The sequence below is a fragment of the Crinia signifera genome, chromosome 6 (assembly GCF_055691185.1).
Source record: "Crinia signifera chromosome 6, ASM5569118v1, whole genome shotgun sequence".
NCBI lineage: Eukaryota > Metazoa > Chordata > Amphibia > Anura > Myobatrachidae > Crinia > Crinia signifera.
The window spans coordinates 88,228,058-88,372,236 of record NC_139222.1 but is presented as its reverse complement, the minus strand read 5'-3'; the positions used below and the strand labels follow the sequence as shown (position 1 = coordinate 88,372,236).

The window sequence follows — 144,179 nt, the reverse complement described above, 5'->3', positions numbered from 1 at the left end:
TTACTGTAGCCTTACACTGGTAGCTTGAAGCCAGTTGGTTGTATGGTTTTAAATTATGTATAGATGGGTAATATACCGTGCCACCCAATTAATGCTGTCATTGCTGTGTATGCAGCACAGTTCAGTTGCATTTTGTTACTATATAAATTAAGAGGGGGTAGACAAGTGAACCGGTTTCCTAATGCTTACAATTGGAAGAAACTGTAGGTATCGATTCTTTGGCTAATCTCCAACTGGCATATCATCCTTATGAAATCTGAGTTTCCAGTCATATGTGTATATACTACATAAGTTATAACTGTCACACATCCTGTTTCCATGGATGTTTGGTATGCATAGGGAAATGGTTTTCTTTACAATTCTTCAGAAAAGCAGAAGTTGGATCTCTGAAGATGATTTCCATAGACCGGATTCCAACATCCCTGCAGATCAGGTCCAACCGGTACAGCTCGCACCATCTCTGCCATCTGAATTGGCTACTGTCCAATCCCAACCACCGAAGCAGCCTGCCAAAGTTGTCCATCGGCGGCAGATAGGTATTTGAATTCATATTTTGTATGTTTGTTTTGATTGGTATAAAAGTACTTTTTGCTGATCATTCTATTTCCCCCAGGACTGTCTAATCCGTTCCGAGGCCTGCTGATGCTAGGGACTCTGGAACGTAAGCACACTTTAGGATTGTACAAGCCTTACTACTGTGAGCTGACCCCATATGAGTTCCGCTTGCAGTTGGAAGGGGACGAGCAGAACGGTGCTGAAAGTTGCTCTTTGCTGCGCTGCGAGTCCGTGGGTCCTGCTCACAGCGATGGCCGCTTTGAACTTCAGTTTCCTGGCAAAAGGTTATATCTGAGGGCACCATCTGGAGATGAGGCTCAGGATTGGGTAGACCGAATACAGGAAGCTGTACAGAAGTTTCGAATGCAGAATGATGAATCATGGGAAGTTCTACATTTTCCAGATTCTCCAAAATTGCATGGGGAAAAGAACAATTTGGCACAATGTAAAGAGCCCACCAGCCCCAATGGAAGCACATATGTCTGTCAGGTTTTTGATTGGGTGTCTGATATGCAATTGGAGCCAGATGCTTTAAAGGAGTCTATTCTGTATATGAAGAGTCACAAAAAGTGGACAAGATTCATTTTCTCTTTATCAGAACGAGCACTGAAATGTTTTCTACTCAAAAACTCTGAAAAAGCCCTCTACAACACTTACAGTGCCGAACTGGTGAAAGACATTCTGCCAGATTCCAGTCTTGGCAGTCCTTCTTGTTTCCGGCTCGTGACCACTAAAGGCTCCTTGCAATTACAAGCAGAGAACACAGATGAAGCAAAGGCTTGGAGAGAACTTGTGCGTGCCGCATACTTGGAATCGGAGGATTCTGCGCTATTTCCGATGGTTGGAGACTTCCAGATAAAATCACATGTCAAGGAACATCTGCTCTTTAAATACCTTCTTTATATTCCAACAGAACATGGACTGGACATGCAGAATGTAAAGTGTGCAGGTCAGTGGTAGTTTTGTGTGCTTAGACATTGCTGCTCTGTGGCTGTATATGTTATATTCAATATATATAAATATATATTTATATTTAATAAATACTTTTGGAAATCATGACATATTTAGACATTTATTATGATAAAAACCCATATAATGTATAAAATACATAAACACATTTGCTCCTTGAGTTTGGAGTAATTATCTTTGTATCTACAGTTGTTTGTAATCACAGATGAAGTAGAATCCAACAGGTGTCATCTCTCAGGGACTTCATCAGGGGTTAAAACCTACAGATGTAGGATACATTATTAAAATAAATACCACATAGTATCCTAATGACAGGAAAAAAGAAACGAAGATCAGGTGAAGGAAACCAAGGGAAAAAAAAAAGTGTGCATAGTTCAACAGTGAACAATAAATGCCACTCATATAAGTTGATGGTGGTACATACCTTTAATACAGGCCTTGATTACTTATGCCTCAGTGAATAGTAATAGGTTGAGATTATACACAGGTTATAGTGTTCATTCTAGCACCCGCCATCTTTGAAAACCCAGCCTGGGATGTCGCTGTCTGCTGTGGGGTTTCTAGCACAAGTCTGGTTTGCATATCAGTGCTGATATACAGACCACACTCTGCTAGAAGTACTGCAGCAGATGGCGACACCCCAGGCAGGGAAGAGGAACTGCTGGGTTTTCAAAGATGGCGGGTGCTAGAATGAACCTAGTGTTACACCCCATCTGGAAAGGAATCATTTTAAAATGTATATTTCTAATAAACTTAGTAAAAATAACCTCAGAAAAAAGAACAATCACTGCATATATATAATGTAATGTGGGTCCATAGACACAATGGGTACCTGCAGCGGTTTAATATGTAGTCGGATATTTAGGTACTTGTGTATTTTGGCGGCGCCCGATTTGTGCATCGTACGATAATCATATCGCATCGCATGCCATGTACCCGATGGCATGCGATACGATTTTGACCCCCTATACGATGAAAAATCGTATAAGCACCCTAAAGGGTGCTTTTGAGCACCCTAATGGGTGCTTACAGTGTTAAATGCACCCCCACGCCACCCCTCCACTATAAACGTGAACCCGAAGCGTGGCGAGCCCGCGAGGGGCGGCGGTACGCGTCCTACGACCTTTTCATACCCCCACTATCCAGGTCGGCGTGGAGTTGAGAATAGATTAGTGTGGCGAGCGCAGCGAGGGGACGCGGATACCTTCACAGGTAAACGCGTCCCTTCGCGGGCTTCACAGGTATCCGCGGGGCTCGCCACGCTTCGGGCTCGCTGCGCTCGCCACACTAATCTATTCTCAACTCCACGCCGACGTGGATAGTGGGGGTATGAAAAGGTCGTAGGACGCGTACCGCCGCCCCTCGCAGGCTCGCTGCGCTCGCCATGCTTCGGGTTCACGTTTATAGTGGGGGGGTGGCGTGGGGGTGCATTTAACATTGTAAGCACCCATTAGGGTGCTTAACATTGTATAAGCACCCATTAGGGTGCTTATACAATGTTTAATCGCATCGCATCGTATGGCATTGTATGCCATGTACAATGGCATACAATTTGAAAATTGTATGCCATCGTACACTAACCACCGAAATCGCATCGCATACCATCGCATGCGTTATGGTATGCGATGCGATGGGCGCCGCCAAAATACACAAGTACCGATATTTATCTGTAGCAGATTATTTATGATCCATCGAGTGCCTGATTACCCAGTTGTCAAGTTTTGTATATGTTTTTTATGCATCTTTTCATTTCAGGCTGCCACCAACAGCTTGGGTTCCAGTTTGGCAAAGCAAAGGTCTGTTCATACTCTGGGCTGTATTATTGTGGCCTCTGTCACCAGGAGGAAATCTCCATCATTCCGTCAAGAATAGTGCATAACTGGGATCTGACGGAACGAGTGGTGAGTACATGATGATCCCCGGTGATCTGTTAACGTCTTCAGCTTGAACGTATAAAGTATATGCCACCTTTGGCAGACATACTTAGGGAAGCCCCATACACATTAGACGATAAGCTCAATGAACGATATCGTTAACGATATTATCGGTACTCCCGGACGATCGATATACAGTAGCGCATACACACTGAATGGTACCAGTCTAGGACAACCCCACATCAGGTTAAATGTTATCACCTCTTCCACACGTATCTATGAGAACTCTGCTAGTGAGTACCTCAGTTGGAATTCGTTCCCAGTCTGGTCCACAACATGTTATCTGGAGGCTCTCTCTATGTTTATGTGGGCAGGAGGGTACCCACCTTCACATATTTTGAGACATTTCAAATATATCCTCACTGAAGAAATAGATTTCATTTTAATGCTGGGTACACACCAGAACGATTTGGCCTCAATTCCCCCCCAATTTCAATACAGTCTCGACCGATTGTATGTAAATTGGGCATGTTTTAGATCCGATGTGCTTTCCCGCTGGTCGTTTTGCAGATCCTACCTGCTGCAGGAAGGTCAGGATTTGAAAACGACCCCTTCAACTGGGTGCAGCTCGTATGCTCCAGCACATCGTGTGACCATCGTATGGTCGTCTCACGATCATGATCATTCTGGGGTGTAGCCTACATAAGTCACCCAAAACATACATGCATAACTCATGGGTCCATCTAACACTATCCTCCCCCCAACATATCCATGACACCCCAAACATACTGTCCACTTCATTTGGGCAATTTTTAACACAGTCATCCTATAAAAAGTCCAATCCCTAGGCTGCGACCCCTGCTATGGAGTACATTAAATATTGAGGCGCTGCTTCCTCGTTATGTCATTGCACCCATGAATGTTTATATGATTAGTGTCCTGATTACTCTTGTATTTGATTTCTTATGGAATTTATTGTTTGTACACTTCTCCCCCACCCTCTTGTTTATGAAATAAGCGGTCAACCTGCGTACCTTCGTATGAACTCTTTTACTTTTCTATTCTGTTCTCTCTGCAGGTGTCAAGACAAGCTTTAAACTTCCTGCAAATGGTGCAAACCGAGCCAATATTTAACGTGAAGCGGTTGAACGAGAGTCTCTATCGGCACACGCAGACCATGTATGAGATTAGCCATAAACGGGAAAAGCTGCGGCTGCTGGGTGAATATCTGATGACCTGTCGCAGCGGAGCGCTTCGGGAGATGATCACAATGTAAGTTTGGAATGATAAAGCGCTGGAGGTGATTGTGTTAAAGATCTTATGATAAGCTGCCATAGTACTTTGCAGCTGTAGACAGGATGAAAACATGGCATGCATAAACAGGCTCATACAACATACACAAAATAATAGCAGATGTGAAAATAAAGGTAGGGATTGGCCCTGCTCCTGGTAAGAGAATAGGTCCATTTTCATAGCGCATGGGTGAGAGTCCGGGTGTGGTAGGTTCATCAGTGAGTGGTAAGAAGTAGAGATGATTGGGTTTGGTTTTGCTTGGATTTTATCGCCAAATCGCAATTTAGTATTTTTCCGATTGGATATCGTCTGTCACATGTTTTGGATAGCCAATAAAATCCCAAATGCATCCAAATAAAACCGGTCACCTCTAGTAACAAGACAGAGGCAGGAATGAGGGCATTTGGGAGAATATTTGATGACATGTCTCCTTGAAGCTCTGTTATGTAATTGAGTAACACACTCCTGATACCGTGACGCCTGATCGGTGACTGTCTGCCCAGTAATATCACGCAGAGGCAGGAAATTATTCAGTATTTATAGCAAAAGAGAAGTGAGAGGACATTACAAGAGGTTGGCTTGTAACGTCCATCGCTTTCAGCACAAATTTACACCAATCCGATATCGTGTTCCTATATGGGATTTCACGTTTCACCATCTTGCAACGGGTGTGGTACAGTACACCGACAGTCGAGATCCTCACAGTCATTAGCCCGATGTCAGGAACCAGACTGCCCGGACTCAGACAGTGGGGGGATCACAACGAAGCACCTTACGGCCTCGCTGCACTCGCCACGCTGTTCTATTTTCACTCTATGGGGGTCGTGGACCCCCACGAGGGAGAATAGCCGGTGGCCGCCAGGATCACGGGTGTCGGGGTTTCAATGGTCGGAATCCCGACTGTCAGTCATCTGGCACCCCTTGCAACAGTATTTGCAAATTCCAATACATTTAAAGTCAGAACCTCTAAATTAAAAGCCCAAATAACTATTGTGACTCTATTGTTATTATTCAGCCCTTTATATTGTATATGGAGAAAAATCCTCTTATTATAACTACTGTAAATCTGTTCCCTCTGAATTGTTCTTTAGCTGCCTTCCTGTGCATGTTGGGCTGTGCCATTTATTTCATGTGAGCACACATGCTGTTCCACACTGATAACAATAGGGTTGTACATGTAATAACTGCTGTGAAAGATCATTTGTCACCTCTGTGAGTTGTCATCAAATACTTAAGCATATGGAATTATGGACTCTTTCTGTGAACTATAAAGATATAAGTAGTTCCACAGACATTTATAAGCAACAGGCTGTAGACTGAAATTCATGATGACTACTCACATCTTTGTTTTTTGGCAAGGGAGCAGTATTCGGTATTATCACAGCGCCCAAGTTTCTTACGTACGGGACCGTAGGAATATCGCATCGGCCATTTTAAGGGCCGTGCGATGCGATTTTCCTATGTAATTTATTCACTGCTCTTTTTTTTACCCCAGGCGGAGCCATCGCATCACAAAATCGCATGCGATTTTATAGGGTGCGATGCAATTTACTTTACTATACACTTATATGAGAGGCAATGAGATTTAGGCTCCCCCCACTATCCATGCCACCCCGAAGCATGGCGTGCGGCGTCGGAACGCGCCATCTCAACCTTTTCATACCCCCACTATCCACGTCGGCCTGAAGTTGACGCATTGGAGTATCGCATTGGTGTATCGCATTGCATCGCACCTCCCGCAAAATCGCATGCGATTGTATATGTAGATTGTAGGTTAGCTACCATTGAGGTAGGGAACCCATTTCCCTACCTCAATGGTAGCTAACCTACAATCTACATATGCCACTTTACCATCCACCCTGCATTTTCCTGATTATTGGGCCACCATCTAGGACAGGGGTCTTCAACCCGTGGCCCGCCGAGTTGTTTTTACTGGCCCGCCAGTTACTGCCGTTTAAAATTTTTTAAAAATGCTGTTAAAAAAAAACCTTCCGCGCTAGTCCCTTAGCAGTGGGACGCGGCGGAGGTGGATGTGCTGGCTGGGGCGGGCGGGACTGTGTGTAGACATGCCCATTGTGTATTTCCTGACACCGGCGCCGCACACCCGTCCTGCCCGTGCCCTTTCAGAGAAGACAGCTGGGAGTGACAACCGCCGCCAGCCTCTGACGCCGCGCACCCTGCCACCAGCTTCACCAGCACACCCGTCCCTGCCTGCTCCTTTCAAGTGAAGACAGCCGCCGTTGCCAGCAGCAGCCCTCTGCCAGGGACACTAAGATTAAGGCAGGTATCTTAGGGAAGTGTGAAGCCGGCTCGCTAACGCGGTGCTGACTAGGGGGGTGGGCTCTCTGCAATGTTTCCTTTGCTGACTATGGGGGGGGGGGGAGGTGAGCTGGCTGCCTTTTGCAATGTTGTGCTGGACATGGGGTGGAGGGCTGGCTGTTCTGAAATGTGGTGCTGACTATGGGGGAGGTGAGGCTGGCAGTGCAATGTGGCCCTGTGTATGGGGAGGGTGCTGACTATGGGGGAGGGGGGGCTGGCAGTGCAATCTGGTGCTGACTAAGGGAGGGCTGGCATGCTGTCCAATGTGCCGACTATGGAGGGCAATACTAGGGCATTTTGTGAGGGACACTACTGGTGGCATTTTATGAGGGACACTACTGGTGGCATTTTATGAGGGACACTACTGGTGGCATTTTATGAGGGACACTACTGGTGGCATTTTATGAGGGACACTACTGGTGGCATTTTATGAGGGACACTACTGGTGGCATTTTATGAGGGACACTACTGGTGGCATTTTATGAGGGACACTACTGGTTTCATTTTATGAGAGACACTATTGGTGGCATTTTATGAGGGACACTACTGGTGGCATTTTATGAGGGACACTACTGGTGGCATTTTGTGAGAGGCACTGCTGGGGACATCATATGCATAAGCAGGAGTATTGGGGGCCTTATAGTTCAAGGTGCAATGGGCATCATGGTGTGAGGCATAATGTGCAATGGGCATCATGGTGTGAGGCATAATGTGCAATCGGCATCATGGTGTGTGGCATAATGTGCACAATGGGCATCACGGTGTGTGGCCTAATGTGTAATGGGCATCATGGTGTGTGGCATAATGTGTAATGGGCATCATGGTGTAATGGGCCTTCATGTTTATATGTCACTGTGTGGCCTTTAGACAGCCATCTTAAGCGTGGAAGGACAACAACCATTCCTGCGGTAACCAATGTCTGGTCATGCAGGTTGCAAAAGTGAGGTGTCAGGTAATTGTTTTCCTGCTAGTTCACACTCTTATAATTAGACCACACCCCTTTTTTGGGGTATTTCTTCAATACCAAATTATTTATGGGGGGCTGCATTTTTATTCTGTTCGCACTGGGACCCTAATTGTTTAGAAATAGCCCTGAAGCTGACTATATATTGGGGGCAGGGTTTATGTGTATGGGCAGCTGTGCCAACTATCTATGCGAGGGCTGTGCTGTCTATCTATTAAGAGCTGTGCTAAATACCACAGTAGAGCTTAGTGGCCCTCGGGCTTCGTTGAATTTTTTAATGTGGCCCACACTGCCTTAAAAGTTGAAGACCCCTGATCTAGGACTTTGCACCATTTGAATATTGCACCATTTGAATCCCTACCGAGTTTACAATCTATGTAACAAGCTGAAGTGTTATACTATTCGTCCTGCCTGTTCCCTGTAAGTACAAGATATATTTGTTGTCCTATCCACAAGTAACTTAGGAGACTCTGCAAATGTATTTCAGGGAAGTGTGGCCCAGAGTGCATTAATCTCAATATTAATAGATTTATTTTGTTTTCATAGGCTCGACCAGCGAAATTATCTACTGGAGTGCGCTCACACATACAGTGTAAGAGACCTGAAACAGGTACGGTGTGACTGTTCCACTGGATGTATCGCATTGCTTAAATAAAATAGCTCCATTAACAGAAGTATACACTGAATTGTAAGAATGCGTTATATACTAACGCTCCTCACAACATGATTAGGAAGCAGCTGCTGTATTGTGGGATTCTGCCAGTGGTTCACCAGCAAGTTGTTAGACAGTCATTAGATCGACATGCAGGAAGGTCGACATGGGGGTTTTCACTTTTTTTTTTTACCCAAATATTGACACAGTCGACATGGACACAAGTTAAAGTGCACCGCATCGCCTCGCATGGCTCGCTGCGCTTGCCATGCTTTGGGCACGGTGCCTCGCTATTCTCTGCACCCAATTTTATTCTCCCACCACGCCCTAGTGGATGGTAGGGCAGGAAATACCGCTTGTCGGCTCAGAAAACTGTGAAAAACCCCATGTCGACCTTTTGACTGTCGACCTAAACTCATGTCGACCTAGACGCAGGACGACCAAGACGCAGGACGACCTAATGACTGTCTAACAACTTGCTGGTGACCCAATGACCGTATCACCTGCCAGGACACTAACAAAAACAAGAGGATTAGTTGAAATGGCAATAGGAGTAAACTGGTGTGGTCTGTGTATTACAGCACTCAAGCCCTTTATGCTTCTGTCTCAGTGTTTTGGTGTTTCCTGTTATTACAGATCTCCGATGGCGTGTTTGAGTCTCTCCTGCAATCTGTGCTAGAGTTTGCCAGCAGCCATGTCTTCCAGTGTGATCTCTGCAGCCAGAAAGGCTTTGTCTGTCTGATATGTAAATCTGATGAGATTATTTACCCCTTTCAGTTTGACACCACCACCAGGTGAGACATAATACAACATGCATCAGTGTCTGTCATATTCTGTGGATCAGGTGACTGAGTGCTGTGTATATGCACACAGTGGAATGATCAGTAGTCTACCCAGTAGCATAATCCGTTGTTAATGGGTCTGTTGGAGATCGCAATTATTTATGTGGATTTCCTAAATACTGGCAAAGTTAGTTTTAGTGATTGCTTGCAATTTTAGTTTATGCATGTGTGCATATGTACGTACATATGTATGTTTATATATTTATGACAGGCTATATGAAAACTACTTTCTAGTTAAATATATATTAAAAAGCACTAAATACTATACTAATATGCTATTGCTAGGGCAACGTACAGTATGTGATACCTAGCTTCCCAGTTGATACTGACATCCTAGTAAGAGTTGCTTAATGCTTTGCCATGCCTGCACATGAGTCAGCGTGATGGAATGCACAGGAGATCTCAGGAGCTTTCCTTTTGACTGCTGTAAGAATGCCACTGTAAAAAAAAAGTTCTTTATAAAGTTAAATAAAATAGAATGTGGTTTAAAGGACCAGCACAGGAGCCTGGCTTAAAGAAACAGGGGAGTATGCAATCTGTCGCTGCTATATCCGACGGGGGAAATAGCGGCGGCTCTCTATTCGATGCTGTCTTTGGCAACAGCATTGAAGCGGGATCACGGCAGAACGGGCCCGATTTTAGAAGCTGTCGGGCCCGTTCTGCCGATAACGGCTGTGGATTGTCGCGATCCCAGATGCCGATCGCCAAACCACGGCCGTTTTCGCGGCCACACCCTCTTTGCACTGATTAGCATGCGGGACATTGAATCCCGCCTGTCATTCTGCAGTTGATCAGACCGCAAACGGGCCAGGATCACGGCTGTTGGGAGGGATCGACAGCCGTGATCCTGGATTGCATACCCCATAAGGTTGCAGTTAACCCGAGCAGAGGGGAGGATGCAGTGTTCTCCATACCAGAGAGTAATCCGCTCTAGACGCTGTTAGGAAACTCACTGCATATATTAGCATTTGATTAGGTCAGTCGAGTCTGGAGCTACAGTACTCTGGTTGAGAGGTGCAGAGTCAAATGGATATAATTAGGAGCTTGGGGCTTTGCTACAGGTCACAGTACCCAGGGCACTGGATAAGTTTGGGTAGGACACTTAAGGGTTACTGGAGTTGAATATGAGATAACAGACTAGGACTGTGACCGTACCATAATCCAGGGACACCCAAGTAGATGGGCAGGCGGCAAACATAGTGATGGGTAACAGGCAGCAAAATAATAATCTGACAAATGTAGGTGGACAGGGAGCGTGCAATCACACAAGAGTCAAAGAACAAACTGGTTTGGTAGAAATGGATTAGGCATAAGCAGAACAGGTATCTTTCAGTGAACTAGATGTCTGTTCTTCTCTCTTCTAGATGTGGCGACTGTAAAGCAGTCTTCCATAGACCATGCAAAATAGCCAGCAGGCCATGCCCACGATGTCTCCAGAGGAAGAAGTGCCAGGATCAGCGTGTAAAGATTTGAACAACCGTTCACACACTCTCGCCCATAGTTTGCACAACCCCTTGTTTTGCAATTTGCACACAATCTCCCATATTGGCCATTGACTGAACTATTTCCTGTCATTGAAGAATCTCGGATAATTGTATGTAGTCTATTTATATTTTGTACATATATATCCCACTGACTCACAAAGATGCTTAACTGGATGTAGTGCGTTGTACACAAAGTGTGTACACTGGAATCGCAAAAAGTGTGTGGTTCTCCAGACGGTAAGCTATTAGCTGACTGACATGTCGTGTCTGGTTCTTCAGCAAGATCATATGAAGGGCTTATTTTGGTACTAGCTGCCTGAATCTATCATCTCCCTGTATTTTAACTTCATGTAAATCCTAGTCTTCCATTAATCAAACCAGTCATTGCCAAGAAATAAGTTTCCTCCCAATCACCATTCAAAGTCATTGGCGTGTCTGTTCACAGAGGAAACTTCTCCTTTACACTAGTTTTGGAAATGACACTGATTTTTATTATTATTTTTGCTGCAAAAAAAACATTTCTAAAATCAGGTATTTTTGTACCTAATCATTCAGTGTGTTTACTTGTTTCTACATAGAGCTGGTAATTGTCGTATATTACCTGATCTTGTGCCTTCTGTTCACTAACAATGTTCAGCCTTTGTCCTCCGGGTATCTCTCCACTTCATCAGCAGACACTAGCAGTGCCATCTGTCTCGCAGCAGGAGGCCTAATTTGCTAATGGGCTCGGAGGAGACAAAAAAAAGGAAATGTTGTTCCTGACTATCCTGTGTAAAGCACCAGAGGACGACTTTATGTGTAGGTAGCATGTAGGAACCCAAATTGCTCATACAGCCATGATTATTCATAGAACCCATTGTTTTACTTTTCTGTAAGCTTTGTTACATTATATTTAGCTAAACATGAGTAAGTAGCACAGTCTGTACAGCAAATCGCATCAGTATGCTTCTAATCCAGTGAGCACTATAGAAAAGTATGCACTTCTCACTCTCCATACCAGCAGGCCGCTGATTAGGTGGCTATGATGCTGGTGTTCTAACATGCGTGCCATATAATGAATGTATACATTGGAATATACACAGCGGTTACTGGTAAAGGTAGGTGTGGTACAGATGGAGCTTCTTCCTTGCAGGGGCAGGCGATTCTATCGCCAGCGGCCGGCTCTCGCCAGGAGCACGCGCACACGAGATGCTTGCGCGCGCCACGGAGCTTTCTCCACCGCCTACCACAGTGCCCCTCGCCGCCCCGCTGTACCCCCTATCCCTGCCCATCTCCCTGAAGTGGGAGACGGGCAGGGACCTGCAGCGGCGCCATCCGGAAATTGGGATGCGCGTGCGTGTGAGACGCATTCGCATTCCCAGTCAGATGGGAGTGCCTCTGCGCCGGGGATCGCCAGCGGAGACATGCTGGCGATCCCCAACCAAGGATCAGAGGCGCTCCATCTGTATGACTGGCCTGCAGTCAGAAGGTTGACACGGTCATTGGGCTGCATTTAGTTCGATGCATTTAAAAGGATGACATTGACCATTTTAGCCTAACCCTAAAAATTACTTTTGTTGACATGGTCAATGTCAACCTTTTGGATGTGCCAACTTTTAAGCCCTATCGACATAAATGCATGTACAATGTTGATCTAATTACTCATCATAGTGCTTATTTACCTTCTGATTGTAGGACAAAGTTAATGTAGGGCCCGTCACCCAGATACAATCATGGGAAAGGGTTATATCAGCCACTACTGGCACCATTTTGGCCCTGGGGCTGTAACAGGGTTTTTTTTTCTGTTCGGGGGTTTTTGTTTTTATTACATTTTTGCCTGGGATATGTAGTTCCTTCCTGGTGCCGCATTTATTTATAGATGATCATTTGTAATCGTTTCTCCTGACTGAGCTTTGCCGTAAACTGGGAAATATTTGACTGATGCTGTTCATTCATAAAATAACAATGTAAATCAATGTATGTGCCAAACGTTTACTAATGTTTTCTGTATTCTATTTTAATATACTGTTAATAATTATGTTTGTTTTAGCTCTTGTTCTATTTGTTCTTGCAATAAATGATTTTAAATCTTCGGCTGTGGAAAGATAACATTACAGTGGGGTACGTTGCTTTTGTTTAGGCCTAAGAGTAGGGGGCATGTAGGAGAGTTCTGCATTGTTATTAGCAAGGACCTGCTGGTTTATAAAATGTGGTGTAATTGAGGAGACGTTCATACAGCTGGCACAGAATAACACGTCAAATATCTGTGTTTGTGGGTTTATGTTTTTTGTATGTGATTGTTAATGTAATTTATTGTGGTTCTTGAGGTAGGGCATATAGCGAACTTGCGTGTATACAACTATTCTGTTAGACCAGTGGTCCTCAACCGCGGTCCTCTAGACTCACTAACAGTCCAGGCTAAGGCACAAGTGTTATCATTTGTACTTCAGTCAGCTTGATTATACCATTATACTATCTGTGCATAAACAGGGATAGCCATAAAACCTGGACTGTTTGTGCTCCTTGAGGACCACTGCAGTAGACATTGTGCAGTCATTACTTAATTTCCATGGCAGTCTGTCATATCCTCACAAACACATACACCTTATTGACACTTGTCCATTAAGGCCCATACACACACTACGATGTCTTCTTAATGATGATGAATGACCCCATTATACATCACCTCCTGAACGACTTTGTTCAGGGTTGTTTAGGAGGTGAATCTTTTAACATCGTCTAGTGTTTATGCTGTGAATGACGGACGACTACCAGCGATGCACGTACCCGTGGGTCGTTAAAGACCATAGCCATCGTCCATGCATGCAGGTCAGTTTGGCTATGGTCGTTAGCATTGTTTGTTTTTTTCAATAGAAAAAGGTCCTGCATCGTTTGTGGTCGTTTGTCATCCGTCGTGCACCAGCGATCACCTGCAATGCTGAGGTCGTTCATTTTCACTTCGAGGGTTAAAATGAACGATGGTAGTTAACTATGTCGTTGTGTGTGTGTGTGTGTGTATATGTATACATGTATAGCAGTTAAGATCACTGGTGGAGCCTCCTAGAGCAGTGATGGGTAACCTTGACACTCCAGCTGTTGAACTACACATCCCAACAGGCCCTGCAACAGTTTTAGCATGGCCAAATAGTAAAACTGTAGCAGGGCATACTGGGACGTGTAGTTCAACAACAACTGGAGTGTCAAGGTTAGCCATCACTGTCCTAGAGCATAATTTGGGATATTGTTTACTTTTGAATATTGTCTTCTGTAAGAACGCAATGTTTCCCACCATCTACTACAAGGGGAAACATGTTTTTGGGAGCTATTCACACCTTTTACATTAAAAGAAACAATTGCTATTAGTCACCTAGATTACATAAGAATAGGAAAATATGCATGAAATGAAGATACTTTGTGGGTGACCATTATTAAAAAACCTTGATCAGGAAATCACACCCCTAATGGAAAAGGAAAAGGGAATGTGCAAATGACTCATTTATTCTTATCATTTATTTCAATATATTATAGCAGTGGTGTAAGTAGATTTAATTTAGTGCTGTACTCTGCGCATGACTTCTGTGTCTACATGAAAGGGTGCGGTATAACACACCGACAGTCGGGATTCCGACAGTCATTAGCCCGACGTTGGAATCCCGACTGCACAGCGGGGGGAGCGTAATGAAGCTCGCCACCTATTTTATTCCCCCTCTATGGGGGTTGTGGACCCCCACTAGGAAGCAGTCGGGATTCCGAAGTCGGTGAGGCGTCCGGCACCCACATGAAATATAGTCGTGGCCACGTGCTGCATTGGCGTACCTAGGCCTTTAGGAGGGATTTGGTATGAAATCCCGACGGTCAAAATCCCGAATGGGTCATAATACCGACAAGGACAAAATCCTGACATTTAAAATCCCGACAAGGTCAAAATACCGACATTTACAATGTACAGGTGAAACAGTCAACATGACTTTGTGTCAACAGGTCGACATGGGTTTTTTCACTGTTTTTTACCCGAATATCGACACTGTCGACATGGACACAGTTGGAAGTGAACCGCATCCCTTCGCAACGTTCGCTATGCTTCGGACGCGGTGCCTCGCTGCGATCGGCACACTATTTTATTCTCCAACCTAGTGGATGGTAGGGCATGAAATACCGCCTGTCGGCACATGTCGGGTCAGAAAACTGAAAAAAAACATGTCGACCTTGTGTGGACTGTTTCTCTATGTCGGGATTTTGACTGCATCCCTTTAGGAGCTGTTGGGCTTTCCCCAGTCACTCAGAGCCGGGGATCCATCTCACCGGCAGGTAAGTCACTTTGCGAATGCATATAGGTTTTTACGGAGAAAGAATGGGGGCTTCTTAGTATAATTCACATTGCCACCAAATAGGTGTAGGGACGTTTTCATATAAATCTGGAGAAGACGTTATAATATTTTTTTAACCTTACATCGGCTGGATGTTTTTTAAATTATGTGTCTCAATGTGAATAAATCTTTATTGGATTGAACAGTGTCCCCTACTAAGGGGGGGGGGGGGAGAAGACTGTGACTGAGTCAACACCATTAAAGTAGACACAGACGAAAGGTTGACATGCCTAAGGGCTACAGGTTCAAAAGGTCGACACTGGGAAAGTCAACAGTCAAAAGTTTGACTGGAGCTTTTCAATTCTTAGCAGTTGGGATACATTTCCATGTGTTCTATATACTAAACCTGGGGTAGCCAACCCTAGTCCTCGAGAGCTACCAACAGTGCATGTTTTGCAGGTCTCCTCACAGAATCACAAGTGAGCTAATTAGCTTCATCTGTGTATCTTTTAAAATGTGTCAGTGACTAATGAGTGCAGCTGTGCAGCAGCTAGGTTGTCTGGAAAATGTGAACTGTTGGTAGCCCTCGAGGGCTAGGGTTGGCTACCAATGTACTAAGCCTTGGAAACAGATAAAGGCCCTTCTTCAGATCTGATTGCAGTACAAATTTGTTCTGAAAATGGGCAAAACCATGTGCACTGCAGGTGGGGCAGATGTAACGTGCAGAGAGAGTTACATTTGGGTGAGTTATTTTGTTTCTGTGCAGGGTAAATACTGACTGCTTTATTTTTACACTGCAAATTAGATTTCAGTTTCAACACACGCCACCCAAATTAAACTCTCTATACATATTACATCTGCCCCACCTGCAGTGCACATGGTTTTGCCAATTTTGAGAACAAATTTGTACTGCGATCAGATCTGAATAAGGGCAAAAGTGTCAGCCAAGCAGCTCCTAACTGCCTGGTCACAGGCTGTATTTAAAAAATGAGAGGTGCTGATTGGTTTATCTCTCTCCAAGACTTAGTACATAGACATAGTGCTTAGTGCATAGACCCCTATCCAATGCTTTGTAAATCATTGAAATAACCAACATGCCTTTAGAAAGCCTATATCGAGGCTGAGGTTCATGATATAAGCAAATAACAATACAGTGAAAAAGTAGCCCTATTTATGCTGCTTTCCCACTCCAGACCCGTTTTAAGTACTGGTATTTTTAAACGGTATTTAAAACGGTATTCGCATTCCCACTGCAGCAGATTACCATATTAAATACAGTTTAAGTACCATTCCCATTGCAGTGAACCGTTTATAATGTAAGGAGTGCCTACCCCCCCGAAGTGTAAAGAGTGCCTAACTCCCTGTGCCCCCATCTCCCCTCCCCTTGTACTTACCTGCACGGGGATCCAGGCCGGGGATGCAGGGCAGTGGGGAGGCAGCGGGGGTCCAGGCAGTCTGTGTGCCTGATGAGAACTAGTAGTTCCCACTTTGCGCATGTGTCATGAGCGCAGAGCATAATAATGAGCCGCTCATTACATATGCGCATATGTAATGAGTGGCTTATTATTATGCACTGCGCTCATGACACATGCGCAAAGTGGGAACTACTAGTTCTCATCAGGCACAGGGACTGCCTGGAGTTTAAATACCGTTTAAAAGGCATTCCCACTGCCTTAAAAACGGTATTTAACCTTGTAGAACTCTGCTTTATAAACGGGTTGAAATACCGGTTATCTTTAACCGGTATTTCAACTCTGGCGCTTTCCCACTGCAGCCTTAAACTGTAAATTTTTTGCGCTGAAAAATCAACAATTTACCATTTTAGACCTGCAGTGGGAAAGGGGCATTAGGTAGTTTTGGAGCTATGAAAACAAGTGTATAATTAGTAACATTGATATAGTATGGGTACTAATATAAGAACAAACTGAAATTTATCTTGGAGTAAATAAATACCATTACATGTTTATGTGACAGTGAGCTGCCCATGTGGACGTGGTTATGTCAGCTAGAAATGACGGGTTGTAAAAGCATAGCTCACCGCACATAAATCTAACATTAGTTACTGTGATGCAGATGTCATTGGATCAAAACATGAAAGTCCAGTTGGAAGACATTGTCTTTAATAGTAGGCATTATGTTAGCCAGACCCGCTGGCAGGTACTAGAAGAAATCAGGTTTCCATTTATTTTGTTCTTTCAAAGTAAGGCATTCTGGAATAAGAAATCGGGCACATGCGGACACCGCTGTATCCGTATCAGAATATTTTGCAGTTCACATGTCCGCGTCTTTATAGATATGCCGCTACAAGCCCTTCCCTGCCACATCCACAACATGTAAAAGGTCGCAGTGACAATGGATGATACAAAAAAAGGTCAACACAAGCTTTTATAATTATTATTTTAAATTTTTTTTTTCATTTTTACACCGTCGCACCCCAGTAAATGTACCACTTTCTCGCCATGTTACTGTCAGTCAAGGTCCTCGCGGATGGTCGTGTAGGAAAAACATCATTGTTATGTCGACCATTTGCACCTTTTGGAACTTTTGTACCTGTCAACCACAGTTACCCATACCAGCTAATTACTATGTCGACCTTTTTTATTTTCATTTCTATCGGCCTAATTTGTTCATTTATCTTCCGGATATCATCAATCAGAATGTCCAACAGCTTCTGCTAGGTGCATATTCACCGTCAGAGTATGGCCCCATTGTGAATGATTATGCATCTGAGTTTCTAACCACTTCAGTGACACGCCATTAATAGAACCATAAGACAGATCATGTCTGTACGTCCGCTTTGCCACCTCCCTGTCACTGCTCAGGAACAACCAATACATTTTCAGGACATTTCTGAAAAAGAGTCTTGGGGGGTATTCAATGTCAGGGGCACGGCTGTCGAGCAAGCTCGACAGCCGTGCCCCTGTCCCGTTCTCGCTTTGCTTGACTTTATCTCGGCGGTTGGGATTCAATGTCCCGAGTGGCGAGAAAGGGGCGTGACCACGAGTTGAGGGCGAAAATAGACGAGCTCTGGCCGGGAGCTCGCCTATTTCCGGCTTTTCTTGGCAGAACGAGCCCGACAGCTTTTGATGTCGGGCTCGTTCTGCCGAGAACCCCTGTTCAATGCTGTTGGGGAAGACCGCATTAAATAGGGCCCCGCAGCCATCTCCCCCGTCGGGAGATGGCTGCGGGAGCACGCCAAACATTGAATACCCCCCTTAATTGTAACTGTGACTCTGTGCACGAACTCTGGACCAATCCGCGGTGAGAAAAATATCACTCCCACTATGTCTTACATCGGTAGTGCTCCGGTCCATTGCGCCCAATATATCTCAGTGATGAATTCAACCTAAGGTGATTTTTTTAAATTGATTAAAATAAATGTGTGGCTATATAATTACAGTGTGAATCTGGCTATTTTTAAATGTTTAATACAGTATCTCTAAATGAGTAGTTGATAAACACAGATAATATTTGTGATGCTGGTCACACATCCGGCCAACTTCAGACCAACTTTTTTTAAACCCTTCAAACCTCAACTTGACAGTCCAACTAATGCTGGCCACACATCAGACCAACTTTCCTCCAACCATCCAACTAGTTGGTTGGATAGAATAAAAACCTGGTACTGGATAGGAGAAAATGTAATTTGGAATTAAGTCATTTGTTTCCCAAATCTGAAAATGGACAACAACTGTCACTGAGACAATGTTCTGTAGTTGGACCTATTTGATTTAAATTATTTCACTAAATGTTTTTTGTACATTCATCTGAGTGAATGTTAAACCAACCAACTAGTTGGATGGTTGGAGGAAAGTTGGTCTGATGTGTGGCCAGCATAAGACAGTTCCCCACGCATCTAACCAACTTTTCTTCCAATCAGTAAACTTTTTTTTTTTCATCCAACTTCTGATGTCACAGAAGTAGGTGGGCAGGGCCTGTTTTGAAAAAAAAAAATTTTTTATAACAAATGTCTGTTTATTTTAGTGAAATAAAAAATATGTCAGTCAAGGTTATAAAATGAAGATTAAAGCATATATATTAAATGCTGTCCAGCAGGAACACCAACTACACCCAAATACTAGATTAAATTCTCAAAAATGGTACCATTTATAAAGGGATAAGTACAAATTGGTCGACAGTCATTAGGTCAACACCCTTGGGTCGACATACAGCTAGGTTGACATGGATCTAGGTTGACACATGCGTTAGATCGATGTGGGTTAGGTTGACAGTCAAAAGGTCGACATGGGGTTTTTCACTGTTTTTTGAGCCGACATGCAGTATTTCATGCCCTACTATCCACTAGGGCGTGGTGGGAGAATAAAATAGTTTGCCGAGGGAAGCGAGGCACTGTGCCTGAAGCATTACGAGTGAAGCGGTGCACTTTAAATAGTGTCCATGTCGACTGTGTCGACATTTGGGTAAAAAAAAACAGTAAAAAAAAAAAAAACATGTCTCTTTGTTGGCGCACTAATGAAAGAAAAGTATTAAATTAAAATGTACCTTTTATTATTTTCCGATAAAAATATATTTTTTTCAATAGAGATATATAACGTGAAATATTTAAACTATTAAAATAAGTATTAAATTATATATATTAGGCTGTGTGTGTCTTTTATGTTGCTTTTTTGTATGATAGATTATATGATCGTAAAACCCTGTGTTGATTCAGAATTGCACTCAGCTCCATTTTGTGAACGAATCTTATAGTATGAATCACTGCAATATATAGTTTCATGACATGCCCACTTTCAAAGAAAGTTTACATCAATATACTGTATATCTATTTTCACATCTTTAAGTCATTAGATGTATATCTTACTACTGTATATCTATTTGCACATCTTTAAGTCATTAGAAGAGTGCCTACTGCATAGCTTGGCGGGAAAGGCAATAGAGGTGTCATCAAGTCCAGAAGAGTGTGCTGAGTATGAAAACATTAGTATCGTTTTAATAGCCTAGTATGCGGTCACCCTGGTACCATACTGTATAGTATGAAATACAGGAGCATGATGTGGGCAGGTAACTCCTCTCATGTGGAGTTTGTGAGGGTACTGAGAAGGAAGACACACAAATGCTTAGAGTTCCAACCATGGGAACAAATGTTGCAAGATTGTCCATAAGGCTATGGATGATTCCTGGGAGTTGGGTCTCCAGTTCATAGAGTAACAACCATTGCTGACTTATGGGAGGTGTGAAATAATCCTCACAGTGGGCCTTATTCTAGTTCACTCTTCTGACAAAATCCTTCTTAGATGGACAAAACCATGTACACTGCAGGTGGGGCAGATGTTACTTGTGCAGAGAGAATTAGATTTTTGTGGGGTTTTACTTCAAAGTGAGATCTATATTGCAGTGTAAAACTAAAGCAGCCAGTATTTACCCTGCACAGAAACAATATAACTCACCCAAATCTAATTCTTTCTGCACATTTTACATCTGCCCCCCCCCCCCCCTGCAGTGCACATGGTTTTGTCCGTCTAAGAAGATTTTGTCAGAAAAAGTGAACTAGAATAAGGCCCACTGAGACACAGGGGGCAATGGATGTGGTGTGTCAAGTAAAGGTAGTAGCTGCCATGGGAAACATGGACCTAAAAACATGAGGAGTCCCTTGCTGAGAAATATATGAAATGGATGATCCAGTGACTGACCCCATCCTAGCAGATGCGAAAGGTATTGAGTTCCCAAAGACCCACTTTACCGCCAGACTTGGGAACACCACATTAGTCGCTCATCTTGTTAATGCCACTGTCATCTATTGTTTTGGCTACACTATAGGATGAAGAATGCCCCAGCTACTGTACAATCCAGCATACATGACTTATCTGCTGCAAAGATGCCATGGGTTAGCCCTGGCATACTTGGAAGACATAACAAGACATTGATGGACCACCTGGTATTTGTGACCACTGTATTAAAATAGAATTGCACAGACTACATTGACCATCCAGCCCAACAAATGTCAGATGAGGGTGACAGATGTCGTATAAACATAAGCACTATAGTTGTCAATCCAAAGTGTTCTAATGTCTAATTTATTTGGGGTGGTTGGTGGTTGGTTAGTTATTTCCGGAGTTGGGTCATGCTATTTGAGCACATACCATTTGTGTTTTAATTAGGAAATTATGGTCTATAGACCATATAAGTGATTGAATACCCACGTTATATTAAACCAACTTTTATTTTTAAAACAAGTTTTAAATTAAAGCTGGGTACACATATGTACAATCGTCGGGCCGTTCTTCCGTTCTGGGGACGAACGGCCGTTCGATTGTATATATGTGTACGCAGTCCCGATTCCTTCTGTGAGATCGATAAACGGCCAAAAACGCTCTTGGCCGTCCACGGTTGGTCGGTCGAAGGTTCTTTGCTGCTTAAAAATCACCCGACAGGACGGCTACATATCGGAACAAAAGTGCCGTGTGTACGCACGTTCGATCGATATGCAGGCCGTTCCTGCGATCATACAAACAAAACCTGAACGCCCATCTGGGCGTAGACTAGCTGCGTCATCCCTCCAACAGCGCAGCATGTAAACAACAGGAAGTGTTCACCCATCCCTCGTTATTTAGCCCTGCCATGTAAAACAGCAAAAATGCACGCACGAGCCTTCCTTCTCTTCAAGCTCATAATTAAATTGTTTGTAAAAAGGGCCAAATGCACCGATAGACGAACGTACGTACGTATACCTGTACAGCTAGCAATGATCTGAATAGTCACGGCTCTATTCACTATACTACACGAACGATTCTTTGTTCTGTGATCACGCCTCGTTTTGGTATGCTCTTTTAATCCAGCCCATTATGATAATTTTGTGTACATTTTTCTCGTGTGAATAGCCAGATCGGGAGAGAGTGTACGGTGGTACAATCTTTTTCTTGCGATTGTTTGGACGGGAGTACGTCGGACGTCGCAAGTAAAATTGGACAGGTGTGTACGCGCAGATCGGTCGTGGCTTTTGGACGGTCGCAAGAAAAATGAGATTGTACATATGTGTACCCAGCTTAAGTCCTGTGTATCTTTTCTATCTACAGTATATTATGTAGTCCTGTTCTTTTCCACTGTACAATGTTGGTGAGCACTGTGACACTTTAATATCTGCCATAATACTAGTTAATTAGGATATTTTACAAATGGCATCACATTAATGTAATTCTCTGAACCATCCCTGGTTGCCATGGGACACCAAACCCTTCTTTGTGTATAGTACATTGGCCCTTATTCTGGTTGGTGCGGATATTCCCGCTTGCGTACGGGCCGCCGATGTTTATCTTCTGCGCATGTGCAGAGGTCACTCTGCGCATGTGCAGGCGATTTCGCCGCAAGGATTCTCTATACGCCGCACAGGGGGCGTAGAGGGGCTACTTATCCTCATTACCCTATGCATACGCCCCGCGTTTCATGGGCGTTCCCATGCAAACGCGGGGCGTATGCATGGTAATGAGGCCGTGACGCGTGGGTACAGGGCGGGCATCTGACATCGCCGGATGTCAGCTGCCCGCCCCCATACAAGATTTCACACGGACAAGTGTCCGTGTGGTCTTGTGTTGCGGGACCTGGTGGAGCGTGCGGCCCTGCATTCGATGTTCGGCGACCATCGAATGCAGGGGCTGCTCCCACCATGGAGGAGGCGTATCCCCGTCCAATTTCATGCGGATCGCCACATATCCGCGTACGGACGGCAGGTGGCGATCCGTATGGAAGGCGGGGATTCGCCTGCACGGTCGGAGCCGCATATGCGGCTCCGGCCGCACCAACCAGAATAAGGGCCATTGTCACACAACAGAGTGGTGCTTCTTGAGACATGAGCAAGATGTCATCCTGGTTATTTCAAGGAGAGAATTATTTGGCTGTGCTAACTATCAGACAAACACACCAAATGCTTAGTCCTGAGAGGACGGATTGTGAGGGACGCATATGAAGTTGATGGGTTGGAAAATATAGAATCAGGAGGGGTCAAATTTAGAATTGTGAGTGAACCAAGTAAAAATCAATAAACAAGTAAGAAAAGAAACATAAATTCCAACATTGCGTATGCAAAGATTGGTAGGAGGGAGTTTCTAAGTGCTGTGTAATTGATTTTTTTTACTCCTTATTTACTTGACCTTTCGCAAGGTCCTGATTAAGTCAAGAGGAATCTGCAGTTGATGGTGTTCTGTCATTTGCCACCTGTAGTTGGTATTCCAGCAGAAGTCCAGATTTAGCAATTTTCAGTGTTGGTGCTGCCCTGCAAACAAATGGCTCATCACTACAGTGGGGCCACCCAAGTCTATCTCTAGTGGAGCAGACAGATGTACTAAACATAGAGATATGTACACTACCTAGCAACATCTATGGCTCAATGGAGGGTAATTGAGCAACAGGGTGTTCTTCTGTAAGTAGACTATGTTTAATGAGGGTGAGAAGCTGAGGGTATATATAGACTTGGGGGCTAGGACGTTATCCATCTGTTTTCAGGTGTAGGGCTGGAGAAAGTTCTGATAATTTATGCATACTTGCCTACCTGACCCTCTCCATGCGGGAGAAAATGCTCTGTTCCTGGACTTCCCTGGTAATGTATGATTGCCATCACCTGTGGGGCGCTAGTTAAAGGTGTTTCACCACAGGTGATGGCAATTATACATTACCAGGGAAGTCCAGAAACAGAGCATTTTCTCCCGCATGGAGAGGGTCAGGTAGGCAAGTATGAATTTATGATGGCTATTGGAACACAGCTTTGGATAGGAGCAGGGTGGTTGCATAGACGCATACAACTTCGCCTACCGGTGAATAGCTGCATTTAGTTCCGTGCACATATGTATTTACTGTTAATGTTTGCAAGACATATCTCACTATTTTCTCTGTGCTATCTCCACAGTAGAGTATCTCTAATCCACTGCTCATCAAATTACATTTCAAGATCTCATAAAGTATCACAAATGAAATAATTAGTATTTTTAAAATATTTAAGACACGTGCTATAGCAGCTGGCTGGCATGACGAGAATGCACTGAGATCTGTATTTGAGAAATAATTCTATGCAATTGTGGGGTTTAGGTATACTTACTTGTTGTCCAGATGTGCTCTTGGCACATTCACGCTAGGGACTTTTTTAAGGTACATTCGCAGGGCTCCGATGTTTGTTGTTGCATGTGCATGCTCTGGGTGCATGCGGCCATGGCGAACAAACTAGATCTTCGGTGCACACACCCATCCTTGTGGGCAGGGGCGGATTGGGGACTAAAAGTGGCCCTGGAATATTTCTGGAAGTGGCCTCATGTGGGCGGAAACAAATCAATAAAGGGCGGAGCCAACATAACAGTAGGCGGGATTATTATATCACTATACTTAGATACATTGTTGACAGGCAAAATGAATGCCACACACTGCAATGCCTATTACACATCGGGGGAAATTTAGTAAATTTCCCCCATCATGTTAGGGCTTTACAAATTTTTTCAAAAGAGGGATAACAGGGAAAGTGCGCGCGGCAAAAATTCACACCGTAATACACATCACACACCCATTACATAGTATACCACATGTAACGATGGCCTGGCCTGAGATGGCCTGCCAAGCTTGCTGGAGCCGGGCCCCCGGCCCCCCCAAGTAAAGACTACACTACAGCACTATGGCTAGTGCCGTACAAAAAACGTTGTTAGTGTTACCTATGATTTTAATGCTAACCCACAAAGCAACTTACTGCAGACTTTTTTTTAACCGTAATCCATACATCGCTCTCATACATACTCTGCAACTCTTAAACATACATACACCATTCTAATACATACACCACCACTCTCATACATACACCAATCTCATACATACATATACCGCTGTCTTACATACAACACTGCCTCTTTCATACATAGTATGAGGGGTCATGTTATAGTGAGGGGAATGTGGGAGGGAGGTGTGTGTTATACAGTATAGGTGCTGAAAAACCTGATTCCATCTCTACATGGCACATTTTGTTCAAAGACATACCTCCCAACATGACCCTCTCCAGAAGGGACACAGTGCTCTGTTTCTGGACTTCCCTTTTAATGTCTGATTGCTATCACCTGTGTGGAAACACCTTTCTTACCCATTTACCTGCTTTCAATCATAAATTAAGAGGGAAGTCCAGAAACAGCGCAAAGTGTCCCTCCTGGAGTGGGTCATGTTGGGAGGTATGATCAGTCGTCAGCAAACAGCCCCTGAGCGTGCGGAATGTAATTCCTATCTGCTGCTGTATGGGCCTAGCATTGCTTCTATATATAATCTCTGTGCTAAATAACTGGAAAACGACACCAAAGAACTTTCCCCAAGGGCCTCTGCCTATCATCGGGAACCTGCCTATCATCGGGAACCTGCATATCATTAATCTGAAGAAACCTTATCTGACCTCAATGGAGGTAAGCTGGTGTACATGGTGTCAGTGAGGCCTAATCTATTCTACACTGTTTAATATGAGACAGCACTGTTGGAGAATGAGGCATTCGCATCGCCTGTACTGTACTGAGGTTTATAGACTGTAATATACAGTATGAAGTATCTTCTGCTCACATAGGACCTTATACTGAGGTGGACACATTGGTGATGTCGGACCCAAGTGACCGATGTTTACAGTCTGTGCAAGCGGCCTCATGGTTAAAATTCTGCGCAAAAAGATGCGATTTCGGCAGGCATTTCTGGGTGGTAACCAGCGGTTGGGGGCTAGACAGATGGGGTTGTTCTGCAGTGGCACTGGCACAAGTACCCATGTTTAGATAGAGTCTCTGCACCCAGTGGTGTTACAAGAGGGGTGTTGAACGCACCCTGGTGTCACCAAAGTTCTCAGTGACAGGAGCTAGGTGTTACACTGCAACATTAGAGGCAGAACGTGGCTCCTATAACACTTCACAGGTGAAGCCTGCACCTCCTGGACCTTGAAGTGATGTGAAATGGGGATTTGTTACATGAAGCCATGCCCCTCCCATGAGGTTATGCCGCTCCCATGAAGTTATGCCCCTCCTGTGAAGCCACACCCATTTTTTTGGACACACATTGTCAGCCTGATACAAGGCTTGTTCCTTGTTAGCCGAATTTGGCCCCATTCCGAAGGTGGGGTCTGCGCATGTGCATATATATATATATATATATATATAACAACAGGGTGACGGCGGCACTCAATACACTCAAATAATCACCAGGAGACTGGATGTGGTTTCCCCAACGTTTCAAGGCACTGGGCCTCTTTATCAAGGTGCAGAAAGGTCTGCACCACATCCAGTCTCCTGGTGATTATTTGAGTGTATTGAGTGCCGCCGTCACCCAGTTCTTACATTACCTGGGATCCTCAAAGGTCAAGATGGGGGGGGGGGGGGGGGGGCACAGAATTATTCATTCAGCACAGAGTGTATGCCACCCGGAGTGCCGCAACATCCAGTTTCTATAATATATATATATATTAATTAATTTTCAATCAATCAGCGGCACTCAGAGAGGACATTTAAATAAGGTGTCTGTATGTACTGGCCTGCTGCCCGGTCCAGCAGGCCAGTACAGACGGACCGGGCAGCAGGCCAGTACAGACGGACACCTTATTTAAATGTCCTCTCTGAGTGTCGCTGATTGATTGAAAATTACTATCTACAAAATCACAACTCCAGAAGGCACCGGGGCCCATTGCGGACGTCAGGAGAGTGCCAGGCCACACTACACAGTATATATAGATGGATAGAAGGAAACAGCTGGCACTCCAATGCTTGAGTGAAGTAACTGCACCCGGTCCTTCCTCAGCTTAAGCCTATATCCAGGCTAGCATATGCATATAGATCACTAGGCGGCACTCAGACGGCTCCTTGAAAGAATAGAGACCTATGCATGGTCTCTATTCTTTCAAGAAGCCGTCTGAGTGCCGCCTAGTGATCACACTCACACACACACACACACACACACACACATACATACATATATATATATATATATATAGTGGATGCGGCCTGGAACTCCCTCAGGCAGTGTCTATAGGTCCTGGTGCCTATATATATATATTTATTAATATTACACAGACATTTACAGGGTTATGGTTTTATTTCTTAATATAAATACATGGCTATTTTTCTCTGCCCCCTCTGATATTTTTACGGCCGCCCCCACATTGAAACATTATTGTGCCGTTTAGTGCGGCCCCCATTTTTATAATGTGTGTCCAGCGCTGCACAGCGGTGCGCCCCCGCCCCCCCCCCCCCCACACACACACACACACACACACACACACACATTGAAAAATGAATGTGCGGTGCATTGCGGCCCCCAGCCCCCGTTTTTATAATATGTGCCCAGCGGAGCGGAGTGGTGCACACCTCCCCCTCTTAAGTGTACTTACCTCGCTCGAGTCTGCTGGATGCCTGCTGCTCCATTCGCTGTCGCTCCTCCGCTCCGCCCGCATGTGTCTCTCTGCCAGTGCTCAGCAGAATCACTTCCTGTCTGCTGGAGTCAGAGCAGCAACAGGCAGCCCTGCAATTGGCTGCCTGTTGCTAGGCTGCCGAGTACACAGACCAGTCCTGTGCCGGAATGGATTCAGCTGCATCCATTCCATGTATGTCCCGTCTGACACACAACGCTGCCAGGTACGAGTACCCAGTACCCTGTACCAGGCAGCAAGGCCCGGCCACGCCACCCGTGAACCCCGCGCCGCCCGCGTACCCTCCTTCCCTCACACGGCGCACATGTGAAAAAAAAAAGTTCAATGCGCGACATCGGGCCCCTTTAGCCTCTTGGACACCGGCGGTAGTTCCGCCCCTGGTAGTGACAGTCGGAGGAGGCAGGGCCACATGGCGACAGGGACTTCACTGGGCTGAGCCTGCCACTAGTGATGCCGCCTACTGCTCAGTGGCTGAGCCTGAGGTGAGCTGCCTTTGGCTCAGCTGTATATTTGTGCTGTGTGCTGCCCCCTGCTGTCTGCAAATTTAAATTCGGCCCCACTAGCATCGGCCTCCCGGGAAAGTTCCTGGTAGATATAATGGCCAATCCGCCCCTGCTTGTGGGTGGGCTGGCGATAGGGTGGCCATTAGCATATGGGAACGCCTAGTGTTTCATTGGCATTCCCATGAGAATGCCCAGAGTTCTCATGCTAATGGGCCAATGACGTGTGGTGCGGGCAGCTGACATTGCCGGATGTCAGCTGCCCGCCCACTTCCCTCAAAATGTGCACGAAGATCTAAGGTCGCTCTGAGCAACCTTCAATCTGCGTGCACGTTCCCCATCATTTGATGGTTGCCCACCATCGAATGATGTGGGTGTTACCCCACAGGTTGCGAATGGATGTTTATGTAAAACATCCAGTCGCAGCTAGTGCGTACGAACGCACACTGCGATTGGGTGGCAGCCAAGCCACCATTCGCAAGGCGGGCTTTGGTTGACTTGCAAATATTTGAATTTGCATTCGAACAAATCAACCAGAATAACCCCCTAGGGTTGTACAAGCCCGATGCATCTTGATATGCATTCAACTGAGCATTTGCGCATGGACAAAGTTGCAAACAGATACAGAGGGAGGTTTATTAACATTGTAATGTTTTTTTCTGCCTGATGGGAACAAGGTCCAAGCAGTAGGGCATACACAGAGAGAGAGAGAGAGAGAGAGAGAGAGAGTTCCTTGTGCGTGGGGATGTGCCATGCATTAATAAAGTCCCCGGGGTGAGAGACAAGTATGATCCGGTGCCCCTTATAGTGTGTAGTTGAATGAACTGGTATATACTAGTCAGGTTTACACATGTACTTTCACATATTTAGTGTAATTGCTATGGAAATGTTTACAAAATAAATAACATTTTATTTTAACACTATGTGAAGTAGATGTATCGATCTGATACATTAATCATGGTCCCAAACATAAGACATGTTTAAGAATAATGGGTACTTGTTTCCTAGCAGGGCGCCCACTACGTAAATAGCTTAGTGTGCTATTCAGAGTAGGGAAATTGCATCACATCGCACGGTAAAAACGTACCATGCGATACGATATTCCATAGTAATTTATTCACTGCTCTCTGCCAGTGAATAAATTACATACTTCGTACCCGATATAAAATCGGATGCGATAGTTTACAATTTTGTGCTTTTTGTATGCGATGCGATACAATGAATATCATTAAAATGACATAAAATGTCATTTTGTGTTGTTATAAGTTTACAGGGTATTCGTACATTAAAATGACATATGTCATTTTGTACTGTGATTTTTAAGCTCCCCACTCCACACACACACTATCCCGCAACCCTTAAGCATACAGCCACCTCCCCACTATCCACTCCACCCCGAAGCGTGGCAAGCCCCGCGAGGAGCCGTGGAAAGCGTCCTCCGACCTTTTCATACCCCCACTATCCACGTCACCACGCTTCGGGCTCTGTGGCTTGCTGCGCTTGCCACACTATATAAAATCAACTCCATGCTGACGTGGATAGTGGGGGTGTGAAAAGGTCGGAGGACGCGTTCCGCTGCGCCAGCCACGCTTCAGGGTGGCGTGGATAGTGGTGGTGTTTTATGAACACATTCACCCCTGCAAAATCATGCAACTGACACAGTAAGGACGACATGTTTTGAATAAGAAGAATAATTTAGTTAAATAAGTAAGAATCAATGAAATAACATGTAATACAAATAAATCATTAACAACAGGAAAGAATAATTAATAAGATGTCCCCATAATCCAATAATTTAATTGTCCTTTGGTAAAAGTGTCAAGACTTGGAGGATACGGGTGAAAGGGTCATCCCCACCCAATTGCAGCGACTGTGTGCTGTACGCCCTCCAACAGTCCATGTATATTGTTGTCCCAGGCTCCACATTGTCGATGATGGCCGACATTAATGTGCTGGCATCAGAGCCGGATTAACAATGGGCCTGATGGAGCTATAGCTCCAGGCCCACTCTTCAAATAGGCCCATTTTGTAGCTGAGGGTCAGGGCTTTCCAACGAGACCAGCCCCGCTTCGCTAGCCCTTCGGGAACCGGAGATACCGCCAGGCAAACCTGGAACGTTTTCCCCATAGGATAACATGGGACCCGCTTATTCCGACCTCCACCCAGTTTCAACGGCTGCCAGTTCCTCCTACAGCATCACAGAAACTCGAGGTTGATCTCAGTCGAACCCAAATCGCTGGGCCTTCAATCTGATACCTGGCCCATATGGGTTCATTAGTTCTAGAGATATTGCAGGTAAAACTATTTTTTTTTTTCATTTCTGAAATGTAATTTCATGTTGTTTGAGGGCAGATTTCTCTAGAACCAAACGGCCCAGTTTCACGGGACCAAAATCATTCGAAGGCTACATGTAAATGGGTCAGTTGGTTCCGAAGATATAGCTGGTTGTTTAAAGGGGTGCAGGGGTGGTTTTCTCTCCCCCTAACACCAGAAAATGCAGGGACTAGGCTGGTTTAAAAGGGGCCAGTCCGAGAATGTCCCTGCATGATCCTGGGACCATATTCCCTGCATTTTCTGGTATGAAAGGGGTATTATTTCAAATAGCCGGGACATGCAGTGCTCTGAATACAGCCGGGCAGCCCCCTGTTCTCTGCCCGGCTGCGACTGTCCCCCAGTTATCGCAAGCATGTATTCCCCCTTGGGAATGAGCATGTAATCCCACATGGCAATGAGCATGGACCCCTGGCAATGAGCATGGAACCGCTGGCAATGAACATGGAACCCCTGGCAATGAACATGTAGGTAAGCAACACTTATGTAGTATAATTATGGTGTTTGGCATAATACGTAATGGAGATTATGGTGTGAGGCTTAACATGTAATGGGCATTATGGTGTAAATTTTTAATGTGCGCCATATTGTGCATTATTGCTCAATCTGTTTGGTATAGTGCAGGCATGTCCAAACTATGGCCCTCCAGCTGTGAAACTACAAGTCCCATCATGCATTGCCACAGTTTTGCAATAAGGGAATGCTAAAACTATGTCAAGGCTTGCTGGGACGTGTAGTTTCACAACAGCTGGAGAGCCACTGTTTGGACATGCCTGGTATAGTGTGTATTTTGGCTCAATCCATTTGGCAAAATGTGAATTTTGCCTTAATCTGTATGGCATAACGTAAATTTTGACTCAATCTGTGTGCCATAGTGTGAATTTTTGCTCAATCGGTGTGAATTTTGTTTCATTCCATGTGGCATAATATGTAAGAAGCAAGTACAGTATAAGGGGTTACTATTGTGTTGCATGATTTGTATAAGGGGTATATGGTGTGGTAAACTTAGGTTACCACATAAAAGGTGCTGACATATTGTCTACCAAGTTTCGGTTTTCAGTATTTTTTTTATGACTGGAGTGCCGCCTCACCCCGCAAGTATCTTAGGACATCGGCATCCTGCGGGTGCACCTTTGGAGGGCACCCGCCAATATATCTCCCTGCATTTTTCCTATGCCAGCCCCCTGCCTTTTCCAGGCATATATAATTAGTTTAAAAGTATTTACACAAATACAGACACACCCATGAGCAGACCACCCAACCAGAACACTGGTCACGCCACCCACATTATTAGGTGCTGGCCACAACCCCTATTATTGCGCATAATAGGCCCTTGATCATTTTCAGCTCCAGGCCCATTTAGACCTTAATCTGGCTCTGGCTGGCATCACGGGTGGCCACATTAGTCAGGAAACACTGCCCTGTTTGCCGGCAGATTCCCCCAAATACCCACTGCTGGGGTAACATGCGGCCTACAGTCGATTGCCTCCTGACGAATAAGGTCTCGTCCACCTCCACTATCCGGTCTGGACCACCGATACGGTGCTGCGGCAGTAGATCCATCAGGCAGGCCTCCTGCATCCACTTGTTGTAGAGTACTGTACTCTTCTTTGACATATCCAGCTGCTGCTGGCAGTACTCCACCGAGGTCATCTCCTGAGCCCAGGAGTAGATGAACCTCACCAATGTGAGGAAGGGTAAGTGGTACCCGGGGAAAAAGAGTGCCGCTCGAAGGCTTGCCTTCAGCCAACAAGCCTTCACATGGCACCGCCACATACCTTCCTTGAGGCTCAGCCGCATAGTATGCCCATTGGCACAATTTGCCACCACCGGCAAAAGATGATGACGCTCAAAGAATTCTATTGCCTCAACCTCCGTCACCGGCAAAGAAAACAGATTCAGCGCAGATGCCATTTCAGCCGAAATAAGCAAATCAACAGTCAAAATCACCAAAATACCAGGAATAAATCACTAGCTCTCACGTACGTAGAAAATCTGGGCGCCCTGCTAGGAAACAAGTACCGAATAATGTTGTTAAATCTTTCTCATGGGCAAAGATGATATTTGCGTGGCAGAACTTGGAGAGGCAATGGAGCTGCCTGCCTCAGGCACCAAGCCCTCTAGGAACACCTGCATGTACAGCAACACCTGTGTGGTTCACAGACGTTCCAAGTATGACTGCTCTCCTTCCAATGGCTGCTGCTTCAGAGTTACTCAGCTCTGTTCCAGGAGCCTTGCTAACACCTGAAATAATAGGGGACAGGACGGTTCCCACCTGGTACCACTTGCAGCAAGCCATGGCGCACCAGCCACTGCTGCTCTACTGTGAAATTATGGTTGATAGATGGACAGTCAATAGGTCTACCCCAACAGGTCGACATGCAATAGGTCAACAGGGTCAAAATATCGACAGTAAAAAAGTAGGCACATGACAAGGTCAACATGAGTTTTTCATGAGATTTTTATTTATTTATTTATTTACCGCCTTGTTCTTACTTCACCATCCATGTCAGCAAGGAGGGAGAATATAATAGTGTGGCGTAGTAAGGCACCGAGCCCGAAGCTTGGCGAGCAGAGAGCCCTGTGAGGGTAGGTGTTCCACTAATTCGGTGGTCCATATTGACAGTTGTGGACCGTCAACATTTTCCCATGTCGGCCTCCGGACCCTGTTGACCTATTACACAATGACCTTTTGGGGTAGACTCTGACTGTCTATCTAGACACTGTCTATGTATTAATCCACACCCTATATATTATATATATATATATATATATATATATATATAGTCCCAGGGTAGCCAGGCACTACCTCCTAAATCGATTACTGTCTGGGTGCTCGCACCAAACAAATGTATGTATATTCCCAGCGAGGGTGCTGCACTCCAAAAGAATACTTCAGTTAATCCATATAAAATGAAGATTTAATAAGCAACGTTTCGATGTCAGCGCGACATCGTCATCAGGCTTCAACAAAGTACAATACAAAAGAACATACCTTTATAACAAACACCCAGGTGAATTCCTAGACAGTGAACGCCGGATACCAGCCCCTCAGCGCAAGCAGATGACGTCAGCAGCGCGAGGAGGGTCATCCAGTAATTGTGCACCCATCACCAGGACAACAGCAGTAAACAAATGGACGCGACCATGTCTTGTCAGGATCGTATACAAGCACACTGAAATATAGAAAAATAGAGAAACACATATCAGTTTATGCTAAAGGTATACAGGGAAGCGCTATGCTAAGTCATTAGAACATATGCAGCAAAACAAAAGAAGAGAGAAAAAAGAGATAAATAGGCATATAAGCAGATAAGCAGAAAATACATCAATAACGGATATCTCATGTGTCACATATATCGCATGGTGCAGCAAGCTATATAAGGTCAGTAGCAACAGAATATAGTATGCATGACTAAATCATAATAGGGCAGAAATGCCAGTATGCTCATTAAGCCCGTGAGGTGCCACGGTACCTAATTTGATGATCCACCGAGCTTCGCATCGAAGGAGTGCAGCTTTAGCATAAACTGATATGTGTTTCTCTATTTTTCTATATTTCAGTGTGCTTGTATACGATCCTGACAAGACATGGTCGCGTCCATTTGTTTACTGCTGTTGTCCTGGTGATGGGTGCACAATTACTGGATGACCCTCCTCGCGCTGCTGACGTCATCTGCTTGCGCTGAGGGGCTGGTATCCGGCGTTCACTGTCTAGGAATTCACCTGGGTGTTTGTTATAAAGGTATGTTCTTTTGTATTGTACTTTGTTGAAGCCTGATGACGATGTCGCGCTGACATCGAAACGTTGCTTATTAAATCTTCATTTTATATGGATTAACTGAAGTATTCTTTTGGAGTGCAGCACCCTCGCTGGGAATATATATATATATATATATATATATACATACATACATACATACATATATATATATATATATATATATATATTATAAACATATACACTCACACAATCCTTTTTTGTCTCTGTATTTTTTTATGCTTGGGAGGGGGGGGGGGGGGGGCAAACTTGCCTCTGGGCTACCAGGATGAACTTGCCCCCCCAAGATTCAATTCTGTTGCATTTGTTTAAACCTTTCTCGAAATCTGCTGTGAGGAAGTGTATGAATCTCAGGTCTGAGTGGTTGGTTGCTCTAGATATTGCTGAACAGGAAATGTTAGGGAGACAGAAAGACAAGCTGAAACACATTCTCTCATCAGATCTATATTTGCACTGCTTCCTAAACTGCACCCAGCTCTCCTGTATCCCAGGCACATACCACACTGCCCATACACAGCATACACTGCCGCTTTACTACCCCAGATACTTCTTACACTGCCCCTATGCTGTACCCTCTTCTGCATTGTCCTTGGCACTTTATACCCTGCCTGTAATCTGCATACAGCCCTAGCACATTTTAAGCTGTCTCTAGACTGCACCCAGCTCCAAACTCGGTCCAACCCTTTTCAGTGCTCTGTGGCACTGCCCTAATTCCTAAATCATCACTCTGGACTGTGTTGTTTTTTTTCTTCCTATGGAATGGAGATAAGACGGAGCACTGCTGCTCGGGACACTGACACAATGCAGTAAGAACCTATAGGTAAGACAAAGTTTCATCTTTCTATCAGAGTATTTTTTATGATCATCATTATTATTCTACTAAAAAAATTTTGATAGTGATTTCTGTTAATGAACTAACTTTAATGGCACCTCAGTGTAAAATGAATGTCCCATTTTCAGGCTAAATGATTGAAAAGAGATCTGTAAACGTGCCCATTTATTTTTGTGATGCACAATTAGATAGAATTAAAACAACAAAAAGTTCTTCATGTCCTTTAGATTACGTTCATTTAAAACATGTTAATGCAGAATTCTCCCTTCCCTAAATATATTAATAAATCTATATACGTATACAATTACATTGTGTATTCCTACCAAAAGAATGACAATAGGGATAATCCAATGTATTTCTCATTAGCATATACTGTGCCATATATTAGATGTGATTGTACTGTGACAGTGTACTGCAGGAAATAGCCACCTGAGTGTGTTATCTCTCCTAGCCAGCTTCTCTCTGCATGTAATAAACTGTGACAGGAGGGTGTGGGGTGCATTACTAATGACACACAGGAACCCCCCCACTCTTCCTGTGCTTCATAAACACATGGAAAACAGGAAGAAGCAGGACGGACAGTACAACAGGAGAGATGAATTAGGAAAATAAGTGGTTAAAGAACTCAGAGTTGCAGGTTGAGATAAAATGGTCACTTTACAGATGTTTCTGTAACCACTTTATTTAATAGTTATTCTGTAGTACTCTAGCAAATCGTATTACTTGTGGAATGTTTCATATTGTACATTTGGAGAGAAACCTTTTAGATTGTTCTGATTTGGAGAGGTGCATTCTGGGAAGATGGGAATGGTTGTTGTTCTGTTATCAGCCTCTACAGGTCATTGTCTTGGAAAATGCCTTGTATACTGTACCTCAGACATAAAATTCACTCTAGTTTGCTGTGTTGGATGATTACGAAAATGATGCTTTCTTAGGCCTAGGTATTGGAGCATATGTCAAATTTCCTTTGGTGTGGTATATAGCGTTTTTCTTATATCTCAGCCTTATTATTGCGCATTAGTCTTATTTTGGGTGCCATAGCTAAAAAATTGCTAATACTATTTTGGAGGCTTTGTCTGTCAAGATGTGACATATGATTATAGCTGTACTTTGGGTGTCTCCTAACTTCACAATATATGACTCACCTGATTCCAAGTTGTCAGATTACAACATTTTCTTCTCCTTCCTACGCCCTGTTCCCCTACCTCCTGTTCTGGATAATTGCAGCCTAGCTGGAAATATTTCTTTACATAACATATAATAAGGACTATGTGATGGCCCTTGCAGTGAGTAGTACAATTAGGACACCTGTAAGTGACCTATGACATCACTGGTATCATTCTGTGGTTCATCTGATTCCAACTGCTGCAGAATAAATAGTAACCTGGAGACGTACAGGTAATGTGTAGGAATGGAGAGTTCAATCGGATTTTCCAGTGTTGGTTAAAGCTGTAGGATCATGTTACCTGACTCCTGTGTTCGTCTTATTGTTCCCCTCCTCCTGAATTTTAAATATGTCAGATATGTACACAGGTCTCTTCTCGCGCTGAGCTCAGAAATATAAAAGTGTATAACGCTGATTGTCTATGACAGAGATAGGCCCTTTCGCTAACCATCTCTCTTTTACTCCTGATGCTCTCAGGGAAGAAGTATACTGTCAGGATGGAAACTGCTGCATCTCTGGAGAAGGAGTATGTGCTGGTGGAACATGAATTTGAATACATTACTAAAGAAGGGAAAGTGATCTCCATAAAACCACACGAGAGGTATATCCTCCTGAAGAGAACGAATGAGCACTGGTGGCATGTCTGCCAAGATACTAAGACAAAACCTTTTTACATTCCAGCAAAATATGTAAAAGTCCTGTCATCCTCTAGTAGGAGCTCCAACGGAATTGAGATCTTTCAGGAGCACCCTGTGGATGTGATAGAACAAGCACCCTGTACTCGCTATAGCTACACGTTCCTACCACTTGACCCGCAACCCAGTGCAGGTATACCTTCATTGTTCTTAAGTGGTAATGACCCAACATTGTCCCATGTACAGAAGGTTGGCACTGCCAGCAAACAGAACGATGCCGCCGTTACATTGCTTTCAGGTGACATGAATCAGTTAAGTGTTCTGTGTTCCAGGCCATCTCAGTCAATGCTGGATTTATCAGTGGTAAATAGGAATGCAACAAGAGAAGCAGGGCACACCATTTCACAGGGTAACAGTGATGGTGGACGCCCAACGGGGCCACTGAGAACATTCCACAATTCCAAGAAAATCTTGGACCCTCAAAAACGCATTAGCTTTATGAGTCCTCCACACTTGAAAACCACCATAAGGCCCACCCAGTCTCTTAATGATCTACAGACCATCAAGTCTGAGCCACCTACACCCTACAAACAACAGCCAGGAGGTTCAAACATACCAGATATCCCACTCCATGTGGAAGAGCTACTTATCCAGCAGATTAATATGGCCGGGACAGGTGGCGCAACATCAACAGAAAAGGTAATTTTAAATTACCAATATAAATGTATAAAATGACTGTTAAACATTTGTGAAATGTGCCTTTGTGTATATAACCTTGGCCACCCTAACTAACAAGTTAAGCTGCAAAGATCGGTACCTGGTTTGAACCAGGTAGTTACCAGGGTTGGATTCCTAGGTAAAACAAACTGAGCAGACTCTCTCACACCAAACTTGGACCCAGGTCATTAATAAGGGGTTAACTTTTGGTGTGAAAAGGTTATTAATGGAGCCATGTGGCGTCACAAATTAGAATGCAGTGCAGAATAAAAAATAACTTTGGTTAAATTATATTATTACCATGCCACTGCCACAGTGTCATAACTAGACATTGGTGCCCTCTGCAAAAAGGGAATTGGTGCACCACCACCCTTACTTTGTTGGCATGTGCCAAAAATGTAGGGGCAAAGCTTTATAAGAAATAGGCAAGGTCACATAATAGTACCAACTCACATTACACCACAGCAGGCAGTAGCGCCACAAGTGTACACATCGCGCCAAGAAGGGCACTTCTACACATAGAGTCCCTTAGTCATTTTGTTCCAGGCAGAGCCCCTTAGACACACTGCACCAGGTAGAGCCCCTTATACATTATGCTGAGTAGAGCCCCCATTATACATACTACGACTGGCAGATCCCCAGGTACTTGTGTAGTTTCATGGCAGCAGTTACGTAGTTAGCGTAGATCCCTGTCAGAATGAGCGTAGTGTTCCAACCTTTTTTACCCCCACTATCCATGTCGGCGTGGAGTTGATTTTATAAAGTGTGGCGAGCGCAGCGAGCCCGAAGCATTGCGAGCGCGTGCGGATTACTTTACATGTATTCTGGGTCCGCTCACCACGCTTCGGGCTGGGTGGCTCGCTGCGTTCACCACACTTTATAAAATGAACTCCACGCCGATGTGGATAGTGGGGGTATGAAAAGGTCAGGAGGACGCGTAACCCGTCCACTCACCACGTTTCGGGCTGTTGTGGGTAGTGTAGGTTTCAAATGGATGCATTTGCCATTATGTAATATGGAACACTGGCAAATGCCTCCTTTATTGTGCATGAGACGCAAAGCCGCACCCCCTCTTTGTGAAGGAGATGCACGAGCTACCGAACCCCTAACCCTGTCGGCAGGGTTGCTGTACCCTGCCGCAATAATTACTCAGACGCAGAAGCGTATCAGACGCTTCTGCATCTCAGACGCTCCTGCGTCTCAGACAGATGACCCACATGATCACCTCTCCGCCGGATGTTACGCCAGGCAGGGCATCTTTTCTGCCAGGAAGAGCCCTATTACACGTTACTTCAAGCAGAGCCCCTCCGCTACACATTACGCCAGTCAGAGTCCCCATTACACATTAAGCCAGACAGAGTCATCCTTAGAAATTACGCCAGGCAGAGTCCCCGTTAGAAGTTATGAAAGGCAGAATTTCCATTATGCCAGGCAGAGCCTCCGTTACACGTTACGCCAGTTTTAGTCCCATTCCACATATTACTCCAGAGGGAGAGAGAGAGACTGACACAGACACACACACACAAAGAGAGGGGAGAGAAAGGTTGGGGAAATGAGTATTACCTGATTCTAGCAGCTCCAGAGGCTCTGATGGAGGCGGGCACTTGTCAGCATTAGGCCCTGCCCCCTAAATACATGCAAATTGTGGGACTCATGTGTCTGCTGCCACAGGAGAACGTGGGAGGGGGTATACTGGGTCACGGATGATGCCACTCCGTATGACCCTGCGCTGTGTTTACTACAAGCACACATGCAACTGCATATTTAACAAATTTTAATATAATTGTAACTTCACTAACACAATGTTGACATGATTATTTAGAAGGGATTATGGAGTATTTTTAATCAGCAGCGTTTTCTGACATAACTGTTTTCATTATGATTACAATACATTCTGTCATCCCTATTCATGTTTTCATTTTCTGAACTAAAACATCCTGAACTACATCTGAATATTATTATTATTATTATAACAGGAATTTGCAAGCTTAAAAAAAAATATTTAAATGTAATTAAGGTTACTGTATTGTTCTTTGGTGGGCAAGATGGCAACATCTGTAGTGTACACCAACATGTGGAAGGAAGAATTTATTATACAAGAGTAGTTCATTTACATGAGCTGGCAGGGGTGAAGAGAGATATTTTAGGGAGGGGTAAGTGCAGGGGTTAAAGTGAGGGGGGAACAGGGTGGAATGGAGTTCCACCACCTCTAATGGTGAGGTGAAACATTTTAACCTCCACATTGGCCCCGCACAGTAATTTTCACAGAAAAGCATGCTAGTTGTAGGGGGATGCCAAAATCCCTGGCACTGTCTATGTGTAATAGGGGAGGGGATGAGGGATAATTAGGTGACATAGAGAAATGAGTTCCGCCACCTCTGCATGACCATTTTAAGTCCTGGGTAAGTGTAATTTTTTACTAATAGGACTCAAGTCACTTTTGTGCCGACACCCTGTCGGCACAAAAAAACAGTGAAAAGCCCCATATCGACCTTTTGACTGTTGACCTAGTCCATGTCGACCTAATGCATGTGTCAACCTAATGATCCTGTTGATCTAACCCCATGTCAACCTAACGACCGTATACCAACTTGGCATTCACGTCTTGGTTTCTCTGCATCCATTGTGATGGAGTATGGTCCGTGAATAAGGAGAACCCTTTACCCAGCAAATATAAGATGTGCCCAAATGAAAAGGAGACTTTTGCTGTAGCGGTGTTGTATCTAATTGCAGTGGGTAAATGCCGACAGATGACGTGGCATTTTTCCCAGTTGCACATGTGTAGTGAACAGCTTCGCCTCAGTTTTCTGGAAAGATGTTTTGCGCGGTCAGATGCATGATGGAACCCATCATCTAGAGATCAGCGCAAAGAGCGGTTATCCAATTTATTTGCGCAGAAGGCGAGCATGCTTCAGAAATTTATCGCAGATGAAGGCGGTGTACGGAGAGCAGTGTCACGCATGGTGCACCATATTCCGGTGGTGTCAGCGCTATGAAATGGGACATGAAAGCATCAAGGACTTGCCATGGCCCGGGCAGGCGCACATGGTCACCAACCCTGCCACGATATAGGCTGTGTAGAATTGTTTTTCATCAGAATAGTCAGATCACCACACATGGAATTGCTGCTGCACTGTCAATAAGCAAAAGAACTGTGCATCATACAGGATAATCCACTTCAAGCTTGGTTATGGCAAAGTTTGTGCACAGTGGGTCCCCAAGCATCTGTCAGAGAATCAGAAGTTGGCAAGAATGGGTGTTTGCTTGACCCATCTGTGTCAGTATGCAGAGCAGGGAATGCATTTCATTGCTGGGGTTGTCACATGTGATGAGACTTGGTGTCATCACTTTGACCCTGCTTCGAAATGTATGAGCATGGAGTGGTGGCATCCCAGCTGCCCTCATCCAAAAAAAAAAAGCAAACTCTAGCCAGAATGCAATGCTCAGTTTCTTTTTCAATGATGAAGGATCTCTATTCATTGACTGGCTGGAACAGTTAATGGTGAACAGTACTGCAAGACATTGCTGAGGCTGAAACAGGTAATCAAAAACAAGCACAGAGGCAAGCTCTGAAAAGAAGTAGTGGTGCTCCAGGACAATGATAGTCCACATGTGGCCAGTTAGACCCTCGACCTGCTGGCAACATTTCGATGGGAGGTCCTGAAACAGCCTCCATACAGCCCTGATATCTCCCCATGTGACTCATCTCTTCAGCCCCTTAAAAAAAAAAAAAAAATCACTGATAGGTCAACGGTTCCCCTGTGATGAAGTAGTGCAGGGCACCATGGAAAACTGGTTCCATCAGCAGCCCAGGAGTTTCTAAACTGAAGCCATCCACTCCCTTCCTGTGCGCTGGGATCACTGCATTCATGTCAATGGCAATTTTTTGTATATTCTTTACATACAATTATAGTCTCCATTTCATTTGGGCACACTTTATAGTACCTATATGGTCCAATTTATAGCCAGGCACTTCATCTTGACTGTAGTGTACTTTTGTTCCCCCCAGGAACAACTTTCTGCTCAAGTACCCCCTCTCTTTCCTAGGACAGTACTGCACCTAAGCCAACAGAAGCATTTGTCCGTAGGAAAATCTGGGTTTAAATTGGGCGCTTGCAGTACCAGAGAGGTACAATGGGCAAGCCAAAGATATGCCCATGCTGTTTCAGCAAGATGGGTCCACTCCAGCCAATCAGGACAGAGTTACTTAAGCAAGTCAGTCAATGAAGATGCTATATTTCCAGTGGCTGATAAACCACCTATAGTAACCAATCAAACCAGGAAGGTTCTCAACGGTGATTTGGTGTTAATACTTGCCCAATTCTTAACTGCCTACACTTTTCCTATTCAGGGTTTTACCTTACACTGTCCAACTATGTAACCTATATCCTTGACTTCTCTAAAGGCCACTGCACTGCGTGAGTGGAGAAGATACTCAGGAGGGTATCCAGAGTAATTTGTTCGAGTAAAGCAGTCCATAAGAGCAGAGTTGTCTTAGAGTTTATTTTTCATTGTTCTCATTCTGTTTCCCTCTGGTATAATTCCAGCTTTGATGTAAAAATTCTGATAACACTTTGAACTGAGCACTGTAAATCTGAGCAGTCTCGGCTATGGCAGCCTAGTAGTAATTATATGTATGGCTGCAACCACGTGTCCACACTTACTCCACCGCACCCCCAAACAGGCTTCCTACCACAACAAAATGTCACCAATCAAGTAAAGCACAACGGAATATGCTGCTCTATATAACAAACTGTAAATAAATAAACAAATGGTGATAGGACAGTCTATCCAGCACAGATTAGCAGTAATGTCCGGCCTTAATGCAGACTATTTAAAAAATTTAAAACTACTTATATGAAATACTGCATAGTCAATTACCTATAAGTTACAAAGCTGGACTATAAAAATACAAGGCAGCAGTATCTTTTGGGTGCTGTAGTCAATTACCTGTGGATGATAAGAAGTGAAGTCCATTCCAAGTATGAGTATAGCTAATAATAACTTGTGTATAACTCCAGCTTCGATAGAAAAATTCCTATAGCACCTTGAGCTGAGCACTTCAAATCTGAGCAGCCTCGGCTTTGGCAATATTAGCTTAGCCATCCTTGGGTTCATCTCTTTTTCCACTGGGATTTTTACAGTCATGCCTAGGTAGAACACTATTCTATTTCTTTTTGATGACCACAAAACAGGGACTTTTACAGAGTATGTTGTTCTCAGCACTTGCTAAAAGAGACCTAGTTACCAGGCACTATCTGGCATCAGTCATACTGACAAATGGCCTGGAGCAGCCTTAAATACCCCAGCTTAATCCTCTGCCTTCCAGAATGACAGCCAGCCACACCCCCCTCCTTGCCTTTAAAAGAAAGGCCTGCACAGGTGTTCAGGCTGTCAAACTGCATGGAGAGACACAGTGAAAACAACCAACAGGTAAACGTCCCCTGGGCTTGCTAGCTAAATACTCCTGGTTCCGCTGAAACTGTTGAAATAAGGATTTTTCTTTATATATGTCACCATTCTGAGATGTTTTACAAAGGCAACTTTTACACTGTTTTTTGTTATGCTTTTCTGCTGTCAAAACGCTGTAGTGCAATGGCTTGACAGTGCGATTTTGTAGGATAGTTGTATTAACGGAGGAGAGAACTGGTTTAACGCTTTGCGTGTTTCCACATACATTTTTTCTTGCTGAATATTGCTCTAAACCTCTGATTTTTGGGTGAAAACCCTGCGTTAGGTATAGGGAGAAGTAGTGAAAATGTCTCTTCAGACTTCATAAATATACCACAAACTGACTAATTATGCAGCTGATGGTGGAATCTCCTGACTTCCCTCATCCTATTGGTTAAGGCAGGCATGCCCCCTATTGGTTAAGGCAGGCATGCCCCCTATTGGTTAAGGCAGGCATGCACAAACTATGGCCCTCCAGATGTTGTGAAACTACAAGTCCCATCATGCCTTGCTACAGTTTTGATATTAGGGAATGCTAAAACTATGGCAAGGCATGCTGGGATATGTAGTTTTACAACAGCTGGAGGGCCACAGTTTGGACATGCCTGGGTTAAGGGGTTTATTGAGTGAAACATTGTATTCCCTTAGGCCAGAATTCCATATAGTGTAGACAGAAGGGACAAACTGATACAACTATTACTGAGTGGAAATATTTGATAAATAAGACTGTCTACTGTATGCCATTGTCCTATTATTATTTACAATTCCAGAATGCTGATTGCGTTTTAATTACATTTCCTATAATTACTGACTCCTACTCTATATGGAATGTGGTTGCTATATTTATCATTCAGTCATATTCTTGTGAATACATTTTAGCATATATATATATATATATATATATATATATATATATATATATTCGACATAGCAAATGGGGTTTGCCAGTGGCACAAGACTATAACATATATTTAGAGACATGGACCCCCATATTGATCCTTGTATATTTATACACTTTTATATTTATCAGTTCAGGAGGTGTGCTACCATTGGACAAGAAAGATTTAAACAGTATGCAGAAACAAAGAAAGAATGTCCTATGTCGGTGCACCAAAAATAAATTATAAAATGTAACCTTTATTATTTTATTTTAAAAATACTGAAAAAAATATTAAGAAACATATACATAGACATACAAAGGTAGGGATCACACTTTAAAACTAAGATGGCAGGCAGATGTTGCACTTTGGTGTATCACGTTATTGGATTGCATCACAGGTTGGATGGTGTGTACCTGACTTCAGCAGTAAAAGTGCTGTGATCAGTCAATTGGTCAAACTTTGTCATAAATTTGACTAATAATTGGAGTGGGTCATATGACCTTTTGAATTGTTACTCCGAATGTCTGGGGCCCTGAAGAAGCTAATCTGCGAAGCACGTGCCGGCTAGCGGTGTGCGGGCAGATGTTTGCAACCTTTGTTATTTTTCATACTGATGTATTTTGATTGTGTGTATATGTCGCTATAGCTCTTGTTAGGGTTAGGACTCACCACTAGCCGTACCTTATACTATGTGGCACCATATGCCTAGATAGATAAAGGTGACCATTTCTATAGCCATAGTATCAGGTTTGTGGTTCCTATTAGTATATACGCAGTGGAACACCCTGGTAATATAGATTGGTCCACAATCTCTCTTGTGCATACGGTGTGTGATTTAATACTGATTACCTTAACCACCATGATAATCGGCACCATGTTTTAACATTCTGACATAGGTGACCGCATAATAGTATAGAGGTGTCTTTGACTCCTAAGAAAGGATCCTATCTGGAGCAATACACTATACAAAATGCCACTGATACTTACCCCGTAGTTGGGTTTATATTGAAGTACAGATCTAATGTGTGAGTCCCAGACATTTGGAGTAACAATTCAAGAGGTCATATGACCCACTCCAATTTGTAGTCAAATTTCTGACCAAGTCAATGAATTTACTGATCGCAGCACTTTTACTGCTGAAGTCAGGTACACACCGACCTGTGATACACCAAAGTGAAACATCTGCCTGCCACCTTAGTTTTAAAGTGTGATCCCTACCTTTGTATGTATATGTTTCTTAATATTTTTTGAAGCCTTTTTAAAATAAAATAATAAAGGTTACATTTTATAATTTCTTTTTGGTGCACCGACATAGGACATTATTTCTTTCTTTCTGAATAATATATATATATATATATATATATAATCCTCCAGGGTGAGAAGGGGGGTACACTGTGACCTGCTCCGTCCCAAGTGCCGCCCTCCAGTGGCCGGCGCCCTAGGCAAATGCCTAAAGCTGCCTAGTGGTGGCGCCGTCTCTGTATACATATATAATAAAAGTATGGCGAGCGCAGTGAGCCATGCCAGGGGATAGCTTGCCACACTATATAAAATCAACTCCATGCGTAGTGGATAGTGGGGTTATGAACAGGTACAAAATCGCATCAAATTGCATCCCATCGCATGCGATGCAATCGCATGTGATTTATTTGCCGCCATGAAACTAAGTACCGCTTATTTTTAGAAAATTCTGCGCCATGAGAAGTGTGTTTTTCTTTTATTTGAGGCATTGAACACATGAATATAACATAAGACTATCAACACTGAAGAAGATTATATATCTCAAGTGGGAGCGCCTCATCCGAACCCCCCCTTTACATTTATTCATCAACCATGTCTGTCTACCATAAGCATGTTCAACCTTTTGCCATTCTCCACCTTGGGTATTTCGACCATTTTAAGGTATCGACCTAGTGACTGTCGACTTACTATGTCGACCATTAGTGGTCGACTTAGACATTATCTACCATTTATATCATAATGATAATACAATGGATAAGCTGAAATGATTTATTTAAGGGTTGCACAACATGCATCCCTTCAGGAGCTGTGAAGCTACATATCCCAACATGCCCCGCCACAGCTTTACTATTATGGAATGCTAAAAGGCTCAGGAAAAACAAACCCTTCCTTGGTGAGTTTTATCGGTGGCCTAATTCTGACGGAGAAAGTTTATAACAACACCCGCGCGTGTGTAAACATCCATGCATATTTATTTATTTATTTATTTGCAGTTTCTTATATAGCGCAGCAGATTCCGTTGCGCTTTACAATAGTAAACAGTGATAAAACAAACTGGGTAACAACAGACAGGCATGGAGGTAGGAGGGCCCTGCTGCAAGCTTACAATGCATCTAGGTAATCACAGTCATCTCTGTGTGAATCCAGCAAAGACGCTCTGGCTACCCACTTATGTTTAAACACATGTAAATTGGCCACAGCCAAAGAAATCAGTGTTCTCCACTTATAACCAGGGCCGTTTCTAGAGGCGGACAAGCCGTGCAGCAGCCCGGGGCGCCGCACGGCTTGTCCGCCTCTGAAACAGCCAGGGCGCCCGGCAGTCTCCCCCCCAAAACCCTGTAACCGCCGCAGCCGCCGTAGCTACCATAGCCGCCGCAGCCGCCGCCGCTGTCTCCCCGGCCGGCCCGACTACACGCTGGAGAGGGGAGGGGAACGCATCGTGCGTCTCTCCGTCCCCTCGCTCAAGTCACTGGGCTGCCGCTGTCAGCCAATCAGATCTCGGGCGCGAGATATGAATGGCTGACGGCTCAGCTCAGGTACACACACTGAAGGGGAAGGAGAGAGGCAGGATGCGCTCCCCTCCCCTCGGAAGCAGCATAGAAAACGAAAAAGTGAGTTTGGCACTGTGGGGGCATATATTTGTGGCACTGTGGGGGCATATGTGTAGCACTGTGGGGGCATATATTTGTGGCACTGTGGGGGCATATGTGTAGCACTGTGGGGGCATATATTTGTGGCACTGTGGGGGCATATGTGTAGCACTGTGGGGGCATATATTTGTGGCACTGTGGGGGCATATATTTGTGGCACTGTGGGGGCATATATTTCTGTCACTGGGGGCATATGTGTGGCACTGTGGGGGCATATATTTGTGGCACTGTGGGGGCATATATTTCTGTCACTGGTTGCATATGTGTGGCACTGTGGGGGCATATATTTCTGTCACGGGGCATATGTGTGGCACTGTGGGGGCATATATTTCTGTCACTGGGGGCATATATTTGTGGCACTGTGGGGGCATATATTTGTGGCACTGTGGGGGCATATGTGTAGCACTGTGGGGGCATATATTTGTGTCACTGTGGGGGCATATGTGTGGCACTGTGGGGGCATATGTGTGGCGCTGTGGGGGCATATGTGTGGCGCTGTGGGGGCATATCTGGCACTGTGGGGGCATATCTGGCACTGTGGGGGCATATCTGGCACTGTGGGGGCATATTAGTAAACGGCATCAGTTGTGCGGCAGCGGCACATGGGGCATAATGTGTAATGGGCATTACGATGTGTGGAGTATTGTGTAATTGCCATCACAGCGTGGGGTCTAATGGGCATCTTGGTGTGCGGTGTAATGTGTAATTGTCATCACGGTGTGCGGCGTAATATGTAATCGTCATCACAGTGTACGGCGTAATGTGTAATTGGCATCACGGATAAATAGTGTATAATGATTTAAGTAGCCTGTCATTGTTTGGCCTTGATCTGTGAGGCGTACTAGGTCACTGTGTGTGGCCTTCAGCCGGCCAACCTAAGTGCGGGAGGACAATAACAATTCCTGCAGCAACCAATGTCTGGTCATGCAGGTTGCAAAAGTTTGATATAAGGTAATTGTTTTCCTGCTAGACCACGCCTCACATTAAGCCACACCCCTTTTAAAATTAAGCCACACCCCCTATTTCGGCGCGCGCCTACGGCGCGCGTAATTTCTATTATCCCATGTTATGTATTGGGGGGGGCGCATTTTTTTTTCTTCGCCCTAGGAGCTAAATTGTCTAGAAACGGCCCTGCTTATTACCCTTTGGTAAGTGGCACAAATCAGTCAAGGAGCCTTTTTCTGATGGGAAAATAGCCTCATTACTGCTTCATAAGTATTGCCATAAGTCTATAAAGAAGTGTTGGGACACCTGAAACATTACAAGGCCCGCTAACCTTTAAAGGGGCAACATTACCCCTAATTTCTGGAATAAATTGAACAATTAATTTAATTAAAGGAAAAGTTACTCCTCTGACAATATGATGCAGTATAGTGTAAAGCTGATTAAATAATTGACAAAGGCATAAACCGTAAAAGTTACTGAGTTCAGGGCCACAGGGATATACTCTGAGGGCCACAAGAAGTCAAAGGGGACACGTTACCCATCTTTATTCTGTTCTGACTGAAAATGTAACCGTGAACGCTGAAGCATATTGTGTAACTTCTCAGGAATACCTATAATAGTTCATCCTTATTGAATTAATGGGACTAATTAGCATTCATTTACAGTTGCATATTAAACGTGACCAGTTTTACAGGCTAATGAATGTACTGTATCATGTTACAGCAATTGGGAGAAATATCCGGGATGTTTATCAGCACGTGGATGTAATGATCCAGTTTTATAGATAACGTGTGATCTGTGTAGACACTGCCAGGTGTGAACACAATAGAGACAAATGCTGATACTCTTTCTCCATAAAAACATTTGTACAGATTATACGATAAAAAGAATTGATTTGAGAACATGTTTCTATGTAAGCCGAGAAGTTTATGTCTGACGTATTATGATTTTGGTTAGACCCTTGTCAGAGCTCAGTGCTGTCTTACAACCAGACGTGTGGGTTTCCTTCCTCTCAGAGACCATTGTCTTGTTTCTAGCAGCTGTCAGCTTCAGTCATTTCCCTTCTGAAGAGAAAATACGTTGAATTTAAGGAGAGTTCCTGCAATTCTTCGGCTAACACAGGATACGAGGAAGCAGATTCTTCACTTAGCACATAAAAGTTACCTATTTATATAATAGCACCAAATCCTTGGTCACTAACATCTGTTGCAGCCAAAAGTTGCCAACTACCGGGAAGGAGCCGCAGATCCCACCCCAGTTCTAACAAAGCCAAAACTACAACCTGCTATAATTCCCACCCCACCCGAAACCCCACAAGAACGTGCACTAGGGACAGCCTGCTGATTAACGCTCGGTGCGGCTGTCCCCTCCAATTCCCTAGTAATTAGCGGTTCAGGCAACGTATGAACAGCCTCCTAGACATACATAGGCTTTTAAGCCGCCCCAGTTGCTTCACCAGCCCAGGGCTAGCATTGTCCTATTCCCACTGCAGGGACAACGCTAGCCCTGCTGTTGACTCCGTGCTGTGTTAGAGACCTTGTGACAATAGCGAGATCTCACGCATACCTAGTGAGCCTGCCGGGGGATGAGAGGGAGGGCTTTTTTAAAAATTTGTATCTGGGGCTCCGATGAGGAGAGCCGTGGATGCAGGACATAATGGCTATCCTTAGCATCAATGGGGCTGATAATACATTTATGCGATCCGGGTGCCCGCTTCTCCATTCTATGAAAGGAGAAGCGGGACTTCATATTTCCTAAATATTTTAGACCTGTTAATACATCTACCCCACTGTTCATTTGTCCATGACATTCGCTTTACCAACCAACCTCTTAAGGTGCCCATACACTTATCTGATTAGGGCCGGATGTGTTGGTCCAATCTGTAGGTGTTGGTCTGATCCGTAGGTGTGTGCCAGCAGTGAAGCACCGCTGGCACACACCTATGTGCAGCATCAGGGTCCAGTCGATGGGGTCCGTGGGGCTGGCAGCAGGGTCTGTGCGGGGGTGGTGGTGGTCAACGGTGGCTGGGAGCTAGTAGCGGTATTTGCTGGGTGGCCGATCACATTTTATGTATGTCTTTTATTAAACCGGTATAAATACCTGGGTAGGTGCATTTTTCCCTCCACACCTTGAAAAAGGGCACTTTGGGTGCTAAAAACACGTCGGTGATGGATGGCCACTGATGGGTGAGAAGACCCATTCAATCGGTCACTATTCCCCTCTTTTCATCCGGATTTGAAAGAGAATGTCTCACTTGCAGTGCTTATAGAAACTTTTTTACCTATTTTATACAGGATTTATTATGGAAACATTTTTTACTGTCTTATGTATGCCGTTTACTGGATATCGTTTGTCTGGAATAAATACTTTTTGTGTCCAAATGGCTGGATCTGAGGGATAAAACTTTTCCACCTGGGCACACAGATAAGGGAAAGGAACCTTGTTGAGCACATAGGGCCTCAATTTGAGGTGAGTGGTTGTCTAATAGGAGCAGCACAGATGGTGTAATGGTTAGCATTACTGCCTCACAGCAGTGGGTTCGATCCCCACCATGGCTCTAACTGTGCAGAGTTTGTATATTCTCCCCGTGCTTGCGTGGGTTTACTCTGGTTTCCTCCCACAATCCAAAAATATACAGATAGGTTAATTGGCTGCCAACAAAAATTAACCCTAGAATGTCTGTGTGTGCGTGTACATGTGGTAGGGAATATAGATTGTAAGCTCCACTGGGGCAGGGACTGATGTGAGTGTTCAAATATTCTCTGTAAAGCGCTGCGGAATATATAATGTATATATGCGCTATATAAGAAACTGTTAATTAATAATAATAATAATAATAATAATAATAATAATAGGAAAGGTTCTGGTTATAAAGATTTTCCCACCTAGGAAGTGGCAAGTGGTGTAAAGGAGATTCAACCCTAGCAAAGAAACCTTTGTGCATAGAGGGCCTCAAAGTGAGGTGAGTGTCTGTCTGAAAGGGGAGGAATCTTTTCATATTGATTTATTCACAGCATCAAGTTGCACAAAGGAGATACCATCCTAAAAGAAACCTTTATGTGAACTTAGAATTTTCTCCAAAGTTTGGAAATATATACCATAAATAACCTAACATGTGATGCTAGACCGTTAATCGAATGTTTCTCTACAGTTCTTTATTTTGAGATTGAGATCAACATATAGGAAAATAAACTATCCAATCATTAGTGGAGGAAGAGACCAGCTCTTTACCCTTCTTAAAATAGCGCTTCTGGGCTGATTCATTGGGCAGTATTCAATGAGAATACTGACAACGTGCAGCAAATCCTGTTTAGGATTCGCTGCACATTCGCCACTGCTCACTGCGTTCTGGAGCCTCGCCGGGTCCAGTATTCAACGAGTCAGGGGCTCACTGCCCCTGATTGCTGAATTTTAACTCCTGCAGCGATGCCGCAGGGAGCCCGAGGATGGCGGCAGGCAGGGAGATGGAAGTCTCCCTGCCTGCCCCAGAACGTTTGTGGGGGAGAGGTGGGCTCCCCGGGTGCCAGGCAGCACAGGCTGCCCCCCGGGGGTGCCAGCAGGGGACCGGGTATATTCACTACACCCGATCATGCATATGTAATGATCGGGTGCAGTGAATATATGAATATCTAATGAGCGGCTCGGCTCCGGCCCCCTGCTGGCTGGTCTGTGTAAAAAAATATATATATATTTTTTAAATTAAATATATATTCATGTGCTTACAGCACATGAATAAAAATAGCATGCCCCTCCTCAGAATAAAATTCCTGATTTTTTTACACCAAATGTAAAAAACAAAACACTTTATTTTAAAAGTTTACATTCCACTTCACCATAAAAAGATAGCGATTGCTACTCGGTGAATCATGGCGATAAAAACCTTGAAATGTATTTATTTATAACCTTGAGTGATTTACCGTTTTAGTCAAAAATTCGCCTTACAGCACAAAATCGCAATAAAAACATGGCAAATCAGCCTCATTGAATACCGCCCATTGTTGTGGTGTTATAACTGGCTTGTCATAGTTTTCTACATTTCAGGGGGGAGAGCAAGTGGAAGTTGTGGCATGTTAGAGACACAGAAGGAATGTTTGGAAAAGTAGAAGAGAAATCATAGGCTGATTTAATGGTGCAGTTGCTCCTGTGTCAAATGCCACTGTAAGGTCGATGAGGTTGAAATGTACGTTCAACTTGGTAGTGTCAGGGTCATTGGTAACATTGGTAATAAGAGCAGTTTTGATGGAATGGAGAGATTAAAAGTTGGATTGGAGTTTTCGAAGGTTTACCACAAACCATGTATCTGTTTTAGGTAAGTAACAATCCATGCTTTCTCCCAGCTCACTGAATGGTATTAGTAACCAGTCTAGAACACTAGATGATAATAGAATTCAGCTATGTGTATGTATCTGTTTTAATTGTTAAGTCTGTTTCCAACAAAACTATAATCTACCCCAAGGAATCTGTAGCAGAAAATTAGCAATTATTCTAAATTAAATATCTGTAGTCTTATTATTCTTCTTATTATTATTATTATTATTATTATTATTATCGTTTATATGGTGCCACAAGGGTTTCACAGTGTCTAACAATACAGAAATGAGCAAAAAAAATAACAAATTACAGTACAAGATAATTTAGGACAAGTACATGTTAAGTAAAGAGAGTACATGAGGAGAGAGGGCCCTGCTCGTGAGAGCTTACATTCCCTGTATTTGTAAAGCCCAACTGAATCAGCTGCACTATATAAGAAACTGAAAATAAATATGTATTATAGTCCACTGTATTGAGCATTTATTAAAGTTGCCACAGGGTGGAGCTGTGTAGCAACAACTGTAGATTCTATGGGAAATGCAGTGTAATTTTCCTGTCACAGTATACCCAACTCGCCACACCTTCCAGAGACTACAAACCCTAATTTGAGTTATGCAGAGTCTATTCAAAATCTTCAGACACTTCTCTCTAGCTTCGGAACATATGAAAAGGCATATCTAAGACCCCTGTCCATGTATAGTATATGTATTTAATAAGTAAATAAAACACACACATATTTTAAAACGTTTAATTCATACTTGCCTACCTTAAGAGTCTCCTCTCCGGGAGAAGCCCAGAGAGGAGACTTTCTGCGATCGGGGATTGTCGTCATTAAGCCCTGCCCCCATTAAAACACTCCCCCATCCCGGTAAATGCCGCAATTCATGGCTCTTCAGGGAGGAGTTAGTACTAAATGATGCGATTTGCCTAATTTTAGTCCTGCACCCTCCTGTAAGAGCCTCAAATGCGGGTATTTGACCGGCAGATGGAGATGTTGTGGGGACTCTAAATGTTGGAGGCTTGCCCACCCTTCCGGGGGGGCCGGGCGGGGGACACAATTTTTTTGGAACCTCCCGGCCATTCTGGGAGGGTAGGTAAGTATGGTTTTATTGTATCCGAGTGTGACTGGTGCTATTCAAACAGAGCTCTGTGGCCCACCCACTGCTTCAGCATAGTTAATTATGGTTCTATCCCTGGAGCCTTGCTAATACCTGAAATAGGGAACAGGACAGCTCAAGTTTAGTACTGATCAGCCTGTGCCTCAGTACCAGACCAGTCCTTTTTAGAGAGACACAGTTATACCATTTTATTCCTCCCATAATAATGCCCATGCCCCTTACAAATTATGCCACAGTATCTGCTCATTGTCAGAGGTTAAAGTGTTTGTGCATGGGGGGGAAACGGGGTGAAACTGAGTGCCACCACCTGTAAATGATACTCTAGAGCAGGCATGTGCAACCTGCGGCCCTGTGTTAAACTACACATCCCAGCATGCCTTGCCATAGTTTTAGCATTCCCTAATATCAAAACTGTGGCAAGGCCTTCTGGGGGGTGTAGTTTCACAACAGCTGGAGGGCCGCAGGTTGGACATGCCCGTTCAAGAGGAAATGAGTACCACCACCTATCCGGGACCACTTTAAGACCTGCTCAGGGTTTTCATGCCTTTGCTGCGGCCTCTATCTGCATCATGATTCTAAAGACCACACACCCCTCCGCAGGTCAGTGGTCCCACCACTTCTGTGGGCCTGGTGTTCACTTCCCCTAACACTATAGTAAATGCCTCTCCCAAAACGGACATTGCTTCTTCTATCATCTTTCAAAATGGTCTCCTCTGAGGCGGCAGCAATTTTGGGAGAGACATTTTCAACAGAATTCCAAACCCATGGCCAGACTTTAGCATGGCCAAAGGCACCCATCGTGATTGCACAGATTGTCCATCTCTACAAATGCTCCTGCCCTTATGACACTGAGTATGAAGTGGAATATTGATTTTAAGTAAATATTGGAAAGTTTTCCTTAATGTGTGATTCTGATAGGAGGTGGAAATGAACTTAGCATAAGAGAGTGATAAAATGGAGAGAGATAAAACACCAACCAATCCACCTCTAACTGCCATGTTACAAGCATATAAGCTAAAACGAGATACTTATCAGATACTATAAAGAGATTTTTATTTTCTGTATTATCTACTGTCATATATATCAAGGTTCACTTTGTGTCAAAGCGCTGGTTATATATTTGCTCAGACATAAACCCAGAAAACATGACCTGTTGGTGACACTAGTGTACTGGAATTGAGATCATCTTCTATAGCTTGTTAATGGTAAAACTTTGGAACATAAAGGGGGACATTTACTAAGATGGGGGAGTTCTATTTCACACAATGTTGCTACAGGCAACCAATCAGAATCTACTTATTTTATTTAGCACCTTCTACAAGTTAACAGATAGTATCTGATTGGTTTCCCATAGCAACACCTCATTTGAAATAGAACTCTCATTTAAGTGTATTTCCCCCAAAGAATCGGGGAAAAGTTGTGCACAGATTTATTAAGCCTGTTGAAGTGATAAAGTGGAAGGTGATAATGCAGCAGCCAATCAGTTCCTAAATGTAATTTTTCAAAGCCAGTCTTTAACATGATAGTTAGGATCTGATTGGCTGGTGCCAAATTTCCAAACCACTCAGCAGCTTTATTGACACTGCTGCTAAAAGCATTGCTGCTGGTGCTGCCATAGTTGGTGTGGTATGGCTGCCTCTTGTGGCAATACAGGATTTTCAGCAGCCTCATCCCATATTGCATATTGTTATTATGGTAAGGTGACTAGGAAAACTGAAAATTTAAGATGATTTCCCAGATTTGGCACCAGGTAGTGAAAGTGGTTTTCAAAGCCCTAAAAGCTTCCTATTTTCTATCAGGTACCAAAGAGACAGGAGGGTGAGGACAATGCTGGTGGCCCGTTTTATGCCTCTATGGGGAACGCCTGCATAGTTGCAGCAAACAGCCAGTAAGAAGAGTCCACTTCTATTCCTATCTTGTCCACAATCATTCATTTCTCAATGGCCTGAGGGGAGTATTGTTTACCGGTGTGTTCTACCTGTGCTGTGCATGAAACCTAATAATAGCTCTTGCTGCCATGGAAACAAGGGTAGAGTATACTACAGAAATATGTTACAAGATAGTATTACACATAGCGATGAATGATAAGCTCACCCATATGGTTTTATTTTTTTGTATTTGCATGTAACACTCGTGTAGCTGGAGAAAGTTCAGTACATAATGTCAGACAATGTCTGAGGGACAGGGGCATATTGCCAGTGGGTGGAAGGAAGTGTCTGCACAGGTTACAAATGAGCATAATGTTCCCAGTAAATGTAGCCTCTAAGCATATGAAATAATATATATACATATAAAGGGCAAAATATGTATTATAGAGTGTGTGTGTGTGTGTGTGTGTATGTATGTGTATGTGTATATATGTGTGTGTGTGTGTGTGTGTGTGTGTGTGTGTGTGTGTGTGTGTGTGTGTGTGTGTGTGTGTGTGTGTGTGTGTGTGTGTGTGTATGTATATATATATATGTATATATATATATATATATATATATATATATATATATATATATATATATATATATATATATATATATATATATATATATATATATATATATATATACACACAGAGGTGTAACTAGAACTCTTTGGGCCCCATAGCAAAATTTTGCTATGGGCCCCCCTCCCCCCATCGTGCTGCTGAGAGACAAAAATTATGGTGGGGAAAAATGTGAGAGAGGGGTGGTCAGGAAAAGAGAAGGAATGTGATGGGAGAGGAGCAAGAGAGAAATGGAGAGGTATGGGCAGGAGTGGGAAAGAATGTCAGGGAGGGAAGGAGAGGGACTGGTAGAGACAGTGCCAGGTAGAGCGACAGAATGGGGGAGAGAAAGAAAGTGGGAAAAGGGAGGAAAGAGATAGCTGGGGAGGAGAAAGAGAATAGGTGCAGAGTGATGGAGGGGGAGTAAGAGGGTTGCGATAAAACAGGTGACTAGGGAAAGAGAACAGTGAAGAGAAAGAAAGAGGAGAGTGAGTTGGGCAGGGGGAGAGAGAGTGAGAGAGATGAGACAAGGGGAGGATGAGTGAGGGGGAAGACAGCGTGGGGTTGAGAGGGATAAAGAGGGGTAGGGAAAGTGAGAGAGAGGGGGGGGGGGTGAAACAGGGGAAAGGGGGGGGGTAGAAAACAGAAGAGAGAGGTGGCTGGGGAGGGAGAGAGTACAAGACAGAGGAAAACAGATGAGAGAGAGAGAGAGGGGAGATCTTAATCCATCCCATCCACCTGACGGGGCAATACAGTATGAACTGTGCCCTCCTGCCCACAGTATAAACTGGCTTGTTACCGTACCTACAGATCAGCGCCGGGACCTCAGCGCAGCAGACCTAGGCAGTGTACACATCAGGAGATGATCTTCTCAGAGTGGGTCCCCTCAGCGGCGCAGATGTCAGGAAGCCAACGTTTCAGTTCACTGCAAACTTTTTTCAAGTGTAATATTAATATATATAATTATTATTATTATATTTATATATCGCCACTAGTGTTTCGCAGCGCCGTACAAAGGAACAGTACAGGGAGACAAAACTTGGCATAACATTGAATAAATAACAAAAGTAGAGTACAAATAAAGAGCACCACAGATCAATACACATTACAGCTTAAATATAAGTAGTGAGGACTCAATCAACATACAACTAGAGGCTTGAGGCCAATGATGGAGATGAGTATGAAGATGGTCACTGAGTGTTGGAGTATAGGAGAGCTGTGAGTGAAATGTGAAGAGAAGTGGGCTTTGACAACAATGTTATATATATATATATATATATATATATATATATATATATATATATAACATTGGTGCACAAGAATGATATCCATACAAATCAGATAGATATTCATTTTATTGCTGTTCATATTGCTATAGTCATATTGTACCGGCTTATTAAGAACACCTGTAGGAAAGCAATCATTTCTTTTTGTTTCGTTTTTTTTTTCTATAAATTTATAGTTCTTATTCCCAACTATAGTTTGGATTTAGGTGGGACAGTTACGACTTTAGGGGCCTGTCCTGTCAGTCAGAATTGTCCTGCTTTCCCCAGCGAGAGGCTGCAGTAAGCACTCGCCACTGGTGCACATGGAAATGCAAAGGTGTTTTATAGGTGAAGTGATGGAGGCCAAGCAATGGCAGTTCCAGAGGTGGGGCAACATGGCAGTTCAAATTTCAGATAGGGAAGGTGTGGCTCTCCTATTTGAATTTTGGACTGTGATTGATGGAGCCACAGGTCTGGGACCACCACTTAGGCTAAGCCTTAGAATTTTTACTAATTTGGTAAACCCAATGTTAACATCTGCAAGGTTTCTGCATCCAAGGCTGCAATGTCACTCGCAGTGCACCAAATGTTGCAGCATAAGTGGCATGCTGCTGGCATTTAGGGGGTTGTGTCTAGGTGGCGACAGCATTGCAGAAAACAGTGGGCATATTGTCCATGTTCTCCGGACATCCTGAAGCCAGTGGCTTCACTGTCTTCTGCAGTATGAATTTCAGTCATCCTGAGTAACCCAAGAGTCACCGATGTTCGCGCAGATGGTCCCAAGCGGGGTCTCTGGACATAGCAGCAAATCACAAAAACATGATACTACTGACGCCTTCTGCTATTTTTGCATAATTTAGCTAAGCCACTCCCATACAAAGACGTCATGACTGTAGCTACAACATCCATCTCCAAATCAGGCACTTTGCCTTGTTTATCCTCTGGGCCTTGGGCCAATCATTTCCTTTATGTGCCCTTATACTGACTTTCTGTACCTGTATACAAAGAATGAGGCGGAGAGCTTCTTTATCGTGCACTGCAGGCCAATTTGTCTGTAATGTGTGAGTCATTATTTTACCTACTTAATTACACAATTAAATGCAAAAGGAGTTTCAAGACAAATAGACTGAAATATCATAAAGCAAATAGAAAAAGAAAGATAAAAGAGAAAACAAACCAGTGTAAACTAAAACTATTGCTGGGGTGACGAGCGGATCAAAACTGTGAACAGTGGAAAAAGTCTATCTGGATTAATGGCAGGGTGTAGGCTCAGCGGTCCTCAATCCTATGTGGGAAGCAGAAGATTGATTCAGTTGTTGGGCTTTAAAGCAAGTTATTTTTTTTTTGTTTGTTGCTTTTTTTTTTTACAATATGTGGTGTGAGTTACATTTTAAGCGCAAACATGGGAAGTAGGATTTTAAAGACTATATTTAGTAGGATAGAGAAGTGTATTAGATGACTCGGCATGAAAACCCAGACGATTATCTAATACAAAAAGCCATTATAGATATAATGTAAGGGGCTCATACAGAGATGCATTTGCAGCCCAAATATATGCAGTAAAAATAACACAAAGTGCAAATGTGTCCAGTTGGCTGCATCTCAAGATGTGTGTAGCTGTACTATACTAATACCCTTTTCACCCCTTTCACATCGCACCTAATTACCGGGTACAAACCGGTTTCTTGCTGGTTCGACCCGGTAATTAGTGCGATGTGAAAGGGGTTACCGGTTACCGATAACCAGTAGAAACACGGCAATACGAACAGGGTAAAAACAAGGGTTCTTACCGGTTTGTTGCTGTGCAGTGTGAACGGGTTAAATGGGTCGAGCGACCCATTTCCTGTTCACACTATGGAGGAGGCAGCACTTGGAGCAGTGCCAGCTCTAAGCACTGCCTCCTCCCCTGTCCCCGATGACGTGCCGATGCTCTGCTGCGCCCCCTCATGACATCAGTGAACCGGCAATCTTGCTGGTTCGCTGCTGCGATCTGAACAAGACCGCAGATGCAGGGTCGCATCGGTACTGAACCGTTTAAAAATCCTTGTGCGACCCTGCATTTGCGGTCTGAAAGCAGAATTACACTTTAGCCAGGATTACAGTCCCATTTACTAAGATGTGAGTTCTATTGAAGATGGGAAGTTGCTCATAGCAACCAATCAGATTATATCTATTATCTTCTAGATAGGTGCTAAATAAATAAGTAGTAGAATCTGTTTGGTTGCTATGAGCAATAATAGAACTATCTTAGTAAATTTACCCTTCAGTGTCTATATGACAGTGTAAAGAGAGTCTACTCTAAATAAAGCCTAGAGATGAAGTTTATGCAGTATCAAATAGGTACAGTAAGTCAAATGACCCGATTGGTAAACATAATAACATACTGAAGTGTCACATGCACAAGAAAGACTAGCATTTTTAATAAACACAAAAGTTCCACGTAGAACGTAGTTGTGTACAAATTCAAAAAGCAAATTAAACACCAACATCGGTTTTCTCCTTTCAAAATCAAATGGAAATTGCAATGAAGACCCTAAAGCTGGGCCATACATTAGAACAACCTGCATGCGATGCAGGTCGTTTGAGCCATCGAATAAGAGTTCATATGTGCTATAGAACACATACGATCTGCTTAGGACCACAAGCAAAGCTGACAGATCCACGGGGCTGCGCATCTCACCGATGTATACCTCATGGTGTGCACACAATCGATTGCATGACATAGAATTTGACGGCAGATAAGAACCACTTGGCCCATCTAGTCTGCCCCTTTTTTTAAACCTGTTACCTCAAACCATATTTGATCCTTATTTCTTTGTAAGGATATCAATATGCCTATCCCAAGCATGTTTAAATTGTACAACTGTATTTGCCTCTACCACCTCTGATGGGAGGCTATTCCACTTATCTACTACTCTTTCTGTGAAGTAATTCTTCCTCAAATTTCCCCTGAATCTTCCTCCCTCTAGTTTCAGTGCATGTCCTTGTGTTCTGCTGCTCCTCTTCCTGTGAAGAATGTCTCCCACCTGTACCTTGTTAAAGCCCTTGATATCGTGGAAATAGCACAGATCGGCCAGATAATGGTCTCATGTATGGCCGTCATAATTCATACATACAGATAGTGGTAGATGTTCGTATTAGTTCAGTAACATTACCCAGGTGCATGAGGGAGGGGTTAATACTGGGTAAGTAAAACAAGACATTTTTTCCCTCAGCACACTGGGTAATGTTAGTAACCAATCTTGAACACTACATGATAATAGAATTCAGAGATATTGGTTACATATACCTGCGCCGTCATAATTCATGCATAGAAGCCTTCCTGGCTGCTCTCTGTGGTTGAAGACCAGTAAGGCCGGCTCGGCTGGGTGGGCGGTGCGGAGATATGATGCATCACAGAGGGCGGGGCTGAGGAATGACCATCAAAGAGGGCATTGCATGGGCTTGGTAGCTGAGTTCGCATCGTAGCCTATGATGACCCGAATTAGCCACCCTGACTTCCCACTTTACTCGCTAAGTAAATGGCTGGACATGACAGTAGCTAAAATTGGGAGACTTATCCATTCTTCCAGGGGGTGGGAGGGCCACATAATTTTGAAGCTGCTGCTGCACTCTTGCTTGCAAAAAGGATTACTATGCACAGTGATTGACAGGAAATGACCATTTGGAGGTGTCAAATGCGAGTTTATGGGGAATGGTTGGTAAACACAGGCATGTCATGGCAGTGTTTGGGGCAGGCATTTGCCGCCAGCTGCAAGCTCATATATACAAAAACATGTTTCCTGTATCCCTACTGCTGAATCCAGTCCGCATAGTAAAGGGCTACCCTTAACCGCCATGTTTTCCGTTATTGCAATGGTTCCCAAACTGTGTGCCGTGGCTCCCTGGGGTGCTTTGAGATACTTGCAGGGGTGCCACGTTTTGGTGGTCCAAGACCAATTCAAATTATTTTTGATCAATTATTTATGTTCAAAACCAGTGCTGGTGGCTACCAATCATAAATATGTGTACAATCAGAAGCAAATCCTGCCCTTTACCACATAACTGAACCGAAATATCACATATACTGTAAACACAATCTACTTAATTTTATATTTATTTTTCTACACCTAGGGGTGCCGTGGAAAAATTCTGATACTCTTGGGTGCCGTGATTCAAAAAAGACCCCTGCGTTATTGTGAATAGGCTGCTTATAATGATGGGTGTATTATTATGTGGAGGCTCGGAGCTAGAGATCCATCCGCCCCATAATCTGACCCCGCTACAAATAGGCTATTATGGCTTCGTAAAATATTCGTATATACTTTTTTAGTGTGCACGCACATTCGGAAAATGCAGGATTCGGACATAGAATAATCATTCTTCATACGCTTCTGCAGATGCATGGGTTAATTTAATGATTCTGCACGTGGAACATGTGCAGAAAAAACTCAAATTTACATGCATATGTTTATTAGGCCACAACTCAATGGGCATCCAGCTCAAAGCCAGTATCATTTGCATCAGGAGTATGCTACACATAGCACGTGTGGATTCTGCAGAGACAGGATAGAGAAGTGGCATGACAATGTAAATAGTAAATGTCATATGACCATATTGTTTTTGTGTCCTACAGACCAACATTTGCCAATTTTTTTCCCCACAGAGGGTTCTTCAGTCCTTCCCAGCAGCCTCCGCCATAGGTATTTCAGGTCTTGACCTGGCAAGAAAGTGATGGCATGAGCTTCTTTATCACTATACTTTCTACATTTCGTCAGGGTGCCTCTTGTAGAGACTGGCAGGAAAATATTTGTAAATCTATATTATTATTATTATTATTATTATTATTATTATTATTGTAAAACTGCAACGCGACCACATTTTAAGAAGGTACGGAGGTGGCAACCAACCCGTTGCGGGGGCGGTGAAGCATTGTTTTTGGGCATGGCTCGGACAATGCAGGCGTGTTCAGGAAGGAGGGGTCCTGGCTCAGCAGCTAGGCTCGGCAGCAGGGGAGAAGCCGCTAGTGTGCTTGCATTTCGCTTTAAGGTGAAGCACTTGAACTTCAGCGATTGGCCCATAATTTCTCAAAATGACAACTCATGCTGAATTAGGCCCTATGAGACCTATTTATCGAAAGACGTCCTAATGCCAGAATTAAGTGTATAGATATACACATCTACCATCATAATGATAGCAATAGCTAATGTAACACCATACCAGAGGTTCCCAAACACAATGCAGCCCAGGTTTTAGGTATGTCCATGCTTGGCCACAGGTGACAATTAATATCTTGGACAATTTGATTTAATTATCTATGCTGAGACATGGATATTCTTAAAACCTGGACTGATGGGGTGCTTTAAGGATTGAAGTTGGAACCTCTACACGGAATGGGATCATTGGGTCAACCACATGTTGGTTGACAGTCATAAGGTCGACATACTGCAAGTTCGACAGTTGTCTATGTCAACCTAACCCATGTCGACCTAATGCATGTGTCGACCTATACACCGGTCGACCTTGTCCCATGTTGACCTAGACTCCTGTTGACCTTCAGCCACGTCGACCTCGACACATGTCGACCTTTCAGTATGTCGACCTAACTGTGTCGACCTAATGACTCTCGACCATCATGTGGTGGACCCATCGACCGTATCCCCTTTGCACTATACTGTGTTCTCGGACAGCTGCATATCCGTGCCCAGCTGAAGCTCTTTGATGGCCTTTTTGACAAAAATTCTTTTTGCGCCTTGTGTCAATAAGAAATAGACAATTCTGCAGCATTTGATAAGGTGTCCCTTTATAATGGGAAATGTATTTTAAAGGTAGCAGGGAAGTTTTTGCTGTGCACCCACATGTGGAACTTCTGCTGACATCCAGCGTTTCCAGTAACCATACCTACAGTACATACTGTACTACTATTAGGATGTTGTGTAAAATACAAGACTGCACCTTCCCCTCACACCCTGCCCACATTCTTCATCTGGCTTTTCATTAACTTGCAAAGCTGCAAAACTTGTCTTTAGTCTGACACATGTGTTGTTAGGTGTGGGGTCGCTCAAGCCCTCATTATGGAATTATGTTATATATAGCATACTACTGCATTGTTGTATTTCTCAGGTGATAGTGAACTTGCTTCTCATTAGTACAAATACGTTGTACGGTTTGTAAGGGAATACCGTTTGTTTCTTTCAACATCATCTGTTTTCCTCTTGTATATAATGCTCTTCACACTCTTTCCTATCCTGTAGCCTCAGCTGCGACAACCATAGCTTCAGAAGCAGCACATTAGCATTAAGCGTATTCCATCTATATATATATATATATATATATATATATATATATATATATATATATATATATATATATATATATATATAGTTCCAAACCTGCCGGCACTCAAAAAACAAAATAGCAGACAACGGGCCTCGGTGCCCCAACAGCAATCATATACAAACTCCAAGAAATGATTGGCACTCAGGAGGCAATTATAGCAAATAAAAGGATGTGTATTAAAGCTAAGCTTTCGGGGTTTGACCCCCTTCGTCAGAGCACAATCCTACAGCCTGGGGCTGTAGGATTGCTATAATTGCCTCCTGAGTGCCAATCATTTCTTGGAGTTTGTATGTATATATATATATATATATATATATATATATATATATATATATATATATATATATATATATATATATATATATATATATATATATATCTATCTAACCTAGCGTTCTAATATAAGTGACAACTGAAAATGCATCTACAATATAGTGTTGTACAGTACTATGGGTCTTCTGCCTCAATTTTACTGACTGGGTCCACAGGGCCTTATTCTAGTTCACTCTTTCTGACAAAATCCTTCTTAGATGGACAAAACCATGTGCACTGCAGGGGGGCAGATGTAAAATGTATTATATAGCTTCCATTCTGGACTTGTAACTTGGTGGGACTGTTATGCTATTACTGGTGCCTGTCCTTGTGTTTACCTCCTATGTCCCTATAGATTGTAAGCTTGCAGCAGGGCCCTCCTACCTCCAAGTCTGTCTGTTGTTACCCAGTTTGTTTTATCACTGTCTACTATTGTAAATCGCAGTGGAATCTGCTGCGCTATATAAGAAACTGTAAATAAATAAATAAAAATGTGCACAGCAAATTAGATTTGGGTGAGTTGTTTTGTTTCTGTGCAGGGTAAATACTGGCTGCTTTATTTTTACACTGCAATAAAGATCTCACTTTGAAGTAAAACCCCACCCAAATCTAATTCATAGTGTTGATGAGTATTAAGCCAGGGCCAAAATACCATTGTGGTGCCTACTCTCCCGTGAGGCTCCCAAAAATCAAATGGCGTCTTGGGCCCCCAGAGTGGGCAAGTCTCCGTGTGGGCACCTTCCCCCTCCCCTAGCAGCCACAAACCTTCAGGTGGCGGGGGGGTGGGGGGGGAGGGGGGCTGGTTGTTGTTGACATGAGTATTAGAAGGTATTTGTCGTTTTTCAAAATTCAGCAATTTTCCTTTCTTTATGTATTTAAGGAGACAGTGCGGCTGATCGTGTAGCATGTGTACTCACCCAAATGGCTCTGGCCACACCAGGCCCATGTCTCCCTTAATCTGGCCCTGCCGACCACAGACAATATTTGGTGGGAACAGAAATGTTACAAAATATGAAAAGCGTAATGAAACTGACCACAAGAACAGTGCTAGTCATATTTTTACAGTATTCTTCAGTGTCCTTCCACCTTGCAAAATAGCGTATATATTCATTGTTGTGTCATTAACACATCTGGGTTGTTTGCTGAAACGCGCTGTCACATCAACTCTCCAGATTCTCCTGATCGCTTCTGAAAACCGGTAAATCCGCTCTGTCGCAGAGCACCACTAGATTGCATTCTTCTTTTTGTACAGAGTGGATGATGTTGTGTTTGCTGTGTTAGGGCTTTATAAGTTAGCATTTATTGGAATAGAATATTTCAAATACAAAATACCTATTCTATGCCACCTTTGGGGACTGTTATGCTCCAAGATCTACTTGACTGCACTGTGCATGGTATAATTAATTACACATCCTCCGCTGCAAAATTTAATTGGGAATTCATTAAAATGTTTCTAATCATGGACAGTCTATCATCTATTCAATATGGATGTGATAAATACTAATTTGTTGTATAGGTTGTCTCCATAACCAAAATGCTTTGGACCAGAACGGTTTTTAAATATTTGCCTACCATAATGGGGTGTCCTGGGAATGGGACCAGAGTATAACCATGGAATACATTGGGCGTAATGTAATTTAATCTGATTTCAGCGGACATGTGGGATGACGGCTGAACTCTGCCTTTTTTTTTTTTTTAAATAAAGGGGCAATAATTTACAAGGCAAAACCTTGTATGACTGCTGATTTAAAAAGAAAAATCTGAGTTTGGATAGCATCCCGCACCTCTGCTGAACTTGGACTTCCTTACATCTCTCTTATTGGATCGGATGTAAGACAGTGCAAGTCCGAACACAATATTTTTTTTTTAAATATTGGCAGTCATATACAAGGCATACTTTTTTTTTCTTGTAAATGACCGCTCCTTAAAAAAAAAAAAAAAAAAACTGCGTCTGGCCGGCATCCCGCATGGCCACTGGATTTGCATCGTGATACATTTGTCCCATTATGTTTTATAGACACCTTAGTCCTAGGGGTGTATTAAAGCCCCTGACTGCGAGGTATATGACGAGCAGCACCGATAGCTCACCATTAGAGTATTCAATGCCCTCCCCTTCACTCACTGTTTCCACCTCGCTGGTTCTTTTCAGTGAATGTGACCATCAAAACAGTGGGGCTTGTCACACAATGCAGCGAACTCGCTGCATTTGCAGCAAGCCTCGCCGTTTATGGGGATCCTTGCCATCCTCTGATGGCTGGGATTTCTCCAAAACATTGAATACGGCGAGGGGCGTTGAATGGCGAGGATGGCTTTTCCTCGCTGAAATAAACCATCTTCTCCATACAAATCTTGCTCGCTGCCGCATTGAATACACCCCATAGCCGTAAGGTAAGTTTATACAGTATTGTAATAATTTTATGCATGAAACTAAGTTTGTGTACATACAGTACACAACATTCATGTATGTATTCATATATGCCAACATTCAAGTATGTTTCATAGGGCAAAATGTAATGGGGTGTGGGAATCAAAAAGTGAGAGATTTTGGGACAATTTTCGATACTTGTTTCCTAGCACGGCCGCAATCGCGGGCATCGGGGGTAATTTTTAATGGTCTACGATGCGACCGACGCGATGCCCGAGATTTCCCATTGAAATGCATTGAAAAAGTCAAAATCGCGTCGGTCGCATCGTATGCGGCCAAAAAAAGCATAAGATGGTACCGACGCGATGCCCGTGATTTCCCATAGGGAACACTGTAAAATGCCTCAATTTACCCAAATCAACATAGGGAACAATGTTAAATGGGCCAGAGACCCCAAAAAACCCCCCTGACCAGTGAAAAGGCCCCCCAAAAATAGTTAACGCCACCCCACGATCAACATCAACCCGAAGTGTGGCGAGCGCAGCGAGCCCGCGAGGGGCGGCGGTACGCGTCCTCCGACCTTTTCATACCCCCACTATCCACGTCGGCGTGGAGTTGAGAATAGATAGTGTGGCGAGCCCGAAGCATGGCGAGCGGACGCGGATACCTGTGAAGCCCGCGAAGGGATGCGTTTACCGGTGAAGGTATCCGCGTCCCCTCGCGGGGCTCGCCACACTATCTATTCTCAACTCCACGCCGATGTGGATAGTGGGGGTATGAAAAGGTCGGAGGACGCGTACCGCCGCCCCTCGCGGGCTCGCTGCGCTCGCCACGCTTCGGGTTGACGTTGATCGTGGGGTGGCGTTAACTATTTTTGGGGGGCCATTTCACTGGTCAGGGGGGTTTTTTGGGGTCTCTGGCCCATTTAACATTGTTCCCTATGTTGATTTGGTTAAATTGAGGCATTTGACATTGTTCCCTATGGGAAATCGCGGGCATCGCGTCGGTCGCATCGCATGCGATTTTTTAGCCTGCGATGCCCCAGATCAAGATCGTTGTGGCCGTGCTAGGAAACAAGTACCGAATTTTCTCTTTTTTTTTATTTTTTTATTTTATGCGGCAATCATTTACTGTACACTTAAAAACCAGGTTGATTTTGCCATGTAATTGATTGCCGTTTTAAAAAAAACTTTCCCAAAATCTCACACTTTCTGATTCTCACACCCTATAACATTTTGCCCATAGCCAGAATTTAATTTTATATAATGTTTAATCAGTTTGTCTGCATTGAGCCATCAGAAAGCAAATGTGTCATTATCTCAGTTCTGCTTAAAGATTTGGGGATTTTGGAATATTTTTTCTATAAGGATTTTTGGATATGTACATTGCTATGAGGGCAGTATACTGACAGTACTGATGTAATTGGGTCTTTGTGTTATGCTCTTCTAAATCCAGAGTACATAGCAGAATCTACAAATACAAACCTGGGTACTTGTGTACTAGCACGGCGCCCCGATAATTAGCCGCCCAATTTTTTTAATCGCATCGCATGCCATAAACCCGATGGCATGCGATGCGATTTTAACACATATATACGATATTAAATTGTATAAGCACCCTAATGGGTGCTTACAATGCTTAAATGCACCCCCACGCCACCCCCCCCCCCCAGTATTAACGTGAACCCGAAGCGTGGCGAGCGCAGTGAGCCCGCGAGGGGCGGCGGTACGCGTCCTACGACATTTTCATACCCCCACTATCCACGTCGGCGTGGAGTTGATTTTATAAAGTTTGGCGAGCGCAGCGTATTCCTGTGAAGCCCGCGAGGGGACGCGGATACCTGTGAAGGTATCGGCGGCCCCTAGCGGGGCTCGCTGGCTCGCCACACTTTATAAAATCAACTCCACGCCGACGTGGATAGTGGGGGTATGAAAAGGTCGTAGGACGGGTACCGCGGGCTCGCTGCGCTCGCCACGCTTCGGGTTCACGTTTATACTGGGGGGGTGGCGTGGGGGTGCATTTAATTAGGGTGCTTATACAATTTATAATCGCATCCTGCCATATACAATGGTATACAGTTTTAAAATTGTATGCCATTGTACAACATCGGCCAATATCGCGTTGCATCGCATGCGATATGGTCTGCGATGGGATGGGCGCCGTGATAGTACACAAGTACCCAAACCTGTCTTTAAGACAAAAATTGATTGTCACATACAGGTGTATTGCTTGGCCTGTACAACATAATTAATTCTGAACTACATTAAAGTTTATGATGGAAAAAAATATTTTAAATTATTAATGTTTGAAACTAATCAGATTGTTCATTCATATACAATAGGTATAATATGTAGAATAAGATTTTTGTGTGAAATGTGACCCAGTATATGTCACAGTTGTTCTGCAATGAAAGTGTTAATTCCAAAAGAAGGGGAAAAAAAGCCTTTTAACCACTCCCTCTGCAAACAGTCCTTTGTCACCTGATACAGGTGTGCGTTTAGTAGGCTCCAAGTCTTCTTCCTGGGGAAGGACAGATCACCTGTAACTCCAGTGAGCGTGGGATCCGGAGATTTGAGGTACTGTATGCCCTTTGCACGTTTCTGGATTTGGTTCTGCCTGTTTCTGCCCAGTGCTTGCTGAGCAGGCTGACAATTATGCGTCAGGTTGGATTGCTGTGACGTGGTTACTTCAGCCATGTACAGTACTCTGCCACAGAGACCTACTGTACATTAGAGGGCAGAGTTGATCACCTGGTGATCCATAGAAGCTCTGGAAAATATGTAATTTCAGGTAAATTAAGATTAGCACCCAAGAAGCAGGATTTGGACTCCTGTTAGAACGCATAACAAAAATGTAAATGTGAATGAACTGCACATTTGCAGTCCTCTGACAGTCGGCAATACTGAATTTGGGGATTCCGATTGTGTAGATCTCTGAAATGCGTTTGTTTAGAATGATTTCATTGCTTTATGTATATATTGTATAGTATATAGGGGTGGGTGTGCCATACCTGTAAAAGTGTCACACTGGGTGAGCGAGACAATGCTTCTGTCACTTTGTTAAATGTCAGGGCGGTTTGTCATGTAGAACAAATGCTTTTTGAAAGTGAATGTGACATAAGGCGTACACACCCATATAGACCCAGAACCCAGGTGGAAGATCTAACTGTGTACTGTACAGTGAGCATGTTACAGTCTGTATCCCTGGCTCAGTTTATAATTGGTACCATGGGGGAAGGGTGGGTGTTGTATTTCTTATATAATTACATGCAAAGCTTCTTCATAAACCAATATACACAAAACAGACTTTTGGGGTAACAGTATAACTACAGCCTCCTGTGTATAACATTACCCCTTTTTTCCATTTATTATAGAGGGAAAATCTGAAAACAAATCAAACAAAAATAAATAGGTTAATTGCATAACAATCGTTTCAGCAATATTTTTGAAATGTATGGAAGTCACATAAGATCAGTCTGATTTTGCCAAAAATAATTGATTATGACAGGGGTTCCCAATCTTTTTTGAATCACGGCACCCTAGAGTATCAGAATTTTTTCACGGCACCCCTAGGCCAAAAAAATAAAATTTAGATTGGGTTTATATGCAATTCTTAGGGTCAGTTATGTGGTAAAGGGCAGGATTTGCTTCTGTTTGTACACATTTTATGATTGGCAGGCACCAGCACTGGTTTTGCTCATTAATAACTAACCATTAATAATTTGAGTTGGTCCTGGACCACCAACCAAGGGCACCCCTGCATGTGTCCCGAGGCACCCCAGGGAGCCACCGCACACAGTTTGGGAACCACTGGATTATGAGATTGGTGACAAGTAGGGGTACGTGGCAAGGTCCACTATTCACAGGGTCGGCTATTCCATTAGACAGCTGTAATCCGCTGCCCTGGGGCTTCTGGGGGGGGGGGCGTAGAGAGGGGGGTGTGTGGAGAGAGGGGGTGGGGTGGGGGGGTTGGTGGAGAGAGGGGGGTGGGGGCGCCCCTGAGTCCAAGTCTGACTATCACAACATTGAGGAGGACTCGGAGAGGCATCCATGTTAGACTCAATGCAAACGGCAGGTGATGAGCTTCTAAGACGCCACCTCTACACGTTCACATAAGGTTCTGGAAAGTCGTTATTGGTGTGTGGGTGGTGGTGGAAACAGTCATCTGAAGTTTTGCTTAGGGTGCCGGAAAAAAACCTTGCCCCAGCTATGAATTAATTATGTAAAGGGCTAGTTTCTATGGTCTGTAATTATTGCTAGTGGGTTTGTTGGTGTCTTATGGTGTCACAGGGCATTGCCTCTCCAGCATCGTTAGTCCCCCATTGCTGGTATGGGCAAAGATAGGATGCAGTTCGCAGGTCAACACTAATAAGGTCGACAGTCAATAGGTCGACCACTATTGGTGAACAGGCCATAGGTCAACAGAAAAAGATCGACACAACTTAGGTCGGCATGGTCAAAGGGTTGACACAAGCAATAGGTCTGCATGAAAAAGGTTGTCATGTAGCGAGCCATGCGAGGGAACACTGTGTCCATGTCTACGTCAAGATAGACCCCAAAAAACATGAAAAACTCATGTAGTCCTTTTCATGTTGACCCATTGCTTATATCGACCTTTGATCATGTCAACCTAAGGTATGTTAACCTTTTTCATGCGTCGACCTATGGCCTGTCGACTAACAGACGACCTTACTGACTGTCGACCTTATTATTGTCGATCCTATGACCCATACCTGCAAAGAGATCCAACCGGAGAAACCAGTGATTTATCTGCAGTTTAACTTCATTTGAGAGAAGCCGTGATCTCTCCTTTCCTCTGCTAATAGGTTGGAGAAATACATTATCGCTGCCTTATTTCATATTGAACAAAAGCTTCAAACATGTGTGTTCCTTGCACTTTATCCCATTTTACCTGAATTTTGTGGCAGAGCCACAGAGTATTTAGTAATAGTGGTTGCAAAGTAATTATTTTGTTTACTAATTTAGTTGAGTTACGGTATAACAAACGTCTTGCAGAATTTGCACTGGTGGTAACTAAATTCTGAATTTTGCTTCTGCGAAGACTCTGGCACATTGATTGTATGAAATGGAAATGCAACCAGTGTTTGTTGTGCTGAAATCCTGTGAGTGGTACTGTACATTGTTTTGGGTACTAAGGAGGTTTCTTGCTGCACAAATATTGGTGGCTCACAGATCATAACAGGCCGGGTATATAACGTAAGCTCTCACAAGCAGGGCCCTCTCCTCATGTGCTTTTCTTTTGGGGCCTACACATGGGGAGCTGAGCTCCATACTGAGCGATGCTAGATTGCCCAGATCGCTCAGCACACAGCGATGTGTCAGTGCTGTGCGATCTGTCAGGGCGAACACTGGCCCTGACCCCGGTGACCGATAGCATCGCTAATCGCTGTGCCCCTACACACGGAGCAATGTAGGGGCATTTTCTAAGTGATCTAGTGAGATTGCTTAGAAAAATACACTAGAATCGCTACGTTTGTAGGCCCCATTAGAGTATATATCTCTGCCACCCAAAAAATTGTTTGTGTCATGTCTCCTGATGCAATTCTCTTTAGTTACCATGTACTCCTCCTAAATTGTCTTATGGGCCCTACACACATAGCGATGTGTGCAGGGCTACCTAGCTATGCTAGGTCGGGCTGTGCTGCGCCGCTATCGCATAGCACACAGAGCTGGCAGCCCACACACAGAGCGAGCTGTCAGCTCTGTGTGCTAAGCGAGCAGACAGCGCCAGTGTTCTCCGGTGGGAGAACCCTGCCGATGCCGAGATTGATGGACACTGTCCATCAATCTCGGCCAGCGATAAAGACGCGCGGGGACGCGCACTGCTGCCGATATAGCCCCCACACATACACCGATGTGAGGACATTTGCTAAGCGACTTTGCCAAACTAAGCAAAATTGCTTAGAAAATGCCTTAATATCGGCATGTGTGTAGGCCGTATTATGTAGTTCGTTATTTGTTTTTTTGCTCATTTATATATATTGCTAGGAGCTGCAGAACCCGTGTGGCACCATATAAAAAAAAAATAATAATAATAAAAAAAAAAAAAAAAATTTTATTTTAAAAACAACTCTGAGTAAACAAAGAAGGCGATAAAGTTAGAGATCCCTGATACATAGTAATGACATGGAGGGGAGACTGAATTCAGGTTTAGCTTTCAGCGTGGGAAAACTGCTAAAACTATGCAGCTCTGAAAGCTTGGACTTGTATCACTGTACAATGTTACTGGTGTATATTACCATTGTATTTGACTGTGACACTGTACATTAACATTTTATTTTAATAAGCCGTGCATCATTTAATATCGTTGAGTATTTAGTGAATAGGATCGCATAAGATACATTGTATGTGGTCCTTTTGCATACAATGTATCTCGTTATCCTAGAACGGGCTTCAGCAAATATTCATGGCAGCCCGTAGGATCTGCGACTGCAATGCGAGGCACACGGGAACGTGCCTCACATCGCTATTGCAGGTAAATGACATGCAATGTGTCACATTTTATGTGATCCATCACAGCAATGCCATATCACCCTAGTGCAGTTGTTCCCAAAAAATTTTAATCACAGCACCCCAGAGTATCAGAATTTTTTTTTGCGGCATCCATAGGCCAAATGTTTCTTATTCAGAAACTTCTAAAAAATACATGGAATTACTTATATTGTTTTTATATGTCATACTTAGGTTTGATTATGTAGTGAGGTACAATAGTTGCTTCTGTGTGTCCACATATTGCATGATTGGCAGCCACCGGTACGGTTTTTGTCTATTATATTACCATAAACAATTTAAATTAGCCCTGGACCACCAATCCAAGGCACCCCTGCAAGTGTCCTGTGGCACCCTAGGGTGCCAGGGTACACTGTGTGGGAACCGCTGCACTAGTGGATAAGGGCCTTAACACTGCTGCATCAGTAGCAGTGATAGTTACCATCCCTGTACTGGCCTTCTGCACATGTTTGATCTGAGGTTCTGCAATAAGAAGGCGGCTGGGGTATCCCTCTGGCAGAAGGATTCCTCTTCAAAACCCTGGACCAAATTCTCATAGGAAGGAGTCAGGGCTATGGGAACAAACACCATCTGAAGATGCCACTTGTCCTTGCAGGCAAACTCCATCAATGTTAAGTTTACGGAGTTTGCAAAATATTAGATGGTCCTCTCAGGCCACTAACAATGAATGGGCCTGTTACATAAAATTTATATTTCTGCATCTGAAAAGAATTTGCAATGTCATGTAATTGATTTATATTAAGACTTTGACATGTGCCTCACTTCACCTCACTCCTGATCAGATTCTTCTGAGCCATCGTATCTTAACACCTCTTTACTTTCCTGCCACATACACTTTCCCCACTTGTACACCCCTACACCTTCTCCAATCACGCTATAGTCCACACCTGCTCATGATTTATTAATCAAAATTTGCTGGTACAAAAATTGCTGCATATTCATAAGAGCTGCTGAACAGTACTGGCTCTGAGTACTAAGGGTTAACATATGGTTTCACCATGCCTGTCTCTGGGGAACTGAAAGCCCATATTCAGTTCCATTTATTTAGATAAAAACACAAAATGTAAGTAAAGCTCTTTCTATACAGTATGCACGGTTTTCCCCATTCTTCAGAGCATTGCATCGCCTATATAATGTACAACAACATTAATAATAGTCGTTAATATAATTTAGTATGTATGGTTCTACTTACAATCGGCGGATCCAGGGGTGGGTTGGTCCTGTGGTAGTTTCTGCCCACAATCACTACAGCTGGCCATTATACTGTATTACAGTGATTCATCAGGCAGGACCATAGACAACATCCCCATCGCAATTTCATCTAGTTATCTACTGGATTTAAAGGGGTAAATTTACTAACGCTTTTAAAAATGAAAAAAAAAAAATGGTGATGTTGTCCATATAAACCAATTAGATAGGAAGTACTTAAGAAAAGATAGTCATAATCTGTTTGGATGTTATTGGCAACATCAACATATTTTTTCATTTTTAAAAGCTTTATTACATTTATCCCAAAGTACCAATAAAGGATTGTTATGGATATTGGATAGGACTTTTTGTGACTCACAGATTTACCTGGATATAATATTATGTGTATTTCACTTAAATAATCAATCTGAAATTCTTGGTTGCTATTGCATTTTTCCTTTTTTTGCTTTTCTATGTTTTTATGTCAAGATATAATTTTAAATAGTATGGTCTTCTGCCTGTTTGGCAAGGTGTATTAGCCCTCTATCTTTTCTTTCTAAGACAACTGTACATAACATAAAAAGTACTAAAACAACAAATTCTAATTTTTCATGAACAGCATTATTTAGAAGTGTAGGAAAAACAAACTTGAATTCCAATTAGTAGACATTAATACAAATTAATATAAATAAAAAAATCCTGATAAATGAACTGGGTGCATTGCAGTTGGTACAGCAAACTTGTATTGAGCAGTGTAGTATAGAAACATATACTTTTTTGCAGATAAGAACCACTTGACCCATCTAGTCTGTTCTAAACAGATACACAGTACTCACACACACTAAAGGCGCATACACACTGGGTGATTTTGAGCTCAAAGTAGTTCACTTTTCCTGTTCTGAACTCAAAATCTTAAAATCTCAGTGTGTATAAGCATCCGTCACCCTTTTAACAAGACGAGTAAACCACTTTCCACTGTCTCCTACTGTGGGAAGTAGTTAACAAATCCAACCCCCCCCCCCCCCCCCCCCCCCCACTGGGTCGGGTGATAACACACAGTGGGCCTTATTCTAGTTCACTCTTTCTGACAAAATCCTTCTTAGATGGACAAAACCATGTGCACTGCAGGGGGGCAGATGTAAAATGTGCAGAGAGAATAGATTTGGGTGAGTTATTTTGTTTCTATTCAGGGTAAATACTGGCTGCTTTATTTTTACACTGCAATATAGATCTCACTTTGAAGTAAAACCCCACCCAAATCTAACTCTCTCTGCACAAGTAACCTCTACCCCACCTGCAGTGCACATGGTTTTGTCCATCTAAGAAGGATTTTGTCAGAAAGAGTGAACTAGAATAAGGCCCAGTGTGTTTGCACTGAGCGATTAATGGTACAGCGAGTTTCACAACATTGTACATGGGCAAAAACATCCAGTGTGCACATACCTCTACACACTAGGGTAGGGTTATTTATCTTCCCGCAGGGAGCCAATTCACCTACAGTACCTGTATATAGGGTTGTAAGTTCAGTCACCTGGAGGCAAGTTTGAGTTTGGTAGACACTGCATATGAGCCATCTGCACCCCATGCCCGAGACATGGGCCAGTGATATTAATGAAAGAATGGCATTTCCAGCTTTTGTACTGTAACAAATCCCATTAGCACACTGGGGATGATTCAAAAGTGGATGCTACGTACCCAGCAGCTGCATCTTTGTACGCAGCGGCTGTGAGAAAGTATGCAAGAGCCACAGTAATATGATGACGCCCACTGTCTGCAATCTGAAGACGCAGCATCGTGTCACCTGCATTTATATCTGCATTATTAGGCAGGATGTATGGTGAGATCACACTGCTGGAGACAGTGAAGCGGCACCCGATAGCCTCAGCATGCCCTGAAAATTGAGCTTTTACGCCCTTGTTTTCTGGAGCATCGCCCATCACCACCCCCAACCGTAGCATGTCAATCATACGGCGGCTTTTGGGGCACTGCGAGCGGCCACTTATACCCAGATCTGTACATGCAGCTTCTGGAGATGTGCGTTAACATCACACTGATGATCTACATCTCTGAATCAGACCCCCTATTCTATATATGTGGGATGAGCTTATGTAATGTACCATGCTGCAGTAGGTTAATACTGAAAAAGGCATATTGTTTTTATATTGATACTGAATACAATATAGGAATAATAGTGTCAACAGAATATTGCCATATAACCTGCTCTTTCTCCTCTTACATGATCTCCTCCTTTTTTTATTGCTGGGAAAATGCACCTGATCTACAAGGAAACTAGGGGGCATCTTTGTCTGGGAGATAAACAAGTAATTGATACTGAGCATTTCCTTCATTCAGCTCAGCACAGGAAATGTACAAATACTTCACAACAGTAACTGTCTCCCGAGTTCTCCTTTCTTGCCGGTTATTTTCTTAAAAAGTTTAGAATAAGTTAAACTGCGTTCCTCTGTATAGCACCATAGAAGCTGTATAATGGTGGATTTCTTCAGCCGGAGATCTCGAAGGATGAGGAGGGGGGTGAGCTGCCCCAGTACCTCTGAGGTAGGGTCTCTGATTGTGTTTGTGGTAATCAGAATACAAAGCAGAAGGAGGAGGGGACAAGGTGATGGTGATAAGAACAGTCAAAACTTGTTCAGCCTGATTTTGTTGTGTTGGGTTCCTGTGATACTGACACTCACTCTGTCCTGTAAATAGATGGCACTGATATAGATCAGACACTGGGGACATAAGTGTCAGTTTCACTTAGATCTGACTGTATGTAAATTTATGTTGTGTATGTGAAGTTGTGTACTGGGATGTTTGCAGGATCTCGTCCTTGCTATGTTTTGCACAAGGAACGAGGGGTACATACAGAAAACTTATCGCACAATGTGTATACTGGTTACAATGTCTCTGTGGGATCGGCATAACAGACTGTGGGCCAGATGTATCAAGCTTCAAAAAGTGATAAAGTGGAGAGTGATAAACAGCCAGCCAATCAGCTCCTAATGGTCATGGTACAGGCTGGGTTTGAAAAATGACAGGTAGGAGCTGGTTGTTTATCACTCTCCACTTTATCACTTTTTGAAGCCTGATACACCTGTCCCTGTGCAGGCAACACAATTGTTAATATATTGTGTACAATCTAGTGTTCTAGTATAGTCCAAATCATCCATAGTCCATAGATCGGTGGTTTCTGGGCTCTGCCATAGCACAAACCTCAGTGTGTATGCACCTTAAGGGGTCTATATACTAAGCAGTGGATGGAGATAAAGTGGAGAGAGACAAGTACCAGACAATCAGCTCCTAACTGCCATGTTACAGTCTGTATTTGACAGTTATGGGCTAATTAGATGGTGCTTTAACGCCATCCATTTTATGGTATAATGTTGTCGACATACCTAAGGTCACCATCATTGGGTCGACAGGGTCATTAGGTCAACACAAGCATTGGGTCAACAGTCAAAAGGTCAACATGGGTTTTTCACTTTTTTTTTGAGCCGACAGGCGGTATTTGATGCCCTACCTTCCACTAGGGCGAGGAGGGGGAATAAAATAATGTACTGGGCGTAGCGAGCCATGCGATGCGGTGTCCATATATAGACCACCTGTAAGCATTTGTGAAATCCAAGAGCTGCATATGAAAACACAGCCTTGGATCAACATCACGGCCATTTGTGATTCTTTCCAGCACTGTCCAGACTGCGTAAGTTGACGCTTACTCAGGATAGCCATATTATCTGGACAACCAGGTCCAGGATGCAGACCCTGGATCCGTCAGGGATACAATCACTAGGTCTACAAGCAGCGGCGTAGCTAGGGCAGAGCTGGCGGCGCAAGAGCTCTGGGCGACAAAATATCACAGGGTGCTGGAGCAGTGCACTCTGCCGCCCGCTCCCTGTTCCCCGCTGTGCCCGGCTGCCAGCTGGAGTCCGCAGCTATTTTTAATTAGTCTCCCGCTGGACCGCTAGCCAATAGGCACTTGCAGTCCAGCAGCCAATCAGAAGCAGCATTGGCTACTGGAATGCGAGCGCCTATTGGCTAGTGGTCCAGCAGGAGACTTGAGAATTGAAAATAGCAGCGGGCACATCGGGGAGTGGGAGAGCTGGACAGGAGCGTGCTGATTCCCCCTTGGCAACTAGCTATTTCAGTCCCCCTTGGCAATGAGCTATTTCAATCCCCATTAGCAACGAGCATGTAGGTAAGTGGCACTTCTGTATCCAATGTGTAATGGGCATTAAGATTTGTTATATAGTATGTAATGGGCATCATGTGTGGCATTATGTGTAATTGGCATTACTGCACATTGCGTTATGTGTAATGGGTATTACAAAGTTCCCTAAAATGTGCAATGGGCATTACTGTGTGTGGTACAATGTATGGCCGCGCCCCCTTTTTGTTGCACAAAAGCTCCGCCTACTACAAATGGGGGGGGCGCGAAACATGCCCTTGTTCCGGTTACCGTGGCACCTAGCTACACCACTGTCTACAAGCATTAGGTCGACACCACTAGGTCAACATGCAGGAAGGTCGACATGACAAAGTCAACACGGGTTAGGTCGACAGGGTCATTAGGTGGAAACAAGCATTAGGTTGACTTGGGGAAGGTCAACAGTCAAAAGGTCGACATGGGTTTTATTTTTATTTTTAGCTGACATGTGCCGACAGGCGGTTTTTCATGACCTACCATCCACTAGGGTGTGGTGAGAGAATAAAATATTGTGCACAAAGCGAGCCATGCCAGGGGATGTGGTGCTACGTTTCTATGTCCATGTCGACTGTGTCAAAATTCGGGGCAAAAAAGTGAAAAAACCCATGTCGACCTTTTGACTGTCGACCTTCCCCATGTCGACCTAATGACCCTGTTGACCTTCCTGCATGTCAACTTAGTGGTGTCGACATAATGCTTGTCGACCTAGTTCTTGTCTATCCTATGATCCATACCCGACCCGTTTTACCTTCAAAACTATAGCAACATCTCGCCATTTTGAAGAATGTACCAGATGCCACCCCTGCTCCACTCACCAAACCTCATAGCATGTCAATCAGGGGGCTGCAAGCCATATCACAGGACCCAGTCTGCACATGTGCAGATGCCCAAACATCATATTTATTCGTAAACCATTGGAATTGCATACAATACCGGAATCCTGGGATTAAACGTACCATCGGCAATCTTTATGCCATAACACTTTAATAACTTATCTAAACTTATCTAACTTAACACTACAAATAAAGAGACAGACACAAGTGCTGCCGTTTCAAATAATGAATGTCAAATTTATTAATTGACAACTATATATATTAATCTATAGAAGAGGGTGGCGGCCCTAAAGAACGGTCATAGAGAAAAGAGGGGTAAGATGACATCACACCATTCACACATCATTGGTGTTCAACTCTCCCACGCTACCCACTCGGGCAAGTGGTGCATCCCACCCCTGTCCAAGGGGCATGGGCTACAAGCGTATCATTGACGGGAGAGCGCACCCCACTATCCTCATAACACTTCATTTGAACAAGGACCGTTCTTTACCGCCGCCAAGAAAGGATAGAAAAATAGGGAGGGAGGGTGGGGAAAATCGGACCAGAGTGCAGATCACCTGACTCTCTGGCTATTCCTACACAGGAAACTCCTCCCTACTCCCTAATTGGCTATAGCCGCAGCATCATAGCCTAAACACAAACCACAACCAAAGTGCAGGCATCTCAGACTCCTTCGGTAGTTTATGTTACCTCCAGCTTATTCAGCCATCGGTTTTCTTGAGCATTATTCAATCCCGATTCCCTGGATTGAACAAAATGCCCCGGGTCTGGCATCCCTAACCGGATACTTAAACTGGAAAGTTACACTATTGGGACCTGATTCTCAAATTAACCAAAAATAAATAAATAGTAGTTAAGGGGTGTACACACGGCAGGCATGCAAAGCAATTTTGACTAAGCCGATTTTGGTTAAGCCCATGGGCGATTTTGACTAGGACAATTTCGCCATAGGCCAAATGCACCGTGTGTGGCTAAGTTAAAATTGCCTTGCCTGCCTAGACAGGTGACCGTGACACAGCAGGGCCACACTGCGCTATCGCCCTTAGTGCACACACGATGTGATTTGGCAAACCTTGACAGGCACATTGTGCGCATGCATGTTTTGTGTACACGGCCTAACTGTGCACCTGGACAACAAATGTTGCAATGTAAAGGGAAGAAATACATTTACAGTATAATTTTTACATATTGGCCAGGAGGCCCATGAAACTTGGGTGAACCTTGCAGCCTCCCAGAAGGGTAACACATCTCCCAACTTTTATGCACCCCCCCTGACCTGTCCGACCACTTTATGAATAAAGCTACGTACGGCCAATAACGCGATTCTTGCTAAATAGCATCCTAGCAACTCCCCTGGCTTTAAAATGCAGATAATCTCGGCATTAAATAATGGGGCGTGGCTGCAATGATATGTCTGGCCCACCACGCCCCCATACCGCCTCCTGTGATATGCCACTCCCCACGTTAAGCTGTTCTATCCCAGAGATAGCAGCCATAAAGTTGCCACAATGCTTAAGCTGGCCATACACACGCAGATTTATCTTCAGATCTGGCTGGTTGGAACAAAAACATGGTTATGGATAAGAGCAAATGACAGTTGACCATTTGCTTGTAAATGCTGGAAAACACTCATCCATAACCATGTTTTTGTTCCAACCAGCCAGATCTGAAGATAAATCTTACTAGTGTATGGGCACCTTTAGTTTGGACTTGCCCCTCTTATATCTGAATCTCTGCCCCACAACATAGTTTTGCCATGAACGGTTACATGTGCTTTTTTTTTCTCTACTCCCACATCAGAATTCGGCCCTTAATTGCTGATTCTGAGGTGGGAGTAGTAGGAACATTGCTCAGATCTGTCAAATGAGGCATATCGGAAACTGTTGTAACCTTCCTCGTATTGCTTCATTCATTTACATTAAGATGCAAACAAAAGCACTAACTGGTATCAGCATCACTGCCACTGGTGACTTTTAAGTTATCTTAAAAAAGATAATGCTAACGTTCTGAACATTTCATAAATATTAAATGATATTTTTGTTAGTGCTATTGTATCCAGTGCTTGTGTTCTGATTTCCCAGCTGTTGTATGATAACGCATGTATGCTTCTTGCACTTATGTCGACATCTTTACTGTAATTTTATTCTTACACATTTTGTAAGATGTTTCTTATATACGCAGTATAAATGTTTTGTTTAATATGATTTGCCTGGGGGTTGTGACTGTACTCCCCCCCCCCCCCCCCCCCCATCCCAGGCTGTAATGAGGGCCTGTCCTATCCTACCCCACCTAACTGCCACTTATGTATTTGCATTCCAAAATACTGTAATAGCATTTTTTTGAGAATTTTTTTTGCAATTATTTAAAAATATTATTTATGTTGGATTTAAAAATGGAAATAAATAAATAAAGATGATAGAATATATTAAGAAAGGATGGCGGCACTCTGAGACTGGTATAAAAAGCAATGAAGTGTATATACGACCAATACATACTGCAAGAAAACTGTTTTGGATACAGATCCTCTAAGAAAGAATTTCTTTACGGTCAGAGCAGTCAAACTCTGGAACTCTCTTTCCGGAGAGGTGGTGTCGGCTGGCTCAATAAATACGTTCAAAGCAAAGTTGGACAAACATTTACTGGATAAAAACATCCATGGGTACAAATAAGAAATATAATCTGTCTGTAAAATATCAGAACCTACCAAATCAGCAATGGATAATCTATTCTAGGTTGAACTAGATGGACGCAAGTCTTTTTTCAGCCTTAACTACTATGCAACTATGTATATCGCATTCATACCAGCGGCGTAACTATAGCAACGCAGTACAAGCAGTGGTGTGCATGGTCTCTGCAGATTACATATGGTCTGACCGTCTGCATGGTATCTGCTAATACAGCCCTCCAAAAATGGTGATTGCAGCGCGTTCAGCGCTACCAGGAAGTGCCAGATTCTATGAGCATTGGAGCACTGTGAGCATGCATCCCCTTGACAATGAGCATGTAACCCCTGGCTATGAGCATGTAACTTTTTTAAGAGGGGGAGCACTTTCTAATTACACCACTGATTTATGCACTTAATTTAAAAAGCTATTTTTAGTTCAGTCTGCAATGCCACAGGTGATGTGTTCGAATACCAGGTATGTCATCACTTTGAAAGGTAATAAAGAACAGTGTGAATGAATAACAAAGAGCTCTCAATTTAAGTTCATGAATTGTATAGATCTTACTGACGGAAGGGGTAGGGGTAGGAGACAGGGGTCGGGCCTTAAAGAGGAGGGAAACTGCAAGTGAAAGTAATTAAAACTCATAACTGACAAGTGCCTCCAACATCGCACCCTACACTGCAGAAATTGCATGGAATTGGATATGGGAACATACTTGCCTAATTTTGAAAAGTAGTTTCAGGGAGATTATACCTGTAGATTGCACTGTGCGGAGCGCTGCATGCGCAGTGCATATTGAAAGAGGGGCAGATTTGGGGAATCCGGGATCTGCGATTCAATTTGCAGCACAGTGGGGGACTCAGGCTAAAAGCAGGGGCCTCCTGCACAATGCGGGAAGGAAGGCAAGTCAGCCTCCTATAATACACAGCACATTGTGCACATTATACACATGCCCCCATATTACACACAGTACACAGACAACACCATAGTACAGTATAGTACTATCACCTTCTCAGCATGGGGTCGCGACTCCATGTTGCTGACCATCAGGCTGATGACTTTTCTAATCTCAGTCAGTGATTCAAGGAGTCTAAAAAAATGTTTAATTGTTACTTTAGACTCCTCCCATCATGTTGTGCCTCTACAATGTCATGCATGTGCTGTCTGCTGACTGCACATGTGACCTGTCCTGTCATTATTTTTATTGTCTGATGGGGTCCTAGAGCAAAAAAGTTGTAGGACCCCTGCTATAGAGTTACACAGAGAGGCAATTATGGAAGTATAGTTTGGATCCAGCCTTGCGAGTCCACCAGACGCCGCCAGCAGTGCCGGACACCCCCCGCCCCCCCCCCCCTCGCACGCCGTTGTTCCCTGCACAGCTGTGAATGGATGATTTGCATATTCATCCATTTGCAGCCGGGGAGAAATCATTTGATGGTCGGCAACCATCGATGATTTCTCCAGTGCTCACGGATCAGAGACACCTCAATCTTCAAGCGCCCTGTGCGGGAATCTAATGATGTTAGCTGCCCGCCCCCCGCACCCGCGTCATTGGGCGATTTAACATGGGAACGCCCATGAAACGCTGGGTGTTCCCATGGGCTATGACCCCCACCGCCACCCCATGCCCCCTGGCCACACTACTAGTTTGCCGTGCCTGCTCACACCCTGTGTCTGCACATGCACAGAAATGTGATGCAAAACATCGGTCCAAGCCAATCAGAATAATCCCCTATGTGTATAGTATACTTGTCCCTTCATATGTTGTGCACTTACATTTAGCTTTCATCGCACTGAGTATATAATAGTTATAAAAGGGAGCAGGTCAGCTACTGATACATAGTTGATACCTCTATGATATATTGTGACTATTATCCACTGGTAATCTGATAGCGATGGCAGTGATATTTAGTACAATAAATAGAGGTGGTGTGTCTGCTGTATTGTAAACCTGCTGATGTGTTGCAGGAAATGTTATTGAGAAGTAGCTAATTTCACAACTAGTCAATAGTATTAACACATCCGCCAGGTACACTGTAGCTTGGTTGAATGTTCTGTGGCTTTCTGCAATGGTTCCTTTAATATATTTATATCCTGTTTATGCAGGAAGGTGTCTGTGGCTTTCTGAGGGTTTATTCTACAGTGTTGTTCATTATTTGCAGTTTTTAACCTCCTGTATCCCTTTGTATTACAACTGCTATGCAAGAGACTATTGTGCTAGAACCCAATCAGTCAATGAATAAATGAATAGGTCATCTTGACCTGAGGTTCAGGGCCAGATTTATTAAGCTCGGTGAAGTGATAATGTGTCTGGTTTTTATCACCGGCCAATCAGCTCCTAACTGTGAAGTTACAGGCTTGCTTTGAAAAATGACAGGTAGGAGCTGATTGGCCGGAGATAAAAACCAGACACTTTATCACTTCACCGAGCTTAATAAATCTACCCCTCAGTCTTTAGGTATTGTATTTTAAAAACTCAACACAAGGAAGTTCCTAGCAGATGGAATGCTTGTTGTTATTAGTAATTATTATTATTATTATTATGATTATCATTATAAGTAGTTTCTCAACAACAATTAAGTGACACTATAGCAGTGGTTACCAAACTTTTTGGAATCATGGCACCCTAGAGTATCAGAATTTTCTTCATGACACCCCTAAGCCAAAAGTTTCTTATTGAGAAATTTAGAAAAAAAAATATTAAGTAAATTGTGTTTATATGTCATTCTTAGGCCAGTTATGTGGTGAGGGAAAGATTCAGTTTGTCCAAAAATGTTTGATTAGATGCCACAAGCACTGGTTTTGTCTATCACATTGACTATAAATAGTTTGAATTGGTCCCGGACAACCAACCCTAGGCAACCCTGCAAGTATCCAAAGGCACCCCGCGGTGCTAACGCACACAGGTTGGGAATCATCGCACTATAGTAAAACTGTGGAGAATACGGTAACTGTGGTTAATGGAGATCATACAGAGCCAACAGCACCCCCTTCTGGAGGCCATGAACAGACCTCAGCCACTTAGGATGTAAGAAGCTAAAGATCTACCAACTGCCTCCATGTATTCATATTTTTTGTTGTTGTTCTCCTACTTATGTACAGTATGTACTGGCTTCATTATAAAAATACTAATGGTGTACTATATATGTGTGTGTAGTACATGGCACCCTTCTACCGCTCATCTTTCCTAAACATTTCTCTGCTTTGAAATGAAATGAGCAGTTCCTCTGTCCGGTATGTTTCTAATTTTAATCTCACTGCACTAATAGTGTAAATGATGCAGACCTAAGTCACTAAGCCTGGGGAAGTGATAAAGTGGATGATGATATCGCACCAGCCAAACAGCTCCTAACTGACCTTTTCAAACCCGGACTGTAACTTGACATTTAGGAGCTGATTGGATGGTGTGTTATCACAGGTGACTTGTTTTTTCTTTCATTCCTGCTTATGTTACATAAGACAGCACATACATGGCAGCATTGTGGAGGCACTAAATGATGGGAGGAGTCTAAAATAACAGACAGTTCAACAGATTTTTCAGACTCCTTGAATCACTGATTGAGACTAGAAAAGTCATCAGCCTGATGGTCAGCAACATGGAGTCGAGACCCCATGCTGAGAAGGTCGGGACCACTTTGGTGTCAGGACCCACCGTTTGAGAACCGCTGCTCTAGTCTGTGTGAAACACGTTTTTTAAACATTACAGTTCATATAATAGATAGTAATAATAATGGTGTTGAAGCTCAGTAATTCCCTATACTATTCAGTCACTGTCCCTCTTTATCTTGTAGGCTGTGAAGGAGGAGGAGGAGGATCAGGCGCATGTTTACGTTAACTTGGAAGACTTTCGGAAAGAAAGTTCAAGACAGAGGTCATATTCGCAGCGACACAGTTCCACTGGCACCATAGAAGATTGGGAAACGCACATAGACAAAGAGAGTGGACAACTGTTCTACTACAACTGCATCAGCAGGGAGACCACCTGGGATTGTCCTTTTGATCAAGCAGAGGAACAGCTTCACTCACCCTATTCTCTGACCTCCTTGAGCCCAGTGCCAGGAGAAGCTGAGTGGGAGAAACATCTTGATGAAGTCAGTGGACAATTTTACTTCTATAATTTAGTGACAGGAGAGACATCCTGGGATCCCCCACAGGAGAACGAGTTGCATCTACAAGGGGTAAAACCAATGTTTTCCCCAAATGGATCAGTGAATAGGAGGGTACGTTACTCAACCTTTAACATTACTTACAGCACCACTGCCATCATAAAATATGGAGTTACCCAAACAGTCATTGAGGAAGTAGTCAAACTTCATACAGCAACTGTTTGGTGAGATTTTAAAAGGCTATCACTGGTTTAAAAAGAGACTCCCAAATCATCACGAGCAGTTCCGGGCCAACTAGGAACTCTGGTCTGTTAATGGCAGTCATATAGTAGCAAAACACGTGTGGGAAGTGTGTTCACTCTACTTACAGCTTTTTCACATCAATGCTACATCTGAACTTGGGGAGGCACTGCTGTGTGCCTCAGCTTCACTTGTAGCTATAGCAATATATTGTAATTGTAAAGCGCAACGGAATATGCTGCGCTATATAAGAAACTATAAATAAATATATCCCATCCATATAACAATCAAAACAGCCCTTCATCCAAATTTGTAGCTGCACTTTAAAATTAGGAATTAAAAGAAAATGTTCTAACAGGACCATCAAAGAAATAGACTGAGCAAATTTATAGATACAGTAAGCAAAAGTTTTATCCTCCTATGAAAACACTGAGAACCCCGAAAAAGGACTTACTGTAACTAAACCTCCATTTTATGAAACAAGTTGTGTTTGCAGACAGGTAAAATATTATTATTGTACTCTCTGCACGTGTTACATCTGACACACCTGAAGTGCACATGGTTTTGTCCTTTGGAGAAGAAATTTGCCTTTGTGAGTGAACCAGAATAAGGGCCCAAATACCTAAAAATGAGTTTGCATCCGACTACCCTATACTGCACATAACCTTCCACGTAACAAAGAAGCCTCCCAAAAGCAACAAATAGTGATCCAGTCCGCCCCTGGTTTCTGCTACAGCAGGGGTGGCCAAACCGGTCCTCAAGATCTACCAACGGACCATGTTTTCCAGATCACCTAGCTGTTGCACAGCTGTAGTCAATACTAACGGTCACATTTTCAAACCTGCTGCATTCATTCCTACTATAGATCCACAGGTTGCCTGGATAACATGCACCGTTGGTAGATCTTGAGGACAGGTTTGGCCACCCCTGATCTACAGTGTAGCTACCAGACCTTTATTATTCTTCACGAGTTCCTAGGTCAAGGAGTGAAATGAAACAGTCATAGCAAACCTGACCAGAATCATTTTAAATGCTGAATGAAGCCGGCACCATTGTACAGAATGGTATTGCTTCTTTTGCACATATGTGAGCGTACCCTATGCAAACAGATAATGAAGGAATGTGCAGAGTCGTAACTGGCTCCACAGGTTCATTCATGGAAACTACAGCAGCAATGTTAATAGCGGTAGAGGCCTGAAGGTAATCCATAGGGGTAGTAGGTTTTGAACAAGCTAGGTCATTTGGTCTTGCTAGCCTATTACTTAAGTACAGATAACATTTACAGTAGTCACCCCTATAGAAGATATATAGAATATTCTCTAATCACCTCTCTACCATACCTACTTCCATAAAAGGTATTCTAGTCTCCTCCATGCTATGCTGGAAGCATTGAAATGGCTAATATTCCATATATCTTTATGTCCTTTAAAACGATATCAGTGTGTAACGTTTGTATTATCTATAATACTAACAGGACCTGCATCTCATGGTTACAAGATGCAGACCAATGTGACTAACGTCACTTCTCTTTTTTAGAGGAACATTAATTAAAAGTTATGTTTTAACTAAATTAATATAACAAACATCAAACAAGCGTGCCCCAGGTAAGACTAATTCAGTCTTTCTCTTGTACCCTACTGCAAGACCCCGCTTTTCTAGTCCTTTAAAACAAGTAAGACCACAAAAATATGCTGGCTATGCAGAATTCACTTTACTTTAGCCTTTAGAATATAGACGTCAAACTAAGCCACACTCATATCGGTTATTTTCCCTATGGAAGTGTCCGATGCTTTAACCACTATACTGGTCTTGTACTTGCCATTTAATTCTTTATCCACAAGTGCTCACCAGTGTTGGAGTTCTCTGCTAGGCCAGCACTGCAGAGACATCATGGAAATAGTGAAACTGTCCTTTTTTTTTTTCTCTCTAGCCACCAACTCCAGAGGCTGATTACCCAGATTATGGCCCAGAGGAAATAGAAAATTACCCACAAACAGACTATGATGGCCTATATGTCCCCCCTCCGCCTTACAAAGCCCCTTCTGATGACCACTTCTCAGGCTGGTCCTGGCAGATGAAAGATGGGCAGAAACTCTACACCAACAGTTATAATGGTGACATGGTGAGTATCCGATGTGTCACTGATGGTCTGATTCAGCAGATCTGCAGGTTCCCTCAAGCCAACAATTTAGAATGTTTTTAGCAGAAATACATTGGTGGGATGATCATCTGTCAGCCCTCGAATTACAAATATTTCTCTTTCTTATTTCCCGATCTGATCCTTCATGTAAAACTGACAAATGGTGGCCATCGATGATCAACCATCCAGGGAATTGGGGAAAATCTTTGTGTTTAAAATGACCTGTTTGCCGGTCTCCATGATTGTTTGGTTGTATTGGCAAATTGTGGAAAATATCATATAGGATATACATTTTTACAAGAAAAAGTAAGTATATTGTAAGTGCACTAACAATCACAATGTTTATTTTTAAGATTTAACTTTTATTTTGTTCATTAAAAGGTGAAATATTTAAAATACAGAAAGATTAAGAAAGAAATAAAGTTTAAAAAATCAATGACCCCTGCTCCCAAGCAAAATTATTTTATTATTAAAGGGTTCTTTTGTCCCTGTATGCCTCTAATATGCTTTATATTAGCACTTTTCTCCCTGTTCAACTTCAGGAAGAGATATTATGTGCTTAAATGTTGCGAATGTTAGTTATGTAATAGATCTTTATGTATCAGATCTTGTTTTCTCTGAGTCTCTCAGACTGATGTGTATGTTTAGAGTTATATTTTGTTACATTCAATTAATATAATTAAACTGACATCTTATATTTTCTGCAGACAGATTCTGTCAAATATTTTTTGCAGAAAGAGGTACAGTTTATTTATTTTCCGTTGTTAAATATATATATATATCTCTCTTAAATGCAGCTGTACTCTAGTTTATTGATCATGACGGATTATATTGTGTGGGCTGACAGAAGCTGCGTGTCAACTTCAGAGATTATATTGATGTTATTTGTAGTTTTATTTCTATTAGCAGTATTTCACATAACCGCAAATTATACCCAGTAGTTGTATATTACAATGCTTGGGATTTAATTTTTATCAACTGCACAGAGGTAGATAACTAATTAATAGCCTCTTTATTCCGTGCTCCTGTATTGAATAGGCATTTATTGGTATTATAGTTCTCTGTCTTTGTATTTATCTCCAAGGCCATATATTTGTCTATTTGTTACACAAATTGTGGTTTTTTAATACTGTACAGACAGTTGAGCTATATCTGGTATTAAATGCTATTCAGTAAGCAATTATATTACCCAGCTCATAAATCAAAAGAGGTGTCTGGCAACCTTTCTGCCTTGTACAGAATGATTCCCTGGAGTATTTTTTGCTGACAGCTATTTTAATACACAATATTTATGCCTGCTGCACTAAGTGTACTAAGATTTTATGACACTTAATGCTTAGGTTTTCTTCTCACGGATAGTGCAATTATAGCGTATATAGATAACCATTCTGCACTTAATTGTTAGCGTGCAGATATTGCTTTTCAAGCATACGTATGTTGAGCTATATCTGGTATATATGTTCTATCAATGGTAGTCATATAACCCAGCTCATAAAGTAAGGATGGATGGTTATTATTATGTTCGGTATGCTGCGGTGATTGTGAAAATGCTGCTACTGGCAGTTATTTCACACTTATGATTACTCCACACAGCGTATATTGTTGCTGTATTGTGAGTTTATAAGACAGTTCCCTGGCGATTATGAGTCGGCTATGATAAGCCAAAGGATATACTTATATCGCCGCTGTCTGTGTGAAAGAGCTGCAACTGACAGTTATTTTGCAGATGTTATTATTGCCCTCAGCTTTATGTTATTGCTGTATTATGGGCTTATAAGGCAGTTCTCTGGTGGCTTATGAGTTGGCTATCAGAAGCCAGAGAATACATTCATACCGCCGCTGCCTATATAGAAGTACTGCCGCTGACAGTTAATTGATAAATAATATTTGTTGCTCACAGCATGATATTTACTGCCGTGTTCTGAGTTTATTAAACAGATCTCCAATGGCGCCACTGTCTATTATAAACATCAGGGCAGTTATCGCTTATAGTTATGTCACAGTGTATTATTGCCGTGTTGCAGGCTTATTGAGCAATATCCCCGCGGTTATGAGTCGGCTATATGCTGCCACAGAATGTACTCATACCGCTGCTGTTTCTTACGTACATCAAGGCAGCTCCGTTTATCACGGACTATACGGAGGCTGTTATTGCTCACAGCGTTTATAGCTGCCGTGTTATAACTTTTATTGGACAGTATCCCCGCGGTATGAGTTGGCTATAGAAAGCCAGAGGATATACTCGTGCTGCTACTGTATATTTGTATCTCAGAGCAGCTCCGTTTCTCACGGACTGCACGGAGGCTGCACGTGAGAAACGGAGCTGCTCTGAGATACAAATATACAGTAGCAGCACGAGTATATCCTCTGGCTTTCTATAGCCAACTCATACCGCGGGGATACTGTCCAATAAAAGTTATAACACGGCAGCTATAAACGCTGTGAGCAATAACAGCCTCCGTATAGTCCGTGATAAACGGAGCTGCCTTGATGTACGTAAGAAACAGCAGTGGTATGAGTACATTCTGTGGCAGCATATAGCCGACTCATAACCGCGGGGATATTGCTCAATAAGCCTGCAACACGGCAATAATACACTGTGACATAACTATAAGCGATAACTGCCCTGATGTTTATAATAGACAGTGGCGCCATTGGAGATCTGTTTAATAAACTCAGAACACGGCAGTAAATATCATGCTGTGAGCAACAAATATTATTTATCAATTAACTGTCAGCGGCAGTACTTCTATATAGGCAGCGGCGGTATGAGTGTATTCTCTGGCTTCTGATAGCCAACTCATAAGCCACCAGAGAACTGCCTTATAAGCCCATAATACAGCAATAACATAAAGCTGAGGGCAATAATAACATCTGCAAAATAACTGTCAGTTGCAGCTCTTTCACACAGACAGCGGCGATATAAGTATATCCTTTGGCTTATCATAGCCGACTCATAATCGCCAGGGAACTGTCTTATAAACTCACAATACAGCAACAATATACGCTGTGTGGAGTAATCATAAGTGTGAAATAACTGCCAGTAGCAGCATTTTCACAATCACCGCAGCATACCGAACATAATAATAACCATCCATCCTTACTTTATGAGCTGGGTTATATGACTACCATTGATAGAACATATATACCAGATATAGCTCAACATACGTATGCTTGAAAAGCAATATCTGCACGCTAACAATTAAGTGCAGAATGGTTATCTATATACGCTATAATTGCACTATCCGTGAGAAGAAAACCTAAGCATTAAGTGTCATAAAATCTTAGTACACTTAGTGCAGCAGGCATAAATATTGTGTATTAAAATAGCTGTCAGCAAAAAATACTCCAGGGAATCATTCTGTACAAGGCAGAAAGGTTGCCAGACACCTCTTTTGATTTATGAGCTGGGTAATATAATTGCTTACTGAATAGCATTTAATACCAGATATAGCTCAACTGTCTGTACAGTATTAAAAAAACCACAATTTGTGTAACAAATAGACAAATATATGGCCTTGGAGATAAATACAAAGACAGAGAACTATAATACCAATAAATGCCTATTCAATACAGGAGCACGGAATAAAGAGGCTATTAATTAGTTATCTACCTCTGTGCAGTTGATAAAAATTAAATCCCAAGCATTGTAATATACAACTACTGGGTATAATTTGCGGTTATGTGAAATACTGCTAATAGAAATAAAACTACAAATAACATCAATATAATCTCTGACAGTTGACACGCAGCTTCTGTCAGCCCACACAATATAATCCGTCATGATCAATAAACTAGAGTACAGCTGCATTTAAGAGAGATATATATATTTAACAACGGAAAATAAATAAACTGTACCTCTTTCTGCAAAAAATATTTGACAGAATCTGTCTGCAGAAAATATAAGATGTCAGTTTAATTATATTAATTGAATGTAACAAAATATAACTCTAAACATACACATCAGTCTGAGAGACTCAGAGAAAACAAGATCTGATACATAAAGATCTATTACATAACTAACATTCGCAACATTTAAGCACATAATATCTCTTCCTGAAGTTGAACAGGGAGAAAAGTGCTAATATAAAGCATATTAGAGGCATACAGGGACAAAAGAACCCTTTAATAATAAAATAATTTTGCTTGGGAGCAGGGGTCATTGATTTTTTAAACTTTATTTCTTTCTTTATCTTTCTATATTTTAAATATTTCACCTTTTAATGAACAAAATAAAAGTTAAATCTTAAAAATAAACATTGTGATTGTTAGTGCACTTACAATATACTTACTTTTTCTTGTAAAAATGTGTGTCTTGTTCTAAGTAGTAGGTGGCACCTCCTTTTTGAAATAAAATATACAGGGGAACTTCCCCAAGGATTTCTTATATTAGAGGAGATAGGACAATCTCATAAATATAAAAGACTGGTGCGGGAATCATCCTTTGTGTTTGTATCATATAGGATATGACTGATTTCCCAGGTTCATGAGATTGGTAAATTGCCCCAATACATCGTTGATGAGGTCTATTACGACAACTCTGTCTAACTCCATTACAGTATATTCCCTACATAAACATATTGAATATGAATAAACTTAATATAAGTCCTATTTGTAAAAGTCTCATAAGGTGCCCATACACGGTGCATGCGTTTTGGTCTAGATCGCATCGCACGCAAATCACATGCAATTTGTGTGCGATGTGATGCGATTGGGACTTAGTTCAAAAAGTATGTGCAGCACATACTTTTTGAACTGTTCGATGGGATGTGCGCGGGAGCGCGCATCGCACCGCACCCGCAAATCGCACCTTGTATGGGCACCTTTACAAAACCAACTGGTATATTCTCTCTAGCAAATTCATATTATAATATAACAATTGTATCCTTGTTTGTCACACACGTTATAATTATAAATCCCCCTCCCACAAGCCCAATTGTGTTCTCTGCCGAAATATGCTGCTTGTCTGGTTAAAAGGTCCTTTGGCATATTCCTTTTGCTTGAAAAACAACATGATTTTGGTCTGTTGTATTAATAATACAAGTAAGATAAAACCGTTACATATATTACACTTTGAGTGCAAAATATCTGCTAAAAATGCTAGAATTGCTCCCATTTGTTATATAAATTCATATCAAATATATTTGCTTGGAAATTTTCATACCTATTTTAACAAATTTACTTGGCACTTAAAGTTTCTCTTAAGGTCCATACACACTGGGCGACTATGCCCAGGGTGTATGGACAGTGATGATCGCGTTCATCGCTTGCGGGGAAATTGCTCAGTGCATACACACTGAGCGGCTTTCCCCCTGCCCGGCGCCGATGGAGGGGTGGGGAGGACGGCTCTGCATAGCGCAGCGCTATGCAATGCCATCCTCAAAGCCGCTCATCTGCTGGTATAACCACCAGATGAATGGCTTTCCCGGCGGTTTATGGGAGGGTGTATGACATCAGCTCTAGGACGGATATGCCTGTATTCATCGCAGCCTTGGAGTACGTCTTTGGTTATTCCTGGCTTGAGATGACTTGTGCTCATTGGTAAAAATCATTAGATGGTGCTGTAGATGTTTAGATTTGATTTTGATGGCAGATCAGAACCATCAGGCCCTTAAAGTGTGCCTTAAACACCTGTACTGCACATGCAAACACACACACTTTCACTGGGAGCCAATTATCCTTCCAGTCAGGGGCGTAACTAGATATCAGTAGGCCCCATAGCAAAAGTTTGTAAGGGCCCCCATTTACCAACTGATGGTGATAAATGTATGTAAAACATATTACTTAGACAGTAAAGATGCCCCCCCCCCTCAGCTCTGGGCCCCATAGCAGCTGCACCCCTTGCACCTATGGTAGTTACGCCCTTGCTTCCAGTATATTTTTGTCTGGTGAGAGGAAACCTATGCAAGTATAGGGAGAATATACAAACTCCACACAGTTAGGGCCATGGCCTCTGTGCTGTGACGCTGTGTAATGCTGGCTATTACGCCTTACATACTGCCTTACAGACAATGACAAGTGGCATAGGAAATTGCTTCCCAATGCTGTCACTTATATATTTAATAATTGCGTTATAGCCTCGTGTTGTGGCTCAGGGCGGGATGTATTAATATACATCGCTGCCCTTCGCCTGCCAGCCGCCGCGACGCTGCCGCATATGTACTAACATACGGCTAGCATCGGGTTGCGGTGACGGAGACCACTGCAATACCTGTAATGTGGTGTGGGGGGTCTCCGTCACATCCCGGTGGCTGTCAGTATCCCCCTGCGTCTCCCCCCCCCCCCCCCCCCGCAGCCGGATGTCCTCCCGGCTGTGACACCTGCTGGGGGAGTAGGAGATCAATGGAGGACGGGAGGGGGGGTCGCGCGGGTGGCGGGCAGCGAGAGAAGAGCAAAGGCTTCTATAGGGTATCGCCACCCAGAGGGTGGCGATACCCTGCCAGGTGGACGGCTAATGGTACATAGGAAAATGCGGTAAAACCCCAGTTTTACCGCATTTTCCCTTTAGTACATCCCGCCCTATGTGTGATAAGAGAACATGTTCACAAATGTGTGATCTGTAATAGTTGGGATTTGGAGGTTTTGCTAATCTATTACTGTAGAGAGACTTGTGAGAGCTGTGATTGTCATTGCAGTGGCTTCAGTCACAGGACAAGTATGGGAAAACCTACTTTCATACTCCAGATGGGTCCAACTCAATGTGGGACTTACCACAGGTCTGTGACAGCCAAACATGTTCTAGTGATAATATAATTGTACACACTTAGGGGCCCATTTATCATTTGTGACCCAAACCCCCAAAACACCATTCTTGGGGGGTTAGCTGCAAAGGTATACGGATTGATCATAGACTGACTCATGATAGACAGTCATATGGTCGACAGGGTCTAAAGGTCAACATGGAAAAGGTTGACATGAAAAAGGTCAACCACTTAGGGTGGTATTCAATGGTTATTTTGCGACCGATTTCCCATCTAAAATGACAGGAGATCATAGGGTGATATTCACCTGATCTATTTTTGGCACATGTCCTGCTCATTATGGTCAGGATTAGCTACGCATGTGCACATTTCAGCCTACCACCCCCAGGGATAGTGAGCCAAAATGCTGGTGAAAAACAATTGAATACCGCCCTTAGTGTCCATGTCGACCTATGTCGACATAGACACCCTAAAAACACCTTTTGACCCCGTCGACCTTGTGACTGTTGACCATTAGTGGTCGACCATATGACTGTCTATGATGAGACAGTCTATGATGCCTACCATAACCAGAAGCAAATATTAAGTATCACCTGAATGTATGTAAGAGGTACAACAACAGGAATATCGGATCCCTGCTGCAATCCCTCCTGCCCGCCGCATCCATCATAGGTGCGAAGCTGGCTGATGTTGCTACATCGGGCAGCATTGCTTCGGGTCCCTGGGCTACTGCCATTCCGAGATGGCGATTGCCCAATGTGTACTATGGGCTACAGACTGTACTGTACTGTAGTGCAGTCAGCAGAGTGTCGGCGCTAACCGCGCATGCGCAGACCTCCCAGCACCCAGCTGAGCACAGCGCAGGGACGGGCTACTTTCGGAGCCATGTTCCTGCGTGTGCAGGATGATACATCCCTGCGATAGGATCGCATATTACAATGTGCTCTTGGGTGGCAATATTCCAAACAGATGGCATTGTATATGCGATCCTTAATAAATGGGCCCCTTATTGTCCGCTTGTTTCTGTACAGCTTACTAACGCTAGGTAACACAGTACTGCAGACTAGACGTCTTTTTGTTACGAACCTTTATTTATATCATGGCACCATGAAGTTTCCATAATGCCATACAGAGAAACCCTTCCTATGAAAACACAAGCTCTATGGTTTAAATGATTAATGATTATTATATTTTCATAGTTATTTGAGTTGCATTAATGCTGTGTTTTACTAAACTGTATTTATTTTAGAGATTTTTTATATTACTAACCTCTGCATTACTAACCAGGCTTGTCATACGCTTTTTCGGTAAGAATTGCTGTTTGTGGACACTGGGGCTTATTCAGCATCCATTGCAGTTTTGCTAAAATAGCATCAGATCAGGACCTTTTCATATAATTGTCTCCTTTTATCCAAAGCTTGGCTCACCTGAATTTCAGAAGGAGAGCACTGACGCGGATCAGAACAGCAATACCCTTACCAGCTGGCAACACAACTATACAGGATACCCTATACAGAAAGAGACAGAGGTACCCTCAAATAACTTTCAATTCCAACGGTTCATATTTGCTCAATATAAAATAAAAACTTAGGTGATTTTTATTTGACTTTTCCCATGCTGCACTGCAAAATGTTCAAGATCTTTCAGTAAAGACATATAGAATTAGTAAGGGCACTGCTCAGCTCTGGCAGAAATGACTGGAGTTTTCTTATGATCATATTAAAAAGCCTTCCCTGTTTACCATACCTCCCAACATGACCCTTTCCAGGAGGGACACTCTGCTCTGCTCCTGGACTTTCTTCTTAATGTTACACCCCTTTCACACCAGCCTGAATTCCCACGACTAGCATTGGTGTGCAAGGTTCCCAGGCCAAATTCCGGGGAAAATTTCCTGGGAATTCAACCCTTTTAGATAGCAGGGTTGCTCCCGGGACCAGCCCGGGAAACAGGCCGGTGTGAAAGGTACTTACTCGGCATCCCGACTTGCTTCCATCTGGGCAGCGGGGTCGGGCATCAGGGTCCAGGGGTCCAGACTGCGGGGATCCGGCAGAGGTGGCTGGGCACTTGTATCGCTATTTGTCAGGCATCAGGACGGGAAGAGCTGCTCGATTTGAAAAGACTGGCAGGACGCTCTCAGCCAATCAGCGTCCGGCCAGTCTTTAAAAATGCTTTAGGATTCTCCCACCCCACTGCCCGGCAAATAGCTCTACAAGCGCTCCGCTGCCAGATCCCCGCAGTCTGGACCCCAGACCCCACCACCCACTGCCCGGACCCCACCACCCGCTGCCTCCTCACACCAGAAAATGCAGGGACTAGGTCGGTGTGAAAGGGGCCAACCCGGGAATGTCCCTGCATGATCCAGGGACCATATTCCCGGGTAAGTCCCTGCATTTTCTTGTGTGAAAGGAGTATACAATTGCCATCATCTGTGGTGAAACACCTTTCTTATTAGTAAACCTGTTCAACACAGGTGAAGGCAATCATAAAGTACTGTAAGAGGAAAGTCCATGTTGGGAGGTATGTCTTTACTGACACTGGCTGCAGTTTCTGCCAGGCCAATAAACCAGCTAAACAGTCTGCTCCATAGATAAGAAAGAGCTGTCGCTAAGCTAGGAGAGAGATAATGGGCAAGATGCACTATAAGCAAAATGTTGCCAAAACTCAGAAAACTAAATTTTTCTAAGTTTTGGTTTCATTTTCCATATGTACCATAAGGACTCCTGAGTCTTAAACACGAAAGTCCTACTTTCCCTTGAAATCCAGAATACTCCTGATCATGTCCGCATACAGAACGATTGAGTAAACAATCTACGGTAAGATGGGTGGACCCCCACGAGGGAAAATAGCGGGTGGCCGTCGGGCACCCAGCTGTCAGCGTTTTGGCAGTCGGGATCCCAATGTCGGGATCCCGACAGTCATTTACCCGACATCGGGATCCTGACTGTCATTTACCGGACATCGGGATCCCAACTGTCAAAACGCTGACAGCCGGGTGCCCGACGGCTACCCGCTATTTTCCCTCGTGGGGGTCCACGACCCCCATAGAGGGAGAATACAATAGGTGGCTCACGTAGCACTGTGGCATAGCGAGCCACCGTGCACGCAGCGAGCCCGCAAGGGGCTTTTTTCCGCTCGCCATGCTGTCTGAGTCTGGCCAGTCGGGATCTCGACATCGAGCTAATGACTGTCGGGATCCCGACTGTCGGAACCCCGTCCGGCACCCATAATTGCTGTATCTTTCATCATGCCTACACCCTGAACGGTGTGGCTAAATTGTGCACAACTGGTAATTTATGTTTCCGCCTGCTGAGGGTATCAGCAGGCTCGATAAACGACAGTCAGGCACCCGCATTGGATTGTGATCATGCCCACACATGGAAAGTTTTTAAATGATTGGTCATTCCGATCGGTCAGAAACAGCCATATTGTTTAACAAATCTTACTGTATGTAAGCACCTTTACTGCCGCTGTATCTGCATAAGAAATGAAATGTTTCAGTGTTTTTTTTTTCTGGAAAACTGTTTAAAGTAGCAATTTGTTTGCAGATACAGCCGCAGTCACACACTGAGGGCCTTATTCTGGTTGGTGCGGCCGGGCCGTACGCGTACGTCCCGGGATTTTTTATGATCTGCGCATGCGTACATTCGCTAATGCGCAGGCGCGAACACTCCACAACGCTTACGGACGGGTCTCTACGTGCGAAAAAACCTATACGCGAGTGTACGGGCATTGGGTGCGGCATAGGGGCGTGATGAGGGGAGCGGCCGAAATAATGAGGGAAAATGGGCGTAAATATGGGCGTACACGGGGGTGTGCACCAAAAATGAGCGGTGCTTCTACCGCACGATCGACTAAAGCACCGTTCATTTCGGACACAAAACAGGCGGCCGCCAACCGCCATCTCAAACCACCCCTACAGATACCGCATGCCAGCGTGCGCCTGGGTTTGCTAATTTACGCTGATTACTACTCAAACACATACACCTGAATGTAATAAGCAATGCTGCAGTCTATTAAGTCCAAACCATGATTTCACTACCTGCAAGCCACACACAGCACTCAAACACCTTGGAAGCTTATCTTTCTATACTTCTCGACATTTAAAGGTTTGTTTAATTTAAGGTAAGAATCTTTTTAAGACCTGCTTATATATGCTAAGGTAGGTATTTGTAAAACATTTATACACATTCACTACGTGCTTTCATAGACTTTACACAGTAGCACACTCAATCTACACAAGTCGACATGTGTCAACGTGTTCACTCTAATACAAACATATCACGAGCGGTGACATAAGCTGAGTTTTCCATTGAAAACAATAGCGACCCGTCCGTGCAAGCTGGCGTACGCTCAGATTTCCGCAAGAAGTCGGCGGGAAGACGGACGAGAGACGTCCGTAAACGGTGGCGTACGCTCAGTTGTACGCCAGTTGTTGGAGTGTAAGGGCTGGCCCGTCCGTGTACGTTGGCGTACGCTCAATTGTACGCCACTCCCCTATGACGTTGTTTCTGGCCGTACGTATGCGGCTGACTTGTGGGTGGACTTAACCCCAACGGCCGCGTACGGAGAGCGTACGTTGTTTGGGAACGTACGCACGTTTGGCCGCTACGATCAGAATAACCTCCTGAATGATATGGCGCTTATCATCATTTTAATCAACTGAAGCTGCTTGTGCATCCTATTTGCATTGCTTTGATGATAAGATTCACTTTAACAGGAAGTCACACAAAAAGATGCTCAGCACTATTGAGTCATGCCATGGCATGACACGACTAGAAGGGCTGTTTAGTGCATAAGGGGGTTCTGTATGTAACACTGTAAAAACTTCACTCACAGGGCCAGATTCTCTAAGCTTCAAAAGTGATAAATTGAAGAGTGATAAACAGCCAGCCAATCAGCTCCTGCCTGTCATGTCACAGACTGTGTTTGAAAAATGTCAGGCAGGAGCTGATTGGCTGGCTGTTTATCACTCTCCAATTTATCACTTTTGAAGCTTAGAGAATCTGGCCCACAGATGGGGACAGCAGGGACAGCCAGTGAGAGTATATTTACTAAAGTGCGAGTTTATAGAAGTAAAGATGTTGCTATAGTCCAGAAATGGATGGGCTCACCACCATGTATCTATGGTAATTATAAGATGGGCAAAATAACCCTCTCCAGTTGAGACCAAGCATAGGTGCAGAAGATGCCCTGCTATACATCTGTTTTCACTTGTAGCCCCACACCCACAGATGTTCTGCCCATAGATGTTACACTAGGCTGATGGAATCCTGCAACCTCCACCCAAGTGTAGAGTGAAAGTTATGTCCTCATAAATAAGTGCACAGCCCAGAGAAAACCGTCCTCCCTATATTGATTGCATTACAAACCTACAGTTTTTCATCACTTTACTGATACAGGCAAAAGGCTTGGAGAAAGCGGGAGTCCTGCATAAGGCAAAGATTGCAGAGAATGGAAAAAGGCTTCGGTGAGTTTAATGTGTTATCGGCCAATATGTATACGTAGAAGTCTCTATTACTACATTATATTTAAAAAAAATCTGCATGTATTATACATACAAGAGCCACTAGCAAGCAACCAGGGGATGTAGCAAACCAAGGGGATGGTGTGCAGTCATGCCCATGCTGCATTCTGCTAGCTGAAAAAAAGGACGGTACTTCCTCATCTTTGTGGCCGCTGCCTATGCTACGGAACTGACATAGCGTAACCCGCACCACCCTGTGTCCATACCACCCTACTATGTCCAAGCCACCATCTATTACCTTTAGCAAAGTTGTGGCAAGCGAAGCGAGATACCAAGCCCAAAGTGTAGCGAACAAAGCAAACCCGCGAGGAGACGACAATACTATTCTGAAAGCGGCTAAGCTGTGGCCGCAAAGATGAGGAAGTACAGTACCAATTGAATGCCCCCCCCCTATGCAACTTGTGTTTATACATCAGTATGTGTCTTTTTTTTTTCTCCTTATGGAGTTCTGCTCTATGAAGTATACAAATAGAATTTTCCATGTCACTTTAATGCACTTCTGTTATCCCGTGTACAGTTTTTTCTTTCTCAATGAAGATGTAGATTTTTTCCCAGGAAGTTTGCCCTTTAATATCTCTCCAGTTTAGAGTTGCCAGATTTCACCCATTTACATTAAGTGGAACATCAAACTCTCTTAAAGTTGATAAAATGCCTCTATATACAGTAGGCTGAAATTGTAGTTCGATGGTTCTCAAAGTCTGTCCTCAAAGAGCTCTAATGGTGGCCATATACTACTATTACTTCTAGCAGCAGTGTATGGCCAGCTGATCCCCCGTGAGCCACCCGGGAAGGCAGGATCGCATGCGGTACTTTGACATGTAATGTATTGCATGCAACCCCGTTCCCCGCTGTCAGGAGTCAGAGGTTGGATGTGCAGCAGGTCTGACCTCCGACTCCGATCTGATGCGCTTTGGATCGCGCATCGCATCAGATGTCAAATACATCAGATTTGTCTGCTTTTCAACCGATTTCATGGCCCGATGTTTCGGAATCGGTTGAAAAGTGGCCAAATCTGACTAGTGTATGGCCAGCTTAACAGTCCAGGTTTTCAGCATATCCATGGCTCAGCACAGATGGTTAAGTCATATTTACTAATTTAGTCACCTGTGTACAACATGGATATACGTAAAATCGGGACTGTTTGTGCTCCTTGAGGATAGAGTTTGGGAGCCACTGCTGTAGCTGCATACATTCAGGTTCATGTGAAAAGGGAGGGCTCTCCATTACTGATTTTACACAATATGTTCTGCTCAGCATGAAGGACAACACCTGCTATCATGTTGCTGGTCTCTGGAACCGATTTTAAGGTGCCCATACATTAAGGAGACTTCTCTGAGGGAAGAAGTCCCCCAAGATTCACCCTTGAACCAGAGAACCTCCCAGGTGTCAGGACTGCATACAATACACCATATGCATACGATGTAACATATGCAATCCCAGCCATGGATTCCATAAGGAGTCTGAGAACAGTTTTCTGCTTCTGTCCACTGATACAAATCCTCTACATAATGGCATAAATACATGGCTGGAAATGACAGAAGCACGTCAGAAAGATGAAGTAATATATGTAGTCTACACTACAGAATACATGCTAGGCACTAAACAAAGTTAGCTGAAGTCTTTATTATAAGAAGTATTTTTATGCTTATGGAAATATTTTAATAAGTCTTCCTGGAAGCGGCCATAATCCACCTTTCCCAAATTGTTACATAGGGTGACATTCTATGGGATGCGATTATCTTTTTTTGCGGTAATTAGACCACAAAATGGCGATATCGCATTTTCCCATTAAATCATTTATTTAATGGGATGCGCTCAGGGACTGAAATCGCATATTATGTGCGTTAAGGCATGCTGAATAAAAATGCGAGATAAATTCGCATTTTTATCGCATCCAGATGTTTTCGTATAGAAAACTATACAAGTCGCTTATTTAATGCAATGCGCATTTGCACATCGCATTATTTAGGTGACTAATTATCGCACTTATTTCAGACCAGGGTCTGTTAGGCGAATTAGCCAGAACCCTGCACAGATCGCAATGTTCTGTGCAGGGTTCTGCTGTAAAAAATAAAAGAAAGGGTTAAAAAAAAAAAACAACGAGCGCGGGGTCCCCCGCCCGAGTATAACCAGCCCCGGGCTTACTGAGCCGGTGCTGGTGACATAAAATCAGGGTCCCCGACAAATAGGGGTCCCCTTGATTTTATGAAACCAGCACCAGACTCAAGGTCCGGCGCTGGTTCCCAAAATACGGGGGACAAAGTGACTAGGGGTCCCCCGTATTTTAAGAACCAGCACCGGACACAACCAGCCAGCAGGGTAATGCCACAGCCGGGGGAAACTTATTATATAAGCTCCCGCGGCCAAAGCATTAACCCCCTGGCTGGTCAGCATGGGCAGGGGTCCTGGGGAAGTGGGGACCCCCCCAATGAAGGGGTCCCCCCCCTCCAGGACTTACCAGCCCATGCTGATAGTCCGGGGCTGTCCCCGATGCCCCTGGGCGGTGGGCATCGGGCTGATGACTTGTGTAAAAAAAAGAATTATAACTATTGTTTTATACTGGCGAACTATCAGTCCCAGCAAGCCTACCCCGCATGCTGGGACTTGGGGAACCACAAGTCCCAGCATGCGGGGCATTAAAGGGCCCGCTGGCACTTGTAGTTCTGCAGTGCAAAAAATAGTTCACAAAATCACAGTGACACACTGTAAAATAAAACTTTAATACACACAAAACACACACACTGATACTTACCTACCTTGAGCCCGTAGGTCGGTCCCTGGATCCTGGGTCCATCCTCCGGGGCTCCAGGGCAGAAGAGTCCGGTTCCGGGGCCTTGGTCCTGGTTCCGGGGCTGGTCCTGGGGTTCCGGGGCTCCTGGGCTGCAGAATCCGGGGTCCAGGATCCGAGGTAGTCCCCAGGGGTACCTAAGGAAGCAAATCCAACTTACCTGGTCCCCGGCGGCGACCTCGGACTCCTCACCGGTGACTGCGCTGCTCCCATGTGGTACCCGGCTTGCAGGACTTTGACCGGCGCTGAGATGTTTCCTCCTCGGCGTCTCTGGACAGAATGATTTTTTGGCCAATCAGGAGCCGAGAAAGTCGGCTCCTGATTGGCCAGAAATCATTCTAACTAGAGACGCCGAGGAGGAAACATCTCTGCTGTAGATGCGCTGAGATGTTACTTCCTCGGCGTCTGTATTCAGAATGATTTCTGGCCAATCAGGAGCCGACTTTCTCGGCTCCTGATTGCCCAAAAAATCATTCTGTCCAGAGACGCCGAGGAGGAAACATCTCAGCGCCGGTCAAAGTCCTGCAAGCCGGGTACCACATGGGAGCAGCGCAGTCACCGGTGAGGAGTCCGAGGTCGCCGCCGGGGACCAGGTAAGTTGGATTTGCTTCCTTAGGTACCCCTGGGGACTACCTCGGATCCCGGACCCTGGATTTTGCAGCCCAGGAGCCCCGGAACCCCAGGACCAGCCCCGGAACCAGGACCAAGGCCCCGGAACCGGACTCTTCTGCCCTGGAGCCCCGGAGGACGGACCCAGGATCCAGGGACCGACCTACGGGCTCAAGGTAGGTAAGTATCAGTGTGTGTGTGTTTTGTGTGTATTAAAGTTTTATTTTACAGTGTGTCAGTGTGATTTTGTGAACTATTTTTTGCACTGCAGAACTACAAGTGCCAGCGGGCCCTTTAATGCCCCGCATGCTGGGGCTTGTGGTTCCCCAAGTCCCAGCATGCGGGGTAGGCTTGCTGGGACTGATAGTTCGCCAGTATAAAACAATAGTTATAATTCTTTTTTTTACACAAGTCATCAGCCCGATGCCCACCGCCCAGGGGCATCGGGGACAGCCCCGGACTATCAGCATGGGCTGGTAAGTCCTGGAGGGGGGGGACCCCTTCATTGGGGGGGTCCCCACTTCCCCAGGACCCCTGCCCATGCTGACCAGCCAGGGGGTTAATGCTTTGGCCGCGGGAGCTTATATAATAAGTTTCCCCCGGCTGTGGCATTACCCTGCTGGCTGGTTGTGTCCGGTGCTGGTTCTTAAAATACGGGGGACCCCTAGTCACTTTGTCCCCCGTATTTTGGGAACCAGCGCCGGACCTTGAGTCTGGTGCTGGTTTCATAAAATCAAGGGGACCCCTATTTGTCGGGGACCCTGATTTTATGTCACCAGCACCGGCTCAGTGAGCCCGGGGCTGGTTATACTCGGGCGGGGGACCCCGCGCTCGTTTTTTTTTTTTACACTTTGCGCTGTCCTGCAAATGTGCGATTTTCAGACATGAAAATCGCACATTTTCAGGACTAAATACAGCGCACCACTTCGCTGCAAATCGCCCCTCTTCGCACTTTTCAGCCTCCAATGCGCATCACATTAAATATGCGCATTTTGACTGAAAAATGCGATTTCTAAAAGTGCGATTTGCGGCGATGTGGTGCGCAAATAAAACATGCGCATTTAGCGCATAGCATAGAATCTCACCCCTGGTATCTGACCTATGCCTGACCTTTTTTTTGTACAGCAAGAACTGGAGCGCTTCCTGGACAGTACTTGAAGGAGGAATTTTAACATTTTTCAAGGATACTAAAAATCTTTCATCCAGCAGTTTGGTAAGAACTTTATTCATATTATTGATATCTGGATAAAGGAGAAGCCAATTAGGTCGGGGCACAGATATCATACAGGGCCTGATTAAGAGGTGGACTTTATGCCGATGCTTGTGGAGTTTACATTTGTATTTGTACTTTGTATGTTTCTGCGTGGCTCTGCGCATATACGTCGCAATTGGCTGCCGACATCGTTTCCAGAGTGACAGTCATTGTGCTTTTGGGAGCGGTCACCGGAGGTGCTAGTTAAACGCAGGCGCTTTGTGACTGTTTACAGCAGTGTCTGCATCTGTTTGCAGTTCACCTGGCCCTGCATGATCAGCCCTGACAGACATTTTGAACAACTATAGAGCTGCTCAGAAATCTAGTTGAGCGACTAGTGTTGATGACGCGTGTTTGGATGCAAGTGGTGGGATAGCAATAGTATTATCATGACATGCAGGATATTCGGTACTTATGTATTATCTGGGCTCCCGATTTTTTTCATTGCATGCACTACTTAAGGCATGCGATGCGATTTTTCATTGTAAAGACACGATTTTTAATTGTATAGTCAAGCATGGGTGATTTCATACCCCCGCTATGCATGGAGTTGATTTTATATAGTGTGGCGAGCGCAGAGAGCCACCGAGCCCGAAGCGTGCGGACTCGGATTACTTTACATGTATTCTGCGTCCCCTCCCGGGCTCGTTGCGCTCGCCACGCTTTGGGCTCGGTGGCTCGCTGCGCTTGCCACACTATATAACATCAACTCCATGCGTAGTTGGATAGTGGGGGTATGAAATCACCCATGGGTGACTATACAATTAAAAATCAGGTCTTTACAATGAAAAATCACATCGCATGAATTGTATGCCACTATATTGCATGCGATGCGATAAAAAAATCAGGCGCCCAGATATTACATAAGTACCGGATATTCTGCTAAAGCAGCATCTAGAACAATCATATTAAGCCTTGGACTCATGTGGCGTCACCCTTTATGCAGTATGCATCTCTTTGATTGAACAATATCAAAGACCGCAAGGTCATGGTGAAGGATTTAAGTTAAGAAGTGATCAGTGACTTTAGTCTGTAGGTGACACCAGCTTGTAGAAGTACATGCACTACTTTACCAGCCTGATCATGGGGAGATCTGATCAAGTAATGCAAGATTGCTCATTGCACAGCGCTGCACAGCAATGTGTGCTGAGCAATCTGTCAGGGCCAGTGTTATCCGATGAGAACACTGGCCCTGACTGGTGACTGGTAACTAGATTTATCCAGCACACTGTATATTTGAGAAAAAATATTGAGAAAAAGAAAAAGTAGCGCTGTACACCAAATGAGTCTAAAAAATGGTATTTAATAATAATAATAATAATAATAAAAAGACATGAAAATATACTGATAAACACAAGGCACCTCTGACAATTATGGTAAAGTTTGTGGGATCTGTTCCTTTGAATGCTGCCAATAATAATGTCAACACATATAAATCTCCAATTAATTGGAGGTGGGTAGATATAATTACCACTTAGCTGAACATCGCTGTGTTCTGAGCAATGAAGATCTTTCAGCAAGATCGCTTAGCAGAATCTTCTCGTGTGTAGGCCCTTTGCTGATTTAATGTTGTATTTGTGCGCTTTAAAATGCTTAAAAAGCACAACAAAATAAAGCAGTGTAAGTGACTGGCGTTGATCAGCACGTGGTTTTCTTGCCAGTTTAAATTATGCTTAATGGTAGAACTAAGGATTGCAGAATTTACTGAGCATTATTTATGTATAGAACGCATTCTAATGCTCTGAATCATGTGTAATGACGCACACCAGTGTGACGGTCCTTGTTGCTGAAACCTGTCTCTCTGTAGATCCAGTGAACGTCCTGCTGTGTCATTCATATCTCCAGCGCTCACTCTTTTAGCTGACACATAAGATAGTAGAAGCAGCCATGCTGTAAATAGGTCTTCTGTACAGGAGGAAAAGTTGCAGCTGGCACCACCTATAGGTTGTTTTCATAGTAAAGGCTCAGCAGGGTGTAAGCATGGTGTAAACACACATAAAATCCAGGGAGTATACCTTGTATAACCAGTTTGAAATCACCTTCACCTCAGTTTTCTTCTTGGTGAGGGAAATTCATGAGATTAAAGGTTAATGTGCTGACTACAGTATGTGTCATTGTGCAGTGTTGGATGATTGTCAGCCACTCAGCCCTGAAGCAGCCAGGTATGGCATATGCACACTAAATACAAGCTAATGAGGAATATTGGCGTAAAATCCATATATTCCCTCACTACCACATATCCTGTTGTCATTCTGGTTTAATACATGATGGATTTTGCCTACTATTTCAATTTTAATCAGTTGTTCTGGTTGATTGAAATCCACCCCCCCCCCCCCCCCCCCCTCGCAGCCCAGGTTCGGCTGTGAATGGATATTTAGCATAAACATCCATTTGTATGCCGCGTGTAACCTCCCACATCTTTCGATGGTCACCGACCATCGAAAGATGTGGAAGGTACATGGGTACTTGTGTAGTTTCACGGCGCCGCCGCACGCAGTCGGTTTGAAACTTGGCAGCCTGCCAGATTCTGGGCGCGTACCAACGTAGCGTGTGCGCGTGCTGCTCTAGCTGTTCGCAGCGCTACGTTATCAGCGTAGCGTAGCATCTAATTCCGTCTAAACTCAGCACACCGCTATCAAAGGGGGTGTCCGAAATGCAGACGCTACAATTTAGACGCTTTAGCGTCTGAATCCATATGCACTGTGCACTCTTAAACCTGTCCACAGTGGCACTAGTCGACGCAACAGCTGTGGACCTTGTAAATTCCACTATCCACGCCAACCGAAGCGTGGCGAGCGGCGGCGGTACGCGTCCTACGACCTTTTCATACCCCCACTATCCACGTCGGTGCGGAGTTGAGAATAGAAAGTGTGGCGAGCGCGAAGCTTGGCGAGGGGACGCGGATACCTTCACAGGTATCCGCGTCCTCTCGCGGGCTTCACAGGTGCCTAATTCACTGTGGAATTACAAGTACCACAGTGACCTGTCAGCACCTGGGCAGCAGCGCGCTGCTGCCCGGCGCTACGCTGATAACGTAGCTGACACAGCTAGAGCGGCACGCGCACAGTCAGACAGAGCTAGAGCGGCACGCGCACAGTTAAACAGAGCTTCTGGCAAGCTGCTAAGTTTCAGAGACGGAGGGGGAGATTCTCTAAGCTAAAAATGCGGTAAAAACCCCGTTATCGGGGGTTTTACCGCATTTTGGGATGCTGTAAGCATCCCTCGCCGGGTTACCGCGGTGGGGGGCATCGCCAGAAAAATCTGGCGATGCCCCATAGAAGCCAATGGGCTTCTACCGCAACCCTCCGCCGCCCTGCATCGCCCCCTCACCTGTGTCCGGGCAGCACAGCGCAGTGCTGCCCGGACCTGTGACCTCCTCCCTGCATTGATCCTCTTCCGGGTGCAGGGAGGAGGAGAGCCCGGCACAGCAGCAGCGCTGGGTGTGTGAGGGAGGGGGGAGCCGCCGGGACCTGCTGGGACCCGGCGACTCTCACCGCAAAGGACAGCTCTTAACGCAAGAGCTGTCCTTTGCTATAATTATCGCATATGTTACAACATATGCGATAATTATAAATGCGATGGGCGGCGAAGGGGGCGGAGATTCTTAGAGAATCTCCCCCAGAGTGTGTGCGTGTGGCGGCGCCGTGAAACTACACAAGTACCGGTACATGCATATTAAAGTGACTGTTAAGTCACTTCCATATGTGTGCCCGCTGGGTAGGATATGGGCGGGCAGCTGACATCCGGTGATGTCATCTGCCAAACCCCCGCACCCGCGTCACCGCCTCATTACCATGAGAACGCCCTAACCATTCTCATATGGTAATGGGGCAGCCCGGCGCCCCTGCCCTTCTCCTCCCCCTGCTCGCCATGGGTGCACGTACCCTACGTCTGCACATGCGCAGACGCGCAACATCGGTCCTCCGAGGGAATAAGAATAACCCCCATAATTCTCTGTTCTATACACACTTTACTATTGTTACCTTAATGGACTCTGAAACTCTAATACCTTAAGTGGAAAGTGTAAAGCACTTTCAAACTGTAATATTATCAAATAGTGATTAGTTGCTCAGGTAAATTTATATTAGAAGGGTTTATCAATGAGAGGTTAATGAAAAATGGAAATGTTTGTACTGCCATCTTGTGTTGATTTTGAGTTAGAGCATGCTATTATATAATCCTGCAAGAAAAGTTGTTTCTAAGTGGGCTCACCCAAAAGGCTCTGGGTACTATGCATCAAACATAGCAGAAGTGCCACAGTCTTTTTTTCAATCAATATTACAATGGGATTAATGGGACTGCTGTGCCCCATTGGTATCGACGGGATGACTGAGCAAATGCTAGGGGAAACTTTCAGCAACATAAACGTTCCTGCAGGAGTACTCAACATGCTTGTAGTTGTAGCGCAGTTGTGAGAAAGAAGACGAATAAAATGTGATCTAGCGCTGGCCATGTTTCAGAGGTAGAAAAGACAGTACTATTAGTATATGGAAAATATATAGCTGCATGTTGCTGTCACCTCACAATAAAACATTTAATTAATATTAGGAAAGGTCACATGAAAATACTCCCGTTCTCAGAGCTGTCAGCAACAGAGGATGAAACTGCATTTCAGTTAAGGTGGCCACACACTGCTGATGTCTCTCAGCAGTGTACAGTGTGTCCATCCAAACCCCTTTGAGCCACCCGGCAGGATCGCATGCGGTCTTTTCACATGCAATGTATTGCATGTGACCCTGTTCCCTGCTGCCCGGAGGGGGCCAAATCTAGAGATCATATGTGCAGCACATATGATCTCTGGATCCGATCTGATGCGCACACGGCCACACATCAGATCAGATGTCCAAACACATTTCCTTTGCCCAGTTTTCATCCCATCTATCAATATCGGACCTGTGCATGGGGGTATTTTTATAATTTTATGGCCAATACAGAGCTGGCCACCTGCTTATCATAAGTCACGGGCCCGGGGAACTTTCTTTGATGAAAGGTACCAGGTGTCTTCCCTAGTAATTTCAATTTGAATAGGATTTTGGAAATTTTTCTTATCTGGTCCCTAAACAAGCCCACAAACTCTCCACCCCAGTCCCTATCTACTCCTGCTTCCAATCTTTGTCTTCACGGCTCCCTCTCTCCATATTCAGCCATTTTCAATCAGAGCAGTGTCCCTGCAAAAACTGCTTTCAATTTCCGTTATGCCATCTTTTAGCACACAAAGTAGTAATTTGATCAAGTGGCCTCTAGTGGTCAGAGACGGTACATCACCTCATATATGTGAGCTATATACAGTTGTGCTCATAAGTTTACATACCCTAGCAGAATTTTTGATTTTCTGGCCATTTGTCAGAGAATATGAATGATAACTCACAAACTTTTCTTCCACTCATGGTTACTGGTTGTCATTTATTGTCAAACAACTGTGTTTACTCTTTTTAAATCATAATGACAACAGAAACTACCCAAATGACCCTGATCAAAAGTTTACATAACCCAGTTGTATTGCCCCCTTTATCATCAATGACAGCTTGAAGTCTTTTGTGGTAATTGTGGATGAAGCTCCTGTAAATTTTTGGGCTGTCTTGCATGAACTGCACGTTTGAGTTCTCCCCAAAGTGGCTCCATGATACTGAGGTCAGGAGACTGAGATGGCCACTCCAGAACCTTCACTTTATTCTGCTGTAGCCAATGACGGGTCGACTTGGCCTTGTGTTTTGGATCATTGTCATGTTCGAACGTCCAAGTAAGTCCCATGCGCAGCTTCCGGGCTGACGAGTGCAAATTTTCCTCCAGTATTACCTGAAAACATGCTGCATTCATCTTGCCACCAATTTTGACCAAGTTTCCAGTGCCTTTGTAGCTCACACATTCCCAAAACATCAGCGATGCACCTCCGTGTTTCACAGTAGGAATGGTGTACCTTTCATCATAGGCCTTGTTGAAGCTTCTCCAAATTAAATGTTTATGGTTGTGGCTAAAAAGTTCAATTTTGGTGTCATCCCTCCAAATGACTTTGTTCCAGAAGTTTTGAGGCTTGTCTCTGTACTGTTTGGAGTATTGTAAGTGGGATGCTATGTGGCATTTGCGTCGAAATGGCTTTTTTTCTGGCATGCAGCCCATTTTTCTTCAAATGCCTCCTTATTGTGCATCTTGAAACAACCACACTACTTTTTTCAGGGAATGGGATCATTCGTCAGACTGCATTTAGGTCTACAGTCATTAGGTCGACCCCACTAGGTCGACTGGCAGGAAGGTCGACCTGACTTAAGGTCGACATGGGCCAAGGTCGACATAACTTAAGGTCGAATTTGCTTAAAGGTCGACATGAGGAAGGTCGACTGGTCATAAGGTCGACATGGGTTTTTCACTGTTTTTTGATCCGAATGTTGACACAGTCGACATGGACACAGTTGGCAATGAGAATCGGACCCTCGCATCGCTCGCTTCGCTCGCAATGCTTCGGGCACGGTGCCTCGCTGCGCTCGGCACACTATTTTATTCTCCCACCACGCCCTAGTGGATGGTAGGGCATGAAATACCGCCTGTCGGCACATGTCGGCTCAAAAAACAGTGAAAAACCCATGTCGACCTTATGACCAGTCGACCTTCCTCATGTCGACCTTTATGCAAATTCGACCTTAAGTCATGTCGACCTTGGCCCATGTCGACCTTAAGTCAGGTCGACCTTCCTGCCAGTCGACCTAGTGGGGTCGACCTAATGACTGTAGACCTAAGTTCATTCTAATAGATGACCGCATCCCTTTTTTCAGAGTCCTTTATTTCAGCTGAATATATTTGTGGATTTTTCTTTGCATTCCAAACAATTTTCCAGGCAGTTGTGACTGAAATCTTTGTTGGTCTACCTGAACGTAATTTGTTCTCCACAGAATCCCTCATTTTCCACTTCTTAATTAGAGTTTGAACACTGCTAATTGGCATTTTCAATTTCTTGGATATCTTTTTATATACCTTTCCTGTTTTTATACGGTTCAATTACCTTTTTCATGCAGATCCTTTGACAATTCTTTTGCTTTCCCCATGACTCAGAATCCAGACATGTCAGTACAGCACTGGATGAAAGATGCAAGGGTCTTTCAGTAGACGAGAAACTCACTTACCTTTTATACACACACACTGATTACAAACAAACAGATCACAGGTGAGCATGGTTACCTTTTAGTAGCCATTCAAACCCGTTTGTGTCAACTTGTGTACATGTTATCAGGCCAAAGGGTATGTAAACTTTTGATCAGGGTCATTTGGGTAGTTTCTGTTATCATGATTTAAAAAAGTAAACACAGTGGTTTGACTATAAATGGCTTCACCCAACCACTAACCATGAGTGAAAGAAAATTTTGTGAGTTATCATTCATATTCTCTGGCAAATGGCCAGAAAATCACAAATTATGTATGTAAATTTATGAGCACAAGTGTGTGTGTGCCAAACACGTCTGAATCATATGGGTATATTACAGCACAAACTATATAAACAACATTTTTCTATGTCATTGCAGAAACAGTCGGTGTTGACCACCCCAGATCACACACTGAAGTTACAGGGTGCTTCACTCCGATGGGCCACTAAGGAGAAGTCCAGTAAAAAGCATGTCATTGAAGTAAGTACTACAGCGCTTGTTGCCATATATAAAGCTGTATGTGTTCTGATGGCAAAAAGGCCAATACTGTAAGTCAGTCCTACGCCTGATGTTCAGACATGAGTGCTATCTGCCCACAAAACAGCCGTATGTTTTCCTGTTCTTGCTCTATAGCTTTACGTTTGCTCTGTGCCCACATCACAGCTGTCTCTGGGCTTAATTCATAATGTATCCAACTGCCATTTTCTTGGCTATGGACCTGCTAATTTTCACAAGTGAAGCTGCCACCCATGAATGAAAGGAAACTCCCCCCAGAGGAACTCAGTTGCAATTGCATATGCATTCACAGGCTTTAGTCAATACTGGGTGACATCAAGCTTAAAGGTAGCCAAGGCACGCCTGCATTTTCCCAGCCACTCCCAATGGTCCAAGTGGTCAATTACTGTCAATCACTTCTTGGAAGAAATCCTCATTGTGTGTGATATCGCAGCACATGCACAGTCTGCTGATAATCGCCATGTTGCGCAAAAATCGGCCATTGCACACAAACATGAATTCGGCCCTCTGTGCACTGTAGGGACTCATTCTATTGCTTGTTAAACAGCTCTGTGTGCTACTGTATGTTCCCACTGTAGGTTCCTGTTTGTGCCCACGTTATAAACCTGTTTGCATCCAGTACAGTCCTGGTATACAGCAGTGTGCCAGCTGTACAGCATTATGTGTTTCCTGTACCCATTCTATAGCTCTGCATCCTGTGGGTGTGGCATATGTCCTGTCTGCTTTTATTTTTATATGCCCTGTGTGCCAGCAGTACAGCTGCGTGCTTTTGATTTATCAGTGAATACCCTGTGTTCTGTCTGTGTCCTATGCAGCTCTGCATACTGTGCTTGTTATACAGCTTTTTCCCTGCATTCTTTATAACTTTACACCTCTGCCTGCATCCTGTGTAAGCCATACTGCTTGTATCTTGTACCCAGGGGTGGGTTGGGATGGAAAACCAGCCCAGGAAATTTCTAGAAGTAGCCCTTATGGAGGCAGGGGTCTGTTGAAGGAACGGGATCCTTCATAGGTCTCGATTCTGAGTTGGACACAGTTGCAGCTGTCCTTTTCAATAACGTGCCCTGGTGTTAAAAGTTCCCCCCTTACACACCCACATTGCCAGCCTGCCACCTTCTACCCCTTACACATCCACGCTAACCCCCTAACAAACCTACACCACCAGTCTGTCACACTTTACCCTCTCCTGGCCAAATGTGGGCCCGCCCACTGGGGATCTTTCCTGTGGCTTCTATTCCAAATCTGCCCCTTCTTGTACCCACTGTAAAGCTTTTTTTGTGTCCTTTGTTTCCTACGTTGTTCTGTGTGTTATGTGCCCCCTCCACAGCTGTGTATCCTGTGTCCACTATAAAGCTATGCAAAGGCTTAAAGTCTTCCTGGTGGAATTTCTCATCACATCCCCACTGCCGCCAAATAGGTAAACCATAGGCCAGTGCCAGGATTTTTAAGCACCCTTGCAAACTATATGTACCCTACCTCCCATACTTTATAAAGGGAAAATGGTCTCACAAGGAAGGGGCTTAGTCACACAATAGTACACCCAATTCAAATTATACCACACAGTAGCACATTACATTACACTGCATGTAGTGCCCCTGATTCATATAACGCCACATAGTAGTGCCCCTTATTTATGTTATGACACACAGTCGTGCCCCTTATTCCCATTGTAACTCAGTTGGAGGTGAAGCTAGTTCCCCTTACCATTACAGGTGGTGGAACTATGGGCCTGATTCTCGTTCACTTGCAAAAGCAAATTCTCTCTCTAATGGACAAAACCATGTACACTGCAGGTGGGTCAGATGTAACCTGTGCAGAGAGAATTATATTTGGATGGGGTTCAAACTGATATCTATATTGCAGTGTAAAAATAAAGCAGCCAGTATTTACTCTGCACAGAAATGAAATAACTCACCCCTGACTCTGTGTCATATGCTCAGTATCCAGCTCCGACCATGCACTGTACTCACTATATTGTGAATTGTACCCACTATAGAGCTCTGTATGTCCTATAACTTCTATACAGCTGTTTTCTGTGCCTGCTTTACACCCTTGTGCAGTATACCCACTGTACAACTCTTTGTATCCCATGTACCTACTGTACTCTTTGTATCTTATTTGCACACTGTGCAACTCTTTGTATCCTATGTACCCATTTTACAGCTCTGTGCCCAGTGTATTGATTTGTTTGACTTTATGCCCACTTTGTGTGTACCTTGTATACACTGTTGAGTAGTATGTTTGCTTTGTCCTGCACCCATTGTAAAGCCTTTGAGTGTCCTGTGCACAGCTCTGTGTCACACACACCCTGTGCTCGCCTCCACAGTCCTACATGTCAGACCAGTTCTTAGATCTGTGCTGGGAATGTATGTACATAACTTCCTATATATATATATATATGTTGTATCCAGCATACAGTAACTGATTGTTGTAATTCTACAGCTGAAAACCCGAGATGGTGCAGAGTATCTGATTCACCATGACTCCGAGTCCATTACGACAGACTGGTTCACATCAATAAGCAGGTGTATCGGCAAAAATATCCGTGCGGTGAGTACCTCTCCTGCCAGGGTCATTGTGCCCCACTATACTAGCACTTCTGTCAGCTGTGTCAGGGAGCAACAAAAACAGAAGGGAGAAGTTTCATTATGTAAAACCAAGCAAAGGGCCCTATAGTATTCGGGTTTTGTAGATTTTGCACGACTCTTGTTTGTGGCTTGTGCTACAGTATAACTCTTAAGATTTGTTTAAAGTGTATGGCTAGATTTAGTGTTTCCCGGACTGCTAATTGCATACAATTTGCAGTTCCTGCTGAGTGATTAAGTTCGGGTGTATATCCTGAGTTTGTGATTAGCAATTGTGTAGCCAATGTTAAGGCCCCCATACAGTACATAAGGCTGACTTGTCCTAAGGGCAAGTCGGTCCCAATTCTCCTGTGAGCCGCCCAGCAGCTCCCCGGGAGGCTCACATACGATTTGGCATTGATGTGCCATTTTTTACATGCTCAGCACCCGCCCCCGTTCCACTGCTCCTTACCAAACGCTGCCGCTCAGCATCTGCCGTCCAGAGGTCGGACATGCAGAAGGGTGTGTGCCAGTGGTGCGGTACCACTGGAACACACCTCGAAATTGGACCGCATACATCGCGGGTGCTAAAAAGCATCTGTGCCAGTGATGGGTCTGACCCAACAGATTGATCATGCAGCAGGTTCAATCTGTAGGGTCCAACCCGATGCGCACAGGACCACGTATCGGGTCAGATGAGGTGTCAAACAGATACTCAGACATGATTTACAGTATTAATCCTGGTGAAGTGATAAAGTGGAAGGTGAGCCAATCCGCTCAGAACTGTCATGTTACAGGCTGGGTTTGAAAAATGATGGTTGGGGGCTGATTGGCTGCTGTGCTATCACCGGCTACTTCACTAGGCTTCGTAAATCTTTCCCTCTTTTGTTTACATGCCATCTTTTCAAAATATTCAGCTTATGTTCAAAGAGTTAAAACTATCTCCTCATCATTTAACGTTGTTCTTCTAGTCTTCAGAGAACACCTCCGAAAACGAGACCGAGTCACTGCAGGAATTTGGCTCTACAGAGAGGTTAGGAATCAAAGACGAGAAGGAGAAGAAACCGGCAGGTACAGAAATACCGGACATATATATTCCAATAAAAATGGGAGACCTGTTCATCTTCCAGAGAGGTAGGGATCGTTAGGTAGACAACTTTTATGTCGACCACTATTGCTTGACATATGAAATGGTCGACAGGGTCAATATGTGGCCACAAGCATATCACCATGGAAATAGTCAACTTGATTTTTTTTTTGTTAACATTTTTTGGTGTCTACATGGACACTGTATAAGTGTACCATTCCCCTTGCATGGCTCTTTGCGCTCTCAATGCTTCGGGATGGTAAAGTATGAACAATAATTTTTATTTAAAAATTGTGAAAATCTCATGTCTACCGTTTAAACATGTCAACCTTTTTCATGTGTTGGCTTACTGCCTGTCGACCAATAGTGGTTGACATAATGACTGTCTACCTAACAGCATACCTTCCAGAGAGGCTCTACAAGGAATTTACTTGAGGGGACTGTACTTTAATACCTGATTATATAGCTACAAGGGAGAAAAGCATAGAAAGAACCAAGTAAGATTACATTAGTGAAAGCTACCTAGGGATATGAGCAAGCCAATAAAGGAAATTAATATGCGTATGGGCGGTCTTTGGGCCAGATGTACTAAGCTTCAAAAGTGATAAAATGGAGAGTGATAAACAACCAACCAATCAGCTCCTGCCTGACCTTTTTCAAACAGTCTGATATAAAAGGCAGGAGCTGATTGGCTGGCTGTTTATCACTCTACATTTTATCACTTTTAAAGCTTAGTGCATCTGGTTCTTTGTTGTATTACACATTAACTCCTGACTGCAGTGACATTTGGGAAGCTTTATGGCTCATAGCAGAGTTTGTTCTTATGCCATCATCCTCTATATCTATGTATCGCATGTACATGTATGAATCACTCTAATATATATATATATATATATATATATATATGTGTGTGTGTGTGTGTGTGTGTGTGTGTGTGTGTGTGTATATATATATATATATATATATATATATATATATATATATATATATCTCATAACAGGGACATTTTGTTTGCTATTCTTGGAGAAAGATGTGATTTTATCAGCTCTAGCATTAGATGTTTCAAACTTTGGTTAGTACTTTATCTCTCCAATTTATCACCAATCAGCTCCTAATTGTCAATATTGAAGCACAGAAAGGAGATGGCTTTATCTCTCCCTACGCTATCACTCTGTTAAAGATTTAATACATCTCTTCATAATATGAAATCAACAGACAAAACTGCATGATTATGTTTAATAACGGATTATTGATTTGTGGAGTATTTTTTTATCATGCATATAAACAGGACAGAACAATAATAACTCGGACAGTGACCGGAATGTCCGAGCAAAGCTGAGGAAGTTCCTCCAAAGAAGGCCGACAATACAGTCCCTTCGAGACAAGGGTTACATCCGAGGTAAATAAATATTTTTCATGTTACAAGAAACGTCCCACTGTCCTCTTCCTGGACATTGAAATGAGATTTATTTTCCTGCAGACCAAGTCTTTGGGTGTCATCTACATGAGTTATGTGAGAGGGAAAAGAGAAACGTGCCAGAGTTTGTCAGCAAGTCCATTGAAGTGGTGGAGAAAAGAGGTAACACTGTAACATCAGTTGTAATATCGCTAGTTGTCACTGGTTTGTTCTACATGTCTTTACTGGGTAAATATAATGATTCTCACTAGTTGAGTGAGATAGGTGCGTAGCTATAAAGTGAGTAATAGAATAAGTACTGTACACACATGAACAATAAATACAATAGAAAACACTCCCTGTGTTACCATCTGATGGCAGCTGTCCTTAAATAGCCTGTTACTAACACGTAAAGTAAATATGAAACTATAAACAGGAGCAGGCGGCTGATAGGTTAGTGTATGAGGGATAGTAAAATAACTGTGCTCCATAAAGTGTAGATGTGCTTATACCATATAGATAACAATTCAGCCTTATCTGTAATATACAAGGATTCTCTTCAGCATCTTTGGAAACTCCACTGGGCTGGGAGTCGGCCTTAAATGTCCTTGGATACCCTGATTATGAAAAAATCTCCTGTTATGGCAATCAGAAATTGTCCAACACCAAACTCTACGCATTTCACCGCTTTCGACTTCCTCAGGGGGACTTCCACTGAGATAATCATTTATATATCCCTGCTGGAGTATGTCTCAGTGTTGTCATTTTTTTCACAGCTTCAATGAGGTGAAAAATTGATGTCATTTGTTTGAAATTCTCAAAAACACAGGAAAATTCCAGTCAATGGAATACTCCAGAGAGGATGTGTGCGAGGAAATGGGTGATAGCTAAAACAGATAAGGCAGAATTATTATCTGTGTAAAAAAAAATGGATAGTATACCGAAGTAGGCTCTTGACTTGCACTGTATATACCAAGAAAAACCGGTGGATATAAATGATATATGGGTAAGAATTCTATCCCTTCTTACCCTATATTTTTTATATCCAGATCTTCTTAGTATGTACAGCATGTTAATACAGTTTCCTAATGAGTCGTGAGGGCCCAACTCTTCAGTACTACATAGAAACAGCCTCCCTGGAGCTCTCCAATTAAGTCCAAACTTTTTTATCATTTATGGAATTATCTGTTTGGTCGAAGCACCTTTGACCTTTATTAGGCACAATTATTTTTTTAACTTGTATGTAGACTGTCAGATGCCTGCTCCTATTATTGCTTCGGAAACAAGATGATATTAATAATCATTTTATTTATATACTGTAGCACTTTTTCTCAAATAGGACTCACGTTGCTTAACAGATAGAGTGAATGTAATACAGTACAGGACCAATGAAGTACTTTTCAAGGCTACAGAGCTGCTAATGGTAGCAGGTGAAGCTGCTGCCCTGAAATGAAGCGATGCTCATCCGGAGCCATTGCAAAATCATTAGCAATTGCGTACACATTCGCAGCATACTGTATATGCAAGAAACAAAGAACATTGGCGGATGTTGCCCATAGCAACCATTCACATTCTATTATCTTCTAAAAGGAAAAAAATAAATAAGTAGAATCTGATTGGTTGCTATGGGCAACATCTCATATTCAATAGAACGGCCATCTTAGAAAATTTACCCCTGAGAATGGGTGGTGTGGGGGTCCAAAAATCTAGAAACTAAAAGTATAAAAAAGAATAAAAATGATTCGATGTAATCAGGCAATATAACGATAATGTTATAATAATCCAACTGTGTCAATATTGTCGTAGTATCAATTGGTCTTACCACTGGAAGGTTCATTCCCATTAGGAAAAAATAAAAACACATTGTAAACATTTATCTACTGAACACAAAAGGCTGCTTCATTACACCGCATTGCTGCATTACACCGCATTGCTGCATTACACCGCATTGCTGCATTACACCGCATTGCTGCATTACACCGCATTGCTGCATTACACCGCATTGCTGCATTACACTGCATTGCTGCATTACACTGCATTTCTACATAACACCGCATTGCTGCATTACACCGCATTGTCCATGACTGTGTGTATAATATTGTAGATATACAGGAACAATATCATGTGTAGTAGTGAGCACGAGCAGTTATAGGTCATTGCTTTATAGGCTGGCATGGAGATAACTCCTTTATGTGACTATTCTTCCCTTGTGTATTTGGAAATAGGTTTGGATATCGATGGGTTATATCGAATTAGTGGAAACTTGGCAGTCATACAGAAGTTACGGTATAAAGTGGATCATGGTGAGTGAAGCTTTAAGATCTCATATTTATCACCTTCTATATATATTGGCTGACAGTCATAGGAACATGTTTTTTTTTTATAATGGACTAAGGGCCAGATTCAGAAGTGAGCACAAGAGTAGGGCTGCACGCAGTTTGCTGATTATCGGGAATCTGCGGCTGCAAAAGCTCCATCTTGTGCATGTCCTGGCCCACTGCATGGAACATCATGACCAATGTTGGATCTCATCTTGCAACATTGGTCGCAGTGTGGGATCCCAGTCACATGCAGAGGAGATGCCTCCTGCTCGTCTCTCCTAGAAATTGGACAGAAATTCAGTGCTGCCACATTGACCTTTGGTCTATCTCTGAATCAGGATTTTAGTCCCACTGCACGGCCCAATTTGTGATTATAATTTTTTTTTTTTATTATAAATAATTAAACCTATTGAGATCTGAGGGGCGAGCAAAGAGACATATATGGTAATATGCTTAGGAATATGACAGCAGTCTTCAGAGCTAGAGTAAATGGACAGGAGAAACGAGAAAGTGTGGGAAATATATATTGTCAGATACAGGAGACTATTAATAAATCAGAGCAGAGGACAAGTGCACAATCCTATGCTTTCCTTATGCTGGAGACCTAAGCCCCTGCCAGTGTATATACTAAACTAAATATTGCATCATGTGCACCTGAAGTACAGCATAGAAATGTGCTTTTGCTAAGAAGTCTAAATTAGGCCCCTGGTCCTAGTGCATTAAGTAGATGCTATAATCAGGAAATACTCCAAGGACACATTAACATTAACCAATGCCTCACCTGATCCATGCAGAATATACTACATTTACGCTGCTCTGTGTTCTTCTGGCCAAGCCTCAGCTGATACACGGAACAATATGTCGTTCTCACATCTGTCTCACCTATTGCACCTAATTACAAACCATGCTCATAGCATTGTGCCAGTGATTAATTAACATTCACCTTTTCCTTTTTAGATGAAAACTTTAATTTAGATGACGGTCGCTGGGAAGATGTCCATGTCTTCACTGGAGCCCTGAAGCTCTTTTTCCGGGAATTGCCGGAACCCCTCTTCCCCTACAGTTACTTTGACAAGTTTGTGGAAGCAATAAGTATGCCAACGTTCCATAGCGGTCACCATTCTCTGTGTAGAGTTTTTAAATATTTTTAGTTTGGACTGAATGTGTGTTAATGTTTCTGAGAGTTGTATTAGTGTTGCACAGTAAACTGAATATATGCAGCTGTAACAAGTGAAACACAGAAAATAAGTTCATGTAAATGAGCGCTCTATTCTAAAGGATTTATCGCAACCTATTCACTGGAGCTAGATACAATGATAGCCTTTAGTCTGCAATTACTCAATACATTGGGATAAGGTATCCAGACCGATTAAGGGAAGTCTACTTTTAATGTGCACAGAGATTCATATACTAAAAGTGCATGGATTGAAGAGTACACGGCTGTCCCCTGGCTCATACCATAATAGACTGGGGGTGTGAGCAACTGAAGCTAGCCAGCCAAAAGTCCAGAACATAGGTGGGTTTAGCATCGCACCACACAGCTTTGCCTGGTTAGCGGCGTCCAATCAACATGGCAGAGCATCCGCATGACACGCTTGGGATTCTGGGTAATCCTTGCCTGAAGGTCAGTGAAATGTCATTACTGAAATCCAGCCCGAGAGGGGACATATTTCCACTAATTTTGCTTTTACATGAATCAATGTACAAAATGATTCCCAAAAGAAAAAAGCAACCGGTGTCGACCATTTCCATGTCAACCTTTCAAATGTTAACCAAATGACAATGCCAGCCATGTTCATGTCAGTCATATAGAGACGACCGAATGATCCACAACCCCTTGACGGTAAAGGTTGCCTTTTCAAAAATAGTAGTTGTGATCCACCACCAGTTCCTACCACCCTCTATAACTTACTCACCCAGATAGTGTGTGCATTACACATTGATCGTAGCTTAGGTGCACTGCAATTTTCTACATCCGAAAGTATGATGTGTACAAAGCTGTGTGTGTGGGCTGTTTGGTATGGTTGTGGCTTTATGCAAATAGTGAAATCGATAAAACAAATCTTGTTGTGTTGATGTAGCACAGACCTAGTCTAATACAGTATATAATTAATATCCCAATATTATTATTATTATTATTATTACAGTTTATTTATAAAGTGCTACAAGTGGTTCACAGTGCCTTACATGTGGCACATATAAGAACAATACAGGGTACACATAACTAAACCTAACAGTAACTGAGGGGTAGATTTATTATAGTGGCGCTTAACGCCATTAGCGAGGCGAAGCAGGAGGGGAAACCGACAAGATGTATTAACATCTTGCTCACGAAGCGGGGGAGCGCTAACTCCCCCTCCGGCGATGTCTCCTCCTACTGACGCGCTCTCTCTTTCCCCCGGCCGGCTGGACTGGGCATGCGCGGGATCTCGCTACTCACGTGAGATTCCCAGCGCAGCTTAAGCCAGCAGCAGGGACAGCACTGTCCCTGCTATGGGGATAGGGCATCGCCACATGCAGCTGTCGAAGTCGATAGCTGCAGGGGGCGGAACTGTCAGCGATGCCTCCTGCCCCACACCGCCGCATGTTAGACACCCGCACAGCGTGTGTTCCTCCAGGAGGCGGGTGGCATTTACCTGTCCACTAGGCTGTGATTACATGCAGCCTAGCGAACAGGTCTGAATCAGGCCCCCAGTGAGTACTGCTGTGGGGTCTCTTGGCTCTATCACTGGTGGAAAGGATCCCATTGGAAACCTAGAATGTCCATTGCGAAACATTCAGGGAGAGATGTATGAAGCAGTGATAAGGGAGGAGAAGTGATAAAGTGCCTGGTACTTTATCACTGACCAATCAGCTCCTGACTGCTAAGTTACAGGCTGGTTTGAAAAAGGATCTGATTGGCTGGTGATAAAGTACCAGGCACTTTATCACTTCTCTTCCCTTATCACTGCTTCATACATCTAGCCCTGTGTAACCAGATGGCAAAGCTGCCATATTAAAATAAAAACTCTCTTCTACCTGTCAACCAGTAGTTAGGTTTCCAAAATATTTTTACACCTCCTGTAGAAAAAGGTCAATAAATGAGTGGCAGACCTATGCTAACACATACAGTATCATCTTATGGTGCAAATTGTTTACCTAAATTTTACCTTTTTCTTTATGTATAGAAATAAGTGACCAGAACCAGAAGATAAAACGCCTGAAGGAGTTGGTCCTGTCCCTGCCTTCTTCAAATCTAGAGACCATGAGACTGTTATTCAGGCACCTGTGCAGGTGAGTGATCGGTGCGGGAGAGGGAAAGGAACTAACTAGAAATGCAGACAATAAGACTTGGGTGTATAGGAATAGTGTTACAACGTGTTCATTATTATAGACTTTTAACTGCCACTTCAGAGTTTGGCTGGTGCTAGAAGCATGAACGTCACTTACCATGATGACACAGAGTGTGTTTGTGAAAGATGGAAAGGGGTGTGCCCTCATGTGAGGGGCGTGGCTTCACAGGAGGCGTATGGTCTTGTTGCTTGCACCCCCATTTTCAGCACTCCAGAGGTATGAAAGTTGCAGACTGCCCCCAAATACTGTGGTGTGTGCAGTTCCAGCGCCTACACAGCCACAGCCACTTAGCAGTAGCTGGTTTGGTTTTGCCCCTCAGTTGGTTACACCCAGGTGTGTACTGTACCCCCATAGTGAAGCCCCTGGAGCCGATGTCCGTAAATCTGCATCAGCAGACACTGACTTCGGCATTTCCAAAAAGTTTTGTGGAAGGAAACCATCCTCCGCCCCCAAACGCTTAGGGGCACTGAGCATGAGGGAACAGAACCCGTCCTGCACATGCGCAGTTTCCATCCCTTCAGACCTGTATGCTAACCATCAGGTTAGTGTACAAGTCTGAATCCGACCCTCTGTTCCCTTTTGTATGTCGGAGTGGTCACAGAGATTTAATGCCCAACTCAAAAGATGTATTTTAAAAACCGTAATACTAAGAAAGGGTATATTCAATTGATGTCGGATCCATTCCGAAATTCTTTTGACGGAATGAATCCGACATGGTCTATTCAAAGCAGCAGCCAAATCTGGATATCAGATTTTGCCCACTGATTTATACCCACCCAGCTGGCGTGGGGACCAGGTGAGCGCAGCCGTGGGAGGCGGCGGGCGCCGGGACTGGGCCAGGTGAGCAGCTCTCAGCCAGCCCGGCAGCGAGACAGGTGAGCGCGGTGGGAGTGTGCGGGAGGTGGCAGGAAGGTGCGGGAGGCAGCAGATGGGAGGACGGCCCTGTGTAAACTGCGGCTGTTCACCCGGCGCCTTCCTTCATTCTTCAATCTGACATCTTTTCATGTCGGATTGAGATTGCCAGAAACTTAGGCAAAACCTTTCGGTTTTGGCTGTTTCCCTCAAAAGCAGGTGGATCGGCGGCTATTCTGCCAATCCACCTGGTTTTCGGCAAGTGGGAACATTCCAACCTATCGAAAAAAACAGCTAGCGTTCAATAGGTCGGAACCCCTTTGGACCTATTCGTGTCAAACTACCATCTTTTTGGCAAGACTACAGTTTCAACATCAATTGAGTATATGCCATGATGGATACAATTATTAAAAATATGGAATAAAATGATCTTCATGCTATGTATATAAGATGTATGTAAAACATAGATGTTTTTAATGTATGCACACAAGGTGTAAATTAAACATAAATGCATGCAAGGTGTGTATATAAAACATGTAATGTGTGCAAGGTGTATGTGGAACATAAGTACATTGTATCTTTAGAGGTGGGTGCAACCCCAGGATATCTTATTATGGTATGCAATTATACTAAACTAAGGATAAATAAGATATCCAAAATAATTCCGGTTCCAAGCATTTTGGATATGGGAGACTCAAACGTGTTAGAAAACTTGTATTTAATATTTCGTAATAATTATCATTGACGTTACTGTTATTTTATTTTAGTGTTATCGAACATAAAGAATCAAACCGGATGTCTCTACAGAGTATCGCCATTGTGTTTGGACCAACTCTGCTGAAGCCCGAGGTAGAGTCTGGGAGTATTGCCATGTATATGATGTTCCAAAATCAAATTGTGGAACAAATCCTCATCCATTACAAATACATATTTAACAGCAGCTGATCCATTGCTGACGGGACATTTACAGACTGTGACATGAAGGCGCAGGATCGCCCGATGACGTCTTACTATTTAATGTATATACACTGTGCTCTTTATATATGTATAAAATATATCTTGTACCATTGCAGGATTCACTGTACAATACTCTGTTTATGTTCTTATAAATACAGGTTGTCTAATGGAGAATGGGTCTTTTTTTGTTCCTTTCATGCTTCCACTTCAGTAAAAGCTATGTTTATTATTATAAATAGTGATTTCTATTGGATTGATCGCTAAGGGGTCAATCCAAATATCGGAGATAATCATTTCGGAGACAGTTCATATACCATTGCTTGTATTGAAATGCTGCAGCAACAGCACATTGCACCCTTTGTAAAGATAGGATTGACCTTAAGGGCGATATTCAATCCCCCGCCGTTATTTCCGATGGGGGGAATAGCAGTGGGTACCTATTTAATGGCGGTGGATTGTCGAGCATGGCACGTTTTTGCCATTTGGCAAGTGGGACATTGAAACCTGCCTGCCGAATACCAGGCGAGCGGGCGGAGAACGGGCCTGGGTCATGATTGTTGTGACGTCCCGACAATCGTGACCCGGGATTGGATACCCCCTAAGTGTTGGAAGTGTGTTACAAAGAAAGATTCCAATTAAGGGAAAATAGGGAAATGGGACAAGACTTCTGCACCAGTGGTATTACAATACCAATACAAAATCCCCAGCAGTAGTAATCCAAAATGTATTTAATTAATTCAGATGGGGGTGCTGCCAAAGACAATGTATATGGACTATTAGCAACTAAAGTTAAAAGGATTGACTCGAAAATTAAAATATAACTTTTAATTCTTATATTTACCTCTTACAATCTTATAAGAATTAAAAGTTATATTTTCTTTTTCCTTAAGTGCACTGGCAAAGAGACAATCCCTTTCTCTCTGGTAGCTAATAGTACAGAGAAAAATGACAATAATAGATACACATGGTACAAAATAATTAGACAATACATATGCTTGGCAGCGATAGCAGGTTAAAGTTGTAGTAAATGGATCCAAAAGTATGGGATTGTCAACAGGCTGCACTTCCCCCGATTACCAGTAGGCAGCACTGCAGCACATGTTTAGAGATACCTTTCTGTTACTGCTACAATAATAGATTAAATGTTGTGATACATAAAGTTATTTCGCAGAGATTAATTTTGTATCCGTTTTTCTGGCCTGCTGAGGCGGCTGCTGGGAGATGTAGTCCTGATCCTGTAAACTTTTCTCCTTCTCAAAGACAGGCTTACCTGATCAGACATGCTGGTATGGCTTGGGGGCTTAATCAATTATTTGTAACATGTAATATATGTAACCAAGGTCTGAATTATATTACCGTGTAGTATTTAAATCTGGTTAGAAGAGGTATGGCAGCCATCCTAGTCAGTGGCTATCACAGCTGTACCAGGTGACCGTGCCATGTGAAATCCCTTATGTATTTGTTACTTCTACTGAAGTTAAATGACAGAAGAAAAAAAACATTCTGGTATCTTGCCGCATAGACAAATCCGTTGTATGTGAAATAGCTCTCCTAGCCCTATGGCAACAGCTTGGACATTGCACAGTAGGCTTGTCCCTGTTATATTGGGGGGACACTCCTGATGTGGGAGCACCTAGTGACCTGTATCCAAAAATAGACCAGGTTTTGACTGGCGAATTTAACAGAACCATGCACAGATCATTGTGCTTCAGTCTTAAGTGTGTAAAAGTTGAAATTATTTTTTTTAAATGGCGAACGACAAGTCTCAGCATGCGGGGTATTAATGGGCCCCCTTGGACTTGTAGTTCACCTGTAAAAAGAATGTTTAAATAAAAACATGCACTAATTTTACACCACTATTTATACCAATCCAGGCTCCAGCGGTGACTGTCTCTGCAGCAGCTCACCCCGCACTGACAGCGGGGGTGAGCCAGCTCCCCTCGCACTGACTGCGGGTTGAGACGGCTTCCTCCTCGCTAATGACAGCGGGTTCGCCGCTGTCAGTGCTATACAAGCACTCAGCCGTGGTTGGCACTGTGTCTCCATGGACACGCTTTCAGCCAGTCAGGGCTGAGTGGTTTCCCCTGACTGGCTGAAAGCATCTCCATGGAGGCGCATAGAGCTAATAGTCAGACCAGCAACCCACCAGTTCTGGGGGAATTTTTTGCATATTGTTGTTGCCTTACTTGTTTTTGTGTGCTCATAACGAGGAACCTCTGTTTACTCACACGTGGAATGGTGAGGATTGGTATGCAGCCAATAGGTCAACAACAAAAGGTCGACAAATAGCAAAGGTTGACATGAAGTAGGTCAACACCGACAAAATGACGACATATAGGTCAACAGCGTCAAAAGTTTGTTACAAGCAAAATGTTGACATGGGGTTTTTCACTTTTTGTGTCAATGTAGACATCTGTTGACATGGACCCCCAATTAGTGTACACCAGTTTCCTCCCACAATCCTTAAATATTCTGGTAGGATACAGTAATTGGCTTCCAAAAAAAATTAACCCTAGAATGTCTGTGCGTGTACATGTGGTAGGGAATATAGATTGTAAACTCCACTGGGGCAGGGACTGATGTGAGTGTTCAAATATTCTCTGTATAGCGCTGCGGAATATGTGTGCACTATATGGTAATAAATAAATATAAATTGGTCCCCAATAAGAAGGTTTTCTTCACTTTGCAAATACTCCTTCTTGCTTACTGGTGAGGATGTGTAAGCATCAGTTTCATACTTTCTAAATCACCACAAATACTTTTATAATCTACATCTGGGAACCTTATCAATACATGTCAGTCCAAATAACCTCCTGTTTCTTTCCCTGGCTTTTCCCATGGTTAGGCGTGATGTTACCAAGGTTCCTTACTAACACTGAAGGCCAGTCTCAGTCGGCCCTTTTTAAATATTAACACACAAGTCTGTGTAACCTGAGCGGATCCAGATGACATACCAGTAATATTTGTTTACAACATAGAAATTCTCAGCCATTAAACTAAAATAACTCCGTTATAAAATTGCTGAGAATTTCAAACGCTCACATTTTTCACACTGTCTGACAAAGTTAGATATTTACCTATTTTGGGTACATTTACAAAGCCCGTTCCATAGTTTGAATTCTCATTGAAACGGGGACCATTGAGTTTAGTGGCTTTGCAAAAATGGAATCAATTAAATGGGCATCAAAGTGCGCATCAGTAGAAAGGGAAATTTGGAAACATTAGGGCAGATGTATTTAGCCTGATGAAGAGCTAAAGTGGAAGGTGATAACGCACCAGCCAATCAATTCCTAACTGTCATGTTTCAAAATAGCTGATTGGCTGGTGCATTATCACCTTCTATTTTATCTCCTCTTTATCTCTTCACCAGGCTTGATACATGTACCCCATTATGCTGAAGATGGAACATCAAGTAAACAAACTATAATATCAATAAAGTTCAATTTTCAAATGAATCTCCTGTTGAGAAAAGTGGGAAATATAAAGGTAACCTTCAGAGACTACAGATGAGCATTACCAGTGTCACCAGCATTGCCCATGATTACAACCAAAGGCCTATGCTCTATATTTGCTCTGCCAGTTGGTAGATTTCTTTGGTGCTTGTGGCAATTCAGTTTTGTTTCAAGTGGACAGGAGATGGTTCGAGGATAACCTAGAACTTTGTAATAAGTACCGGACATTCTAGCTAACATTGTAGTTACCATGCCATTTTGTATGCACGAGCTCTTCCACAAAGCAGCAAACTTTTGGGGTAATGTTGAAATAATGCTCTAGTGGCATTATCATTCTCCAAACAGACTCCAAGCACTTTACATTGGGATGTAGTTGTAATGTCAGCATTCATGTTTACAGTTGTGATGTCGACATGGTTAAGTTACGTAGTTACATAGTAGGTGAGGCTTAATAAAGACTTGCGTCCATCTAGTTCAACCTATGTTTATAGTAGCTTATCCCTTGTTGTATAGTATGTTCCGATTGTTTAAAGACAGATTATGTTACTTATTCGTACCCGTGGATGTTTTTAACCAATAAATGTTTATCCAACCTTATTTTAAACGTATTTATAGTGTCTGCCGACACCACTTCTTCAGAAAGAGAGTTCCAAAGTTTGACTGTTCTGACTGTAAAGATTTTTTTTCTTCTAGATAAACAAAATCTTCTTTCTTCTAATCTAAACTCGTGCCCTTTCATCTTAGATTCCTGTCTAGCAGAAAAAAGGGCGTTTGACAGTTCCTTGTATTGGCCCCTAATGTATTTATACATATTGAGCATGTCCCCCCTTAAATGTCTCTTCTCTAGTTTAAATAGTCCCAGTTGTCAACATTGAACATGTTGGCATGTGCATAATATCAACATGTGCAATGCTGACATTCTGCATTGGCCAGCAGAGAAGGGTTAGGGTTTAACCAAGCTGCGGGAGTGTTAGGGTGAGGCACCAGGTGAAGAGTTAGGGTAATGGCACCCATACATCAGCAATCGCAATTAATTGCTTCTCAGATCCAGTGATTTTTTTTCCCCCCAGATAAATCGCTTCTTCAATCTATTTGACTTACCCACACATTACAGATTTGTTTCAGTGATCGGCAGATTATTCATGTTAGAATGCCCATACATACAAAAATGAAACTCCAATAAAACTAGATTTTTAAATATGTTAAAAAATCTGAATCAGCAATCGATTGGCGATCCCTATTCATTTTTGATTGGGATTGCCAAAAGAGGGAGCCCACACATTAAAGATTAATTGTGACAATCATCTCCAGAACGGAGGATTGTCACAATTAATAGCAGATGTACAGTATGGGGCCCATATCCGCAATTAATTGTGACAATCTCCATTATGGAGATGAAGGTCACAATGGCATACACTGTTCCTATTTTGCATATGCGGAAGAGGGTGCACCAATTTTTTTTCTAGCACAGAGCACCAATATTTTCCAGTTAGTTACAAAACACCAAAATGCCTTGCAGTGTCTCTTCTCTAAGCTTCTCCAGGAGAGGAGATCATAAAAGTAGGTAAGTCACATTGAAATCACACACGTGATACATATTGATCAATACTCAAAGGTCACACTGATATTGCACACCTGATACATACACGCTGATTACTATACACTGGTCAAATGGACATTGCACACATGATTTACATACAATATTGGTGTAAACTATGTATATTAATCAAAGTAACATTGATATGGCACCCCTCATATCCTAATTTCCTACTCTTGAAATGGCCAAGAGGCTCTTAGATCGGGAGGATCTTGGTCTGCTGGGGGAGCAGAGTGGGCAAGTGTCTCAGGGGTAGATTTATTAAGCTCGGTGAAGTGATAGTGTCTGTTTTTTATCAACTACCTGTCATTTTTCAAACCAAGCCTTTAACTTCACAGTTAGAAGCTGATTGGCAGGTGATAAAAAACAGACACTTTATCACTTAGCTGACCGTAATAAATCAACCCTTCAGATACATCTGCAAGCAAGCTGATGATGCAGTTTGTGCTGAATCACGTGATCATAGCCATGCCCCACTCTACAATGTCCATGACTTATACTCACTATACATACATCACACAAATACATCCCCCCCCCCGACCTAAACTTACATTGTACCTTTACCAATAATATTAAGATTGTTTGGTGTTTCCTCAGAGATGGTGGGTTTAGTGCTTGAATATCTATGTACACCAAGGGTGAAATTTAACAGGATGAGAGATTCAGAAAGTGAGAGATTTAGTAAGAAATCTCCAGGTTTTTTTTTAAAAGCGGCAATCATTTACACTGCAAAACCAAACTAGTTCTGCAGTGTAAATGATCGCCTCTTTAAAAAACTGGAGATTTCTTACTAAATCTCGCACTTTCTGAATCTCTCGTCCTATTAAATTCCCCCCTATGGGTCTTATGTAGTTCCTCTAGAAGTTGCCATGTCAAATCAATAGATTGTGTTTTTTTGGTGAAGCTGTGTACACACGGGGGCGATAGGGGCTGAAATAGCTGGAAATATGGTCGCTGGCAACCATATTGCCAGTGATGGGAGTGTGCCCTGGCGATAAATCGCCGGGTGCGCTCTGCTGTTTTCAGCCCCGTTCTAATCGCTGGCAACGCCGGCAGAGGTTCCCTTTCATCAACGACCATCTCTGGAGAATATATTATATATACAGTATTGCTAGCAATATATTGCTGAGCAATATATCTCCCCCGTGTGTACAGGGCTTAAGAGTAGTCTGAGATTCCTTTATTTTCTGTTTTTCTTTCTCCCTCTTTCCGTCTCCTAATGATATCCCAGTGAACCCGTTTCCCTTCTGCTTATCATAAACATAGAGACTAGTCTATTCCAGATTACTGCACATTGCTTAGCCAACTGCTGATATATTACATGGATTATTGCTACATCAACAATAATGTGGAATGTAAACGGTGAGGGGCTCGGAGACAATTATTACAGATAAACAAGTTGTGATGGTCTTTGATCCTCTTATAATGTTTTCCCTTTATGATTACCTGTGTAAATGTACTAAAAATGTGGGCGACTAGTATTTTGAATCTGTAACCATGGATATAAATGACTGAACATCTCAGACCACCAAGTGATATTTAATTATCCAATAGCACATGCTTATAGAACATAACTATTTTGTATAATCTTTATTTCCACAGCTTGACTGAATTAATTTATCTCATTCACGCTCTCAATCCTCACCCTAAATTCAAACTTATCAGCCCTAGAGCGAGATTTACATAAAAAAAATTGCATGAAGGGTTTTCAGCTCTTAAAGCCATGTGGTGCAAGTAAAAAAAAAAAGCAAAACATTAATAATGACGACTCTGGTGGTCTTTGTGGCTCCCAGTTGTTAAGGCCACGCCATATTTACACTGGGATGGTGATGGGGGACTGATGGGAGTGAGGTGGCTGCTTGGAGGCATGCCCCCTTGTTATGACCACACCCATGAATTACCAGGGCCTATCACTGCTCTCCATTGCCCTGGATATATCTATAGTTAGATATATTGGTGTATCGTGCTGTGGGGATAATTCAGACCTGATCCCACTTCCGCAAATTCGTACAGCAGTCACTTATTGATAGACTGCGTATGGCCCATAGTTCACATGCGGAAGGCCAGCCTGCTACTTTTTTTTGTTTGTATAGCCATTTGCAAGGTGATTGACAGAAAGTAAGTATCTGGGGGATAGTAACCGCCCGTTTAGTGGTAGTGTAATTTTTATTGTGCATATCCTTAATTATCATCGCATTAGCATAAGGTATTAAATCAGGCTTTTTGCAGAATGCGCACATGACCACTTGCATCTGACTCAGAATCTGCCCCTTCTGCGTCCTTCTGCAGACGTCAGTGCTTACACATTAGATCGGAAGCAGAACTACCATTGGTGCAGTATACTGGGGCCCCTGAGGTCTAAGCTGCCCCTTTCACCATCTTTCTGTCATCTTCTGTTTTTCCCTGTCACCCTCTGCCTCTCCCTCTCTCTCCCTGTCACCCTCTGCCTCTCCCAATCACCCACTGCCATGTTGCATATTGTGAACTTGGATTGGGGTGGAGGAGGAGGGGCCCAAATTATATTTTTGCACCTGGGTCCCCCACCCACAAGTTCCGCCACTTCATTAGATGATATTTCAAATACTATGCACATTAATAAATGTAATTTTTGTGTGTGTTGTGTGGTGTGTACACACTATGGGGGGATTCAGACCTGATGGCTCAGTACAACAGCAAAAAATGAGTGCTAGGAACTGACTGTGATGTGCCGTGAGCAAATGGCTGCCCTGTGGTGGAGGGATGCCGCCCTCAAATAGAGCAAAACAAGAAACAAAACCACTAGGCGCCGTTTGCACATACAAAATAACAATTTAATAACAAATTAATAACAATTCACAATAAAACAACCAATTGCATGCATGCAGGTTTAAAATACATTAATGTGGATACATTAATTGCCACAACACTAAGCGCTTAGGTGTGGAAGGCCTTGGTTACCACTGTGGACACGAAGGATGCAGAGTAAATTGCACAGATGTTAAAATGACTTGCTGTCACTCCCAGGTATAAGCAAAAATGTCCCAGCGGTTGGCAAGGGGAGTTTGATTATAACTCACACTGAGTATGGTTGAATGTGTAATAATTACACTTGTGTGCCCCTATGTGGGTATAGTAAGGGCAACTTGTGGAGTCCAGGACAAGGGGGGGTGAGAGCAGACACAGGTGCAGTACTCACTGGCTCCGGTCCAAATTTGCTCCCCTGGTGAGTTTCACACTTGCAGGGGCATATGCTACAGGATGGTCACGAAGGGGGCGGACATGGGGCCGACATAGAGGACCTCCCAGCATCCGCCTAGCGAGCGGGTCTGAATTAGGCCCTATATCATTAACCATGCACACTCCTGCGGGTCTTGAGCGATGTACTCTATTGTCTATACAAGCTGCTCAATCTGTACATGCCGTCAACAACTGATATACTCCTAGATGTAACCACTGACAATTGGACTAACGTAATAGCCTCCAAGTTCGACTACCATGTGGCATGCTGGCCGAATTCAACATTTGTTTTAAAGGGGCAATCATTTATAAGGCTATACTATGCCTTGTAAATTATTGCCCCTTTAAAAAAAAACTGTGAGGCTATTACATTTGGTTACATATCTTTTGTGGGTGTGGTTCAGTGGGTGTGCACTGTGTCAATTGTCTGGGAGTTCCAGGGAGTTCAAGGGAAATCATGAGTGACATCGCATTGTTTGCAGTGTCGTCAATGTGTACCTAGCTAAAGGAAATAATGACCATGTTTTGCACAGTGTGTGCATGAAGCCATTTACTTGGGGACCTGATCCTGTTCATGTCACTGAAAGCTACAATATTATTTACATAGTTACCAGGGGTGAATTTAGGGGTCAGGACGCCCCTAGGCACAACATTTTTTGCCGCCCCCTGCCCCCCCCCCCCCCAACCCACCACCACCACTTAACATATTCAGGAAACAGGGGGCCGCTTTGCTGCTCAGCTGTCCCCCCGGTTCTATACACAGCAGGCAGCAGCCAATAGGCTGTGTGTATAGTACAGCTTATGGGAATGGGCACCAGGCACTAGTGCAGACAGCTTGGGGAGAGATGGAGAAACTGGGCAGCACGGGAGGTTATAGAGGCAGGTGGACATGAAGGGCTATGATGAGGAAGCAGACAGCGTGGGGAGAGATGGCCCTAGTGAGGTAGTGAGCCTGAGTGGCGAAGGAGCCTCCGGGATGCACCGGTGGGTGATTAATGATGTGGCGGGTAGTGAGCGGGCAGCAGCGAGTGATTAGCAGCTCTGCCGCCGACTGTATCGCATCGGTGGCGGTGGCGGTGGCGCCACTCGTCACTTGCCGCTGCTAAATCTGACAAGCTGCAGATGCTAACAAAAAAAGGAAAACACACTGCGCTGTCAGCCAGAACTATATATAAGGATTGTATGAGCACACCAAGCAGAATGAGTGGAGGACACGCTGGAATTAGTTGTACAAATTTTATATAAATTTAAACATTAAACATATACACATAAAATCATAAATAAAAAGGATTTTAGGTGGGTATGTAAACTAAAACTGGAGTATGAATGACATGTAATATAGACCATAAATAATATGCTAAGAATAAGGTTGGTAATAAACTGAAATTGGAGTATAATGGACACAATTACATATATTAGTACACAGTAAAATACTTTAAGCCAGTATAATGAAGATAAAATAGCAGACTCTTGTGAATTTTCATAAGTCACCATAGGCTGGCGTCCCAGCAAGAATTTGGGGGATTTGTGAGCATAAGGGTAGAAATGTCCCTTTAATGGATTGCCGTTTTTTTAGGTGAATGCACAAAAGATTGCTTGGAGCAGTCAAAATTTATAGCCACAATTGACCTGAATTAGCGTGTAATTGACACGCAGAAAAGTTCATGCAGGAGTTATAGTAAGCAAGTAGGTAGGCAGGTGATTGCGGGTTAATATAGCGTAGCAAGCTCAGTTAGTAATGAACCCATGCAGCGGGGATTTTGGATGTTGTGCTTAAATGGCACAGATACACTCACTGCGTTTTCATCCGTATGCCTCCGAAGACTGCTTTGCGGGTGGGCTGTTCGGCAAGTGCACAACACGGACCGGTTCCTTTGGGCGGCTGGACGCCGGGCTGCGTGTAGAGGTGAGTACGGCGAGGGAACTCCGGCCGGGTAACGTAGCGGCAGGGAGTCCTGGGACAAGGAGTAAGGGCGGAAGTCCGTCACAGGTCTGCTCGGTAAACTGGCGGTAGTGGGGCGGAAGTGGGGCAACGCGTTTCGTCTCCCAAAGCCACTGGAGACTTTTTCAAGCTGTGTAAAAGCCATTGCTAGTATTTGGTATTTATAAGTCCATCGCTGATTGGATAAGTGGTCAATTATTCACTTAGTAGTAGTAACAGCGTGTGAGAATAAATTTTACGACAAATGTATAGCTAAAGCATACAGCGCGTCCTCTTGGACTAAATCTATACAAAATTATAATAATGAAATAAAAAACATAATAATAATAATAATGGGTAGAACTATGCATAGCAATATACACAGATAATGATAAGTGTATATAGAGTACACTGATCATTAACAGACGAGAGCAACTAGAAACAATCAAAATATATATATATGGCAACAAAGAAGAACGCTTGGCCATTAAACAATTTAAAGAAGATACCTCAATAGTTATCAGACAAGCGGACAAGGGAGGGGGGGTTGTTCTGCTGGATAGACAATATTATATATCAGAAGCATTAAAACAACTTAATGATGCAAATTATTATCTAAAACTCCCAGCAGACCCAACCACCTCCTTCCTTGCCGAATTCAAATTTATGCTGGACGAGGCAGTGCTGAAGAATGTGATATCTAAGGATGAGCACTCCTTTCTTTTTTCTCACCATCCTATCACTCCTATATTTTATCACCTACCTAAAATCCACAAATGTTTACAATCACCACCTGGTCGTCCCATTATCTCTGGTGTTGGGTCCCTCACCTCTAATTTGTCACATTTTGTTGATTTTTATCTACAAAAATTTGTCACAGCACTCCCCTCACATATTAGAGACACTACCGATATTCTCAATAGAACACTGGATCTCAATTGGTCTGAGGACTGGGCATTTCTAACCCTAGATGTCCAGGCCCTCTATACCAATATCCCCCATTCCAGAGGTCTTGAGGCCGTCAGTTATTTTCTTGATACAGACATTAGTCTCTCTGGGGACAAAAAACAATTCATTCTAAATTCCATTCTATATATATTAAAACATAATTATTTCACATTTGAAGACAAATTTTATTTACAACAGCTTGGAACGGCCATGGGGACCAGATTTGCACCTAGCTTTGCTAACCTCTATATGGGCCGCCTAGAGGAACAACTTATTTGGGGCGGTCCATATAGAGAGAATCTGGTCCTCTATGGCCGTTTCATAGACGACCTCTTTATCATCTGGAATGGGGGATCCACTAAAGCTCTTGAATTTGTTAATTTTTTAAACACCAACACTTTTAATTTGATTTCTACACATACTTTTAGTTCTGTTTCAGTTAATTTCTTAGATATCACATTCTCGGTACTCCATAATAAACTTATTTCCACCAATTATATGAAACCTGTAGGTACAGGAAATTATCTTCATTTTAATAGCGGCCACCACAAGCCGTGGATCATCAATATTCCTAAAAATCAGTTATTCAGGTTACGAAGGAATTGCGCAACTGACCTTGAATTCGAGACCCAATCAGAGATTATGCTTAATCATTTTAGAAGTAGGGGCTATCCTGACGAACTGTTGACCAAAGCCCATAATGAAGTTAAACTAACCCCTAGAACAAATCTCCTAGCCATAAAAAATAAAAATGTTAAAACACTGTCCCAATCAGTATCTCTGGAACCAGCTAAAGAATCCCCATTGTTTACCTCAAAATATAACCTTAGGTCTAATTCCATTAAAAAAGTCATACAAAAAAACTTTGAAATCTTAAAATACGACAAAGTACTCTCTAAATGTCTAAAAGAACCTAGAATAGTTTTCAAAAGGAATCAAAACCTTAGAGATCTCGTAGCACCCAGTATGCTACGACAAGAACCCACTAACCCCATAACCACCAATCCTTCGTGGTTACCAGTTAAACCCAACGGGAACTATAAATGTGGCAAAACCATCTGCCTTACATGTAAATTTATGAAAAACAAAAACCATTCGATTATCTCCACCCATAATTCCAAAGAGTACCCTATCAAACAATTCATGAACTGTGATACTAACTATTGTATATACATGTTGCAATGCCCATGTAATTTTCAATATATAGGAAGAACAACTCGTAGTTTAAAGAATCGTTTTAGAGAACACAGAACCAACATCATAAAGAAATTTCAATTCCATAGTGTCTCTCGCCACTTCTCAGAGGTTCATGATGGTAATCCATCAAGTATCATATTTACAGGTATTGAACATATTGTTTCTACCAAAAGGGGAGGTGATAGATTTAAACGTTTATGTTTGGCTGAATCCTCCTGGATTTTCAAAATGGATACCCTTAGCCCTTTGGGTCTCAATGAAGCTCTAGATTTTTCTTGCTTAGATTAGTTCCTTTCAATAATAGTGGCTTACAGGCCATAGTATAAGTTGGGTTCCACCACTATACAGTGGTCCTGCCTGCCACTTTTCTTAATACCTCTTATGCTATTTACGTTTCTTCCTAATAAATTGGGGTCATCCTAGTATGAACCATTATATATTCTTCAACTCAACCTAATAAAATAAATAATTAATAATACATTGTTTTTTTCCCTCTTCCCTCTCTCTGCCCAATTTTCCACATCGATCTAAATACAAGACCTCTGCGAGGACCAGAAGGACGGACGACAACCCTAATTAGGGCCTGCAGTCCTCCCTTCTTCTGATTCTCACAGGACATTTGCGATGTATGATTACTCTATAATCTAGTGATATTACTATCTATATATATATAAATAATTTTCTAATTAAACCAATAAATATTTATTTATTATTATTATTATTACTATTATTATTATTTTCATTATTATATTATTACAGTCTTTCTTCTCATTATTATTAATATATATATATATTATATATTCTTTATTTATTATTATTATATTTTTTTTATTTAATTTATTTATTAATCATTATTTTTCTTCTTGCTCTATAATTAAATGAACTGATATTGATATTTTTATATTTATTTTTATTAATATTTTTTATTAATATTCTCTCTCTCATCTGATATCCATTTCTAATTAATTATTGTATATTACTACATTTAAATTCATCTGATATATGCTTGCACTAATCCAATTTAACTTCTACTTATTTACTTTAATAATTGTTGCCATATATATATATTTTGATTGTTTCTAGTTGCTCTCGTCTGTTAATGATCAGTGTACTCTATATACACTTATCATTATCTGTGTATATTGCTATGCATAGTTCTACCCATTATTATTATTATTATGTTTTTTATTTCATTATTATAATTTTGTATAGATTTAGTCCAAGAGGACGCGCTGTATGCTTTAGCTATACATTTGTCGTAAAATTTATTCTCACACGCTGTTACTACTACTAAGTGAATAATTGACCACTTATCCAATCAGCGATGGACTTATAAATACCAAATACTAGCAATGGCTTTTACACAGCTTGAAAAAGTCTCCAGTGGCTTTGGGAGACGAAACGCGTTGCCCCACTTCCGCCCCACTACCGCCAGTTTACCGAGCAGACCTGTGACGGACTTCCGCCCTTACTCCTTGTCCCAGGACTCCCTGCCGCTACGTTACCCGGCCGGAGTTCCCTCGCCGTACTCACCTCTACACGCAGCCCGGCGTCCAGCCGCCCAAAGGAACCGGTCCGTGTTGTGCACTTGCCGAACAGCCCACCCGCAAAGCAGTCTTCGGAGGCATACGGATGAAAACGCAGTGAGTGTATCTGTGCCATTTAAGCACAACATCCAAAATCCCCGCTGCATGGGTTCATTACTAACTGAGCTTGCTACGCTATATTAACCCGCAATCACCTGCCTACCTACTTGCTTACTATAACTCCTGCATGAACTTTTCTGCGTGTCAATTACACGCTAATTCAGGTCAATTGTGGCTATAAATTTTGACTGCTCCAAGCAATCTTTTGTGCATTCACCTAAAAAAACGGCAATCCATTAAAGGGACATTTCTACCCTTATGCTCACAAATCCCCCAAATTCTTGCTGGGACGCCAGCCTATGGTGACTTATGAAAATTCACAAGAGTCTGCTATTTTATCTTCATTATACTGGCTTAAAGTATTTTACTGTGTACTAATATATGTAATTGTGTCCATTATACTCCAATTTCAGTTTATTACCAACCTTATTCTTAGCATATTATTTATGGTCTATATTACATGTCATTCATACTCCAGTTTTAGTTTACATACCCACCTAAAATCCTTTTTATTTATGATTTTATGTGTATATGTTTAATGTTTAAATTTATATAAAATTTGTACAACTAATTCCAGCGTGTCCTCCACTCATTCTGCTTGGTGTGCTCATACAATCCTTATATATAGTTCTGGCTGACAGCGCAGTGTGTTTTCCTTTTTTTGTTTACATTTGTTGTGGAAAGAAGCAAATTAGGTACTAGTTTGTCTTCTCCACCTCTTTGAAGTCTGGCAGACTTCTCACTTTTGCAGCAGCTAGTCAGAACACATTTAATACTACAGCATTTTTGCTTTTGATTGACCTACTAATTATTTCTATCCACTAGCGCCGGGGCCCCTAAGTGACTAGGTTTTTTCCCTGTCTCTTGGGTACACAAACTCCCACAAGCTGCAGATGCTGCCTGCCTGGTCACAGACAGGCTCACAGGCAGCAGCTGCCGCCCATACTAGGTGCCGCCCCTAGGCCTGTGCCTCACGAGCCTAGTTACAAATCCGGCCCTGATAGTTACATAGGGGGTTATTTTGGTTCACTCTTTCTGACAAATTCCTTCTTAGATGGACAAAACCATATGCACTGCAGGTGGGGCAGATGTTACTTGTGCATATAGAATTAGATTTGGGTGGGGCTTTACTTCAAAGTGAGATCTGTATTGCAGTGTAAAAATAAAGCAGTCAGTATTTACCCTGCACAGAAACAAAATAACTCACCCTAATTTTCTCTGCACATTTTACATCTGCCCCCCTACAGTGCACATGGTTTTGTCCATCTAAGAAGGATTTTGTCAGGAAGAGTGAACTAGAATAAGGCCCATAGTTACATAGTAGGTAAGGCTGAATAAAGACTTGCGTCCATCTAGTTCAACCTGGGTTTATAATAGTTTATCCCTTGTATAGTATGTTGTGACATTTTTAAAGACAGATTAGGATTACTATTTATACCCATGAATATTTTTAACCAATGAATGTTTATCCAACCTTAATTTGAATGTATTTATTGTCTCTGACGACACCACTTCCCCAGGAAGATTGTTCCAAAGTTTGACTGCTCTGACCGTAAAGAAGTTTTTTCTTCTAAGGGAACAAAATCGTTTAAACTCATGCCCTCGTGTTCTAGATTCCTTTCTTGCAGTAAAAAGGGTGCGTGACAGTTCCTTATTTTGGCCCCTGATATATTTGTACATGTTGAGCATGTCCCCCCCTTAAACGTCTCTTCTCTAGTGTAAATAGTCCCAAATGTCTCAATCTATCCTCGTAGCTTAAATTCTCCATTCCCCTAATTAGCTTTGTTGCTCTTCTTTGGATTTTTTTCTAATTCTATGATGTCCTTTTTATAGTGCGGGGCCCAGAACTGCACTGCATATTCGAGGTGCGGTCTAACCAATGATTTGTACAGAGGCCTGATTACTTTTGAGTCCCTAGTTTCCATGCCCCTTTTAATACATGCTAGAATTCTGTTGGCCTTTTTTGTTGCTATGTGACATTGAGCACTACACCCCAGTTTGTTTTTTATCTACTTGGACTCCTAGATCCTTTTCAAGTACTGAATTACCCAATGCCTCCCGCTTAGGTTATAACTAGCACACTGGTTATGTCTCCCAAGGTGCATAACCTTGCATTTAACCACATTGAACCTCATCTTCCACATTTTTGCCCACTCATCTAGAGTGTCAAGATCATTTTGAAGCACGGCGACATCCTCGGTTGATTTAATAACTCTGCTCAATTTTGTGTCATCTGCAAAGATGGATACATTGCTGAGTAACTCCATCCCAATATCGTTAATACAATTTTTAAATAAAATGGGCCCAAGAACCGATCCCTGTGGCACTCCACTTAGTACTGGTATCATAGTTGATACTGCACTGTTCACAACCACTCTTTGTTCTCTATTACACAGCCAGTTTCCTACCCATCTACAGATATTTGCCCCTAATCCCAGGTCCTCCATTTTATTTATCAATCTCATGCATGGTACTGTATCAAAAGCTTTAGCAAAATCTTGGAAGACCACACCTTCAGCATTTCCATTATCAAGGTTTGCTAACCTCCTCATAGAAACCTAGTAAATTTGTCTGGCATGAACGATTTTTCACGAACCCATGCTGGTTAGTACTGAGTAAACTATGAAGGTCTAAATATTCCTGGATACCATCCCTTAAAAATCCTTCAAATATTTTACCCACTATTAATGTCAAGCTCACAGGTCTGTAATTTGCCGGGCCGTCCCTTTTTCCTATTTTGAATATTGGCACTACCTCAGCTATTCTCCAGTCTTTTGGTACCTTACCTGATGATAGTGAGTTATCAAAAATGTACTATAGAGGGGTTGCTAGTTCCACCCTTAATTCCATTTGTACCCTGGTGATTTGTTTGTTTTGATTTTGCTGATTCTCAATATTATCTCCTCAATTGTGAAATCAATATTGAGATCTGGGTTTTTCGTCTCATTTGTGGTACATGTGCGTTACACCCTGCTCTTCCCTAGTAAACACTAATGAGAAGAACCCATTTAGCAGTTCTGCTTCTCCCTTATCCTCCGTAAAACTTTTACCATTGATATTGGTTAATAGGCCTATGTTCTCTTTAATTATTCGCTTACTATTTATGTACTTGAAAAACTTCTTGGGGTTGGTTTTGCTTTCAGTGGCTATGCGATCTTCATTTTCCCTTTTAGCTACTTTGATTACCCTTATACAAGTTTTGTTTGATTCTTTGTACTTGTTGAATGCCTCCTCATTTACGTTATTTTTAAATTAAAATCTCCCATAATTAATACCTGCTTGATTTGGTTTAATAGTAGAGACTCTTCCATATAGTTCACATTCGGCGGTCTATAGCATACCCCTATTAAAATTGTATTATTAGGTTTTATGTTATTATCGGTTATCTCTGCCCACACGGCCTCCGTGTTATCATCCTCTGCACCTGTGATCATTTCTTTCTCAGACGATGTTAAGTTATTTTTTACATAAAGGCACCCCTCCCCTTCTATTTTCCCTGTCTTTTCTGTAGAGTGTATATCCCTCCATGCTTAATGCCCAGTTGTGTGACATATTACACCATGTTTCAGTGATACCAAAAATGTCCTACTCGTCCCTAGTGACCACAGATTCTAGTTCTCCGATTTTTCCTGCTAAACTTCTTGCATTAGTCAGTAAGCATTTTAGTTTATGTTTATTAGTTGTGTCCCTAACATTGTATTTATTTCCTCCCCTAGACTTATTTGTATTCCTTACTAACTTCATTGTACCCATCTCCGCCTCAATAGACCCTCCACAGCCCTCCCCACCACGTCCACCTCCTGACCTAATTACAGTTTCAAAACCTCCTCCTATGTCATTCACGCCTTCCCATACTCTAAGATCGTCTGTACCTAAGATCTGTAATGAGGTAACATAACTGTTATTACATAACATTCCTGAATCACCCTGGGAATTACCCACAATATTACCCTTAATAGTACCCCAGATATTGTCTGTAACTCTTGCCTCCCTCCCTACTCCTCCACCAGATCGATCCTTACCCCCAATCCTGCTATTCTCACTACAGGTCCCATAGTGTCTACCTAGCCCTCCCCCCCCCCCCCCCCGTCGCCTAGTTTAAAATCTCCTCCAACCCTCTAACCATCCTTCCCCCCAGCAACGCAGCCTCCTCCCCATTCAGGTGCAATCCATCACGGCAAAAAAGATGGCGCCTGACCGAGAAGTCCACCCAGTATTCCATGAACACAAGTCCCTCCTTCCTACACCAGTCCTTTAGCCACACATTTACCTCCCTGATCTCCCTCTGCCTCCCTGGGCTAGCGCGTGGCACTGGTAACAATTCCGAGAATATTACCCTAGATGTCCTCGCCTTTAATTTCTTACCTAATTCCCTATACTATTTCTTGAGGACATCCCACCTACCACTAACTTTGTTGTTGGTGCCGATGTGCACCAAGACCGCCAGTTTGCTCTCAGCACCTCCCAAACAAACAGACTGAGGAAGCCGCCGAGTGGAGCTTAAGGCGGAGAAACGCGTTTTTGAGTAAGCCCGTGTCCTGGTCCCGCAGTTACAAGACCGTCAGCGCTGTTGGATTACAAATACCCATCTGGGTGGTTCAGCTGAGTATTACTTCCAACCCAATATTTCCGGAGTGCATTTCTGGTAAAAGTTTGGAGAGACTGACCCTAAATCTCAATCCATACAAAAGCGCATTACCCCACAGGGTTTGAAATCCTTATGCGGGACTGGAATATATATCATAGCCATTGCCTCTAACAGAACTTTGTGGATAAAGAATTTAGCCTCATTTATATCTGATCAACTACTAAAAGCCGCAATTAAGCCATCTAAATATATATATATTTTTTTAGAATTGTGTTATATGTTGTATGTCATATGGAGAGCCGGGCTGCTGGTGGATCGCCAGCGGTGACAGTCTGGCGATTCGCCAGCATGAGGGAGCCCGGCTCCATCTGTACAATATGAAAAACGATATACGATCAAAATTTAAATTACAATGCAATTAAACACTACAGTGTTAATTTCTATTAAAATATAAGAAAGTTGATACTTTTCAGTTCCTGCAGCTGTGTCGCACTCCTGGTGACCTCACTGGTGAATCTGCAGCAGCAACAGCAGGGCTTTTATCCCAGTCCTCTGGCCTCCTCCTATCCCTGAGGTACCGTTTCTATAGTGTAATCCGTCTTGCAGTCTGCTGACACTCCCCTCTGGATCCGTCTGCTTCCTCTGTGATTTCTTCCAGTTGCACGTTGTCCTCAGTGGCTCACTCTCACTTCATGCAGCACACTGTGAACCCAGGGGCGGATTTAAGGGGGGGCGAATGGGGCAGTCTCCCCCCTAGGCCAGTGAAATCACT

General features: G+C 43.3%; 2 protein-coding genes across 4 annotated transcripts in view; both read left to right on the top strand.

The window, feature by feature from the left end:
* The window catches only part of PLEKHM1 (pleckstrin homology and RUN domain containing M1), a 22,710-nt gene extending 9,687 nt beyond the window's left edge, over positions 1-13,023 (top strand). For both annotated transcript variants that reach the window (XM_083146398.1, XM_083146399.1), the window contains exons 6-12: positions 368-536; positions 614-1,504; positions 3,280-3,425; positions 4,477-4,670; positions 8,521-8,584; positions 9,263-9,420; positions 10,833-13,023. In XM_083146398.1, coding sequence (XP_083002524.1) covers positions 368-536; positions 614-1,504; positions 3,280-3,425; positions 4,477-4,670; positions 8,521-8,584; positions 9,263-9,420; positions 10,833-10,941 — 1,731 coding nt within the window. In that variant the 3' untranslated portion in view covers positions 10,942-13,023. The remainder of the gene's footprint in view (positions 1-367; positions 537-613; positions 1,505-3,279; positions 3,426-4,476; positions 4,671-8,520; positions 8,585-9,262; positions 9,421-10,832) is intronic.
* Positions 13,024-34,656: 21,633 nt separating this feature from the next.
* LOC146007785 (rho GTPase-activating protein 27-like) lies at positions 34,657-125,008 on the top strand. 2 transcript variants are annotated; one of them, XM_083146396.1, is made up of 17 exons: positions 34,657-35,040; positions 36,695-37,551; positions 85,115-85,543; positions 87,600-87,791; positions 94,445-94,525; positions 95,928-96,038; positions 99,910-99,977; positions 104,557-104,644; positions 112,195-112,296; positions 114,775-114,882; positions 115,868-115,967; positions 117,272-117,382; positions 117,464-117,562; positions 119,605-119,682; positions 120,658-120,792; positions 122,868-122,973; positions 124,653-125,008. In XM_083146396.1, exons 2-17 carry the CDS (start codon positions 36,715-36,717, stop codon positions 124,828-124,830), a joined length of 2,823 nt encoding a protein of 940 aa, XP_083002522.1. In that variant the 5' UTR covers positions 34,657-35,040; positions 36,695-36,714; the 3' UTR covers positions 124,831-125,008. The 2 variants fall into 2 exon arrangements, with proteins under 2 accessions (XP_083002522.1, XP_083002523.1); XM_083146397.1 differs by lacking the exon at positions 94,445-94,525.
* The last annotated feature ends 19,171 nt before the right edge of the window (positions 125,009-144,179 follow it).

Bases quoted from the DNA above. Each gene is read 5' to 3' on its own strand.
- LOC146007785 (XM_083146396.1), top strand. From the start codon at position 36,715: ATGGAAACTGCTGCATCTCTGGAGAAGGAGTATGTGCTGGTGGAACAT. The intron at 87,792-94,444 runs GTGAGTATCCGA...TTGTCATTGCAG, and splicing joins ACAGTTATAATGGTGACATG to TGGCTTCAGTCACAGGACAA. The intron at 99,978-104,556 runs GTGAGTTTAATG...TTTTTTGTACAG, and splicing joins GAGAATGGAAAAAGGCTTCG to CAAGAACTGGAGCGCTTCCT.